The 122234-nt window shown below is 39.0% G+C and overlaps 3 protein-coding genes across 7 annotated transcripts; 2 read left to right on the top strand and 1 right to left on the bottom strand.

The window, feature by feature from the left end:
- Window positions 1-1349: 1349 nt before the first annotated feature.
- eif4e3 (eukaryotic translation initiation factor 4E family member 3) lies at window positions 1350-9570 on the top strand. Its single transcript, XM_084427701.1, has 7 exons — window positions 1350-1706; window positions 2910-2982; window positions 4701-4795; window positions 6545-6605; window positions 6774-6840; window positions 7397-7552; window positions 7730-9570. The coding sequence occupies exons 1-7, from the start codon at window positions 1531-1533 to the stop codon at window positions 7774-7776; spliced, it is 675 nt and encodes a 224-aa protein (XP_084283827.1). The 5' UTR covers window positions 1350-1530; the 3' UTR covers window positions 7777-9570.
- A 356-nt stretch (window positions 9571-9926) lies between these two features.
- On the top strand, window positions 9927-57146 carry foxp1a (forkhead box P1a). Its single transcript, XM_084427699.1, has 17 exons — window positions 9927-10313; window positions 32470-32621; window positions 35858-35965; window positions 42501-42638; window positions 44620-44709; window positions 45002-45128; window positions 45815-45980; window positions 49675-49779; window positions 51522-51609; window positions 51857-51940; window positions 52052-52259; window positions 52459-52535; window positions 52687-52788; window positions 52876-52997; window positions 53070-53133; window positions 53705-53868; window positions 55832-57146. Exons 2-17 carry the CDS (start codon window positions 32484-32486, stop codon window positions 55989-55991), a joined length of 1941 nt encoding a protein of 646 aa, XP_084283825.1. The 5' UTR covers window positions 9927-10313; window positions 32470-32483; the 3' UTR covers window positions 55992-57146.
- A 171-nt stretch (window positions 57147-57317) lies between these two features.
- tns2a (tensin 2a) lies at window positions 57318-114894 on the bottom strand. Of its 5 annotated transcripts, none has more exons than XM_084427602.1 (28): window positions 114539-114894; window positions 94171-94276; window positions 93042-93079; window positions 77817-77855; window positions 77002-77040; window positions 76431-76480; window positions 74697-74880; window positions 74551-74601; window positions 74302-74424; window positions 73832-73896; window positions 72319-72402; window positions 72103-72215; window positions 71834-71894; window positions 70463-70538; window positions 70204-70333; window positions 69623-69688; window positions 69331-69447; window positions 66669-68120; window positions 66378-66537; window positions 65248-66242; window positions 64404-64535; window positions 63056-63151; window positions 62383-62460; window positions 61964-62041; window positions 61717-61885; window positions 61514-61582; window positions 58975-59004; window positions 57318-58771 (listed from the first exon to the last, which is right to left on the bottom strand). In XM_084427602.1, the coding sequence occupies exons 1-28, from the start codon at window positions 114779-114781 to the stop codon at window positions 58630-58632; spliced, it is 4986 nt and encodes a 1661-aa protein (XP_084283728.1). In that variant the 5' UTR covers window positions 114782-114894; the 3' UTR covers window positions 57318-58629. The 5 variants fall into 5 exon arrangements, with proteins under 5 accessions (XP_084283728.1, XP_084283727.1, XP_084283730.1 ...); XM_084427601.1 differs by having other exon boundaries at window positions 63056-63154; window positions 114539-114893; XM_084427604.1 differs by lacking the exon at window positions 114539-114894 and adding an exon at window positions 103566-103690 and having other exon boundaries at window positions 63056-63154.
- Window positions 114895-122234: the final 7340 nt, after the last annotated feature.

Raw genomic sequence — 122234 nt, 5'->3', positions numbered from 1 at the left:
CTTCCCTATTGTGACATTTGTCCGAGTAGGAAAAAATGTAGTGAGGGATTTGATTTTTTCTATCAGAAATTGATTGGATGGTTGTGGTTTGCTATTGGTGGATCTCATGTGAGTGACAGGTTGTTCCGCCCTCATGCCAGTGTCATCGGAGAAGAGAAGAGATGTCCCTGCAATGTGATGCTGCAATATTCCATAAAAAAATAAGATTTGTTAATATTGATCTCATGGTGACTTTAATCTGGCCAGAGCAGCAAACTGGTTTGGTGTTGTTTTAGTATTATTTACAAACTATTCATATTTAAATTAGTTTTTATTTAATTTAATTTTAAGTTTATAGTTATTTTGTTGTTTGATTTTGTCATTTAATAAAAAAAAATATATATACATACATTTCAATTCAGCTTTTACAATTTTTTTATATTTATTAAGTTTGTAATTTTAGTAGGCCTACTTAAATTTAAATTAAGCGCCAAGATTACATTATCTTAACTCATTTTCACTAATCTAATCACTAATTTGCATTTAAGTATTTTAAGTTTTTCATGTAATCTTTATATTAGGCTATATTTTATTTTGGCTTTATTTCTGTTTTTTGATGGTCCAAGATGCTCAAATAACTATCACCAGCAAACGGACAAGCTAGAAATCAGCTACCAGTTTATGATTGTTCTTTCATCAGGATTTTTAAAATTAGACCAGTTATTTTAAAGGGATAGTTCACCCAAAATTGAAAATCCTGTCATCATCGGAGGGGTCCAAGACAAGACGCTAGGACTTTTGTCGCACTTGAAACACACACACACTCGGACTTTTGTCGCACTTGAAACACAAACACACACTAGGACTTTTGTCGCACTTGAAACACACACACACACAAACAAATGTTTTTAATGGATTTGAGGAGTTCTGATGTATTGTTTTTATGTATTGGTCAAATCTAGTAGTTTAAATGTAAATAAAATAACAAAAAATCTCCAACAAATTGCATTAAAAATAGAAAAAAAAATATTAAAATGAAATAAAATATGCTCTCTGGACTAAAAAATAAAAATGAAGTATAATTTGAGGGCTTCGGGTCATTTTGACCCGCGAGTGAAGAATTTGTTACAGGACGCGTTAAAGAATGTTTGCTGGTAACGTTAATCAGACAGTGGACTTCCATAGGGGGGGAAATACGATGGAAGTCAATGGGTGCCGTCAACTTCTTTATTGTTCAACAGAAGAAAGAAAATCATACAGGTTTGTAACAACATGAGGATGAGTAAATGATGACTGGATTTTCAATTTTAGGTGAACTATCCCTTTAAAACATGTCTGTATGCTTTTATTTTGAAGTGTATATTATTTGAGACAGATTGCGCTGTGTGTGACTTCACCCTCTGTTGTTGTTGTGTCGGTGACGCGGCAAGTCCAGCCGGCCGAACTGCAGATGAGTCAGCAGCATCAATAATCTGCTATCTTTGGATGTGGAAGTTAATATAGACCTCCCAGCAAAACACTCACATAGCGATTAGAGGTAATAAAGCAAAAATGGCGGTTCCTGCAGCCCCGAACCTGCAGCTGAACACGGCGAGACAAAGCAGCCCTGTGAACTCTACAGAAAACAACATCCACATCGACGAGAGAGAGCTGGAAAACATCACCAACAGCGTCGAGGACGGCACCTCTCTGCCTCTGCACTCGCCCTGGACCTTCTGGCTCGATCGGTAGGGTGGTGTTGTCATATTACTGTTAAGTTAGCTGCTAGAATGGATTCGACTTTCTACATTCACAAGCCTGTTAACAAAGGCCCAAGATTTAAATTTCTCTTTTTTTTTAATAGTTAATCTTACTCTTTTCAGGTTCTAAACGAGCACATCTAACACCATCACACGGTTCAAGTGGCTATATTTAGTGTTTGTAAGCTTTCTGGGCTCTATAATGCAGAGCTGATATAATAACTTAGTAAAGTAGGTCGAGTCACCTGTAGGTCATGGTTGTTATTTAATATCAGATATCATGTCCTTTCTGAAGCTCTGGAAATCATGTAGCAGTGTAAGTTAATACTGTAAGGGTGTACCTCAAGGCTCTGTCATGAGCCCAGTTAAGTTTTGTTTTGTTTGAATTTTTTTTAAATGTAGGACACTGTCAATGCAAAACAACTCATGAGATTGTGAAATGGCCACATCTAATGTTATGTTGATTGTTAATTTGCATAAAAACGTCATTTACACTATATAATGTCACTGAAAAAAAAAAAATGCTGTAAACCTGTGATAAATAATGTAGTTTCTTTTTTCTTCAGCTTATCTTCCGTACAATTCTCTTTTGGTAATGATTTTCAAAGGGTTGAAGTCCTATTTACTGACTTGACATTTGGTTGCCATAACGATTGTGAAAGGCTTGTGTTCTGTCTCATTACATGATCACAAGCACTGACATTAGACAGAAGATAAAACCTCTATGAATCTATGATTTATGACACAGATATGGGTGATGTGCCCAGCTTAGTGAAGCACAAATGTCTCATTTGAAGGGATAAAAGTGAAACTTCTGTTATCATTTGCTCACACTCATGGCATTGCAAAATTGTACGACGTTTTATTGCCTGTGGAACACAAAAGGTGAACTTCTGAAGAATATCCTGACTTGACCTCTCTTTATCACATAATACGAGGCTGTCAAGCTCCAAAATGACAAAAAGCACAGCTCTCCACAGCAGCCAGCTGTCATTTTGAAGCGTGACGGCACCAGTTCAGTTATCCTGGCCACTCTTTTGATAATATTACTCAGAAATTCACCTTTGTTCCACAGAAGACAGAAAGTCATACAGGTTTGGAACGAGTAAGTGATGACAGAATTAAAAATGTGATTCTTTTAAAGCTATTTGTCAACAAACACCTTGTAATTCTACTTTATTTATCTTCCAGGTCATTACCAGGTACAACGGCAGCAGAGTGTGAATCAAATCTGAAAAAGATATATACCGTCCACACTGTACAGGTAGGTGTTGCACCTTTATTATAAGTGTTTTTCAATTGCCATTTACAGCTAATTGAGCACAAATTTTATGTTTTGCCGGACCAGCCTGAAAAACGGGTGGTTTTAATATCTATGAAGTGTGTGTTATTTCTGTTTTGATGGAGTTTTCATTGTGAAATATGCAGATGTGGAGGCAGTCAGAATTTGACAGATGCTAATAAATTACTGATGTTTTTTATGTTGGTACTGATAATAAATATATTGACCGTATGATTGTTTTTTCCATTTATTAATGCTTCAATTTGGATTTATATGCCTTAAGTGATATTAGGAATCAAAACATTATTATTTACATTAATAAACAACACAATTAACTGTTTAATGCTTTTGCAAACCAGCAGAAATGGGGTTTTCTGTTAGAATTGGAAAAATATTGTCTCCCATACATTGTGCATCATCTTTTTTAGCGCAATTTTCCACCGGACAAAATTGCGATTGTTAACTCATGATTTCTGTTCGTTCTGTCTGTGCGCACCAATCTTGCACTTCTATCTACTCCTCAACCAGACCACCTAGAGACTTCGGGTTTTTGGCATTATGTTAAGGAAGGTCTAATCTCGGGAACGCACAAAAAAAATCCAGGAAAAGATTTTGGATTTCCTGGAAATTCCAGAAAAAATCTGTTTTTTGCTAATTTCTCGGCAACCATAATAGCTATCGAGTTGAAACAGATAGCTTCTAAAATTTACAATAATATTAGAAAAAAAGATATGATCAAAAAACTTTCCTTTATGCTTCAAAAATTGAATTTTGAGTGTTGTGATCCTGTCACAGGGACCATTCACTGTTCTTCAGAATAACACATGGAGGTCGTTAAATGCCATTAAAGTGTTTATTTTAGGTTCTCCCAAGCCAGCAAAGTACAGGGGGTCACAGGTGCCAAGGCATGAAAAATTCAAAAAAAAAGAAAAAAACTTCAATATAAACCACAAGAACCTTGTATCAGGTCTGTTCCTTCAATCAAAGTACTCAGCAGATACTGCATTCACTACCAACAGTCTTAGCCCTCCTGATCACTCAATTCTGTGAGAATTTATACACCTGGGTACAACCATTTCTCACCAATAATCACCTGGGAAAGTAATTAAGACCATAAACATGTAATACATTCCAAGTAACAATAGTATGTGATCAAGTAACCAGTTCCTTCACCACACAAATTCAAATAACAGTACAAGCTTCAATAAATAAACTTCCATAGTAATTAGAGGAAATAAACATCAATGACATCAAACCAATTCCCCCTCTTTTCCCACCACACTTGGTATCTCCCACTCCCCATGATGCAACACAGTACAGGTATAAAAGCATGAGAAAAGTCCATTCCAGTCTTTTACTCAAATCAAGATGTCCGCCACCATATATGCTGATCCATGCGATAATCAACAGTTTGTAGCAAACTTTAAATGTCCTCTGAGTTAGTGCTCAGGTGGCCAGTCTGAAACACAACAGTATAGTTGTAGGTATATATTTTTGTGGCTAATCCATCTCTCCTGTTGCTGGTACTTCAAGGTAAATAAAGAGTCTTTTACAAACCAAATGTGTGTACATGTGTGTGTTGAAAGGGCTAACAAGGGGTCACAAGAGCAGAGGGTAGCTCTGTGACAGATCCCATGACGTGAGAAAATTGCGCTAAAACACTCACTGAGTTTTTATTACTTGTTTATTATTACATACAGAGTTTCTGGAGCGTGTACAACAACATCCCTTCTGTGTCCGGCCTTCCTCTGAGGTGTAGCTATCATTTAATGCGAGGAGAAAGAAGACCACTATGGTGAGTTTGAGTTTCATGCAAGAAGATTCAGCCAATTAATTACTTTTATTCAGCAAGGATGCATTATTGATCAAATACATGCTGTTTTTGTACTCTCTATTCATCAAATGATCCTAAAAAAAGTGTTTCCACAAACATATTAAAGGTGCTATGTGTAAAAATTGAGGTAAAAATATCCAAAAAATTAGCTACACGCATCAAAAGAATGAGAAGAAATAAGGGCGATGATGTCATAAAAAAAATGTCAAGTTATAGTGCTGCAGAGATATCAACCTAAATTAGCATTAGCATTACTAGCCACGGCCCGACAGGTGTCGTAATACCAGTTTCGGCCATGGGAGGCGGTATGCGGGCAACATAACCACCAGCCAAACATGCAATACACGAATAACTCGCACGGCTTGTGGGCGTACTAGAACCTGATGTCAATCCGTGTGGAAAGTAGCCTACAGCCCCACTACTACATTCAAATAAAATCTGATAAAAAAGGAACAGAACCAGAGTAAACATTGGCACTGCTTTCCATCGCTGGAGACAACTAATGGACATGAAAAAAATGAGGTTTGACTCCGAACTTGCAACATTTCTTTTGGATTGGTAAGTAAGATGCTGTTAGTATTTCGTTAGAAGTTTGTTTTATATGTTTGTGTAGATTTTCGGGAAGTTATAACATAGAAATGTATCGAAGGCTGTTCGATAAACGTATATAACGTTCATAAATACAGTATTGTAATATAGTACACATAGCACAATCTCTATTGCTCTTTTTTTCTTGCCAACTACGTGACCTATATTATGTATATTAAATGGCTTTCCTGAGGTAAATCTGACATAATTGTTCTCCAGCTGTGTTATTGACCTCTTCACGCTGATAAAAAAACACTGATTGGTCGATATTATGTATGAGGAATACATTTTGGTAAATTGTAGCCTAACGTTACTGTATCTTTCAGTGTTCGTGTTTTTTTACTATTATTAGCTAGTAGAGATGTTCGGTTTACGTGCGCTAGGATCTGTCGTGTAACATTTACAAGCGCCAAAACGGTATTTATTGTTTGAATTGCGTGATAAAATTGACAGAATCTGAGAGCTGAGATTTTTTTTATATCATAACTAACCTGCTCTGTCTAGTCTGTCGGTATCCGTGTCCTCTTTGCTTCGCGATTTTTCTGTGCGTGAGAAAATTGATGTGTGGGGTGAGAGCGTGTGAAAAGTGTTTGCGTGTGTCTCACGGTTAATGCGTGAGAGTTGGAAGCTCTGGTTACGTTGGCGCTAGCTTGGTCAACATCAGCGAATGCTGTCTGTCAAATTAATGTAATTCAAACTAACAATAAAAATGTAATATGAACAAAACGAATATGAACATATTCACTGGTAAAGGTGAAGGGGAGTAGCTTGAAGATATTCATACTCTAGAGTAGACCAACTCACTTTCTGGAGGTATACTGCCCCCATCTGGTATGGAATGTGGAGTATGAATTTATTTATTTTTACACAAGGCACCTTTAAGTAGCTCAACTGTTTTCATCATTGATAATAATAAGAAATGAGCATCAAATCAGCATATTAGAATGATTTCTGCAGGATTATGTGACACTGAAGACATAAAAATAAAATAAAAAAAATCTTACAGACCCCAAACTTTTTAACGGTAGTGTACATTTCATTACACTTTAGTTTTGGAAATGTCTTTAAAGCAGTTCACATAAAACCATTTAGTTGAATATATTGTTCTCTATGTCAACACAGGGAAGAGGAAAGCAATGCAAAGGGAGGCGTTTGGAAAATGAAAGTGCCAAAGGAGAGCACAGTAAGTCTGTTTATTAATGGTTTCAGTTCAAGCCTAAAGCTTTTTGACTGTTAGACTGTAAATACATAAAATGCGCACTTCACAGATTCAGTATTTTCCTAATGCTTTCTGGTGTGTTTGATCGCTGCCAGATTGTAATTTTATTGCCCGTATCTGTTTTTCTCACAGTCAGCTGTGTGGAAAGAGTTGCTGTTGGCTACGATCGGTGAACAATTCACGGATTATTGTGCATCAGGTGAGTGTAGATATGAGTTTTAGTAAATTATTTATATTTGTTTGTTTTATTGATATCATTTAACCCCTCTGGTGCTCCTCATTTAGGGGTCACACTCATAATTATCCCAGTGTATAACAAATATAACTTTTTTTCACCAAAGTAATGTATTTTACTTTAATAATATTTTTTATTTAATATTTTGAAGGAATTGAATGGTACTAAATAAGATTTATGCAATAATTATGATGAACACAATACATTTATTTAGCATTGTAGCTGATTTGTAGATTGTAACACTTTTTTTTTTTTTTTTTCCTTTAATTTCCCATTCATTTCTATTTTTTTTTTTTTTTTACTATTTAACCTTTTTGAAATAATGTCCACAATTTTCTATTAAATTTTTTGCCACAAAACTCACATTGTCATACCATTCTGATGAAGTACACATTTTTTTTTTTTTACATTTTAAACGTACTTTTTTTTTTAAATCTGTCTTAAAGTGACCGAAGAGCACCAGTGGGTTTTAAAATGAATAAGAACGATTAAAGAATAATAATTTCTGTCTGTCTTTTAGAGGATGAAGTTGTAGGAGTGAGTGTCAGCGTGAGAGAAAGAGAAGATGTGGTTCAGGTCTGGAATGGAAACGCCTCTTTTGCCAATGAGGCAAACGTTTTAGGAAGAATCTACGAGCTTCTTCCACAGATATCTTTTAAAGCAGTATTTTATAAACGTAAGTGTCACATTCTTCTCACTTAATGTCACACTGTTTACTGTTTACAGAACATTAGATGACATTAGCATTACATTTGTTCCTATGCCGTTCAGTTATGTTCGATACGTTTTTTTTTATTCGAATTGTATTCAAGTGTAAGAACAGTGACTGATTTAAAACTTCTTCCTTTTTCAGCACACGAGGAGCACCATGCATTTGAAGGTGGTCGCTCAAGACATTAGCAAGCTTTGCACATTCGTCACGTTTTTCCCTCTTTTTGGACTGATCCTAGAAAATGGACTGAAAACGGAAGACAAAAACAAAAGAACTCTTGGGTTTTGTAGTTGTTTGATATCATAGGGAATGTTAAAGCCCTGTTTTTAAGTTGTAAGCGTTGCAGATGATCCCTCCAAGCTTTGCGTGAGGAGTTTTCTCACACCAGGTATTTAGGCGATATCAGTAAAGATCACGTAGTAGCATATGTATTATAAATCATCACAACAGAGCAATGTTGCCAATTGTTATCATTCCCCCTCCCCTATTTCTAGGTTTATTGATTAAATGTGCAGTCCGGTGACAGTTGCTGCTTGTCAAAATATATACTCGACGTGTTAGACATTTTATTTGAAGAGTTAGAGCGTCCATTAGGATCAAACTCTTAGGGCTGTTTTCCCAGACGCACATTAGGCATAACCTTAAACTAAAAGAAATAGTCCAAGGCTAAGCTTAATGCGTTTCTGGGAAACTATTTTTTATGCAAAAGTATTGCACATTTCTCTTTGAAAAAAAAATTAAATAAAAATCTCTTTGGCTTGGAGGTTAATGATTTCAGAGCAAATGTAAGTGGGTGTAAGACAACCTTGGTTGCAACCGTAAATATACAGCGAAATGCATATGCAATTCCTCGGTTTCACCCCCGAACTGAATATTTAAGGACATTTAAATAATCCTGAATTAATCACATGAGGGTAAAAATCTTGCATCTTGCAAACGGCTTTGCTTTTATGATTTCGGAAAACTGTATCCAGACCTCCTCTTGTAGTATTTTATGTAAATGAAAGCTGTTTTAGAATGGCGTCTGAGCACTGTTGAACTTCTCTTTTCTTTTTTTTGGTTACTGCGTTGTGGTTTGAAATCCTGCATTATGTTATTAACTGTAGCCCCAAATCCCATAAGTGTCTCGTCTTTGTCAGAATAGTCCAAATGCTTAATATAAGTCCTTCTTTTTTTTCTTTTTTTTACGTACGCATTTGCTCCTAACTGCCTTTTTATTCAGTATAATCACACTGTGTCTTGTTTCAGAGTGCTTATTATTGTAGTTTGTTTTATTGTGTTTGGATGGATGGTTATGTTGGAAAACCTGAGTCGAGAGGGGCTAGTGTAGATATTGTCAAATTATGTAACTGAAAATGACTTGTGTAATCATCAGAGCATATATTTTTTAGTTTTTCAGTACCAAAGAAAATTCCTTTCTGTTCTCCTATGTTATAATTTATCATGTCCTGCGTCCTTCTGCATAGGCATAGAGGGAGTTACAACCACGTTTCTTATGTTTGTCTTTACCGATTCTCACTTTCTGCCGTGTCTCGCGTGATGCTGTGTGCCGATTTTATTTAGGTTTGTCAAGCCCGAAAAGACCTGCATCACGAACCAGGTCTCTTAATGCACTAAAAAAAAAGCACAATTATGAGTTTGTCCTTCATATGGACAGGGATGTGCAAAATAACCTGTACATGCAGCTGACCTTTCATATTTAAGCCTTTTCCTACCTATCACTCAATCTCTACATGAGATATGTGAGTTCTGATGTGGATTTCTGGAGCATTTGTCGGTTTTCCAGGCTCCCAATCAGGATCTGAAACCTCAAACTGATTGTCAATCTTCTGGAATGGTGCCTTGTGTTCTCCCAGGGTTTCACTCATAGAATGTTTTGGTTTTCTCTATGTATTTAATCAGTTATATTATTCGTTTTTTTTCTTTCTTTTCTTTTGCTTATAGGTTTTGAAATATTGAATAAATACGAAGCAGAATTCGAAGTATGAGTATTGCAGTTATTTTCAACATAATATTGTGTCTTTTATTTCAACTGCATGCACTAATGAAGTACTTTATGTATGTGGTCTGCAATGAATGAAGAATCCTGTAATTGTGCACAATTTTGTTCACCGCAAGGTGGCGCTGCCCCTCCGTCAAACGCAATTTCACGTCGTCACTCGTCTGCATCTACATTACATTTAGTTAATTCACATTTCACCAGATTTGTGGAAGCTCTATAGGTTTTATTTTACCGCCCGCTCGTGTTTATCATGTCATTGATCAATGTACCATGAAAGGACACATATTTAGTCATGTGCGCAACAGTATTTGTTCCTCGCTCCTTGAGCGACGAATCACTTCAGCCCTCAGCAGCAGGTGGACGTGACGTCACGCCTCTACAGCTACTCTGAAACATACGACAAAAAATGTGTTTTGCCTCGACTCACACAATAACTTTATCCAATTAATATCGTTTATGGTTTATAATTCAACGCTCGCTGTAAACGGCACCGTATACGTGCAAAAGCTGTTTGCGTTGTCCGTAAAGTAGTCCCTAGGACGCGCACTGCGGATGAATACACTTGTTTACATTGTGCTACACGCGGCAGTGTCGGCCAGCGCGCGCTGCTACGCGAGCTTCATGGGAGAGCGACGCACTGCGCTTCACAGCTCGCGAAAGTTCGTTCCGCGGTCACCGTGAAAGTTTTCAATATCTGCCCGTTGAGAAACCATTTCATCCCCGGTGAGTTTCTTCTTTTTATCAAGTTTCTTTCTCGGTGTTCATTCCTAATTTACATGTGAGGTTGATTTGCTAGTTATTAGCCTTATCACAACTAACGGCAGCGCTGGAGAGTAGACAGTCAGACAGGAGGGGCAGCTAATTCAACGCTCTCCACAGTTTTATCGCCATTTATTTAGTATTTTATTACAGGTAATTTGCCTTGAACAGAGTCGGTGGCTTGCATAACACACAGTTATTGTCGTAGGACAGTATTTTAAAGCCCTCATGGGAGTGTTAGCTGGCTAACATGTGCCTTTGGTTCAGTTCATGTGGAGAACAAAAACAGCCAGAGTAACTTCAGTTCAAGACAGTAACGTTATGTCTCTGTCGTAAATCACCTCGTCTCATCACTGTTTTTTATTATTAAATTGTTACGACAACAAAACAAATATCAACACAGCTTGCATAAAATATACTGTACATATACGATCTTATATATGAACGAACGTACAAATTATACATACATTAATTTGACTATTTATCATATCAAATATACCTACACATACTTTTTTCTGACAAAATGAATCAAATAAATACATTTAGAATAAATAAAGCAAAAGTAAAGCATCCTCGTCCATTCAAACTTATTATACAGCCTGTATTACAGTGTTTGTCATTTGGCATTAGTCAAACATAATTCAGCTGAGTGTTAATCCTGACTGGGTGGTTTGATTTTGGTCAGCAGGTTTAAACAGGGACTCACATGCAGGATAGAGGTGTAACTTTGGGTTTGTCTCAACCTGGTGAAGCTCCTTCCTAGACAGTATTTTTAGGCACCTATAATGCCTCAACGTGCTGCCTAGGCTTGCAGAACACTAGGCTTTCACAGCCACTATTTCTTTTGTTTGCTCGGTGTGCTCAGTTTCGTTATTCTTCACGAGTGTACTAAGGAGTTAAAAAGTTCTCCTTTAGTTTCACTGTTTGATGTTAAAGTTGTTGAAACTACAACAAACAAAAGAAAAGCAACGCCCCTTGACAGGTTTCATTTCTCCATTTGCCTCTGAGCATTTACAATTCAGTTAATCATTTGTTGGAGCTCTTATACAGGCATCCCATTCTGTCTTTATTACCCGAGTTGTCTGTTCTTAAACCAGGTGTTACCTGCCCTTAGGATCGGGTTCCCTCACTTTACAGTCCATTGTGAGGATCTGTCTATTCAGCACAACTGGAAAACACTTTCAGTAAGGCATTCAAGAGATTTTAATATGTTAATGCAGGGATTTCCAAAGGTTAATTTTTTTTTTTGTCAACCAAAACCCTTACTTAACCCTTCAAGTTGAACCCATTTACTTGAAGTTCAACCTGAGATTTTAAGTTAATATTTAAACAATTTAATGACACATGTTCACAGTTCACAGTTATTGGTCACATGACATGCAGGTAAACAAAATATTCAATCTTTTTATAGTTTTTATTGATTTTAATGTCTCATATTCACTCCTTACAGGAACCGACCAAGGTGCAATACAAATAGCCTATTTGTCTTATTCTTCGCTTTCAAACTTTCAAACCCTCAAGCTTTTAACATGTAAAATCCTCAAGCTTTTATTGGAGGAATGCTGTAAACTTCTTTCCCTAAAAATGTTTGACGTGAGAAAAAAACCTATAGCACACATTTCCTTCCCAATTCCCCACTCTGAAAACACAGAATGGCCACGTTCACACAGCAGAAGAATACAGTTGTCAGTCCTGTATTTGATTCCTTAACGTGCTTATGTTTACACACAGTTCAGTTGTATACGGGACTGACACCGCATAACCAAACTCACACCTGTACATTTTCAGGACAACCACATTCTTGGGAAACATGCGCTGTGTGAACCGAACCGGACTGGACAAAGTTGTCTGTCTCGTCATACGGCGGGAGAGAGCCGCTCCGGGTTGCACAAACGCACTTCTAGCGCATGTTGTGGGTTTTCATGTCCACCGGAGCGGCTCCCGTCAGTTTTGCGCTCCGCTCTCCTCTCAGATATAAAAGCTGCTGTCAGTTAATGAAGAGTGACTGTGAAGGGAGCCTATATAAGCTGCATGCATATGAACCAAGGCTGCACAATATATCAAAATATCACAAATGTATATATTTTGCAAGAACAGCTTGCAATAACTGGGATCATGATAAAAGACAGAGAAATTCAGGATAACCTGAAACCCTGAACCCCGTGGTTTACACTGATGTTAAAATACCACTTCTTATGTTTCAGTAAAACACTGATGATCACTTTCAGAAGTTGTAGGGATGTTTTCTTGTCACTAAAAGAATGTGAAACACGTATTTAAAATATATTTTAAAGATAATTTAAGTTTACTTTACACACTTTTTAAGTATTATCGTATCGCATATCGAAAATCGCATTATTTAATCTTCATCTTCAATATCGTGCAGCCCTAGTATGAACACACTCCCGCTCTTCACTCTGAAACTTCTACTACATAAACTAAATCACAGCCTTTGATTTGATCATCTCTATTTGATAAGATAATCACTATTTCAGTTTTATTTCAATTAATTGTGCAGCCCCATTTGTTTGTAATATGACGTTCAGTTTAATTAATCGTTAGCTTTTGATCAACTCACATCAACCCCCTGCGGTGCTATGGAAGTAAAATAATGTCAAATGTTTTTGAAACAAAAAAGCCTGTTGAATTGCACTACTTGAAAAAAATAGGCATTGCATTAACCATGCTTGCATTTTAATGCATTGTATTTTTAGGGCTTGCATTTTTATGGGCTGAAATTCAACATGGTTGAATATTTAAGCTGTGAATATTTCAATTAAAAACATTTCAAACACATTTTCATTATTAAAAATTCAGTAATCCATATTCACCTTTCATATTTCACTTCCAAAATATTCAAACTGTTTAAAAATACAACCTATAATATTCAACAGGCATTTTTCGGTCCATTTTATTTCGCTTTGCAAATTCAGTGGTTCAGATTCGACAGTAAATTCAACACTGACATCCAGGAACTGCAGGAAAAGCAGTAGATTGCCGAGCATACTCTCCATCTGCTGTTAGTCGACCTCACCAGAAGGAGGTGCAAAAGCGCGTGTTGTAGACGAAGACCAGCAACAGTTAGAGTAAGCCATTCATTCATAAAACTAATTTACAGCAATGTAAGTGTATTTGTGATTATTATGACAGCGGTTTTATGTTAAATTCAGTGTCGTCACGGTTACTCTTCCTGTGTAGCCTACATGCATCTGTCTCTACCGTGAACGAGATTAATGTTATTCCCCGATGCGGATGTACAGATCCAATGTTACATTTTTGAGGTTGACACATATTTGTCTTGGTTGTTTAGTTGCCTTAACTTTATATTGTGGCGATGTGCCTCATGCAGGCTATTTAGGGTTTCCCTCAATACTTAAGGACTCCCCTGCTGGACATATAAAACGCTTAACGTAGCTTAATGGACTAATACAGTGATATAAAAGACCAAACTCGCAGGCAAGCAGATGGACTCAACGCGCAAAGCTTAATGCTGAGCGTTTCCCAGTGATAGACTGGCATAAAGTTGGCTTGACGTTGGACATTCGCACATTTAGGGACCGTCTCTAAAGTGTATACGACATTGGTACACACGTTTCTAACTTCGATAGCATTTGAATAGAACGACTTACAGTCATAAAACCAACTGTAAAGTGTTCATGTAGTGTCAGGCATAGCCTACTGCGCACCCTTTAGATTTTTTTATATTTATTCAAATAAATTCAAGTTTGCTATTGAAGTTAGAAACGTGCCAATGTTGTATGCAACTTTGGAGACGGTCCCTAAATGTGCGAATGTCCAATGTCAAGCCAATTTTACATTTATTAGGCTACATTTAGTCATTTAGCAGACGGTTTTATCCAAAGCGAATTACAGTTAAACTAACAATAGGAGGACAACAATATGCAAGTGCTATGACTCTTCCCAGTTTAAGCTAATGCAGTACGCGTAGGCATACTATATATATATATATATATATATATATATATATATAGAGAGAGAGAGAGAGAGAGAGAGAGAGAGAGAATAAAATAGAAGAAAAAAGAAAGTGTTAGTATTAATTGATCAAGTGTTGATTTTGTGCCAGTATATCACGAAACGCTCAGCATGAAACTTTGCGCGTTAAGTTCATATTCTGAGTCCGTCTGCTTGCCTGTAGCCAGTAGCCTACAGCCTACATCCCCAATAAGGTGCGAGTTTGGTCTTATATCACTGTATTAGTCCATAAAGCTACATTAAGCGTTTTGTCCCGACGGAAGGGGAATCCTTGAGTATGAGGTATCAGGGTCCGAAATTAACACCCGCCAAGCGCCAAATGCGGGTAGATTTTCCGTTTGGCGAGTAAATCTCAAAAGGCTATCCGCCACAGTGGCGGGTGAATCAATGTTGATACCAAAATATGAAATTTTCAGCGCGCACGCGCTCTTCTGCCTCAACGCTCTCATCTGTTGACGGCGCTGAGGAAAAAGGATATGTGAAGCTCCCGCCACTGGAAGAAGCGGAGAGGAAAGGCCGCGCATCTATCTAAGCCGTGCAGAACGTCTTCAGCACTCGCGGATCGTGCATACTCCGCCGCTGGCCAGGCTGCTTCTGCTTTACACACCATGGCCGTTCTTTTCTCGAGAAAAGGAGTTTTCTCATAGCGTTTGCAACGCAATACGCGTTCCCTTATCTCTCAGGGAACCGAGGTTACGCAAGTAATAACCGAGTACGTTCTGCCTTACCTTCCACATGAGTCAGGTAACAAAACTGACAATTTTTTTTTTATTTCACCCCAATGATAGTAATATTTAATATATTTATCTCATTTTGATAGATTTTTTTTTATATTATACATTTCAAATTTTGCTCTGGACAATTTTTTTATTTTTATATTCAACAGAATACCTTATTATCTCAATTAAATGTACTGAAATGAATGTATGTGACAAAAAAAGGGCTGTTTATTTTTTTGGCCGGTAAAATATGCTTGGCTGGTGAATTTTTTCATCTACCAGTCCCCGTGGCAGGTGAGCCAAAAAGTAAATTTCGGACCCTGTGAGGTATTGAGGGAAACCGGTTATAATCCCGTTCATGGTAGAGAAAGCTGATAACATGTAGGCTACACAGGGAAAGTAACAATGAAGTTATTGAATGAAACACAAACACAGCTTTTGTGTCTTTATCATCTTTTCCGCATATACTGACACAGATAATCATTTTCATTTTATGAATGAATGGCTTGTTCTGTTGCTGGTCTTCGTCTACAACACGCGCTTTTGCACCTCCTGCTGGTGAGGTCGACTAACAGCAGATGGAGAGTATGCTCGGTAATCTACTGCTTTTCCTGCAGTTCCTGGACGTCAATGTTGAATTTGCTGTCGAATCTGAACCACTGAATTTGCAAAGCGAAATAAAATGGACCGAAAAATAACTGTTGAATATTATAGGTTGTATTTTTAAACAGTTTGAATATTTTGGAAGTGAAATATGAAAGGTGAATATGGATTATTGAATTTTTAATAATGAAAATGTGTTTGAAATGTTTTGAATTTAAATATTCACAGCTTAAATATTCAACCATGTTGAATTTCAGCCCATAAAAGTGCAAGTGCCCTAAAAATACAATGCATTAAAATGCAAGCAGGGTTAATGCAATGCCTATTTTTTCCCCAAGTAGTGCAATTCAACAGGCTTTTTTGTTTCAAAAACATTTGACATTATTTTACTTCCATACGGGTCCCTCCCGAACCCCAGTTCTTTCTGATCTTTCTCCTCCAGGCATTTTTCTGTATCCTGGAGCTTCGTCACATTGCTGGCAAACCTGTTTTGTCCCGTCTGGTGTTTCACAACTGTGTTATTGAAGGAGTTATTGGCTATTTAAATAGAATTTACAAACTGCACACTGCGTATTTCTGTCTGTCGCTCTCAGTATCTGACTGAATTATGTGGCGATTGACAGATTTTGCCATGATTGTGTAATAACAGCTTCAATCACTTGAGCAAAACTGATGCCTTAATTTTCTTAACCTCCCCCACCTCCTGCTACACAATGAATTAGAAACCGGTAGTGTCAATGTAATAATCCGATTAATGATTAACAGTTTTCTAGACATGTCTCGATAAACACTTTTATGGCGTATCATGCTCAGATGTCTTTCAGTGATTGTTGTCTGCACAAGAAACAAAAATCTATACTACATTAATTGCTATATTGCACCTGTTAAGACAAAATGGTGTGATGGTTGAAAGGAGCGCCACGAGTCTGAGAGAGTGTAGGAGTAAGTGTAATGCGGTTTGCTCTTTCCGAGGAAGCGGCACGTGTGGCGCTCATTGGCGTGGATGTGTAGATGAACGTGACAGATATTTCCTTTTTAGGTGGGAGTGTTAGGTTCTGTTTCCCCTTAAATTCTGGCTTCACTGAGGGTTTTCCCCTCAGGTGAAGGGGTTTCAGACGAGTGCGCTAACATTGAGCAAACTTTGTTGTTGTGGTGAGGAAGTGTAATGGCTGGTCGCTTGGCTGGCCAAGGTGACTGGTTCTTTCTTGGTTAGCGTTATTCAGTCGGTACCTTTTCCCGTTAGAGTAGTGAATAAGTCTAGACCTTTGTGTGGGTTATTTCTTGAAGCAAACGAAACTTATAGCTCATAATGCGTGTGCATAATAATCAGTTTCTGAAAAATAAGCGCTAGTTGACCTTGTGGGCTGGAAAGGTGTTGCTGAAGAGTTGAGAAGGAATTGCTTGTCACTCTTTGCTGTCTATTGGTGTAATCTATGGAAATGGTGATTATTCTGTTGCCCTATCTCAACTGACTCACACACCTATTCAAATGTTCCGGGACAGTAAGTGTAGTTATGCTTATGCTATCTGTGTTTGCCATCCTGGAGAGTTTGAGCACTTGGTGCACCACTGATGTGATCTATAAAGGAGCATACGCCGCAGGTCTGTTTTATTGTATGAATTGTTTGCTCGAGGTTAACGGCGGGTCATTGGTAATACTTTAGGTTGCATCAAGATTTGTGGTGTTTTATTTGTATTTTATTTTATTTTTATTTCTCTCAAAATGAATATAATTTTTCATAATGAACATTATTATGTTATGATGCTTAAATTTACTTGTAGCATTAACAACATTAAGTTTAGTTTTTAATATTATATACTAGTACCGTTCAAAATATTACTTTTTTTTTTTATAAGACGTCTCTCATGCTTTACTCACCAAGGCTGCATTCATTCAAACATTCAGTAAAATTCATTCAGTAAAATGTAAATGCAAGTTAAGAGGTTAAGACAAAATGTTAATTGATGCAGTCTATAGTCTTTTTTTTTAATATATATATATATATATATATATATATATATATATATATATATATATATATATATATATATATAACATTTTCATGTTGTGAGATTTGTTGAATATTCTTGAAATGCATTTTAAATTCTTAAAATGTTGAATAATTCTTAAAAAAAATATTATTCACGGTATTTTGAAGTGCCCACGATAACAACGTCGTGCATATTCATTATCGTAACATACCGTATATCGGCACATGTCTACTCATAAAGACTCCACTTGTTTCATTACTGGACTTTAAACAAATCACTTGAATGAATACTTCAGTGACTACATTTGTTTAACAGTCATATGTCGCCACCTACTGGTGTAACAATGTAATTTATTCATTCTTTATTTAAAGCATATTCGAATAAAGAATACATTTTAAAACATTTTTAAAATGTAGTATATGAATATAAATTATAAATAAATGAATTAATAAATATACAGCAAACTAGCGAGAAATATCAGTGCAAACATTATCAGGCCAACAGACAAGTAGCTTTAACACTGAGATGTCAGATCACAAAAAATAACTAAATATACATAATATGAAAAGACTGTTTAGCCCCTTTCACACAGCGATTCCGGAAAATACACGGATAATGTGTCCTGGGATCGTTTGATTTGGCTAGTTCCCCATATGCTGTAGCATAGGTTGTCGAAAGGCCCGTGCGATGGCACGTGCGTCATCACTATGACACACCCCTTACGGCATTGGTCCTGGCTTTTGTTCACACAGGGTGCGTTCCGGGACTGATCCCGGCAATGTTACTAGGTCCCCATCCCGGCATCAATACCGCCATCGATCCCGGGACGTGTTTGCGTTCACACAGAAGGCACTCTAGCAATTTGACGCCAATTTCCCGGGATCAACGCGCTGTGTGAAAGGGGCTTTTGTGAAGCTGTTTCATACCTACATGACAACTGCTCTCTCTGGATTAGCGGCAGCGTCACTTTGATGGACAGGGTCGTAAAAAAATGTCGTCATAATCGAAAAATCATTATAATCTATTATTACCAATATTTTAAAGATAAGACTTTTAATAGCTTTTTGTTTTCGTTCACATTTTCATTTTTAATCATGAACTTACTTAATATGCTTAATCATGAGCATATAGGCTATATTATGCATTTTATTTATTTAAGAAAAGAACAGATGAACGTGCGACACTTCATGTTCAACACCACATAAAGCAGATGAATGTTTGTTTTTTCATCCGCAGTGTCAGCGGAGGCCACTTAGACCTAAAGAATAGCATTTATCTAAAGTATTTATTTATATTAAATATCAATCTTTTGTAACATCACTTTTGATCAATTCAATGCGTCTTTGCATGTCTTACTAACCCCAAACTTTTGAATGGTAACATTTTTTAACAAAATAGTGTAAAATTGGTTATCCGCCATAACTTGAAATACTAATTATTGGCTTATCAGTTTTGGCCAGATGTTTAATATTGGTGCATCCCCCAATATTGTTCAATTTTAAAATCTAAAAGCCCAACAATAATACAATGTATTAAAAAGCAAAAGGACAACAATAACAAGCTACAGTCCTATTTGCTCATCTTATGTCCTTGGCAACAAAATGTGCTTTTCAGCCTTGGCTTTTGTAATCTGCACACTCTATTTGTGAAGTTTAAAAACTTAAATGGACTCAAAATCTTGCCTAGTGCTTGACAAGCATTCATCACCCTTGATGTTCAGTCTCTCTACAGAAACCACATCATTTCCATCTCAGTAAAGTGTATTTACATAGTAGTACACCTGAATGAAAAGCAGGCACTAAAGCAAACTGCTCTCTGCACTAAGCCTGTCACACATCTCCAAGATAATATTGTCTAGTCCTGTAATTTCACTTATGCAGCCTGCCTATCTTTTACTCGGCTTGTATCCGTACAGTGTGGTTTTGTGTATCTGCACAATTTGTCATGTGTTCGTAACCCGGCTATGAAATGTGATATTCTATGAGGGCTGCCTCTTCCATTATCTCAGAAACCTCTCTAAAAATAGCCCCATGCATCCAGACACCATGCTATAGCCTAATACATAGTCCCATTAGCCCCTTCTTTTTGGCAACTGTTCCTATCAGCCTCGCCCTGCTGCCAAAATTTGGTTGAATGAACTCCTGATGCTCATTTTTAGCCGTCTACAGATAATTTGCTGTTCAATAATTTTTAGACCATTTCAGCCGTAATAAAGTGTCTGATGTGAATGGAGTGAGAGCATACACAATTGTCATAAATGGCAGCTCTCATGAGTGTTAGCGTTTGAAATTAGCCTTCCAAAAATAAGTTTTGTGCAGGTTAAAGGTAAATGATTGATTGCTTCATAAAGTTCATGGAATACGGATGTCTTGTTAAACATTCAGGTTGTTCTGTTAGTAGGCACCTTCTTGAGTGGCTTTTAGGGTGTGTTCACCCTTGGGATGTTTGGCTCGATTAAACGAACCCTGGTGTGGTTGCTCTGCTTGTGCGGTTCATTTGAATAAGTGTGAACGCGGCCATCCGAACCCTGGTGCGCACCAAACGAGCGAACCGAGATCGCTGAAAAGATGGGTCTCGGTCCGCTTCCAAACGAACCAAAAACGGGACATGATGTCACAAGATGTGACCCTAAAAAGGACAGAATGCTCAAGCATGCCTGTTTTTTTCTCATCAAAGTCACGATGTGTCCCATCATGTGTCCCATGTCTCCTCGCAGCGGATCTTTGTTTGTTTGTGTGATGGAGGAATTCTTGCCGCTGTTTTGACTCCTTTACACATTTTATAATCTCTTCACGAGTTCTCAGCTGGTTGATATACCATCGTATGTAGGCCAGGGATGGAAATTAACTTTTTTGTTCACCGGCCACTGTGGCTGGTGGATTTCAAAATCTACCAGCCACTCAATGTTTTTACCAGCCACTTTCTTGTTTTTAACCGACAATGTGTAACTGCATGTGGAAATGAATACTACAATATCTACAATACTTAAGCAGTTTATTTAATCTCAAGTCTCAATGAAATACTGACATTTTCTCTTTCTCTCTTATATATATATATTTCTCTTTTTTACCTGGATGTGGCATTTGAATGATTCGTGGTCTTTTATGGCTTCCAGTTTTAGGTTTTTAGTCCCAACAATGGAACTAGGGCTGGGCGATATGGACCAAAAGTCAAATCCCGATTATTTAGGCTGAATATCGATATATGATATATATCCCGATATTTTTTCCCCAAAGTGAGAGCAAATGTTCAGTCAAAGTCAAAGCCAAATATGACATGTCACAAGTAGTTTTATTGAAACCGGCTATTTCCACACACACAAGTACTGTCCCCCTTTACTTAACATAAATTGTAAGAATATGACTAATAGTAAAGACTAGTACTAATAAATAAACATTAGGCCTATGCTAAAGCTATTAAATAGCAGTCCCAAACTAGTTTTTGTTAATACAATGTTGGTATGAGCCACTACAGTCATTTAAAAATATAAAAAATAACACAAAGAAAAATAAAGTGCCATTTTGGGGTTTATATGGAAACAACAGTTACCATGGTGAATACACAATATTAACAATAACTGTTAATGAACCATGGAAACTGCTCCTGGTGAATAGAATGAAAATCATCCCTGCATTACTTTTATTTTGTGTAATTTACAACGTAACGGCGTTGCATGCTCGTAGTTTATTTTGCACTTTATATACAGTGAGGGGATACACAGCGCGCGCCGCCGGATGCGCGTGCAATTGAAGAGTGTTCGCTACGAGAACAGGATAACGGCTGACGTGACAGGACAAGAAAGTCCGTTTTTCTGAGGTGAAAGACTTTATTTCAGCGTACACTTATGTCCTCTAAAGGTGTCCGCCGTCTGTGTGAAACAGTATATTTTTATTTACCCGCCACGGTGGCCGGTAGGTGAAGCGAGTTTACCCGCCACAACACAAAATCACCCGCATTTGGCTGGTGGCGGGTGCTAATTTCCATCCCTGATGTAGGCTACGCACATACAGCGAGCGCATTTAGCCCAGTACACAGCATTGTTTTGGATGTTCGGCAAGTTCTGTCGTGAAATATACGTAATAAAATCCAACTAATCAGGTAGTGAACATATCCCTATGCATTTAGGTTCGGTGTTAAAATTCCAATGTGAACGCTAAGCGAACCTGGATAAAAATGTTTTTGTTGTTGGTCCGGACCAGACGAACCAAGCGAACAGACCTACATGTGTATGAGCACGCCCTTATTCATCTTGTAAATTCTGTTCACTTGTGGCCTGTCAATGACATAATATTATCCCTGGTTTCCGCTCGTACTGCCATAGTAACCATGGCGACAGACGTGGACAACTGCGTTACGTCTAAACGTGGCACGCTCACACTGTTGTTGTTTCGTTCAAACGTTATGGATCAAGGCAAGCAGACTTTTGGACAAAAGGAGAACTAAAACGAGGATCAATATCAGCGTGGCGTTTTCGAGATGCCGAGAGCTCTGCGTCCGTGAGTGACTAACTTCGACTTGACAGAGCACTCTTGCATGTACTTTATTAGACAGGTGAGCAAATATACATAAAACTAATCAATGTTATATAGCTCAACATGATGAAATGTAAGAATATGATCAGTAGGCCTATGTTATCCTAATGTTGATCTGGTTGCCTAAATTGAATCACTGGGACATCCATAGTCATTAAAAAGCTTCTAAATGTATCTAAATTCAAAACATTTTGAAAGTCGCCAGCCAGCATTTTTGATCATTTTCACAATTTAACGGACCCTAGAATATTTTGTTGTATGAAAATCTGAACATGCAATATATCAAAAGAAAGAACAGAACTTTTAAACAAAAAAAATATATATATTTTGAACAAAAAGCTTACTTCCGGATAGGATTCAGAACGATAATCAAAACAAACGTAGATCGAGTCCATCAACACCCCCAAAGCTTCACAGTCCTATTCCTCTTTGTGGGTTCGACATTTAATTCAGTAAACTTAGGCACTTTTGATTTATATGCTGTTTAAAGGGATAGTTGACCCAATCAGAGTTTTATTTAAAAATATCCCACTTCCAAGCTTTATAATGGTAGTGAATGGCGGTCCTGATTTTGAAGCTCAAAAAGGTGCATCCAAGCAATCCATCCGACTCCAGAGGGTTAATAAATGCCTTCTGAAGTGAAGCAATGTGTTTTTGTAAGAAAAATATCCATATTTAAAAAAAAAACTAAAGACGAGCTACCGGCCCTACGCAAGTCGACTTGCACCAAAAGAGTAACCCCTGACGCGATGAATGACATAGGATGTTGAGTAGCGTAAACTTTGATGCCTCTCATGGTTCAAACAAATAGGGCTGGGCAACAAACTCAAGCTCCTCTTCTCTTCTTTATCTTTAAAAATTCTTGCTTTAGACTTCTAATTCGTGACCGGTGTTTTGTTTTGCTCTATCCTCTGCTCTTCGTCAATACTTCATGCGTCGGGTCAGAGGTTAGGCCTACTCTTTTGCCGTAAATCGATGCATACGGCCGTCTGTCGGAAGCTAGTTATTTTAGTTTTTTAAGTTTTAAATATGGATATTTTTCTTACACAAACACATCTCTTTGCTTCGCTGGTTTTTGTGTCCAGAGATTCTGTGCTATTTCAGAAGATGCATAATAGTGGCCCCTACCATATTACAGTGAAAACACGGACAGCTGGAAAATTCAGTCAATGGCGGGAAAAGAGTTAAGTGTAAGTTAACAAGCATTGGTGGAACGTATTAAAGGATACTTGATTCACCTTCATCACCATATTCCCTCTGATCACATGATCCAGCGTGCGTGTGTGTGTGTGTGTGTGTGTGTGAGAGAGAGAGAGAGAGAGAGAGAGAGAGAGAGAGAGTGTGCAAATGTGGTGAAGGATACACATGGTTTACAAAGATCTGTGAAATAATAGATACTTATTCTGAATGAAATTTGAGGCAAAAGTATTTGTAAAGATTGTGTAGACTTGTGCCTTTTGAGTCCATATAGACTCTTATATGGAGCATATACTGTAGTCAACATTTGAAGTGGATCAAAACCTTTCATCAAAGTTATGCATGAATTTTTGAACAATACCCGTTCTTGTCTTAGGGCAACTTTGATGAACATTTTTGATCCACTTCAAATGTTGACTACTGTAGTAAGTACAGTACAGTCTGATGGTGGCATTTCAGTCATGCTGCATCTGGCGGAAGAAGTAAAAATATCATATTGTAAATAATTAGCCAAATGTATACCTAGCCAAATATTTGTTCTTTTCCTGAACTTTTTTTTCCTCCCAACATCTTCCTGTAATACAAGCTCTTTTTCCTGCACATATTGTGCCCCTTTTTAAACATGGTGATTGATTAATTTCTAGACTATGCACAAGGTGTTTGCTTGTTTTGTTTTGTTTCTAAAAAACTGACTCGCGCTTCATGTTTAGTGTAATTTTCTGTAACAGAATAGCCTGAGGCTGTCTGTTGATGAACTGGTTTTTATTTTTGAGTCGGAAAAAAACAACAGATACTTACTATAATGGAGAATTAATAGGTAGAATGAGTCTGATGAATTTGTTTTCTTTATGTAATTATTTGGTCTACTGCGCCTGGGCATATTAATTGTCCAGTTGAATGTTCAATTGCATTATGGGTAATAACCCCCACCATCCTCGGACCTAGTTGTAACTGCACAACAAACAACCTTTTTTGTTGATGTTCTTGCTAATTGTATTACTCTAATTCATTTTAAGAGCCACATCTTGATGCCACGTCATATGAAGCACCTCACAAGCTAACTCCTGATACTGTGCTGAGAGCTTGAGCGTGTGTGTGTTTATGGCTTTGCTTTCCTCCCTTTTTGTGTTATGTATCAATATCTCCTCATTGAGACTTCAAAGGCATTCCTTCAGGTTGGTGTATGTTTTCCCTTCCTGACTGTTGAAGTCCTTTGAGGCTTCACCTCTCCCCTAAAATCTTCATGTTCGTGTTGCTTGTCAGCTAAAGTTTGTGTCTATGGGAAAATGAGGCATTAGGAATGCAGAGGAACGTTCATGAGATGAAGGCCTATCATCTGTACAAATATACAGATGCCAGTGTAAGTCAAATAAACAGAAAACATTCTTCAGCAGTTACACTGTTGACAAGCTTTTGTTCTCTTTCATGTTTCTGACAATGTAAGAACGCTAAACCCAAACAAACGTCCATTAGGGCTGTCAATCTTCCTCTATAATACTATTCGAATTCCATTCCTTATTTTATTTAATATTCGAATAATATTCGAATATTAAATGCTCAAATTCATCCTATTATTAATATTTACGACATTACACAGTCTTATGGATCGCCAATGCGTGATGTTGATCGGTCTCATATCTTCACAGATAAACCGTCAGTTTGTCTGTTATTGCCTTTTGGCGGACAGCTGGTAGCAGTTGAGCCCGTGATGAGGAGAGAGGCAGAACATAAGTAATTCTTGCCTGTTTTAGCGGCGGTTCCTCGGACAGATCGCCTAGCTTGTCAGGTTGTAAGTTGTCATAAAAAAAATAACGTATATTTTCCTCTCCGTTTTGGCCTTCCGTCCACATTGAGACGGCGTTTTTATTAATGAAAACGCACTCCAAAGTGGATATATTTGAAGCCGCCGTTTTCACGTTGTAATGTGGACTGAGAATCAAATTGTTGACCTCCGTTACCGTGGAGACATTCCTCTCCGCGACTTTTGACAGTTGTTATGATGATACAGCGTGGATAACGTGCACAATTGTGTTACGATTCAAAAACTTTATTGTTTATCAGACGAAACAAAAGCATTTAATTTTCACATGTGTGTGCCAAGGCGGCGAGAAAGGCAAGATTGCATAAAAAAAAAAAAAGAAAAAAAAAAAGCAATATTCGAATAGGAACTTCACCATTCGAATAGTATTGATTTTTTTAATATTCGAATTATATTCGAATTTCGGAATTCGTTCCAACAGCCCTAACGTCCATTAGCGTTTCTTTTAAACAGTCAAACAGGCCAATACTGGTTTAGATTGGCATTTTGTAGTTATTTCTAAGACATTTATTTACAGCAAACATGCCTGTTGGCAGCCTATGACAGAATAACACAGTAACTCAGAGATTCTTGTTTTTTTTCCCACACTTGTGGACAGGTTGCATTACATTGTTATGCACTCATTATGTACACTGCATGTTTCAGTACATATTTGACATGTTTCATGCACCCTGATGTTCTCTGAGTTTTGTGAAGCAGGATATTTGTCCAATCAGCGTTGGATGCCGTCTTGCTCCAGATTTCCTCCTCTGTAATCAATGAAGTGCTTCCTGCATACATTTTACTGCAATTTACTTTTATTTTTATTTTTTATAAATGGATAGTAGTTCTACATGTATTCGTCCTGAACCGCCACCGTACTGATGTCACGGTTATTCATCAGACAACGAATACACTTATTCAGGCCATCCTTAAAAATATTCTTGTTTGCCGTAACCCGACCGACCCTGTCAATTTAGTACCGACCCAATTATTTAATTTTTTTTCCCTTTCAGTCCGACCGACTTGCCGGTTGTAAACTTGCGTTAAGACCGACCGATTTTTTTTTTTAACTCTTCAAACAACTAATACAAATGCAATAAAATAATATTAGTTATTAAGTATTGTGAATATAAATTGCCTAGACCTACATACAAACATAAGCTACGTTCTTTCTTTTAAATAAAAACCCGTGGCGCGTCATCTATGATTATGTTTACACCATTGGTTAACCGTTAACGCATGTCACACTACTGCCTGCAAGCTAAGTTTGCTTCGTTTCATTCACTGTCAATGGTTCGCGCTTGGTAATGATGGCTGCGGCTTTACTCTAAAGATTATTTCATTTTTATATGTTGTTGAATATGGTTTATTAAAAAATAAACATGCGAGAGCGTGTTATAGGCTATATGTCATGTTTTAGTCAGATATGACGACGCTACTGCAACACGCATTGCCGCAGATGAGAAGCTGAGCATCAACGTGCAAACTATCGCAAATCAAAGTGAAAGTAAGTCGCTGACGCTTAACACACAATCATCATCATTAAATGTAAAGAAACGAAATGATCTTACCAGGGCTGTTTCCGCTTTCTCTTATTGCGGGCTTTGATTCAGAAATTTTAGCTGATGATAAATAAAATAATGTCATAACTGTTGCTTTCGGTGACGTGCACTCCATTAAATCTACATATAGCGGTAATTGAAGATCGGATTTATATCCGCAAAAAAACAACACACATTTAGCCTATGTAACCAGGTGTAAATGGAATCGTTTTGATAAATCAGATTGCAATCTGATCTGAGAAAACGCATGAAGTGGCCTGGTGTAAACAACCCTTAGACATAGGTGAAAAATGTCACCTAATGTCACCCGACCCTGAATTTTTTTTTTTTTTAAATGAAAAAATATATACTTTTTTATATTATTTTTTTTATATATAAAAAAATATAGACCGACCTACCGACCCTTTTTTTCTTTTTTTTTGCTGTTACTGCAAACCAAAATATTTTTAAGGATGGCCTCACAGGTGATCCACACTCCAATCCCTTCTGGGGTGCGCACGGTAATGCAACACTGTTTGCTAACCGTCGCAACAGGAAAAAGAGCAGAAGAAGAAGAGACGATCAATGCACCAACCCCAAGCAAGAGAGGTGTTTAACAATCCACTCAATAGCGCTCAAAATGCTAGGGGGAAATGCTGGTGTCACATTTTTCAAATTGTCGGTACCTTTGACAACAACGTTCCCAGGTTTATTTTAAGGAAGCTGGTAAACACTGAGAATAGAGAACCTGCACTTAACCTTTTCACAGGCTTTTTGTTTTCATAGTTAGACAGATATCGTGATGTATCAATATAGGATTGTCTAGCAATATATCGACTAACGCTGAATTGTGATATTATCAGTATCGTATCGTGAGGTACCCTGTGATTCCCACCCCTACTATACTCTTGAGTTTCGATTCATTTTTGTGACACGCTCCACTAACTTCACGGAAAGGAAACCGGGACGACAGAAAGCGGCATCTTGTTTGTTTTCTTTATTTTTCAAAAGCACAATGTTTTGTTTTTATTGAGTGTAGCCTACACAAATAAAAACAGACTTTACAGTTTCGAATGATGTGTTACTCTTTTCTATATGTCCATAAATGACAGAGTATTTTAATTTGTTTCCACTGATATAATGAGACAAAATCATTTGGCATTGTGCTGATTAGGGGTGTAAAAATTAATCATTTCTACGATGCATCGCGATGCAGACGAGGACGATTCGGTATCGGTTCAGTAATAGACCATAACCGATTATAATGTACTGACGATTTTCTGACGTCATTTGTCGCGTACGTGCTTTGTCGCGGTAGCATACAATGGCAGAGGGAGGCGAGACGCGAGTGCGAGGAAAATAAAAAATGCTCCAACTACTTTAAAAGCCTACATCTGGGCACATTTCGGCTTTTATGAACAACCTGGTAAGCGCGACCTGCAGAAGACACGCTGTGTGCGCCGCTCATGTTACGCACAAATAGAATATGCAGGAGGTAATACCACTAACTTGATAAACCACGTTAGCCGTTTTCACCCCGAGCTGTTAGCACCAGGCAGAGTCTGACTTCTTTAGAGTAAGCGGATGAGCTCCAGCGTCACCCGAATCCACAGCCAAAAACAAATCATCCACCCGCCCCAATAATTTCTCTGATTTAAGTATCCGCACCCGATGGTCAAATTACAATTATTCTGTGTTACGCGTGATTATAAATGGATGATCGTCACCTTCGACAGCGGATTCGGCGACGGTTGATGCGCGCATCTTTAATGGTAACATATACACTGATTAATGAACATTGAACATTTCTTTAAAACGAAATTTATTTGAAAGATTTTCCTTTTCTTAAATGGCATAAACAAGCTTTACTCCCTTGAAACGTAAACTGTCTGGAATGTCACTGTTTCTGTCACTGCGACTTCCCGAACAGGCGAGCACACGCACAGACACGCGCGCACATCACTTTTGAAGTAAAATTTAATATTGAGGATGCGCTGCATCGCGATATCGAATTGAACTGAATCGATGACATGATAATCGTAATCGAACCGAACCGTGAGACCAGTGTCGGTTCACACCCCTAGTTCTGATTTGTGTGATGGAAGTGCAGTGATGAAATATGTGTGTCCTGCTTCACTCTCTGTCTCCTCGTGGAAAGGCGAAGTAGACTCAGATGTAGATGGCAATTTTTCTCCTACGCATCTTTCTGTGATTTCTTGAAGAAGCGTAATATTGAACTTTGTGGACCAAATGTTAATGAACTCACACACGCGAAGAAAACTAATCTCAGTCTGCACAAGTTTTATTTTTCATTATTCTAATTTATTTTGTACTTTTATGACACGAGATGCTTCTCAGTTTTGTAGCTGATTGTGACCTTTTTGTTTTTTATCAGCCCTACAACAAAACATGATCTATGCAAGAGTGCACTCTGTTTACTGCTTAGTGCTTGATACTCTAAAAGAGCCTGTACTGTATCAACTACCTCAGGGGGGACTAATGCCGCTGGGTGGAACAAACTGTAATTTGCACTACTGTCTGTTCAGAAATAAATGGGAAAAAAAACTAGCAATGGGAATTTGTTGCTATTAATGGTGTACCGAACTCGTATCAAACCGTGACCCTAAAACCTAGGTACGTACAGAACCGTGACTTCTGTGTACCGTTACACCCCTAGTAGGATGCTGATTGGTCAATTCAGTGTAACAAATTGCTTAATGAAATGCTTTGTCGCCAAGAAACGGAAGTAACAACCGATCTTTTGTTCTTTATTGTGATCCAAGTAAAATGGAATATTGAAATGAATTTTTTTTTAGGTGGGACTTGGTTCTGTCTGTCGGTTGTTGATTGGATGGAAAAAACGTATGCAGTTATGAATTATTCACAGTAAAATCAATAACATGCATTTAGAAACTGGGGCAAATTTTGACAGAATTTTTATTTGAAATTGAAATGTAATGCAGTGACAGTTTTAGAAAATAAGGCACTAAAAGTTAGGGATATATTCAAAGGTTAAAGGGGTTGCAGACACTTTGCATCTTGCCTAAAAGTGTTGTGTTTTAGTTTACAATGCACAATGCCTCTGTTGCATCAACCGTTGGGTCAATTAGGATGTTTTGTTAGATAATCCTAATTTAAATGAGTGACAAAGTAGTTCACACAAAGCACACTGTGTTATTGCTGTAGTGACTCCACCTCTTGGGGAACATGTGGCATTTATTTAAGATTTAATACTTTGGATCACCTCTTTTTTTACACTGGGAAAAGAGTATTAATTGCTCCATGTTCCATGTATTATGGACATGTTTAGTCCATAACTTCAGTGCTAATTATTTGATGGACCTCAACACCATACACAACCTCACACCGATCTGAAATGTGTCCTTCGCCAGTGAAAGTGCAGCACAGTGTCTGCCAGCCGAAACAGGCAGCGGCTGTGTTAGCAGCACTAAATAACAAGCACTCAAATCCCACGAGCTCTGTTCTGGTTCACATTCATGTCAGGAGAGGGGTTGCTTGTTTGTCTAGAGATTTTCTTCGCTGTTTACTCTAGCTGTGTTGCTTTTTGAGCCGTTCCCCCGCCCTTCCCAGCTGTTTACATAAGGCCCTCCCTGTGTATTATGGCACCTGCCAGATCTGCAGATCGTACCACCTGGTTAATGTTAAATTGCTCCAGAAGGAAGATGTGTTTGTTAATAAACACCAAACCCAGGGCCTCAGTGTTTACTGTAGTCATGGTGGCAATCAGTTATTTAACAAATATCGGCCCCTGCTTGTGTGGGAGAGTGTTTAACTATGTACGAACCAGAGAAAATGTGCAACCTGCCAAAGCAGAGCTATATGAAGCGCTTGGGGTTGAAAGAAATGAGTTTTTTTATGAAGTTATGATCTGTATTCTTATAACTTCAGCTTTCGTATGACTAGTTCACCTTTAAACAAGTGGACTGGGCTGGTTTCTCGCCATCATGAGGATTGGATGAAAAGAGAACCTTTAGCATATCATTGTTTTTTCAACAGTACGTAGCCCACGCAGTAGCATTGTCTTAAATGGTTATTTTTAAGCTTCGTGGAAGGCAGGCAGACAGGTTATACCAATATTCATAAGAACCTGTCCCTTGCAGTTGTGTTTGCTGAAAAAGTAATACTTTTAACTTTTTGTTTTTCAACAATAGTGCTTTGAATTGATTTATTTTTTTATTAAAATAGCATACAATATGCTGGTTGATTAATCGCAATTAATCTCAATGTCAGTATTTTACCTCAAAGACAAAAAAAAAAAGAGATTATTCAAAGGTTAAAAGTGACTTTAGAAAACGTTATATTGTCAATATATATTTTGATTTATATTCAATATTACTTTTCATATATATTTATTTGATTAAATATTAATAATTAATATTATTATTTTATTTATTTTTTAAATATATTTATATATATATATAGCTGATGGACATCATGCTGCGTTGTCATGGGAACATCCCAGGTGAAAATAATGAGGAAATTACATTGTCTTTCGTTGCTCCCTTCGTCAAGTGCGTTCCAAACGGATACATAATGTACACTAGTGCCCTGTTCCCTCCAAAGTCCCACTTCAAGGGCTCTTCCCATCGAAGGGAGCAGGGCATAGGGATGCTCACAAGCTGTAAGTCGAGTTCGTCACTTATTGGTGTCCCCTGGAAACATTTCTGTTGTGGTCAGTGCTATTTGCAGTGTAAATGCAGCGTTTCTCTATTTGATTGTGTTGTGAAGTCTTGCAGCGTGTTGTGAGTATTTGGAGCACACAAGTGTTGTGAAATTGATGAAGATGTTTTCTTAATTTGTGGGTGTTTTTCTATTTGCATGTTTTCTTCAGTTGCAGCGCATTGAGCTCGCTCGGCCACCAGAAAAATCACATTAAAACACGCACACAGGAATCAAAATTTTTATTTTAGAACAAGTTTGAATCGATTTTTCTATTCCCAACCCTAGTCATGTGGCACAATTAATTGCGTTATCATAATTGATCGCAATAATTAACACAGCCCTAGTTACTAAACTAACATCAGCATATCTGATACTGAAAGTGAAGTACAGTTACAAACTCAAGCCTTTCTCTTTGCTGATTGTATCAGGCTGAGAAGAATGTTGTCTTTGTTCGTGTCAGTTTTTTTGTAAACACACTGATGAGATCAGGCTGTTTCACACAGATGTTTGTCGACTTTAAGGAGAAAGATGCAGGATATTGATCGTCAAGGTCAAAACAGTTATTTTTTTCTGATTTCAGTCCTTCAAAAGGCCCCTTACCAAAGACGAGGTGCATATAAGAAAAGGTTTCCTTTTAATTTCCATTCTGCTCATATAGTCCTATGATGTCTTTCTGATCTTGCTACAATGCTAACTTTTTATCTTTAACTGTGACATGGTTATTTCTTCTAGTAAAAGCTTAATTCAGTCCCAGCAGCACAATATAAGATTCGCATTAGTGAGCATTTTGTCAGTTATTTGCGTGTCTGTAGGCATCAAACGCTTCATTCTCAGAACTCTTTGTTTATAATGCATTATCATATTTGTGAACAGTACAAACACAAATGTTTGTGTTTCGATGTCAGCTCTGCTGGCAAAGTGCATGTTTTGTCATGATCTAGTCTGCAGGCTTATGTGGGGGGAGAAGGAAATAAAATAAAGGAAAAGCTTTCCAAAGCATATGTCAGAAGAAATTTGTTTTGCTGGCAGCTGTCTTATTTTTCTCCTCCTGTATTTAAGGTTGTCGTATCGACATGCAGGAGTCCAAGACCGATCAAACAACCAATAGCAGTCCAATTGGGCAGGAAGGTCAGAGCTCAGAGAGCGAGAAGAGGGTAACCAGAGAAACGTCTTCATCCCCATCATCCACAGCCCAGACACTTCAAACACAGGTAAGGACCTAAAACTAACTGAAAATACATTAGCTACAAGTCTCTTTTGTGACTGGGAACTAGAGCTAGGTACACATTTTCGGATTATTTATAAATGACATTTGAACAGTTTAATATGAATCCCTTATTTTGTAGTGCTCCTCTCGTCCTGTAGATCTTTTCCAGTCTGCAGTGCAGACTGTGCTTCTCGTAACGCTTCTGGTGCCGTTTTTTTGCACTCATTCTAAGCGTTGTGACTGTTCATACTTGAGATAAATTGTCCTTGCAGGTCATGTCAACTCTGGTATCTTTTCAATTCCCTGTGTGCTCCTCAACTGAAGTTTATTGTGAATAGCGCTGTATAGTACAGGTTCATCAAGTCAGTGTAACCAATTGATACTTAATTTAATAACAAACCTAATATGTTAAATAATATTGCAATAATACTGTGGGACATGGACACGTGACCTTCCACTTTTAGCATGTGATTCAAACCTAAACAGTTTTTGAAGAGGAGACATGCTGTCATCTCCTTTTCTGTATTTTTGTGTTTTTATTTACCTAGTATTTTAAAGGGATAGTTTGCTCAAAAAGCACAATTGTGTCATTTACTCAACCTCATGCCATTCCAAACCCACACGATCATGTTAATATTGGCTTTTTTGTTTTGAAAGTGAAAACATCAAAATGTTCAAGCCTCAAAAAAGTCCAGAAATCTACATACTGTAAATCGAGCAGAATAATTCAACTGTGTCTGAAATCGCATAGCTACTACATTTGAATTGTTTTTTTATGTAGTATGAATATGGGTAGCATGAATGAAATTTGGACATACTACATCTGCCATGTTGTTACTGTCACGTGACCTACCAGCGTCAGTTGTGTCGCTTCAATGCCATTCTCCTGTAGTCTCATGGAATAGTAAAGTGTCCATCAAATGCGCTGTTCGGAATAGTAGTAGGGCATCCGGGGACTTTACACCTGCTGTTTTTCCGAATACTATCTTTTAGCGTACTGTTTTTCGCATGCTATATAGTAGGGAAGTATTGGATTTCGGCTGCAACTCAAGTCTTCTGTAGAGACACAATCACTTTATATGAACAGATTTCATTTAGGCTTTTATTCACATATAAACATTGATCAACATGCATGCATGGAGCACATCAAATAAACAAAGTTACAGTGATAAAAATGGTTTTTGATTACATATTAGTTCAATGGATGATATCAGAGAATATCAAAAGTAACTTCATGTGCGTTCAGGCTATATTTTGATAACATGACATAGTGGTGCTTCATCTGACAGGAAAATCCCATATGAAATTTTAAATGCGGGTTAGGAGTATCGTTTGAATTTTAGCGATTTCGATTCTGCTTATTGATTCTGATTCTTATCGATTCCCAGTTTTGATTCCAGTATGGTAAAAAAAATTAAGGCAAACATTTAGATATCAAGTATTAGAGTATTTGATGATAATAACTTAATTTTTAGGCGTACTTGCTCCATTTAAACTATGGAAATAAAGTCACAATCCACCTTTATGCATTGCCATAAGGCACAAGGAATCGATATTGAATCAAAAATTGTAATTGAGCCAGAAACGAATTGTGAAACCTGTGCCGATACCAAGCCCTACATGAGACTGACATGTTGAAAACGTTCCAGGAAATGCTTTCTCAAAGCAATGAAGTTTTTATAGGTATGTCAACATTTGTTACACAATAGCTTTGTTGCCTGTTAGAAAAATTGAGCAATTCTGTGACACACCCGTGTTAAATCGTTTAAATCATTGACGTGTCTTATGTGAACCGGAGGCTCAGTGCTTTCAGTTCTGTCTTTCAAAAATAGTTATTGTCATTAAAAATCGTACATGCTTTTATCTCTACGTATGTGTGTGCGCGAACTGGATGTGCACATGATGAAATTGTGACAACAGTGACTAAGTGCAGCAGATTCATGCTGAGAGCACCCACACATCTCTTCAGTGCCCCATGTTCAGATTCCAGATGTATGATATCACCTCTGGAGTATAGGCCAGACAGCTGTGGGTTCAGGGCACCGTCCTGTGTTTAAACAATGAGAGAAGGCTCTAAAAAGCTCCTGTAAATGCTTTCCCATGTTGTTTTCATCTCCCAAGGATTACTGTGTCATGATCTGTCTGCTTTCCCTTTTCTTTTCACACTCGTCTATTGAAGTCTCCCATATCCGTTTGCTCATCTCTCCACCCTTCTTTTTGTAAAGGGGAGTTCCACAGGGCCAGATGTTTGACCCTACAGAGGTGTAAGGGGTCAGATCCGAGAGGATGGTCCCACCGCTGTGGATATTGTTCGCGTTCATTATTTGCATTTCTCTTTCCTTGATTTCTATCTAGAGGGCCTCACAATGGAAAATAAGACAAAAGCGACAGAGAGTGAGAGAGACATCCTTTCATCAACTTTTGGAGACCTCTCATTGCTTTGGCACAGCTGATGTATTTACTTTGTTACTGTTTCCTGACAACTGTTTTTTCCATTTCAGAAGGCGTATAATGTTCTGGTTTAAATAAAAGAGCTGGTTTAGATTGTCTCATGCAAAGAATTATGCTAATGTTTTTACAAATGTTACCATGTGATAGTCTTCAGAGGAATGTATGATAGGATCCAATCACCAAGGGACTGCTGCGGCTGTTAATAGTCAAAGGTTGAATCCTCTGCACTTTTTGTGCAATGCGCGCAAGTGTGTGACTGTTCTAGGCGGATGTTCACAGGTTATTATAAAATAAAAATATTGTGCAATCATCACATTTTCTTCTGTGAGGGCTTGTCAAGATTTTATGGCTGTGGTCCACGTGCAATAATAAACCATCATTTTATCGCTTGGATATTTCCAGTGGAGCTCTCCTTAAAGGTATAGTTTACCTAGAAATGAAAATTCTCTCATCATTTGCTCACCGACCGTCACGTCATTCCAAACATGTATGACTTTCCATACAGTTTTGGTTAATGCATATACCATATGGTTTAATGCATCCTTGCTGAATAAAAGCATTAATAACTTTTGAACAGTAGCATATTTTGTGCTGTAAATGATGATAGAATTTAGATTTTTTGGATGAACAAGCTTTTTAATAGTTTGACGGGAAATTAACTTTCATTAAAAAACCTTAACTACGAAATATGTTGCCTTTGCATCCGTGCTTCTTGAAAACAATGCGAGTGATCCTGGGAGAGCAGAGCTGCTCAGAAACCAATCAGAAACTTGTTATTGTTTTTTTCAGGCACTACAAGTTGCTCAACAACAGCAGCAGCAACAGCAGCAGCAGCAGCAGCAGCAAGCGAGTGGTGAAAAGTCCCCCAAGAGCACGGAAAAGGAGACCGACACGCAGGTAGAGCCGTGCCCTCCTCCACCCGCAGCACACACACCTCCAGAGAGCCTTGCTGTTTACACTATTACACAAACCGACTTGTTTATGCTGCCTTCAACAGATCATAAACAGATGGTGCAATGAAGGCTGTTTTATTATTACATATTTTTATGATGGAAGATTACACGTCCTCTTTATTGTCTGTGTAGCCTATTGTAAAACGAGTATTTTCTGTCTTGTCAGTTAACAGATAAGGCTGTACTACTGAGGGGAATTAGACAGCTGTAGAGTTCAGCCACAAACAAACACGCTATATGCCACCCAGTTCACAGCTGCCTTTATTTATTCATCATGAATGTAATGCTTATTACATGAGTCTCATGTGAATGCAAGAGGTGGAACTAGGGTTCAGATAGTCAATAGTTCAAGTCAACGTGCCACTATGGCAAGTGTAAGGGGCGGGGTTACTAGCCCGAACCACATGACTGGATGGTTGCATTAGATTTGAGATCCTAGTGAGAGTGTTATTGGAAGGGGAGGTGGGTTGGTCAGCGAGGCTGGGTAGTTGAAAGAACAGTAGGGAGGAAACTGGCACTCTGACTGGTCTTCAAGCATTCTGCGCAGCTCTCTGTTCTTACCGCCAATGGAGTGATCAAGGTCTGTGAGTATTGAGGCGAGCTTTGCTAGTTTAGTCGGAGAGGGAAAGAGATATAATGTTTGCTTTAGTGTGTTCTGGTATTTGATGCCTGTATCTTTTAGTCTGTTTGAGTTTTGTGGGTGTTTTTCAGGCTGTTTATTACCACTGTGCTTTTATATAAAACTTTTATTGCATTTTCCCCAACCAATTTGCTTTTAAAATCTCTAAATTACTGCAATTCTCTGTAATTTTCTGTATGCTCACATTTTAATTTACAGATCATGATTTCAAAAAGCAGTTTGCTGTATTTGTTAATTCTTAATTGAGGGGTTTTGTATCATTTAATTGCTGACTTTGTAGAATAGCATTGTTTCAGAATTGTACTTTTTTTATTTTTTTATTTTTAGATTTAAAGAGAGATTTAAAGGAACTAAGTGAATGACCACTAGGGTCCATAATATCTGATCTGACATGAGGCTGAAAGCTTTGAATGTTCACTGGGACCTTTTTTTTTTTGTGACTCACTATCTTTAGGCTGTCATTTTGTTCCCTGAATTACTTCTCTTTGTCTTTTAAAGGCTATGTTCACAGAACTGTGCCTTTTTCCCCTCTTGTTTTTTTCCCCCTTGCCTTTGCCATTTATATTTACCCAGATGCACAGTGCAGGAAAGAATGTTATTTTTACTTTGGGTGGGGAACCACACCAAAATTGTTCAAGGTATTGGAGGGGAATAACAACAGGCTCTATTTGTTTTTGGGCTGCTGAAAGCCTGTTGATTTATGGCTTGTGTTTTCAGAAGCGATCGCTTGTTGACATGTATTCACTCATGGGGAGTTGGTTCTCTGACACACTGGCAAGAACAATAACAACAACAAAACAATGTTTGGACTTGTCTGTTGTCATGGAGACAACACTCATTAGTGCTTACTGTGCCCCCGAGAGAGAATATTTACATTAATATGCTGGCATGCTTACATTCTTCTTAGGCTTTAAAGTATTTCTGTGTTGAGACTTGAAGGCCTGGTATTTTGTCTTTTCAGAGCTCTTTCACAAGCAAAAGCATTTTCTTGTTTACTTTAAATTACTTAAGTTACAGTATTTCTGGTTCAGATGTTCAAAGGAACAGAATCGGTGTAGTTTACAAAAGTCATTTTTCATGAAAAATCTTTGCCTGCAGTGCAGGTCATGTATACAAAAACAGCGTATAGGATTGGGAACCAAGCACTGGCTCCATTTGTGGTTCTTAAATGTGTATTCTTCTGTTGATGAAGCGAGAACACTGTAAAACAATACTCCATGGCAGAACAAATCAGTTCAGCTGACTTGTGAGCTTGCAATATGAAATATCACAGTAAAAATAAACAACAGAAATAAACATGTGTTAGTTGCATGCAACAACAGTCAGCTAGGAAAGCACTCATGAATCAGTTGCAGCAGTTACTGAATTAATCTGACTCGCTCACTGAACTGCAAGTCATTCATTTCAGTCATGTCCGGACCAAGAGCTGATAGGGGCCCTACTGTGTTGTTTTTCATGAGACTAAATCAGACTGATTACTCTTATGACAACATTTATTAAACATGTATTAAAGATGCATTCTAAAACATTTTTTTTTAAATAAACCGCTATATACTTAAAATATATTACAAAATATTTAGTTTTTTTAATTAATATTTTTTGAATCAATATTTGTGTATTTTTATGCCACACTTGTGCTGTGTTAAAGTCTATAAACACCTCTTAAAAGTATTGCATTTAATGTGCTGAAATATGAAATGAGCTCATAATTTGGCAAAAGCGGTCTGTCATGCCACATTAAACAGTGCCAAAATGGTATTTATTGCTTGATTAAAATTGACTAAATTTGAAAGCTGTCAGAGTGCTTCGTATCAGAGGCAACAAAGCTTATTGTGATTTATTGGATGGGAGGCGCTACAAAGTTCTGTTCAATCATTAACTGAAAACAGCATAGACTGAAAGATCGATTCTTGGGATTCAAGATCGTTATCTGTTCTTCAAAATGAGAATGTGTACTATGTACTAACATTTTAAATAATTATTTGATACAATGCACTTATTGTGTCCATACCTGTTGTTACAATGTACTTATATTTTATTATATTAAAAATACCTGCATGTAATTACAGCTGTAATTAATTTCTGTAAATACATCTATCATGACACAGTTGACCCTTCCTTTACCCCTTAACCCACCCTTAAACCTAACCATACCACCAAACCTGTCCTTAAACTTACCCGTATTCCACCTCAATAGCAGCACTAGTGTTTTGTAATGCAACATCAACACAATAACTACACTGTACTTATTTTTTGATGTAAGCACATAGTAGTGTGCTTAGTAATAGTAATATTTTTAACCCAGCCCTAATAATAATCATTAATAGAGTCAAGGAACCAGAATCATTAAATTCCTTACAATTGCCTTTCGCTGTGGCGTGTGAAGATGTTAAGCTAGGTCTGTCGTCAATGTAATATATTGTTATCTAGGGTTGCAAAGGGGCGGAAAATTTCCGGAAAGTTTCTGGTAAATTTCCATGGGAAGTTAAGCTGGGGAATTTTGGAAATATTCATTACCACGGCAACCGCTTGCGCGTCCACTCTGAAAGTAACTGTACACATAAGAGACGGATAGATACATTATTTAAGGTTATTTCTATTCGTTAGAATATTGATATATGAACTTGTTGTCAAGTAAGGCCCGTTGCGAGCATGTGCGTCTCTCTAAACTTTCAGTGTGCAGCACTGCTCTAGTTGACTTCTGCGCCTTCCCCCTGAAAATATCACGTTAATTTTGAAAACGTAATTCCTTTTGTGGATCCTCTTGGTCATTCTTCATGTTTCTTTGACAAATATCAGTGTCTCAGTCTCACGCACGCTGCACGCGAGTTAACCACGCCTACTTATTTACATGTCGCGGTATACACGGAATAAAAAAATCTGTTACAGTTGACATTTTCTTCTGCGGTAACGATATATACCGTCATACTGCCCAGCCCTACTTATGTGGTAAATAAAGTTATGCTAGCTTATTTAGCATCTAACTTATCAGCTTGCTATCTACTAGATGAATAAATTTGTATGTGATATTTGCAATTTAAACATTTAATAAATATATTTCCCCATAATATCATCAAAACTTACTTCACTTTGTTTAGTCCACAGGCTCAAATGTGTGCCTTCAATAGTCTTGTGCTTTGGGCTTCTGTACATGTGATGGAGGCATGCACAGTGCCAGTAGGGGGTGTGGTCTCAATAGCCATGCAGTAAGCAGTGTGCTATGTGCATGTGATTGAGGAATGGCATGGATATTCAAGTGTATTTGAATGGCATCTGTTTGTTTTAGTCAAGATTATACTAAAATATACTTTCCTCAACTATATTTAAGTTCCCTATAAGAGCCAACCTTCAACTTTGAAAATTCCCAGTTTATTCCCGTTTATTCCCATAAATTCCTGTTAATTCCCTTAAATTCCCATTAATTCCCATGGAAAGTTTCCATCTTTGAAAATTCCCAGAATTTTGCAACCCTATTGTTATCAGACACAAAGGGCTTTTGATCACACGTGAAGCAAGTTGGAAAAGAGCAGCATGAACATTCTGCTAAATACTTTCTCTTTTTGTGTTCCATCGACGAGAAAGTCATAGGAGTATAATGTGTAATTCTTAAATTTTTCGATTAACTGTTTCTTCAATTGTCAGGATTTTGGGCCATGATCTTGAACACGAACACACACACACACACACACACACACACACACACACACACTGTATGGGAAAGACTTGTTAGTATAACAGTCAGCTGTTATTGTTCTTCCATAGTTGCAGTATCTCAGTCCAGAAGTATGTTTATATGAAACTGAACGCGGACTTCTTTACTGGAAATTTGTGTTTGTTTGTGTTTCACAGACTTAATTAAAATGCAATCTCGAGTTTTGTTTTTACAGTTGCTGTGTACCCCAGTATGTATTATTTATACGAATCCGTAAATGTGACTTTAATTATTCTGTTTATGTTTATTGTAAACATCTTAAAAGCAGAGAGAGCGAGAGAGAGAGAGAGAGAGAGAGAGAGAGAGAGAGAGAGAGAGAGTGTGTGTGTGTGTGTGTTTTGGCTTGAGATGTGGTAATTGCTAGAGGCCAAGTGATGCATGGACTAACTCATTGTGAATCCAGTGCATTTACATTGAAAACACTCGCCTCTGTTGTGGGTATTTTTGTTTTTCTGTTTTCGTTGGTAGCATTTTTAATGTCAGTGTTTGAGCTGCTGTCAACAAATGAATAATGTATTTGTCTTTTTAATCTTGACTGGTTGTTTGCCTCAGTTTATGGGCAAATTAAACTGAGATAACTGAAATGAATGCTTGCGAGAGATGTTTTTTTTTCCAATTGTAGGCACAGGGGTTTGTCCTCGCATTTTTATTGAGGACTGTAAGCCTTGTTATTTTCAAAATTGTTTGTGTATTTGTTTACATGGTCTTGTTGATGTTGACCGTTGAGGCCCAGAGGACTTGGAAACTATTCCCTGAATGTCTAAACAATAAAATATACAGAAAGGTCTGGCATAGTCTTACTCTGGTATCTCTTTTTAGCTGTTCACTTGTTTTAAAAGTGTTTGCTATCCTTGGGGAAGAGAATTGAAATTGGGTTTGTGGAAAGTCCTTTGTTCTTGGAGTTGGTGATTTTTACTTTTTTACATCACAAGGTATGCAGTGTGATAAAAATCAATCTCAACCAGGATAATAAATGTCTTCTTGACATCCTAAAGCTCATCATATTGTCTGTCAAACAATCAGTGCTAGAAGTAGAGACCCGCGCACACGCAAAAATGTTACCTTCTCCCACTCCCACCCACAACATTCATGTTTTGTCCCGCTCCCGCCCGCAAAAGCCTCCAGGTAAAAGTATTGATTTTTTTTTCCCCCAGTAAATCCATGAAAGTTCCATTAAATAGTTTCAAGTTACTTATCACCTAGCCACAGCCTACACATCCCAGCATAAACTGAATGAATTATTATATGTTCATAATAAATATTTTTTTATTAAAGCATCTACATTCACAAACCACTGTTAACTTTAACAGAAAAGCAAGCATAGGCGTGATTTAGATACATAAATAGTCTTTCTACAGAATCCAAATTCAATACCCACCACAAGCTATCTGATTATTTTCAGATGAACGTTAAAATGCCTTGGTATTAGTAAAAAAAACGCAGTCGTTTATGTTTTAAGAGAATATAAGTGAGTGTAACAAAACATTGGGTGTTCGTCAAAATAAATATTGGTTCTGTTGGTGCTGTTAATATTAATTACTGGCAATCTTGAAGAAAAATAGACAACCGTTCACTGCACTTGGCTGGATAATTGTATTATCTTTAAGTTATTTAAAAACAAGTATTAACATTAATCCTAACTGGAAGAAAATGCACATCTCATTTTAATCATAGACCTGCCTCTCAGTCAGATTCTTACAGCACTGAATTAGTAATAATGTATAACTAATAATTAAGACTGTGGCAATAATTTAAGTAGTTTTTTTCCACATTTGATTACTTTTTGATTTTTGTTTTTTAATTTATTAATGTTTATTTGAATATTTGATGCTGTTAGATCTGCAGGTACTATTTACTTTACATATTTGTGAATTGTTTATTGGATCTTTTTTAATTACAGACTGTTTAATTAGAAAAGCTTGAAGCTTTTTTTATTTGATATACAGCGTATGTTGTTAATTATATTAAATCCCAAGCAGCGTATTACTTTTCGTTGTGGTATTGTCTTGAGAATCATGAAATTTCGCTGGTATTGGTATTGACTACTACATTTATGGTTTTGTGATAATCCTAATACAAACTAGTGTTTGATCAATAATGAAGTGGTGTGTGTGTGTGTGTCTGTAGGTGTCTGTATCAGTGGGGATGATCACTCCTCAGGCCATCACTCCTCAGCAGATGCAGCAGATTCTCCAGCAGCAGATCCTGAGCCCTCAGCAGCTCCAACTGTTACTGCAGCAGCAACAGGGCCTCATGTTACAGCAGGTACACACACACACACGCATTGGGGTTTTATGTTATATGAAGAGACTCCATAGACATAGTGATTTTTATACTGTACAAACGTTACATTCTATCCCCTACCCCTAAACCTAACCATCACAGAAAACTTTCTGATGTTTTACATTTTCAAAACAACAATTGTTTAGTATGATTTATAAGCCGTTTCCCTCATGGAGACCGAATTTTGTCTTGAATCTTGTGGGGACATTGGTCTTGACAACATAGGGAATATCTAGACCACACACACACATTAACCGCCCCACCCCTTGTAACGGAAGAATTTTACATAAACTGGGAGCTTTGATCTATTCAATGAATGTATCTATTTTATTAAATTTACTCTGTGATTCCAGAAGTTTTAAGAACTGTATGTTTTTCAATTAAAAACAGTATTTAAGGGGGAAAAAGGCTGTATGATTTCAGTTGATTTTTTTTTTTTTACACTATAGTTTAAATTAGACATTGTATATTTAGACAATTTACTATAATAGTACAAATGATTATGATAATTATTATATTCATAATAAATTGAAATACTTTATAGTCAGCCCCCTTGGAAGTTTGCTTGGGCCTCCTATACCCCTCTTCCATCAGAATGGTTCATGTTCTGGAGCCAGAGCCTGTTCTTGGGCCGGGCGAACTGGAGCCTGTCGCGAACCGGCCGTGTGTTTCCACAGACTTGAGGAACGAACGCTGATGTAACGCTACTATGTGTTGTTTACCTGTCTATAATGTAACCAATCTAAAAAAAAATACTTTCTAGTGAACCAGCAGCTCGTATAATCTGCAGGTTCTCTCATCTGTCCTTTTTGAAGATAAACTGAAACCATTGATTATCTCGCTCTCTCGCACGCTGAACCTCTCTCACGCGTATAGTTTTACATATTTAGATGTAAAGAGCAATATAGTGCAACGTTATTACATTGCTCAGCGAGACAGCGCCAGCATTTCTCCGCCCCACTCCCAGGCTCCGTTCGAGAACAGCAAGTTTTTAGGGCCGGAGTTGAACCGTTCTTTCTGGCCCGGAACCCCCGTTTCTGCAGTGGAAATGCACGGAACGGTTCGAGAACGGACAAAGACCAGGAAACCCGCACCGGAACCGTGTCGGAGGAAAAGGGGTAATAGTTGGCCCTGGCCCCCTGCTTGAGAACCACTGTGTTATTGCATTTTTACACTAAAGCGTTTGTGAAACAGTGGCCAAACAAAATGGGTTTTGCTGTGCCACATACTGATACGTAAAGAGAAGTGTGGCCAATACACTGCCAGTGAGATGTACACAAAACTGTGGAAGTTATCAAACACTGCTTTTACTAAACGTTTACTCAATCTGCTTATGTATTTGACAACAGATAATGTGCATAATACATTGACAAAGCTAATGCAAACATAAACCAACATTGACAAAGCAAAGCTAAATTGACTACCACTTCTGTTCATCAGCCAAGCACATTCATGAGCCAATGTGATCATCTCAAAATATCCAAATTGTAGATTATTACCAGACATGCTCAATACTCAGGCTGCATCCGAAGTCGCATACTTCCCTATTATATAGTAGGCGAAATACAGTATTTGACAAAAGAAGTATGTCCGAATTCACTGTACTCATAAAAGAGCAGGCAGAAGGTACCCGGATGACCTACTTCTTCCGGCAGGTTCTGCAGTGTGCATACGATGGACGCTTTACGTGGCCATGAGGCCACGGGAGAGTATTTAGGAATGGCAGTGAAGCGATGCAATTGACGCTGGTGTGTCACATGATAATGACAACATGGCGAATGCAGTACATCCTGATTATATTCATACTACACATACACACAAGTCGTGAAGTAAATAAGTACCTATTCAAGAGAGTATGCGATTTTGAATGCAGCCTCACTCTTTCACTAGTGAGTAAACTACCTTGGATTGATGTGTGACTTGTTTTCTGGTGTTAATGTTTTGTGTCCTCCCTCTGTCTCAGCAACAGCTTCAGGAGTTCTATAAGAAACAGCAAGAGGAACTCCACCTGCAGCTCCTGCAGCAACAACATGCTGGGAAACCCAGTAAAGAGGTAAAAACATCACAATTTAAGACCGAGGACCATCAGAGCCATTTGCTGCCCTTGTCCTCAGCAATCTCTGCCAGATTACTGTCACACAGCCTACTTTTCACTAGCCACATTTTTGTCTTTTGACGGCTTTATGCGACTGTACTGTGAGCGAGTGGGGACACCGGCTGTGGTGTCGGCAGCTTTATCACTTGAGTGAAAGTGCCGGCTGTGCGGTGATACTATGAGTGGATGAAGACCCCAGCAGTGACTGTTCTGTGAGTGTCAAGTGTCTGTCTCTGTATCCCTCTAACAGCAGATGATGGTCCAGCAGATGGCTATACAGCAACAGTTACTCTCCGTTCAACAGCAGCACCTGCTCAACCTGCAGAGACAAGGCCTGTTGTCTGTCCCGTCGGCTCTTGCCAGTGCACTGCCTCAGGGTAACAACACCTCACTGCCACATGACATGAAACAGTGTTATGAGAATGTTTACCAGGTTCAGGGGGGTCACCAAGTACTGTTGTTGTTAGTAGGCATTCCTGTTCAGATCATTACGTTCATTCCACTCATTCCACTGTCCCGTCAAATAACTTTCTATTCATAAAATATATATATATATATATATTTTTTTTTTATCTTATCGACCCCAAACTTTTCAACAGTACTTTTCAGGGTTATTGTTTTATCAGAATAGCTTTGTGAAAGGGATCCTTGATTTTTGTTTCATACATAACATATTTGTTTATTAATGTTTTATTTGATTGAACCTTTATTCAACCAGGAGAGAAACCTGAAATTATAATCTCTTTTTTTAAGGAATATCGTGGTCAAGATAGGCAGCACATTAAGTGTTTCATTTTTAAATGGCTTGTGTGTAATTAAACAACATTAAAACAGGTTGTTTGATGGTTTAAGATGTTCTCTTGCTGAAATGTAATTTATATGAAATGAAACACAAAGATGGTTCAAAATGGGTTTAATGAGAGATTATTTGCAGTCCAGTAATCCCATGGCTGTCAGAGGTTAATGATTGGTGCTTGGATGGATTGGAATAGACAGAGAATCGTAGATATAGAGGTCTTATTAGTTGTCTAGTGATCTAATAAAGGCAGTGTCTTACTCACAGGCCTAAATCCTGCTGAGCTTCAGCAGCTTTGGAAAGAGGCGGCAGATGCACGACAGGAGGAGAAGAGTAGAGGAGACAAATCCCCTTCTCCTCCCAAAACTCAGATCCTCAACCACCACTCCAGCACCAACGGACACCATGTGCACCGACCCAGCCGGAGAGACAGGTATTTCATCATTCAATTATTTTTTATTATTATTATTTTTTTCTTGAGCCATTCTTTTTTTGCATACAAGCATGTGCCATTTATTTCATCATCGTGTGTTAATATTTGCTCTTGACGCTCTTGCTCTCTCTCCAATTTCTGAGCTCAGAAGAGTAAGTGAACAACGGTAAACTGAAGCACTGTGGTAGCACTGCAGGTTTACTAACTCACCAAGCTCATCCTATGCGAGATTAATCAGACATGTACACAACACAAACATATTACAACTTACATCTGCACAAAAGGACACAAGTGAACTTGACTGTTCTAGTCAGAATGTGTGACTTCAGTTGTTGATGCGTTCTTCCAATTTATGACATTCTGTTTTAATAGTTTTCTCATTATAATTACCTCAAGGTACAACCAAAAACCAATCAGAAACAAAGAAAAATATATACTTTTATATATTTTTTATGTCACACGATCATCAATATGTCGGTGAGATTTTATACTTTAATTCAGCAAGGATATATTCAGCAAAAATGACATTTATGATGCTACAAAAGATTACTATTTCCAATAAATGCTGTTCTTATGCATTTTATATTCATAAAAGAATCCTGGGGAAAAAATGATCATGGTTTCCGCAAAAATATTAAGCAGCGCCACTGTTTCCAACATTGATAAACAGTAGTTTCATGTTTCTTGAGCATCAAATCATCATATTAGACTGATTTCTGAAGCATCGTGTGATACTGAAGACTGGAGTAATGATGCTGAAAATTCAGCTTTGATCACAGAAATAAATAGCATATTATAATATTTTAAAATAGAAAACCGTTCTTTAAATTGTAATATTTAATAATTTTACTGTTTTTGCTTTTTTTGATCAAATTAATGCAGCCTTGGGGTGAGTATAAGAGACACAAAAAAAAATCTAATCAAAAACAAACTTTTATGTTATGCTATTGTACGCTATGTCACGTTATGTTAGTGACAAAAACTCGTTATCATGACAGCCCCTGACAGACACTGTGTGAAATGTAACATTAGTATTTGATGACCAGTCGAACCAGTGGAGTTGTGAGGTTGCCCAATATGTTGTATTAGAAGTAAAGTGTTGACAATAGTTGTCAGGTGTTTTAAGAGGCATTAGTCTTTGTGGCTGTGTGAAAGGTGTCAGTCTGCGTCAACGTGTGCCCTGCAGGCCTTTCTTCATATACACTCACGAAAACACCTCCATCTCTGTTTTCAGAGGTCTAAACCTGTTTGTCTATATGTTCCAGGAGCTTGTTTGCCGAAAGCACTTGACTGTTGTCAATCCAAAACCTGGGACTGTGACTGTGACCTTTGCTTATAGAATGCATTGCTGTTTGTTGACTTGTTTGAACTTGTTTATGCATCTGCGTGAACCCATTACCCAAGCAATTGGGCTTAAGAACCAGCAGCCTTCCCGAGTCTTAACCACTACACCACACTACCCCGTTAACAATAAACGCTCGGATTACAGTAGGTGCCATCGTGTCCTAGTGTTGCATTGATGTGGTCTGTAATGTCAGCAGAGCCCTCTTATGGCCCGCCTGTGATTGTTTGCATGATATTGGTGGAGGGTGAGAGCTCAAGGACTGTATGGTCAGTTTCATGTGTCATGTAAACTCCTGCCCGCCAGAGAGACGCCTGCAACTAAAACCTTAAGTGCAGCCACTGGCACCAGAGAACAAACCCTTCACCCCTTCCAGAAGACCACGACATGCGGGCATTGTCTATCCATCTCTCCTTCTGGCTCACTGAGTGACATGCAAACACTCTCACGCTGATGGACTGAGGGATCAAATGTAATCAATCCGTTAAAATCTGTCCCACTCCATCTTGATCCGTATACTACTGTAGCGTTCTCTCCCGAGTGCTTTTTCCTGTGAGGCGAGTGTTTGACATTGGGCTGGGATCTCCATCTGCAAGAACAAACAGTTCATTGCGCGCGTTTGTTTTATTGTGTCTGCTTGCTGGCTTATTTGATTGTTCAGTGTCATAAGGATGGAAATAACAAAGTCTGTTTTAATTTGTCATGTGTGAGTCATCTTCCTAGTTGGGGTTGTGTTCAAGCACTGAATGAGAAAAGATGCTTGCATTAGACCTCTCGCGTTTTTTTTTTTTTTTTTTGGTGTTAGGGAAGGAATCTGCTGGCAGAGACACACAGGGCTCTCTTAGGCGTGTAAAGGAGAGGGTCATGGTCAAAGGACACAACCTCTCTTGATCCCAAACAAATAAAGCATTCTTGACATTTTTCAAAGTTCAAAAATAAATCGTTTTCTCAAACAGTCCACTGTTTGATACAAAGTCCCAAACATGTCCCGCTACTTTCTCAGCTGGAGCTTGAATTGAAGAATAGAGCTTTATGAAAACATCTGACAAAATCCTGTTACATTTCAACCCAATATACGATTTTGGATAAAAAATATGTCCATATAGAAAATACAGCATATCTATAGGGCCATTAAAGATTATTTTCATTAGAAATTAAGCACATTTTCTACCCATATTGTTAAATTCAGATTTTTCTCATTGATTATTCTCATTACTTCAAAGCATTAATTTTACTGTACCACAATATTGTCCTAAAGTTTGGTGTCAGTGCGTTTTTTTTTAAATAAATTGATGCATGAAATTGATCAAAAGTGACAGTAAAGACATTTATAATGTTACAAAAGGTTTCTATTCTGAACTCTCTACTCATCAAAGAATCTTGATGTATCATGGTTTCTACAAAAACATTTAAGCAGCTAATTATGAGAAATGTTTCTAGAACATCAAAATTGAAGGATCATGTGACACTGAAGACCGGTCGTAATGATGCTGAAAATTCAGCTTTGATCACAGGAATAAATAACATTTTTAAATATATTCAAATTGAAAACACCTATTTTAAATTGTAATACTTCACAATATTACTGTTTTTACTGTATTTTTGATATATCATTTTTGTCACATGACCGTAATGGTGCTTCATTATTATAATGGGAGTTTGGGAGTGGGTGAATTCTGAGGAAAAATATTTGAAATCATCTTCAGAATGATCTTAATTAGATAACTTGGGCATCACCAAATTACCTGACAATACATTGCGATACATAATGTCATCACAACGAGATGCATCACAATATCGTTAATGGATTGAGACTGAAACCGAGCCTGTCGCGTGAGAAAGACACTCGTCGGAGAGCATGAATTTGCAGTATCAGTTTCAATCTCTCTCTAGCAGTTTCCTTCAGCTTTTTTTTTTTCCATACCACATCTCCTAGAAGCATCTCTGAGCACAGTCAGAAACTACGGTTCAGAATTTATGCAAAAATGAAACCTTTGTGGAATTAACTGAAGGAAATACACATGAACGCAAGAACCTCAGAAGATTGATTTCCATTTAAAGGATGCTAAATAATTGTGTGAATAATAGCCCAGGCATGTTCTAGACATGCTTTGTGAGATTCACAACTTTCTGAGATCGCAGATGTCCGAAATCTTGGGAGATCGAGGACAAATGAAAGTGCAACAGTGTGATTATGGATGAAGCAGAGCCATGTGGGTCACAGAGTCGCTCAGTGTCACAACATACCACACGGCAGTGACATTTTCCATTGCAAACCTGTATTATTAACATGTAACGTACCCAGAACTCAAGCTTCAGATTCTGTATTTATTGTCTCTGTTTTTGCTTCAGTTCTCAGGAGAGTCATTCTCAGAGCGCGCATCCTCTTTATAGCCACGGCGTGTGCAAGTGGCCAGGCTGCGACGCAGTGTTCGGAGACTTCCAGTCATTCCTCAAGTGAGTCAACACTCTCGTCCTCCACGTTTTATTATGCTGTTTGTCCTGTTTGCAGATCTGTGAGGAGGGGCTGTATGCGGCTGTAATCTAATTACCATTTCTGAGTGTGCTCGCTGCTCTTTTAATGCGTTTCTGTCCCTTTTACTCTGTTTACTTGTTTCATGTTTTTTTGTCCCTTTTCCCTCCTCCCACCTCGGTTCGCTTGTATGTAAGTATGTATATACCACCCATGTGTCTTTATTTTCTTTCCGTTTCCTCCTCTCTCTCACTCTTTCCCCTGTGGCGGTGCAGCCGTGGGGCCCCTCAGGGTTGAGCTCAGTGCACTGATAAACAGAGTACCCATGGTGATCCTGGCCATCCCTCCCAAAACAAACAACAGGAGGATGTTTATCTGTGCCCCTTCCACTGACCCTGACCCCTGCTCCCAGTCCGAGGCCCCGCCCTGTCTATTGCCACAACACTGCCTTTGTTCCTCAGCTCGGTCACAGTTCCACCATATAAAAACATGTTTCTAATGATCACATCACACTGAGACTCACGTGCCGTACCTGAGAATAAGGTGTTTAGATATTGTTTTTCAACCTTCATGAATATGCATTCTTCAATCACAAATATTGGCTTTCACCATGTAAAAATATCTCCCTCTCTCTTAATTCAATAGCAAATGCATTACTGTAGTTTTTGGTAATATAGAGTCTCAAGATTATTTCATGGATAAATGTGCTTGATATGCGATTCATTTAATTGTGAATATTTTTTACAAAAATATATTTTTTAAAACGAGTTGTAAAGACAGTTGTTTGAGGAAGTTGTTTGGATGAAAGCCTTGCACAGATTTTCTTTGAATACAGCACCCTCTACTCCTCAATAATAGTATTGCATCCAGAACAATCATTTTTATTATTGATGTATGATTTACAAACAAATTATTCTTCTAAATTTGATTGTTTTAATTAGTTATTCAAACTCTCAAATACCGTGTTTGGAAGTAAAAAGCTGAGGTGATTTGATTTATCATTATTGCTACATTTATGATGTCAACATGTCAAAAGTTTGGTGTCAGTAAGATTTTTTTTAAATTAATGCTTTTTTTTAAACTGACAATAATGACAGTATTCATCAAAAATCCTTAAATTGACCAGGGTTTCCACAAAAATATGAAGCAGCAGAACTGTTTTCAACATTGATAATAATCAGAAATGTTTTTTGAGCAGCAAATCAGCTTTCATGTGACACTCAAGACTGATGTCAAAACCAAATTTTCTTCATTACTCCAAAGGAATAAATTAAAATAATATATTTTTAAATGTATATATTTTTTTTGTATTCTATTTCTGTTTTAACGTATCTTTGATCAAATAAATGCATCATTGGTGAGCAGAAGAGACTTCTTTCAAAAACATAAAATCTTTCAAACCACAAACCTTTGAACACTAGTACATGAATGATTCGCTAAAAGGAATGAAACTACTCAGTGGTGATGTTGTATTATTCTGCTGAGTGTGTTTTCAAATGAAACCAGATTTGTTTTCGGAGACAACTTTAGGCAAGGCAGGGCAAGTTTATTTAAAAAGCACATTTCATACACGTTTTTTCTTGCACTTTGAAATACCACTAAGACAAAACTCCAAAAAGAAAAGAAAATTTAGTGCTATCAATCCACATGTTAACAGATGTGTTTTAATGACTGGTCCTGTCTTGATGTATACTGAACGTCTGCATATGTCTGTTGTGTTTTTCAGGCATTTGAACGGTGAACACGCTCTGGATGACAAGAGCACAGCGCAGTGCCGAGTTCAGATGCAGGTGGTTCAGCAGCTGGAGCTGCAGGTAAAGCTTCACAAACATATTCAGCACGTTTGCTTTTTCTCCAGACACAACTGCTTCTTGATATGCTGATATTTTATTCTGATTAGACTAAAGAAATGTTTGTTTGCTGCTTTGCATGTAGTTAAACATCCTGCTCTAATCTGAGCTCTAATCTTTTTCCTGCTCTGTATGTGCTGAATGTACACATGTGAACGTTAGACAACAGAAAGCTCCGTGTTTATCAGTGGTGTTTGTGTTTGTCAAACAGCTCACTAAAGACAAAGAACGCCTTCAGGCCATGATGGCCCACCTCCATGTCAAGTCTACTGAGCCCAAACCAGCCCCTCAGCCAGTATGTCACTGCGTTTACCATTCACTCTGTTTGATTATAAACACACTTCTGTAGTTCTGAAGATACACTTAAGATCGCTGGTGAAATAATAAACTTTCAAATGTTTGTTAGGTGAATCTGGTGTCCAACCTCACTCTTGCCAAGGCAACCGTTCCAAAAACCACTCCCTCCATGAGCCTATCCCAGAGTGCCACGGCCCCGTCGACGCCCCTCACGTCGCTCCCCCAGATGCCCTCCGTCATCATCCCCACCAGCCTGCACAGCGTGGGACCCATCCGCAAACGCTACTCTGACAAATACAACATGGCCATGGACCAAGGTGAGATCGGTGACCTCTAGCCCACTGTCAATTTCAGAGCCATTATTACACTCACTGTAGTGTAGTTATCAGCGCTGTACAACAAGGATGGCCTGAAACCAGTGTAAAGGCCTGTTCGCACAAGGACGATAACTGTAACGGCTGCTTTGATAAATGAAGTGTAACTGAAGTAGCAGCACCTCTCTCTTGTGTCTCATAGATATTGTGCAGAATAAGGAGTTCTACTTGAGTGCTGAGGTCAGGCCTCCATTTACTTATGCAGCTTTGATCCGGCAGGTAAGAAACCATCATGCAGCTCTTGTTACCTCACCATCATTTCTGATGAGACTGCTGTCTGAGCTATTTTAGTTAAACCTTTACTTTTATCTTTCATCAGCTGCTGTATGAGAGACATGTGTTTATCTTGTTCCCTTTTTTTAATTTACAGGCCATTTTGGAGTCTCCAGAAAAGCAGCTAACACTAAATGAAATCTACAACTGGTTCACTCGAACATTCGCGTATTTCAGACGCAATGCGGCAACGTGGAAGGTAACTGAAAAGATGCACTAAAAATATCAGTCTTGATTGATTTTCCTGTGCCCTGGATCAGTTTGTTCATTTCTTCTGCAATCTCAGAATGCAGTTCGCCACAACCTCAGTCTTCACAAGTGTTTTGTACGAGTTGAGAATGTGAAGGGGGCCGTTTGGACGGTGGACGAGCTGGAGTTTCAGAAGAGGCGGCCACAAAAGATCACTGGGTAAGTGCGCATCTGACTGCAACGTTTTCATTTGCACTGGTCATTTAGTGACGCTGAGGTCTGTTTCTTCAGATCACCTCTGGTGAAGAACATCCAGTCCAGTCTGGGTCAAAGTCCTGCCCTGTCTGCTCTGCAGGTATGGACTCGCCTGAGATTCATTCATATCTACACTACCATTCAAAAGATTTCTCTCATGTTCACCAAGGCTGCGTTTATTTGATCGAAAATACAGTAAAAACAGTAATATTATGAAATATTATTACAGCTTCAAACAACTGTTTTCTCTTTGAATATATTTTTTATTCCTGTGATCAAAGCTGAATTTTCAGTATCATTACTCCAGCCTTCAGTGTCACATGATCTTTCAGAAATCATTCTCTTATCATGATATGCTGCTCAAGAAACATTTCTTATCAATGATGAAAACAGTTGTGCTGCTTCATATTTTGGTGGAAATCGTGTTTTTTTTTGTTTTTTTTCAGGATTCGTTGATGAATAAAAAGTTCAAAAGAACAGCATTTATTAGACATAGAAATCTTTTGTAACATTATTAATGTCTTTAGTTTCACTTTTGATCAATTTCATGCATCGTTGCCGATTAAATGTTTTAAAATCTTACTGACCCCAAACTTTTGAATGGTAGTATATGTAACTTGTTTGGGTTACGAGTGTTATTTTCGGTGATGTTAAACAGTGTTTCTCCTCAGGCAGCGATGGTGGACAGCAGTCTGCCCCTATATGGCTCGGCATCTATGGGAGCGTCCAGTCTGAAGGCCCTAACCGGTGCGCTGCATGAGGACACGAGTTCTCACGATCATGATGAGGGCTCCCACAGCGACTCCAGCCTGGAGCTCTCTCCTCTGCCCACACTGTGAGTCCACTGTCCTGCTGGTCTAATGTCACTCACGTAAACCCTGAGAACACTCACTGCCGGTTCACTGAAACATTCAAATATTGTTATTTAAATAGCGTGTCCACAGATCCTTAAAAAGTCTTACATGCAACCGAACTGACACCTTATTTTGCTCGATGCTTTTTGAAATCATATAAATCTAAAGTGATTTAGGACAAGGATATCACTCTTGTGGTATTACTGTTTATATTCTCAAAGAAAAATGTATTATTATTACTATATTTTAAGTCTTTTAAAGTGCCCCTATTATGTTCTTTTAAAGGTTCCTAATTTTGTTTTCGATGTCTCCTACAACAGGTTTACATGCATCTGATCCAAGGTCAAAAAACACTTTAATATATATATATATATATAATAATAATATACATTGCAGCGTCATCTCATTTCTCACAGTGTCTGAAACGGTTTGATGTAGGATCCAGCCTCTCTAAAACCCTCCTTTCCAAGAGCCTACTCTGCTCTGATGCACATGTCGAAATGAAAGGCTTATTGCCATATCAGAAGTTCAGCTCTTCCTCAGTGCTTAATACACAGTAACAATTGCGTCGGTTTTACCGTATCAATTCGAGTTCGATTCCTCATCCTTTGGAAGTTCATGGAAAGTGGATTTGCTTTGGCACAGCAGAAAACACTGTTTTCTTGACATGTCAACAGTTACAACTACAGTGTTTGAGGGTCAAAGTAGATGCTGTTCATGGGCGGCCAATGAAGATCATAGAAAGGAATCACTGACAGCTCGTTTCAGCCAGTTCAGACTCGGCTCTTTCTTTTTAGAAAACAGTAACTTGATTTATCATGCACTTTTATCTTTAAAGCTTTGCAGACCTTTTACATTCACAGATTTATTACACAATACATGAAAGGCAGTATGTGAAAAAGCATAATAGGGGCAATTTAATATATGTGACTGTGAAAAGGGTCCACTGTTCATTTGTATAGATCAGTGTTTCCCGACCACTAGTGTGCCACGGAAAATATCAAATTCCAAAAAATAGATGCTACCAATAAGAATATATTGTCTATATTTTGTCATTTTGTTTAATAAAAAAAAAGATAAAAGCTATTGGTCATCCTTTATGTCTGTCTGTGGGTCTTTACCATAATGTAACCAAAAAGCATTTAAAAGAGGTTGTGACTAAACCTTGTAACTGCATTGGATCCTCAAACTGTCAGTCAAACCTCATAGCTCCGCCCCTCCTCTATCGTGAATGAAGGTAAAGAAAGAACTGTTTGTTTAAGTACAGAGTTTTCTTTACTTAAGAATCACTCTATAAGGTAAATGTTTTTTGTATTTAAGAGTCTTAGTCTGGTATTTGCAGTCTAGTTAAACCAAATTTAAATATCGTGTGCATAGCGCTTCATCTTCTATATCATGAGATTTTGGCCAAATGTATTCAAGAACAAGAACAAGAAAAAGTGAGCGCCCGCATAGCTACAATAAACTTTAAAACCTGTAAGTTGATGAAAACACAATGCGACGCACTTGTTCCAGTGACGATCAAAACATGCATTCGCTGGTCAAAAACCCTGCAACTCCAATTTTTATATTATAATAACACATGCAAGTGTCTGACCATATAAATCCACAATACCTACTTTGACAACACATTGTCCCTGTCGGCTTGAAACCTCATATTTTAAAAATAATGAAACCCTATGTAAATGTGTTGTTTCATGACCTTATTGTGTTCTTACCTGACTTAAGCTCAAGTTTCACTTTAATTGTGAATGCTACTTTTAATATAATATCCAGTTTTAATATGCCATTTGAAGCAATGCATGTTTGTGCAATTTTGTGTCGTAGGATTTTTTTACCTAGAAAATGTAGTCCTCAAAACGGAGTATCTATTACCGGTGACTTGAAGTTTGATCGGTGCTAAAGTGTAAGATCTTGGTTGACGCGAGCTGTGTGTGTTCACAGGCATCAGTCTCAAATTAAAGAGGAGCAGATGGAGGCCGAGGACTATAATGGCTCCATGTCTCCAGAGACAGAAGACCAGCACAGTCCAGACACCAACCACAACCCAGAGTACAGCGAAGAGCCGGGATTCTCCTCGCCACCTCACGCCTTCCACTGCTGAGATCAGACTCCTGACGCAGAAAAGTTACAGCTGCAACTTTTCCTTTTGGGAACAACCCTTTTATTTATTGTTTCGATTGACCTGTTTCTGTTGTATGCAATGGTTTGACCTCACTGGTACTAAAGGGCTCCTCTGTGTTTGAAAAGGTCGCCCGTCAGCTTGCAGAGGACAATGAGGGCGCTGTAGGCCACACGTCATCTTTGCTTTGTATATTAAACACTACGGCACCTGAACCGAATCAGACGCTCACCTTGAAGGGAAGACGGTTTCCCTGTCAACCGAGGCAAATTTGAAGCCGTCGACGACAAGATTTATTTAGCTTTCCACAAAATCTGTTCACTGCAGCTGTGAATGCTGAATGAAAAGCTCTTTATCGTAAATGCGAGTTTGAATCACCTCAGCCTCAATACTGTAGGGTTAGTCGCCATCGATGGCCCCGGCTGCCACGACGGTAACGTGCGGCCTTCAATTTCGGGCCACTTATCGGTAGAATGGAAAATGAAATTGTGAATGTCTATCTTTTTTACCTCTTGTTTTTTCAAGATAAAAACAAAACCAAAGGGGAACATTTTATAACCAGCACTTGATGATGAATGTTTTTCAATTGTAGTTTTTGATTTGTTTTTCACTTGTGTGTGTACAGAAGGTTACTGTATTTCCATTATCCAAAACATTTACGCAAACAAAAAGCCTCATCCTCAACAGTCCCAATCATTCGGTTACTAGTAAAGCTGAACCAAACGTTTCCGTATTTGAGTAGAGCAACTTTTCTTTTCTTTTTTTGTTGAAAGAATCAAGTTACCAAAGATCGTGAAAGATGTTTTAATGTTGTGTACCCTGTTTACATTGTCCCTTTTGATACGGCCAAGACTAAGAAGTCTTCACTCGAGTGGATTAGGTGAGTATTGGAGGCGTTTAATGTCGCACTCGTGACATTTGAGCAGTTTGTAAACCGCAGTCGTTTGATTTGACAACGTACCACAGAGAAAAAAAGAGTTGATGATGGAAATAATGCGTAATTGTTGACTGAATATCTTGTTACACATGTCCAAAAGAAATAGATGCCATCTATTTCAAATCAACTATTTCAGTTTGTTCAATACTTCTGAATAAATGGCCTTATGATTAATAAATTCTTGTATAAAAATGTGAAAAGCGTCATTTTTTTCATTATAAATGTTTATAATTATAGATTATATTTTCATTTATACAAATGTCTATACATATATGTGTGTGTGTGTGTTTATGGTTTATATATATATATACACAAATGATAGTAATAGAATAGTGCATTAGAATTGAAATAATTCACATCATGAATTCAGATTTGGTACCATGACTTTACATTTATTATATTTTTCACTTGTGCATACACTGAAAAAATAGCATAAGATAATAAAAAAAAATCCTTTTCTTATCAAAATCCTTCCATGTAGTGTTTTTTTAACTTTCCAAGTCAGCTGCATGTGTGAAAATATATTACTACATACAAAGATCAATAAGAAAATACAGAATACAATATATTAAAAGTTGTCATAGACGTGTCTTACTATCTGTCAAAAACAGCAATAACTCGTTGATACAGGCAAGTAAAATAAATGGCACAGCTTAAAGTAACTGAATGAGTACATGGCCACACGTCTTTGGTTATAAACCGCTTCTGGAGATCATGATGCGAAACATGAAATACAGAATGAAGGCAGAAACGTCCACCCGTCCTGTCAGTTTAAAGACCGATTACATTCCAATATAATGCTCTACTACACCATACGTCAGGCACAACGGTACAGCATGATGCGTGACGGTCAGCTGACCAGGCTATGGTTCATATACGACGTGGATGGTTATGTAACACTTATTCCATGTATGAACGGTGCATAACATACACCACACACAAAAGGGGACAAAATAAAGTTATTTTCTTCCTACTCAACAGGCAACCGAATTCTCTCTGGGTAATAATCACATGACCATCAGCCTTCCATTGTGACATCACACTACATGACAAATAAATCTTTCTTATACTGGAAACCCCGCGTCACGATTACGCCATGTCTGGTCCTCCATCTGTTTCTCCATCTCAAACGCTCTGAAACTTCCACTATCATTCGCAGACACCGGGCCAGATTCAGAAACCATGGCACCTCCTTTCCAGTTAAAAAGAAAATACGCACTTAAATTTGGTGGATTAATATAATACATATACATATATATATATATAAACTGATGATTGTCCTTCTGCAGAGGCTGTTTTCTGTGCGGTTGATATGTTTGAGTGCATATATATATCATTTATTTTATTCAGGGGTCAATGCAGTGCCTAAAATGTACATATTTAAAAAAATCTTGTTGACTATTTTATAAAAAATCATTTACAATCCCACGAACACCAAAAAAAGCTCTAATAATGCGAAACCACAACAGATGGTTGGCTTTAGTTCGGTTACATTCTCTATATTTTGGTTTGAATGCGTTTTGGTCTCGTGTTAGTCAACAGTAAAGCCGTTGTCTTTGCCAAAAAGTTCCTGCAGTCTTTAGTCGTGAAGCTCTTAAACTTGACAGAAGGTGCGACATCAGAGTCTTGTGATGTGCGGCAGCGTGTGTGTGAAGATAAACGCTCCTCCTCGTCCCCGGGGCTCTAGCGTCTCTGCGGTGCCAGCATTACTTTGTTGATGAAGTTGACGATGGCGGTCGCAGGCTGTTCGGGATCCAGCTCTGCGAAGAGATGGCAGACGTTCTCCACCACACTGCCGGGCTTCTTGGCAACAAAACCAAAAACTCTGAGAGGAGGTAGAGAGACACGCAAATGAGTGATAGTGGATAAAATATCAGTCAATCCAAATCCAAACAAGGAGTGAACGGACAGACAGGAAGATCAGTACTAGAGTAAAATAACATGCACGTAAGCACATAATCAGAGGAAACAAGCTGTCACAACAGTCCAGACGACACACACACACACACACGTTTCATTTAGACTTACTTAGAGGTCGTGCTGTCTGAGTTAGTCCACCTACGGCAGCAAGAGGGAGACAGAGACAAGACTGAGGAACAGACTCTCTCACACACACACACACACACACACACGCGACGCTGCTGCAGCCACACATGAACATGCTCTCAATCTCAGGTCAAAGCATACATGCAAGTACACAGGTCCTGCTGTTCATACTTAGCCTGTTCCTAGATTGCTGTGGTGGAAACATGTGCGCTGCATCTGAATTCCGTTCTGACACATTTCCGATTGCAATGATACGTGAAATCGAGCTTGTCTAGCTTGAAGTATTTTCGTTCATATACTTGTATATGCTGAGTATGTAGCGGTTGTAACACACACACACTCTCTCACTGCTTTGGGGCTTTATTTTCTTTATTTCTACACATTATAAAATCATATTTTGTATATTACGAAATCTAACGCGAGAAGTAGTTTTTAATTTGCCTGTAGGTTCATCCATTTTTTGGTGGCTCACCCAAAAGCCAAACGCTGTTTGATCCTGTAACATCTGGTTTAATGTTACTGCCTCAAATTCTTTAGACGCAAAACTGGTGGCTGTCTGCCATGAAAGAGCTTTTACAAAATAAAAGAAAATCACAGAGCCCTAACTATTTACAGGGTTCAAAGTGATGGTTTAAGACGAGTGTTTTGTCTGCACGGGGTGGGTTTACATTTAATGAGCCCCAAAGATTGTGTTTTACATGCAACTGAAATTATAAACATAAATGATTAAACAAAAAACATTTACTGTATGCACACACAGACGGAGCAGCCCACAGAGATTCATGCACTACCTGATTAGATTTATGTGTACTACTGGTTCTAGGCAAGCAACTGTTAAACTCAACTAAACAATGATAAACTTTCTTTCTTAAAAAAAAATAATAAAAATTATATATATATATATATACACACACACACACACACATATATACACACAAGTTTACCTTCCTATAATTACAGTAACCTTAAAGTGCCCCTATTATGCTTTAAAAAATTAAAAAATCCTATTAATTTTTTATATATATATACACACACACACACACACACACACACACACACACACACGTTTACCTTCCTATAATTACAGTAACCTTAAAGTGCTCCTATTATGCTTTTTCAGATATTATCTTTCATGTAGTGTGTCATATAGATGTTTGTGAATGTAAAAGGTCTGCGAAGTTTCAAATATCAAAGTGCACGATAAATAAAGTTTTTTCCTAAAAGAAAAAAACCCAGATTCTGAACTGTAATCAGAACTGACAAATCTGCCTATGATCTTCATTGGCCGCCCATGAACAGCATCTACTTTGACCCTCAAACACTGTAGTTGTAACTGTTGACATGTCGAGAAAACACTGTTTTCTGCTCTGCCAAAGCAAATCCACTTTGCATGAACTTCCAAAGGATGAGGAATCGAACTCGAATTGATACGGTAAAACCATAGACTGTAAAAAAATATGGACGTAGTGTTCGTGACGTCACCCGTAGGTTTCTGAAGACCGTTTCTGAAGCCTAAAGTGGGCGTGGCCGACCGACGCCATCTTGGCAGCGCGTCACTCCCGGATTGATTTATTTTTACAGCCAGACAATGAGCTGAGGTAACGTGACGGCTAACAGACAGCAGATAAACGGCTAATGATGACTAATGACCACAGCAGGGGGAATCCACCTGTCACTCAAAAGTGGACACCCTTAATTATGCAGAAATTTTAAGGCTTAATATAATTTAAACGGATGAGTTATAAAAAAATTCACCCCCCTCACAGTTGTCATGAAGGGCACAATTAGCTGTATCGACCAAAGCCACATACAGACACCAGGCTGTAAACACGTTTTTTTCTGCTGTAAAATTTGGCATTTTAACATGGGGGAGATACAGATTTGACTCACTTTTGACACCAGCCTCAAGCGCCCAGTCAACGAATTGCAGTTTAACTCACTTCCGTGTTGGTTTCAAGAGAGAGACGGGGAGGTTGCCGCTTGGGTAAAACCGACACTCGTTGCGGTTTGTATAACTGTGTATGAAGTGCTGAGGAAGATCCAGAGCTGAAATTCAGATATGGTAATGGGCATTTCGTTTCCGACACCAACAGACCGGGCCGTCTGACCAATCAGAGCAGAGTAGACCAATTACAAATTTGACCAATCAGAGCAGAGTAGACCAATCACAGCAGACTGGGCCATCTGATCAACCAGAGCAGAGTAGACTCTCGGAAAGGAGGGGTTTAGAGAGACTAAATCCTTTATTGAATCGTTTCAGTGTCGAATGTATATTATGAGAAAAATAAAGTGGTTTTTTTTTACCTTGGATGCAAGTAAATTTATTTGAGGAGACCTCCAAAAAACAAAATTAGGAACCTTTGAAATAGCATAATAGGGGCACTTTAATGGTTTGTAATTGCTTTAGACGTGGAATGCACTGCAAACTTGGAATATTGTTATTGGAATATATATATATAGAGTAGTATATGTAGAGTAGATATATAAACCACCCCTAGCATTTCTGCCACTACAATCTCACCTCCTGTCTTGTGGGTCCACGCTGCTGAAAGTCACGCTGTTGATTGGATAATGTCTCCTGAAGAACACCCTGAAAACCCAAACCTCACACAGTCAACTCGGTGTGACAGTAACGACCTGTCCTCACATTGCTATTGCTCAGAGAAAACTGAAAAATGGTGTGGTTATACTTTCAAAAGCAAAAAGGGGGATCGGTGGGCGTACCTGCGCTGACTGTCTGTCAGTGTAATGCCCTGGGCTGACACCTTAAAGTGGACCACGGTCGCAGAGGGCCGGGGGCTGCGTGACATCGTGGCCCCTGTGGCCTTGGCGATAGCCTGGGGTCCCGTGAGAGACTCGGTCTCCACTGAGTTCAGGTACAGCACATTGCAGGCTGAGGAGAGACGCCAGAGGTTACAGACGTCACAGTAAGAAGTCTCGCATGAGGACAGATGTGCTGGTTCACACTCACCTGCTCCCTGTTTCAGAAGGTCTGCAGCTGTACTCATGTTACTGACTGGCTGAACCTCTAGAACGTCACCTATCGGGTCTGAGAGTGCAACACAATCATTCATAGACCGTCTCTGAGATTCAAACACGGCCAGTTGCTTAACATTCTGACTCTTATGAGCAGTTCTTTTGATGAATCAGTCACAAAGAAGTTATGTTTGTTTTAATAAATGGCATTTTATTAAAAAGGTACCGTTTTATTTAGTTTGTAGCTAGGGTCTATAGTACAGAATGTTGTGGGAAACACCGAAAGACAGTTTTTTTGTTTCATGCATTTCAACTCTTCACAAACTCTCACTTCACATTGAGTGCATGTTGTGGCTGTGCTTTCATCATAGTGATATCTCAGCGCGGCGTGTTGATGTGTGCTGTAGTGTTTACCTTTCTCTGGGATGCGGAGGGCACAGGGCAGAGAGATAGGCGTAATGGAATGCTGATACACCAGTGCTGAAAGACTCCCTACCGATGACAAAACACACACCTTAATACTTCAACATTATTTACCTTAAAAACTGATGTGCCAGATTGCAAAAGCACCAACATGTAGCCAGACAGCAACTAATCGCAGGCATAAAAGAACTTCCTAGCTTTCTAATACAAAGATGTGAGCTTTATCTCAACTTCTAAACCTCACGACTGTGCGTTCACTCTTTATGAAGCAGCGTTATGAACTATTTGGTAAATTCAGCGTTCTGCTAAAGTACATGACAGAGATAACATGGAGATTTAACAGTATTGCTTTCTGAATACCTTGTATGCATGGAGCGAACTGATCCCGCACTCAGATATCGCAGGAAAGTCATTATCACACTAACCTGAGCTCAACTTTCAACTTTATTCAGCCTAGCTGTTCTATTAACTCCACATTTGTACGTCTATTGGCCTTCCAGATCAGGTCTAACATCTTCGTGAAGAAAGTCGTACAGTTTTGAAACGACATGAATGATGACAGAATGATCATTTCTGGGTGAACTATCCCTTTAAGCTCTGATTTAAACCAGGACTAAGCTTAATCAGTGTGTCTGGCGAATGAAAGGATTCTTGAACTGCTCACCAAAGTAGGGCTCGTTCTGACAGCCCTTGATCTTCACTCCCCGAGGCCCTGTCTCAATCAGGAAGTGTCGAACCAGCTGTTCCAGAGGGTCTCCTCCTGCTAACAGACAGGACATTACATCTTCAATGCAAACTATGATGCTAATATTGGTTGTATACCAAACTATAACAACTTTTTTGATTAATGGATATTTAGATCCACATACATCACTGTTTAAAGGTGGAAGTAATACAATGCATTCCCAAAGCAGTTCCCAATGCTGTCTCAATTAAATATTTAGTTGAAGACTACCAAAATAAACAGTGCACAGTGTTCTCGTTTGCGCTTGGTCTGGTGTTAATTATTGCAACGAAGCGCAAATCAATCAAATATATCATTCCCTCTGTCAGTATGGCCTATAAACATTCAAACTGCAGTTTTAAACTTTTTTCAAAGCTTTCAGAAAAAGGCTTTGTCAAGATAATTCAATTCAAAGTTTGTCTGGACTTTTCTAGTTACAAATTAGTCACATTCATTTCATTGAATTCATTTTAAAGGGGAACTGGGCAACTATTTCAACTTAATAAAACCGTTTAGAAATCATTTGGATGGTTAAATAACCTGTTCTGGTGAAAGCGGTGACTTTCCCCGCTCCCCCTAGTGTTCCCAGGCGGAAAACATGGGGACTAACGTCCCGGTAAGTTGGAAATAGGAAGTCCCGTGAGAAGCGAGAACGAGCGAGAAACACAAACTGCTTTACGGCAATTCGACATAAACACACACGCCATATGATACTGTGTATGATGTATTACCCACCTCGGTAGACATAGCTCCACACGATAAAGTTGGCTGGCTCCGATAATAACAAAATGCACATGAGCAGCGGTAGAGAGGGGGAGGAGGCCGCCGCAAGTGAGTTTTTTTTACGACAGTGTTGTGAAATATACTACCCCACAGCTGTAGGGGGAGCTCTCAGAGAAAACATGCGACAACAAAAGTGAAAATCAGCGAAGAAATGGCTAGAGTTGCCAAGTTCCCCTTTAATTCTTCGAATTGCACTTCTACTTCCTGTTTCATCCTCAATTCAATTTATTTGGCATTCTCAGTTCAATTCAAACAACCCTATCAAGCAAGGGTTTGAACTTAGGTCTTTTTTGAAGACAATCATCGTTTTTGTAATTCCGTTTGGTCACGTTAATGCCGCAGAAATGACACACTTCAGCTTTAGCTCTGAATTACTGTGATGTTTAGCTCTGCTAGAGTACTTCAGGTGCAGTCGTGTGTTTCCTGTGCAGACAAGAGAGCTTTGGGAGCAACACTGAAGCAAGATAAATGTTTGTGTGAGGAAATGACTGCAGATGTGGCGTACCTTTGCTGCTATGGTTATTGACGTTGGGGGGCGGGCTGGCAACTTTCAGGGCCAGACCGTAGGCCCCCTGGAAAGAGTTACTGTCTCGGATGAGGAAGGCCCCTGGCTCTCTTTCCTTCAGTGCTGCTATAGCTGTTGAACAGAGACAGGATAGTGTAATGAGACATCGCTATTTAAAAAAAGGATCCAAGCATATGGAAAAACAATCTGCAATTTGGTGCACATGTAAAAACACTACAGCACAACAGTAAACATCACTATTAGTATAGCTTATAGTTAGGGTTATGAAAAGTGCAGCAAACAGCAGTAACTCTGACACATTTCATATTTTTGTAATAATGTCTATTTTGCTTACATATGAAAGAAATTCTTCCTCAGTTATTGCGATAAATTTCACAGGGAATCTTCTAATTTGGTACATTAAGAAAATAATAATTTGAAAAAATTACCATCAGGGCCTAAATAATACAATTGCATTACTGTTTATTTAACAGATGAGTTCATGAGTCTTTTTGACTGATTCATTCAAAGGACAAGCTCGAAAGTGTCAATTTGTTCATGAATCGTGAATTCTCTTTTTGACTCTTAAGAGTCATTTATAAGTGAGTCAGATAATGCTGGCTTCATTTTGTTTTGGACTCACTAAAATGAACCAGTTCATAAGCCAACAAGGGCAACTCAAACTAAAGAAATCTCAAGCCATTATTTTCCAGTAAACTTCCCTTTAACTCTATGACTCGAGATCCACATTTTTACTCAGCCCTAATCAGCAACTGATTAAGAAGATACCTCTAAACTGCATATATCATATAGTTAAATATAAGGTCCGAAGTGATTGTCTCACCTTGCTCTCTGGAGATGCCAGGTTTATACCAAAACCGAGAGCTGTCCTGCACGAATTTTACACTGACACGGCTGCCCATCTCACCCTCCACGCCAACTTCTCCCTGACCAGCATTCATGGTCAGCTCTCCTACTGAAGGTGAGAATGTAACGTGGTGCTGCCCAGAGTTGTGATGACTCATGGACCCCCTCAGCGTTCCAGGCCTCCCATTGGGTGAGCCTGGCTGCCCGGATGGGCGGCGTTTCTCAGGGAGAGGAGGCTGTGGGACAGAGGTGGCTGGGCACCCTGAGTAGGAGCCTGGTGGAGGAGATGGGGTGCAACAGGCTGGAGAGATGGGGAAGGTAGGAGTGGAGTTGGGGCTGCCGTCTATACTGTGCCCTGCAGGAAGGGAGGTTTCAGAGCCCAACATCAGCTTCCTGCCCAGCGTGGCAAATCCAGGTACTGGGGGTTCAGGGGAGGAAGAACTCTCGTGGTCGCTAGTGGGTGGATGAGGGGACGCAGGGGCAGAAGAAGCAGGTTTAGGGACACCTGGTTCTGGAGATGGTGATACTCCATTGCTATGCAAGTGAGCTGGGATGGACTCGGTTGGGATGGGAGAGGAGGGACGTGGTGAATGTGCTGGTTTAAAAGTCTCAGTTGATTGTGGTACCATTTCCCCTGTGGGTGGCACTGTAGCAGCAGCAGGCGAGCAGTTTGTCTGGGGTTGGGTGGATTCTGATGGAGATGTTAAGGGGGCAGGGTTTTCTGCTGAGATTTGTGGGGTGGGGGGTGTTGTAGGCGGGGAATAGGTGGAGGGTTGTTGGGCAGTGGTGGGTGTGGGAGGAAAAGGGTGTATCTCAGCAATCTCTTGATTGGAAGACAGTAGAGTTTGACGAGAGCCTGGACTGACACTGTTGCACTGTAGGGCAGGTGGGTGCGGCCTGTTGTGGGAGTGGGCCAAACTGCTTTCACTGTTGACCTCTCTTGAGTCATACTCACGGACACTCAGGATAGGACTAAAAAAGGAAGAGGAAATTAACACGGTATTAAAGTCAGAAGATAACATGTTCATCTACTGCAATGGTAGACCAAAGTTCCAACCCTGCTCCAACAGCTACCTCAATCTACTGATAAATGCAGGAGCTTGTTACCTCTCCTGCGTTCGCAAAGGGCTGCTTGTGTGGACTGGTGTTGGAGGTCCTGAAATATCAGAGGGTGTTGAATATGGAGCATGTGGATCTCGATGTGTCTGCCGCAGGGAACCATGGGTAATGTGATTACGCCAGCCTATGCTATCTGTGCCAGGACAATCTGATAGGAATGCACATTTCTTTAATTTTATAAGATGACCCAAAACATGTTTGCTAAAGCTTCAAAATTCAAAGATAGTCCAATACAAGGTAATAAAAGAATGTAATTGTAGCTGTCAAGTCATTTCTCACCTGTATTTGTGTTAGAGGGGTACTGCTGAGGATGGGGGTCTGTTTGGTTCTCTGTAGGTCCGCTGGCATGGTGCACTGGGCCAGGGCAGGAGGCGGAGGGAGGTGGAAGAGGAGACGTGGACTCAGACTGGTAACCCGAGGCATATCCACGGCTCTCTGAGGGTGACGGCTGGTAAGGGGAGCAGGGGCACGTCTGGTGCGGTGTCTGGTACCCACTGGAGCTGCTGCTGTATTTGAGATCAAGATGGGCATGAGAGTGTGAACGGGAGGGTTCGGGGTATGCGGGATGGCCTGCAGGGAGGGGATCGAAGTTAAATGCTGGTAATTCATGACCGTGAGGCCCATATGGGGTTACGGTGGCCCTTCTGTGCCAGTATTCTGCCTCTCGTTCTCTCTCCCACTGTAGTTCTGCTTCTCGGTCTCTGTCCCAGTGGAGAGTCATTTCTCGTCCCCTCCTTAGCCCTGCCTCCCGATCCCATATATCCGTCCCTCTTTGCATATCGGCCTCTCTGCCCCGTCTTAACCCTGTGTCCCGGAGAAGCTCTGCCTCCCTCTCCCAGTGTATTGCCTCCTCTCTGTCTAAACGGAGAGTGTGGAAATCTTCTCGTCGTAGACAGCAGTCCCGACAGGGGCAGACAGGCGTCACTATGCCATCTACCATCATGACATCGTGATAGGGGCCGCTAGGTTTGGGGTGATGTGGATGGTTGTGGTGATGATGGGGGTATGGAATGTACTCATCCGCCCTGCAGAGCAGTCGGGGAGACAGACTATGAGGATGGGTGCTGACCTCCTGGGACGGATATGGACACAGGTGGCGTGATGGTCCCTCTGTGCAAGTGCGATGAAGGTAGTGCTGTGGACCTTGTTGGCGGTCCCAGAGCAGGTCAGGAGGCGGCAGGGTTTGGTGAGGAAGTGCACTGTGGTGTTGGCAAAGCCCTATGACAGATGGTATACCTGAAGAAGGAGCCCCTGTTTGTCCATTAGTGGTGGTGGGACGATCAAGGCAATAACCATTTGATAAGTGGTGGAGTCCATCACATCCAGGCTCAGCACAGCGCTGGGATCGGTAGCCCACCCGGCATGAGCATGAACGACCTAACCTCAGTGACCCAGTCCTTTCAGGAGGCAAGGAATCACCGTCATCCAAAATGGCTGTCTCTCGGTCACGATCCCTCCCTCCATCGCCTTCAATCCCACCCAGTAGGCGCTCAAGATCCTCCCTCTCTTGCTGAGTAGGCGGGGCCTGTCGAGTTGGTTCATCGAGCCGGTCAGGTGGGACAGATGAGTGTCCAGAATCAGTGCTGACAGACAGAAGCTGACTTGGCCTTTCCTCAGAGCTCCTTGCAGGGCTCCCATTGGTGGACAGCAGGGAGGTGGAGCCTGCAGCACGGCGCTTTTTAACCTGTGCGTACAGGCTGCCATCTACAGGTCCACGTGTGTGTGCAATATCTGAAAGGATTTATGAAAGAACACTTTTATATTTCCCTGAAGCCCACTGTTATTATTAATCAAGGTTCATTGCAGCAAAACATCATTTAGTTTCATGCCTTCATTTCCCACCTCTCTCTGAACTTTAGAATTAAACAGGCTATTTTTGCGACTGTACCTTTAAGTCCATGGCACGTACTCTACTATTCAAAAGTTTGAGGTTGGGAAGATTTTTTAAATGTTTTTAATGTTCACCAAGGCTAGATTTATTTGATCAAAATACAGTAAAAAAAAACAAAAAACCAGTACTATTGTGAAATAGGATTTGAATTTAAAATAACTGTTTTCTATTGAAATATATTTTAAAATGTAATTTATTCCTGTGATGGCAATACTGAATTTTCACGTCACATGATCCTTCAGGAATCATTCTAATATTCTGATGACACTAGACTTCTTTAGTGTGTAATGTTGCTGTTTGAGCATAAAAAAGGTCTGCAAAGTTACAAAGCACAAATCCACCCCTAAGGCAGTTATTCTCTATATCAGTAAGCACTGTTTCTGCACTTCCTGAACACATCGACAGTAGTCTTCAGTTTTCTTCTGGGAATGACACGTCACAAGAATTCACAAATTCACATACACAAAATCCAAGAGCACTCCAAGACCGAAGCTGCCCATCCCTGATGTAAATGTATTCTAGTAGACCCCATAAACAAAATGATGAACGTGTAATATAAGAACCCTTAGCATAAGAACCCTTTAAAATGACGTTACATATATTGCAACATTAAATTTTTTCCCTAATTTGTCAGTAAATAATAATTATTCATTATTCATTTGAAAAAGTAACAAGTATTAAGGTGAAAACTCAAAATGTAGCATGTTACACATTACTTTCAAAATGTTCTTTTTACAGAATGTGCAACACTTGTATGCTTTACCCTAATGCTGGTTATGATTGGCTAACTTATAATTAAAAACACCTCTGCATGTGTAAACATGACCATTTGTTGATGTGCTTATGGTTGTGATGTCAAAACCATGACAATTTTTTAATTACCCAATTAAGCTTAGTTTCAAATAATGCTCTGGCTAAATGTAAGAGTACTGTATGTCTACATAGTATCAACCACTTTTATTTCTAAAGAAAAAAGGGAAAGTCCTATATACTATCTACAGAAGGGCTGAATAAACACCAGTGCGTAGTTGTAAGAATGAATAGTTGTACCCTCTAGGCTGTCCTGATATCTCTGATTGAAGTTCTCATACGAGTCCCAGCGCACCACCGGATCATTCGTGTTATAGTCCACGCTGACAGCTGGATCATTCCTCTGGGTCACTCTCCCTGAATCACACACACACATCTGCATTAAGACCACATTACATGGTGTTTCAACTGGAAATACTGTGCGTCAGCTCAGACAAGAAAATTGTTTGTCAAACAATTTCATGGTCCCTTAAATGGCAATTAAACAGTTAGTAAGACCTTAATCTACAGTTTGATTAAGGTTTTAAGTTACCTTTGATTTTCTCAGGCCCAGATGAAAATACAAACTCCACTGTGGCATCAGAGGGAAATTTGTCATCTACAGGAAACAGAGGGAATTGAGAGTGTTCATCATTAGGAAGACAGAATACCCTTTCCAGCTAATAATATTTATCATTAATAATGGGATTTGTAAATTCATATTAGTATATAATATCCTCTCCAAACTACACACTGGATTAATGTTTTTGATTATAACAGCGATTCATATCCAGGAATTTTCCCAGAGTTTTACGAGCAATTGAAGTTGCCTCCCATGCTCATATGTAAAACCCACAGAGAATCTATTATCACGTGAAAATCTGTATCTCATCTCAATTACACAGCTGTGGTGCGCAGGTGTTACCCAATGGGAATGAGGGCAATAATTTACAGCACAGCTAAAAGAACACAGACCACCGAAATAAAAAAGCACATCATAAAAAAACAAGCTCAGCTGATATCCCAAGGCCATTTCAGCTCAAGGCGGTCAGAGTTGGACAGACGGCTCTGGTTTTATTGTGATGATATATGAGTTTGGCATCTGACTCTTGGCTTGTCCCACTAAGAACGTACCTGAACAAGCTTCATCCAGTTCCCCTTTGCCGAACCAGAGCTGAGCTCCATGAATGGTGCATGTGTGAAACTGCAGTCGAAACACAGAATCCCTCTCAGCAGACTGAACCCGTCTGTGATAACACTTCACCTACAGGATAGACAAGCAGAGAGACCACAAAAGTGACAGAGAGCAAGAGAGGGAGATTAAAGTGATGGATGGATCTACGGTTTTGACAGTTGTAATATATCAGGGTCAGATAAAAACAGACGCACATACCATGATGTCTCCTTTCAGCAGCAGTGCAGGCTCAATAGTAACAATCAGCCGTCTGCTCCCAGAGCCCTGCAGATCACTACACAACACAAACGCATATATACTCTTTAAACTAGATTTTCATTTCCTGAAGAAGGGTTAAAAACTATCCTTCATGATTTTAGGGTGTTGCCATGGTGTTGCTATGCAGATGCATAAAAGGTGTTTGTGGGCGGTTGTACTTCATGTTACTAGTTCATTCTGGGAGGTTGCTAGGTTGCTGCTAGGGTATTTTGGGATGTTGTTAGGTTGCTGCTAGGGTAGTCTGGGTGGTTGCTAGGGTGTTGCTATAGCATAGTCAGTTGATGATTGACAAGGTTTTAGTATAGCATTCTAGATGGTTGCTTGGGTGTTCTGGGAGGTTGCTATGTGGTTACTTACTGGCTAAAGTAAAAAGTCTACCCACAAAGTATTAACACAATTAACACCATATGTGATTTTAGGGTGGTGTCATAGTGTTGCTAGGCAGTTGCTACGGTGTTTAAAGTTGTTTTAATTTGTTTTCATGCAGTGCTAGTGTGCTGAGTGTGTTTGCTAGGGATTTGCTAGGGCATTCTGTGTGCTTGCTCGTGAGTTTTAGGATATATTAGGAAGATTTAGAATATTGTTAGGAAGTTCTGGGTAGTTGCTAGGGTAAATTGTTTAAATTGTTTTCATGCAGTTGATAAGGTGTTGCTAGGGCATTGTGGATGGTTGCTATGGTTTTCTGGGAGGTTTCTAGGGCATTCTGAGAGGTTGCTAAGGTGTTGTTAGGGTAATCTGGACGGTCACTAAGGTGTTGATAGGGCTTTCTGGGTGGGTGTTCTGGGAGGTTGCTAAGGTGTTGTTCGGGTATACTTGATGGTGGCTGTTGCTATGGCTTTCTGGGTGGTTGTTATGGTGATCTGGAAGGTTGCTAGGGCATTTTGGGTGGTTGTTAGATGGTTGCTTGTATAGGGTGTTGCTATACAGTTGCTAAAGTGTTCTGAGTGGTTTTAAATTGTTTTCATGCAGTTGGTAAGGTGTTGATAGGGCATTGTGGGTGGTTGGTAGGGTGTTAGGTTGTTGCTAGGGCATTGTGGGTGGTTCAGGCCCTCCTATAATGAATGTCTATGGGATTTTTTCCCCACCAGGTGAAAACCTTAAGTGTGATTGCTTAAAAAAGTTGCAGCAAACCTTTTTTTAAGAAACTACAAAATGTGAGGCATCATTCTACATGCCAAATTGTAATACTTATGATTAATGATTTGAACAAGCCCCTAAGTAATAAGCAGCAGTAATTGTAATATTTGTCCAAGCAAACACCTCTAATCATGCTTTAAATTATGTGAACGTCTCCAATAGATCCGCACTCACTATATGCCAGAAGTGTAGACGAGCTGCATGGACTGATAGATCTTCAGGAAAGGAAAGAAACCTGTCAAGAGAGTGAGGAAAACGCGAGATATGAAGGAGGATTTGGCAAACTCCCTCTGAGTGTCTCTCCTCCACTGCGAAAGATTAAAACAAACTTGAAATGTGTGTGTGAATGTGAAGGAGGTTTCGCTTAACAAATGAATACAGCCTCACAGACACACATGACCTCATCGAGGGCTTATATGAATGTCAGGAAAACATTCACTCACCTCCATCTTCCTGGAAGCCGGGGATGGTAGGAATGAGGACCTGATGGAGGAAGAGAGGACTGCTGTTCATTTTGATGGCCCCTGAGAGCAGCCCTCCAAAGTAATAGATATACCTGCAGAGAGAGACATCAAAGTTAACAATGAAAAAAAAACAAGTATGTGAATAGCAATAGTCAATAAAGAATCAACAAAGATTAAAAATCAGGAACGATGTACCTGTTCTGAGAGGGTTGGAGAGAGGACGACACTTTATCTTCACAAAACTTCCTCATTGCCAATGTGCTGAGGGCCTGATCTGCCCTGTGTACATAAATGCAGTTGAAGACATTAGAGAAAAAGCACACTTACAACACATTCTGGTTTTAAAGACAACAACAACAACAAAATTAAGTTTATAATTAAAAATTTAAAGCAGGGCTATGTAGTTTCGGGATTTTCTTCGCTGTATTCTCGCTTTTTGCTCGCAGGTTTCTCTATAGAGCTCCCCCTACAGCTTCGGAATAGATATTTGACAAATACCGTCGAAAAACTCGTTGGCGACTCTCAGACACCAGAGGCTATAGATCAACGACATCAAAGCAGATGGGACATTCTTCAAAACGTCTTCTTCATTTGGGTTCGAACAGCGTGAGGGAGCGCAATAATGACAGAATTTTTGCAGATTTTTTTGCCGTAAAGCAATTCGTTACATCGTGAGCCCGCCGGCCCAAAGTTGCAAGGGTGGTTTTTCAGCTCACAGGCGCTTGGGGGGTGCGAGACGACCACCATTCAACCCGAAAAAAGTCATATAACTATTCCAATGACTCCGAAGCTGTTCGGTTAAGGTAAAAAAGTTACTTAGTTCACCTTTAAGCTGTTTGATCTGGACTAAAGGCCAATTCACTCTGCACCGACAGACGCACTTCGTCTGGTTTTGTTGGATCAGTGTGTTACTTCCACAGACGATATGTGACCCTGGACCACAAAACCAGTCACATGGGTCAATTTTTTGAATAAATAAGCTTTCCATTGATGTATGGTTTGTTAGGATAGGAATATTTGGCCGAGATACAACTATATGAAAATCTGGAATCTGAGGGTGCAAAAAATCGAAACATTGAGAAAATCGCCTTTAAAGTTGTCCATTTATGTTCGCGATTGTGCTGCATTCACTCACAAAGATAAATGTTTTATATATTTATGGTAGGAAATTAACTATATCTTCATGGAAAATTATCTTTACTTAATATCCTAATGATTTTTGGTATAAAAGAAAAATCGATCATTTTGACCCATACAATATTTTGTTGGCTATTACCACAAATATCCCTGTGCGACTTGTGACTGGTTTTGTGATCCAGGGTCACATATATACAGTAGTTAACATTTGAAGTGGATCAAAACCTTTCATCAAAGTTATACATGAATTTTTAATAATACCCGTTCTTGTCTTAGGACAACTTTGATGAACTTTGATTCACTTAAAATGTTGACTACTGAATATACTGTACATATAAATACATTTGGACAATTTTACTTAGTGGTTGCTATCAGGATTGTGAAGAGACTTTCAACCAGCATAAAAAATCTGGAACAAATCCCCTACCCTGTCTTTAATTCAATTCGATTATTTTAATACATAACAAATAAATAAATAGCATTATTTTATTGGAAGTTTGCTCAGGCCCCCTAGAGGGCTCCAGTCCCCTGGTTAAGAACCACTGATCTAATGTAGAACGGATGAACTTACCCTGCTGATATCTTGCTGTAATGCATGTAGGCAGCAATGATAACACCTGTCTTTCCTTTGTTGCCCTGAAAAACAATCAATACTAATCAATACAACTTCTACAGATAGGATTTACACTTACAATCTGTTCCAAATAAAGAAGGCGAACAGAGAATCAGGTTTTGAACTCTCTTGTACAGTCGGGTATAAAAGTATGAGACCACTATCGAAAAGCCAAACAATTTGAATTAATTTTCAAAATTGAACATGAATTTCAAAAATTTACAAAATTTGACATGTATCACTGCTTTCTCATCTCACACAAACTAAAAGCTTGTCAAACTAGACATCCTCTGAGGTCTGGCTTCATGTTATCATCTGTGGCGACTCTCTGCTGGGTGGTCCTTAAGGGTCATGTCAACACCCTTTAGTATTCTCTCAGTGTCTGTGACCCTGACATGAACTGTCCAATGACTACTATGACCTCTGACCTTACAGTGCAGAACGACCACATGATGGGGGTCGGAGTTCAGCCAGTTCTCCATTGCTTTGCACATGGCACAGATCTTATCCAGTGGAGGAGCGTGCATATCTGGCCAGCCGAAGTCATGAACCTGAGGGAGAGAGAGACAGAGGTTTTTTAATCTTGGCTGGTGTAATCGCATAATTGGGTCTTTAAAAGTTCAACCGCAAAGCAACTAGTGATAGAAACACATACAATCATAAAAACTGAGCCTTACCTTCGGGTTTAAACGGGTGATGTCATGCCTTCGCTCAGACAGATTGAATAACTGTTGGATAAAAATGGACCGGAACAATGAAAATGCCTTTAACACAAGCTTCCTTCAGATGCAGACATACAATAAATACACACTGAGTGGCGTACCAGAAACTTGTCCTGGTGTTTGGACTTGAGCATGGCTGCCACCTCCCTGAGGTTGAGGCGGTACCGCTGTTCTTCCAGCAGAGGAGGAAAAAACACAGAGATGATCCTCTCCGTGATGTACGTGAGGTCGAAATCATAATGCCTCTCCATCACTCTGTCCATCACCCGATCCACACTGAAGCTCCTGAGAGAGAGAAGGGAAAACCTGATCACGCCAGCTTAATTAAAGATCCTGTGAAATGACTTGAAAAGCTAATAGACATGAACTAAAAGCCACAAAACTTCAAAACTTGTTGCTGGTCCAAGATGACCTATTAATACCTCTCGGATTGAGCAAGATGGTCTACCAAGTGTAAACCCTGTCTACCAGCTTTCAGCCCAAACAATTAACCATCTAGACTAGTTTGGACAGCTAGAAACAAAAATTACAAGAAGGGATGGCTGGAAAATTTTTAAGAAAAAAGGATGCATGATATGATATGATAGATAAAATATGATATATGATGAGATATGATGAGATATGATATGATATGATATGATGTCTGTCTGTCTGTCTGTCTGTCTGTCTGTCTATCTATCTATCTATCTATCTATCTGTCTGTTTGTCTGTCAATCTATCTATCTATCTGTCTGTCTGTCTGTCTATCTATCTATCTATCTATCTGTCTGTTTGTCTGTCAATCTATCTATCTATCTGTCTGTCTGTCTGTCTGTCTATGTCTATCTATCTATCTATCTGTCTGTCTGTCTGTCTGTCTATCTATCTATCTATCTCTGTCCGTCCGTGCATCATCTATCTGTCTGTCCGTTTGTCTGTCCATCATCTATCTATCTATCTATCTATCTATCTATCTATCTATCTATCTATCTATCTATCTGTCTGTCTGTGCATCATCTAACTGTCTGTCCGTTTGTCTATCTATCTATCTATCTGTCTGTCCGTCCGTGCATCATCTATCTGTCTGTCTGTCTGTCTGTCTATCTATCTATCGATCTATCCATCAGATATATGTCTGTCTGTCCATCCATCCATCCATCATATATCTATCTCCATCCATCCATCCATCCATCATCTATCTATCTCTCCATCCATCCATCCATCCATCCATCCATCATCTATCTGTCCATCCATCCATCATCTATCTGTCCATCCATCCATCCATCCATCCATCCATCCATCATCTATCTGTCCATCCATCATCTATCAGTGTCCATCCATCCATCCATCCATCATCTATCTGTCCATCCATCCATCCATCCATCCATCCATCATCTATCTGTCCATCCATCCATCCATCCATCCATCCATCATCTATCTGTCCATCCATCCATCCATCCATCATCTATCTGTCCATACATCCATCCAAAACCGCTGAAATCATCATCAAGAATGATGCGAAGTCCAGTAAATGTTATTTTATTGGATGACTGGAGTTTGTCCTGAGAGTTGTTTGATTGGACACAGCTGAGCTGTCTAACCACGCACCCTGACACACATTAGCTGTCTGCTCCTCACCACACTGCGGCCAAAAGAGATTTTTGACTTTTCACATCAAATCCGAAGGGAATAAAACCCTGCTGAGATGAGGTAACTTATCTGAGATAAGTAGAGATTAGCAGAGGAAATAAAGTCTCAGAACTTAAGCATTCTCCACCGATCCTGCAGCGATCAATGAACTTCATGGTTTGAGATTTGATGCTTTAAAAGCTTTGATTCTTTACAGCCAAACATACCTCGGGAGAGTGTTTCTCTGTTTACTGTAGGTCAGAGACTTGGTCGAGCCCTGTAAAAAGGACAAAATAAGATTATATCCATGTGTTTGGTAACAATAATTTCAATAAACTGTTTTGTCTAGGTGACTGTGTCAACTCTTGGTACAAAAGATTGTATTTTCTGTTTATTTAAACCATATTTCTTCTAAATATCTTTTCTACTTTTAAGGAGATCCATATGTGCGATATGTAAAATGGCAAATGCCACTAATAACTGAAGCACTGTCTGAGGCCCAACAGCAAAAGAAAATGAAGAAGAGGATAACTTATTCTTGAGACAGTGGAGTCTAATGCAGACAATTAAATATTGACTCAATGGCTTCTGGCGTCACAGCAAACAAAAAAAAATACAAAATATAAAAATACAAAACTATAAAATAAAATATATTGTGGTGACATTTTTGGTTATCATCTTGATTTAGATCTTAAATGGTCAAAGGGGTTGACCAAAAAGGTTGTGAATCCCTGATCTAGAGGAAGAGCCATGTGTCAGTTGTGAGAGATAATGAAAAAATAATGAAAAAGTTCTTACCAGATGCTGAATGTGTCTAGAGGAGGATGTTCCCCTTCGCTGCAGAAGATGAGAACACAGATATATGAACAGAGGAACACCACAAAAATGTACCATATCTTTCATTCATTACTTCCAGAAGCATAATGCAATATTTATGTATTATCTGAACCAGGAGTACAACTGGTGACCCCTCAAAAAAGTACAGGACACCCTTGATTACATCAACATACTTAACTAAATGAAAAGAATCAAACAGAATAGCAACCTAAATATTTACACACTAATGAAAGTTAAAGTTACCCTGAGTTTTAGGACATCAAACACACACATATGGTCTCAGCATTTCTAAACAGTAGTCTTGGCCATCATAGGCATTATGTTAGAAAATGCTGGTCTAGTTAGGCAGCTCAAAAGGTTTTGAGACACCAACAAAGTCATAAGACACTTTAATTCAGCTAATTCATGATTAGCACATTAATACACTACAATTCAAAGTTGGGGTCAGTAAGATGCTTGTTAAAGAAATTCATACTTTTATTCAGCAATTCACAATATTACTGTTTTAGTGTATTTTTGATCAAACAAATTCAGCCTTGGTGAGCATAAGAGACTCTTACTGACATGCTTTTAAAACAAAGGATAACAGAAAAGTCATTTTTGACAAGTGACCAAATGACAGTGTGAATGAAAAAGGAATAAATGAACGAGTAAATGAACAAGGAAGTAAATAATGAGTGAGCCAGCGAGTGGTATAAATGGAAGTAAAAAGAACAAAGATGATAAATGATGAGATAAAAGGAAGGAAACAAAGAAAAATTGAAAGAAAGTCTTACCAGTTCGGAGGGCTGCGCTGGGATGCAGGCTGTGTTGATCTGAAACAGAGAACAGGAACATGACTCAAACCCAAATTCTGCATCGCCTCCACCGTCCAACAGAGATACATTCACTCATAACCCCGTCGTCTTTCCCCTCTCCATCCGTTTGTCCTGAGACGAGGGGAAGGGAGTGGTGAAGAGGGATCGGTTGAGATGGGGAGAAGGAAATGCTTCCCCAAAGCAACAGATAAGCAAACTATCTGCTGATAACACTGAGACTGGAGAAAAAGTGAGATGCAAGGGATTGTGGGTGATGGGCAGTAACCAAACGCATTAGTACGCACATTCCTCTCGGATGATCTTGTACAAAATAACAGGACACAACAACATAAATTGTGGCACAGTATGTACATGACAAGTCTCTTACACACCCAAACAAGACACACACCATGTTTACATGTCTACATGTTTTGCCTTGTGGGGTAAAGGGGGCGGAGGCATCATTAGTGTGGCAGGCGGGAAAACGTGTGTGTGTGTGTGTGTGTGTGTGTGTGTGTGTGTGTGCTGACATTCACGCTTATGTAACACGAAGCGCTCCCCCTCCCCGCACATCCGATTCCCTGCCCAATCCTGCCCTGTTTGTTTGGCCACAGGAAAAGGGCTGAGGCATGGAGAAGTCACTCTGAAGTGCACAGACACTACACTAGGCCTTGACCTACGACTGTGTGTGTGTGTGTGTGTGTGTGGGTGAGTCTAGGGAGTGAGATAGAGAGTTATTAAAAGATTGTATGTTTTTGTTCAACAAGACAATGAAACATAACTTATGAGGCACTGGAGGACGGAGGGACTTGTTCGTTTGGGTGTTTGTGTCTCCGAAAATACATGCTGGAGATGCGTCTGTGTTTCCTTAAAACCAAATGAAATCAAAATGGGAGCTTTGTGGCTTTTAGCATGTCAGTTTGGACTGGAGTCATACATATGCTAGCATAGGCCAAAAATTAGCACATTTAAAATTGACCAAAAATCCTGATGACTCATCCTGGACTCGTGGGCGTGTCCTTAATTTTATCCAATCAAACACTCTCTTGATTAGATGTACAGAGCAAGTGATTAGTAGTGTGATGCTCTCTACTACACTACTACACTTTCATTTTGAATTGAACACCTTGATTACCAACTATTTTTGCCAAAATATGCAGCATACAATAATACACAATCAGTGTACGTGACACTATCCTATACAGTGCAACGAAAGTACTGTAACTTAACCTTCTATTTCCAGTTTGATGAATAGATCAAGATTTTCTGCTTCTTAGATTACAGTATTACTCGATCAGACTGCCAAAATATAATTGTACGCAAAATTTGATTAAAAATTATTTGGATGATAACCAGACATCACTGAACTACACAAGCAACATGATGAGGTCATGTGATAAGTACACTACTGTTCAAAAATGTTCAAACGTTTTTGAAATGTCTCTTTTGCTCAATAAGATTTCTTTGATCAAAAATACAGTAAAAACAGGAACATTGTGACATATTATTATAATTTAGAAGAACTTTAAAAAGCTGAATTTTCAGCATCATTACTCCAGTCTTCAGTGTCCATGATCCTTCAGAAATCATTCTAATATCAATGTTGAAAACAGTTGCGCTGCTTAATATTTTTATGAAAACCATGATACATTCAGTAACACTGTAAACTGTTTTACTGTTCTATTTCCAGTTTGATGAAAGAATCTGATTTATCAGCAGAGATTTTTAACATTTCTTTCTTGACTCATCATTTGATCCGAGATCTCCAGTGTAATTCTGTGCAGTGCACTATTATCCCAATAGCCAGTGTTTGTTCTCATCAGTGTTTTTGTGTGTTGCTAGGTGGGATCCCATTATGATATTAAGTTTCCTCTTTTCTTGGCTAAAAAAGCTGCCGTCACATTTGAAGAAAGTGAGCGATTATGTCTCAAAACGCAGTGCGGACAGAATTCAAGGATAATATTTCACTGCGGTGGAAAAAGACATCTTCCCCACGGTATGCAAAGACAAGAAACGTCTCTGCGTCTCTCCCCACACACAGAGAGCTGCACAACCTGCCTGTAATGCTGTGAGGGAAGAGAAGTGTTAGGTGAAACACAGTGTGACTATTTTTACCAGGTGTAAAAGATATCACTGCGACTGTGTTAAAGACATCAGCAATTACTGACCCTCACACTCTCTTAAAGTCTGTCGCTATGAGCAGATGTTTCTTCTTCAAAGCCCCTATAGCTTTTTCATTTTCCTTTTAATTCCCTGGGAACATTTTCCCGCTTCCTCTGGTAACTTCCCCCTGCTTCCATCCATCTATTCCTTTTTTTCCTCTGTGTGTCAGTCATTCCATAAACATTTCCTCATCCATCCTGTTCATGTTTTCATACACTACTCGTTCACCCTTTCTCTGTAACTGTATTTTGGTCTTCCTTTACAAAAATGTAATTTACCAAATACACTACCTTTTAAAAACTTGAATTTTTTTTAAAGGTGTCCTATTATGTCCTTTTACGAAGTCTTGATTTTGATTTTGGTGTGTACTAGAATATGCTTTTATGCTTGATTGCACACAAACACATTATTTTTCACATATTTTATATTATTACGGCTCCTCTCTCCCCAGTCTGTCTCAAATGTGTCGTTTATTTCCCGTTTCGATGAAGCCCCTCCTTCCGGAATACGAAATGTGCTGTGATTGGTTAGCTGGCCCAGTGTTTTATGATTGGTAGCGCGTGTTCTGGAAATGTCCCGTCCCTTGGCATAACTGTGAGTTTCATTGGCTCAGGTGTAAATATTAAGGATGGCGTCAATTTTAAACCAATTCATGCTCGATTCAGACTTAAGAATGTTAACAACATTGACTCTGCAAGCATGGATTTCACAGGACGTTTCAGAGTGGTATGTTTTTTGTGTCATTTTCTTACACATTTTAGATACGATGTAATCCACCATTTAATCGTGATACTTGTCAGAAAACGATGTTAATGCAAACAGTAATCGATCACAAAACCATGGTTAATTTCCCTAAGGGGCAGCGAACAATCTTACAAAAGCTACAGTAAACACTATATCAACACTATTGTTGGCTAGCAGGCGAGCAGAGGCAAACAGCTCTGACCTTTGTTTACATCGTAGCAACAACATACAACTTATAATTGAATCTGTTAATAGAAAATGCAACTACAAATAATAAGACACTTTGTGATCCACAAAAAACTGATTGTCCTGATAGCTCCATTTCAGGATAAGCTTTTGTGCGTAGCCTGCATTGTACTCTCTTAAGTTTCTGGAAGCTTTGTAAAATGTGCAGCACACAAAACTGCCAATGGGTGGTTGCCAGGGCGTTGCTATGCAGTCACTACTAAGGTGTTCTAAATGTTTTTTTTTTTATCATGTTACTACTGTAAGTGATTACTTACAGACCTCATCAAAAAAGCTCAAGTATAGATATATGTGTGTCTTTGGGATGTTTTCAGCTGTTTCAGTGTCCAACAACAAAACAATTTAAGTCTATCTGCTGAGAGAAGTAATATCACATCTCTCCAAAATGAGATTTTTAGGCATCACTCATGTCCTTAGCACAAATAGTGCTGGACGAGCTACACGCCAAAGGATTAGGGGTTTGTTCTGATCCCCAAGTATGAGATATAACCACTAATAAGTGCAGCAACTATGCTATTTTGGTGGTCACCATGGTAAAAGTTTTGTTGCCGCACAAGCCTGATCGTTCCTTTTGAATCCAAAATACTTCTCTCTTTCCTCTCGCTAATCTTTTTCCTCCTCTCCTCGCCAGCACTCTTTTGTTTCTTCCTGTATGCAACCTTCTTTCTCTCCCTCAATCGCTCGCTCTGACTTTCTTTCTCCTTATCCAATCCACACTTTCCGCTTTTCATTTTTCCCTCATTTAACAAAATGCCAATCCACTCCACCTCCCTCAGACCGGCCGGCCTGCAGCCAGAACAAACCCATAATTCCATCTGCAAGACCAAATCTTACGCACGACTCCTGCAGCAGCCTTTCATCCCTCTATTCCTCTATTTATCCATTATTCTTTCTTCCCCTCCCTCCATATGTCTGTGCAGTAACAGCAGACCCCTGTTCTGTGCCTCTGTGTTCTGCAGAGAGCCCAGAGGAACATGTTCCCACGTGTAATGGGACGTTAAGGGTGAGGGGCGGTCCACAGGCGAGTCCACGTGCCAAGTGCAATACCACAGCAGTAGTAAGGAGGCTTTTTTATACGACAGGGACGTGTTTTGACTGTAAGGTGGCTCCACCGAATCAAAGCTCCAAACGAAACATGGCTGAGCTCATAACTGATTTAATATGCTCGGAATAAGACTCAATGTTTACGGTTAAACGGCAACTTTACACAGCCTACAGCATGTTTAAAGAAGTAATGCACAAAATATATCCGTACCACATCGGTTGATATTAGCGATTCTTTCATTTATCAGTATTGGTCGATATTGGAAATTTTATTGTGCTGCTCATTTATCCTATTTTTTTTATTGAGATTATCTTTGTCATCATCTAACTCTTACTTAAAGTTAATCTTATTAATGTAACATTCAGATTGATTTCGTTTTCGTTTTCATGAGCTGTGTTTGAAATCGTCCTCTGTACCCTCATTTACTATTTTCTATATAGTTGACTTGAAGGAGTGAGTGAACTCAGACACTGAGTGCGCCGGAAGGGCAGCCGCTTTTGCAAAGCTGGTGTTTGCTGTTTAATAATCATTTGAAACGTATCAAACTCGCAGCTCAAGTAGTGGTGAAAAGATTTATCTTGAACTCTGTCATGGAAACTAGCATGTATAAACCTAATTAAACAATTTAATAATCACTTAAAAAGGAGTTTATATGATATTACGCTGTACCCACATTGGACCAGCGGTTTGGAAAACGGATGGATGGATGATTGAGCTGTGGTCGCCATCTTCTGGCGAGACGTGGGAATTCATTCGGCGTGCGACTCTCACAGTGCATTATGGGTATTCTCTAGCCTTTAGGCTTGTTTGAGATGCGCCTTGCCTCGCCTGAAATGTAGTCGAGAGTAGGCGGCTGCAGTGAGAGGAGGAGTGAAAAAAGCGCAGGCAAGCCGGACAGATCTCTCTTCTCGTAGTGGATCTGACACCTGCGAGATCAAAGATGGATATCGCGGGATTCACGCTCGTGCACAGTGTTGCTAATAAACTGGATGTAATTCAATTTATGTTGCTTTTATATGAAAATAAATAAAATGAACAAGACACCCAAAGTACTTGTTATTTAATTCCATTCCAAATACATGTTTATCAATATTTTTTTCTTTAATACAGACATATGTGTTTTTATTTATTTATTTTTTATAAAAATTAAATTGCATAACCCATAGAGATCGCACTGTTAGATAGTTTGGGAATATTCACACATAACGTATACACATAAAACATGATATCAGAGTTTTAAAATCAAACATTTTAAAAGAGAACAATACATCACGGTTGTTTAAACCAATTAACATTAAGCTGTGTCGTCAGCAAGTCGTTTCCCATCATGCTTCTGATCAGCGCAGTCAGTGGAGAGCAACTGCGCTCGACTGCAGAATCCGACAGGTGTGCCTTGCGCTCGCGAGAGATTTTTGACATACGTCAGCATGACATCAGAGCAAGTCGGACCGCACTCGGACACATTTCTAACCGGCATGCATCTCGCGCTGATCACCGGTGATCGATTCTGCGCAGATTTTGCTCATCTCAAACAAGCCTAATGTGTGTACATCAGTTGTACACTCATTATTGCAGTGCATTGTGGGATTGAATGAGTTTTCTTTTTGTTTCCATGGTTTCTAGAATTTTGTCATTTGTTGTCATAGGAACTCATTTGATTGATTTCATTCACCTGGTCCGTGTTTAGTCCTTACTCTGTGTATTTATAGCCTTTAGTTTGAGTCATTCTTGGTCCGTTCTCATTTATTTTTAGTTGGTTGATATTCTCCTGCGTCCCAGTATTCTCCCATGCTCCTAACTGTTTTTTTGTTTTGGATTATTGTTTAATAAAGTGACTGCTGCATATATATCCTGCCTCAACTACTCTTCCTTTCTGCAACTAACTGTGACTGATATAACACTAATAATTGAATAACACTGTTAAATGTAATCTTTAACAGATCTCAAAATAAATATCCATTTTTCATAATATACATTATAATGTTGTAATTCCTAAATAAACTTATATCATTTAAAACGACTGTTTTATTTGTACATTTATTTAGACCAAATATATACATTTTTACTTTATACAGTATCAGCACGTTCTGTTTATGTACTGTATGTACACTACCATTCAACAGTATCAAGGTTTCCACAAAAATATGAAGCAGCACAACTGTTTTCAACATTGATAATAATCAGAAATGTTTCTTGGGCATCAAATCATCATATTAGAATGATTTCTGAAGGATCATGTGACACGGAAGACTGGAGTAATGATGCTGAAAATTCACAGAAATAAATTACATTTTAAAATATATATCAATAGAAAACAGTTATCTTAAATGTTACTGCATTTTTTATTTAAAAAAATGTAGCCTTGGTGAGCAAAAAGTGTGTAGCAGTTTTACCCAATGAGATTAACAGGATTTTATTTTATTTTTATCAGAGGTTGTGAGTGCTTTGCTTAGGCTCAGCATCTAGGAAGTTCCTGGACTGATTTGATACGGTCATCCCAGTAGCAGCTGCTCCATCCGCTCCACACTCGTTTCCTCTTCGTAGAGGTGTGAGGCTTTTTAAAGAGTTCCTCGGAGGCAGAGGAAATGTCCCTTGTTGCTGTGTGTACACGTGTGTGTAGGGGTCTGGAGATGCATGTAGAGATAAAAACGTGGACAGAGAGAGGAGGTGGTAACAAGGAGTCATACTGTAAGCAGTGCAGGTATACAAGAAGGGTGGAGATGAATATGAGAGCAGAGGAAATGGAGAAAGGAGGGGGGAGAGATGGAGGGATGCGTGGGAGGAGAGTGAGGGTGGACAGGTGGGCTCGGGTGTAAACAGTGTAATTATTGTGATTAGTCCGAGCTGAATGCAGAGGTTTCAGGAGAAGCGGATACTAACGTTACACACGTTCTTCACTGATGACTAACAGAAACAGCCTTGAGTGTACATCTCAGGAAACATGTCAAGAACGTGTCATGGTCATATTCAAGAAAAATGTATCAATTATATTTTGCTTAAAGAAAAGCCTGTTTTAGGATCATCAAGGTTTCATTGTGTCCTTTTCATGAAAATAAAGAACCATTCCCATTACTGTAATGCAAACAAATGAGAAATAAACTGTAATGTGAAAATAAGAATGATATATTAGTTTAAATCATATGCTTCATTATGAATATGATTATGAATATTGTACAATCTTCAGTTTATGCTGACTTATTAAAATTGTATATTAATGTAAAAAAAAACTGTTTACAGTAATGACAATCTATTGAGAATCAATGTCTGGACAAAAATAATATATATATAAAAAAAAAAAAAATAATAATAATAATAAAAATAATAACTATCAATTTTATAACAATAATGGTAATCTATATAATAATAATAGTAATTATTATTGAAAATAAAATATCTGGAAAATATGATTATTATTGTTATTATTATTTAGATAATACATATAATTTATAACAATAACAGGGTCATAAAACAATAATATTGTTATTATTGAAAATTTCAAATAAACGTGTAGAAAATAAATGAATTATTATTATTATTAATTTATAACAATAACAGGATTATTATTTTTTTATTGAAAATAAACATGTGGTAAAAAAAGTATTAATATTATTAATTTGTAACAATAATAATAATAATTATTATTATTATTATTATTATTAATTATTGTATTGTAATTATTACAATAATAATAATAATACTTAAATAAACCTAAATAACTTAAATTGCTAAAAAGGTCATAATAATACAAGTATATTTTAACCAAACCAGAAAATGAGCTATTAAGATGTGTGCATATCCCCTGACAGCATTGTCTAATGCATCTCTCCTTATTTCACTGTGATAGAGTGTCTGTTAACATGTTCTCAAGCCTCGAGCAGCTGTGAGCGTGTTAACACACCGTCAGCTTTAAGCAGATCCCACGAGATAGTCTGGGAATACACAGAGGTCTGCTTTCACACACAATATGATTACATCTTTTTATTTGGATTGATTCCCAACATGGAGATCGGCCTATACTCTCCAAACTCCAGCAGACACAATGCATACATAAACCAGTCTGAGCTCATCTTCTAATGAACATCTTCTTCTTTCTCCTTTAGTCTCTCTAATAGGAGTTTCAATATTAGCTCACCCCTTCTATTGTCTTATTTCCAAACTAAACAGGAATCACAAATCTCCAGAGTGAAGCAGCCTATCAAAAAGGTAAGATATGAATAAACCGAAGTAAATACATTCCTTCCAAATATAAACAAAACTAAACAATTAACAGAATACAATCAGCAGATACGAGCAATGGAAAAATCCCACCTCTGCTAGCATGGCTAGTTGTTATGATTGTTTATACAATCCTTCATGGATGCTATAAAAACAAAGACGTGGACATGTACAACGTACAAAAACAAAATTAGGGACTTTTAGAACGGCACAAACACTTTAATGAAGGCCTGAAGCATCAATGCAATATTGTGACAAAAAATAAAAAAGGAAATGGCACAAAAAAAATTGTGTTTAACTCACACTGTGCACAATGTCAGCTTGATGTTGATGTTTGCTTAATGAATCATCAGCTTGATCTTTTCATATAGCATCTGCCAACACATCAGCTGTAGCTTCAGACCAGCCTTTGTTTTGCTATTGGAATCACATTCCAGATCTTTTCTTCGCAATTGGAGGACAGAAAAAGCCCCATGTTTCGAGATGTCTACAGCTTAAATGGCACGACACCACGTCCTAGACTGCATCAGCAGTTGATGCTATCATGGTTTTATACCCTGTTAGTTCTGTTAGTGTAGGCTTTTGGCATACATCTCTCCTCGTTACCCAACATTAGGAGTCGGATGTAATCCAGACCTCTGAGTCAGAGCGCCAACCTCTAAATGATGCAAAACGAAACTAGCACTGCTTTAGACAAAGCTGAGACACACACAGTTAGAATCATATATACACACACTGGCCTGGGGGAAGCTTGGGAAACACATGGCATTGATGAGCTTATAAAGAGGGGTGATGAAATGAGAGATTTACTGGAAGAGCCCACCCATTCACTTCCCTCATTTATATCAGTTCATATCCCACTTCTCCAGTACCATGACCAACACAATAGGAAATAGGATCCTCTTTCCTTGAAAAGTGGCAGGAATGATTCTTCCTGCATCTGACGGGCTACTCTACCATCTATTTCTCTTTTTTTTCCCCTCTCTGGCCCCCGTAAATATTTTTTTCCCCTCCTTCTACAACTCTTTTTCTCCATGGGCAGAATTTTCCACTCTGGCACATACAGTCAAGTCACCTTTACTTATATAACACTTTTTACAATACAGATTGTGTATCAAAGCAGCTTCACAGTGATAACATGAAAATAATACAACAAAGTTTGTTTCTAGAAGAAAATTGCATCATTGTCCACCTTACAGTAAGTAAGGCAGATCAATAATACTGTTAAATATGAAATGTCCCCAACTAAGCAAGCCAAAAGCCAAGGCAACAGTGGCATGGAACCAAAACTCCCTTACCGTTCACAGGATGCGAGGAGTTTTGATCTGATGTGCTAAAACAGCACACTCAAAAGTGAGGGATTTGGAACGCTCAACATATACAGCAACTTCACTTGCCAAGCAATTGTCTCGCATTCCCAAAAATGTGCATGCATCCTTCACAAAAGTAATCCATCCGGCTCCAGGGGGATAAACGAAGGCCTTCTGAGGGAAATCCGAGTGGTTTTGTCGTAAAAATCTACATATTTAAAACTTTATAAACGAAAATAACTGGCTTCCGGCAACGGTCGACGCGCGTTCACGGGAGATGAATGCTGACGTATGACGTAGTCCCTACACGGATTTCCCTCAGAATGCCTTCGTTTATCCCCCTGGAGCCGGATGGATTACTTTTGTGAAGGATGCATGCACATTTTTGGGACTTGAAGGAGTGGACCCCATAACTTGACATTATAACCACTGAAAGATCTAAGACATTTTCTAAAATAACTGAAAATGTGTTCGTCTGAAAAATGATTGACATATGCATCTCGAACGGCTTGAGGGTGAGGAAATCATGGGTTTAATATTATTTCTGGCCGAACTATCCCTTTAACATAATTATTTGTAATCTTTTATTTATAGCGTTTTAATAATTTATTTTTCGCATCTTAATCCGCCTTTTTGGATTATTTGGATAAGTTTGTTGAAATGCATTATGGGATTGCCTTCTTGGATGGATACATGTGAAGGTGAAGAATTAAAATTTGGCTAAAGCAATATATAAAGACGCCTACCATAAAATGCTGCCCCTTGACCCCTTGTGTGCTTAATTGTATTGAATATGCAAATCTTTAAAGTATTTTTTTTTTTTGACAAACTGTACTTCCAGGGTACTGGAGAGGAGAATCCGGCCGATAGTAGAACCTCGGATTCAGGAGGAACAGTGTGGTTTTCGTCCCGGTCGTGGAACACTGGACCAGCTCTATACCCTCTACAGGGTGCTGGAGGGCTCATGGGAGTTTGCTCAACCAATCCACATGTGCTTTGTGGATTTGGAGAAGGCATTCGACTGTGTCCCTCGCGGCGGCCTGTGGAGCGTGCTCCGGGAGTATGGGGTCTGGGGCCCTTTGCTAAGGGCTATCCGGTCCCTGTACGACCGGAGCAGGAGCTTGGTTCGTATTGCCAGCAGTAAGTCAGACTTGTTCCCGGTGCGTGTTGTACTCCGGCAGGGCTGCCCTTTGTCGCCGGTTCTGTTCATAATTTTTATGGACAGAATTTCTAGGCGCAGCCAGGGGCCGGAGGGGGTCGGGTTTGGGGACCACACGATTTCATCTCTACTCTTTGCGGATGATGTTGTCGTGTTGGCCTCATCAGACCAGGACCTCCAGCATGCACTGGGACGGTTTGCAGCCGAGTGTGAAGCGGCTGGGATGAAAATCAGCACCTCAAGTCCTTCAGGTTGGTGGAGAGCTCCTGCCAATTCAAGTATCTTGGGGTCTTGTTCACGAGTGAGGGAAGGATGGAACGGGAGATTGACAGGCGGATCGGTGCAGCTTCTGCAGTAATGCGGTCCCTGTACCGGTCTGTCGTGGTGAAGAAGGAGCTGAGCCGCAAGGCGAAGCTCTCGATTTACCAGTCAATCTACGTTCCTACTCTCACCTATGGTCATGAGCTGTGGGTCATGACCGAAAGGACAAGATCCCGGATACAAGCGGCCGAAATGAGCTTTCTCCGCAGGGTGGCTGGGCGATCCCTTAGAGATAGGGTGAGAAGCTCGGTCACTCGGGAGGAGCTCAGAGTAGAGCCGCTGCTCCTCCACATCGAGAGGGGTCAGTTGAGGTGGCTCGGGCATCTTTTCCGGATGCCTCCTGGACGCCTTCCCGGGAAGGTGTTCCGGGCATGTCCCACCGGGAGGAGACCCCGGGGAAGACCTAGGACACGCTGGAGAGACTATGTCTCCCGGCTGGCCTGGGAACGCCTCGGTGTCCCCCCGGAAGAGCTGGAGGAAGTGTCTAGGGAGAGGGAAGTCTGGGCATCCCTGCTTAGACTGCTGCCCCCGCGACCCGGCCCCGGATAAGCGGTAGAAGATGGATGGATGGAAACTGTACTTGCAGATAATATGTTAATTAAATAAAAATCCATTTAAGATTACTTTAAAGTACATTTGAAATCATTGCTGTAATAACTTGCTTTAATGCTTTAAAGAAGTGCACTTATTTTGATGTGTTTTAACTGTTAGTGTGTTATTTAATAATACATTTAAAGTTTAATATATTTTAAATGTACTAAATTGGAACTGTGTCATTAAAAATATATTTAAATACATGACACACAAGTTTCAAAAGATATTACATTAAATGTACATTTTAGATTACCATAAATGCTTGTCAGTACATTAGGACACTTTAACTGCAGTTCAAAGACAATAGAAGTAATTATGAAATTACATATAAAGATGTTAAGTCCTACTTAAAGGGACAGTTCACACAAAAATGTAAATTCTGCCACCATTTACACACTCTCAAGTTGTTTCAACCCTGTATGAGTTTCTTTCTTCTGCTGAACACAAAAGAAGATATTTTGAAGAATGTTTATAACAAAACAGTTGATGGGCCCCATTGACTTCCATAGGTTTTTTTTGTTTTTTTTCTACTATGGAAGTCAATGGGGCCCATCAACTGTTTGGTAAGTAAATGATGAACTCGGGTGAGTAAATGAAGACAGAATTTTCATTTTTGGGTGAACTATCACTTTAAGTGGGTCAAAAAGCACTTTTCCATTTCAGAATACATTATATTCAGTTCGCTCTTAAGTTTATTATTTTATAGTAGCCTATATTATTTCCATAATAAGTACTCATAAAAGTACCTTTTCACAAAGGCAGGCAGCACACTAGGTCTTTTTTACATGTGCTAGGCTTCAACAGATTTACTCAACAGATAATCTGACCTTTACAGCCTGAAACTTTATAACATCCTCCACAGGCGTGATCTGAACATGACAATGTCAACATTCAGGCAATTAAGCAAATTGAGCTGAGTCAATTTGACTTCGTAACAGCTATACGCTTGATCTTCAATGCTAAAAACAAGTTGAATATGAGTCAATCGCTTCTTAGTGGGCTGAAGGTTATTTCCTGTGGTTTAAAGGTTGTAGACGAGGGTGTATCACACCAGACAGTCACACAAACAAAGAGAGCAGTACTGACAATAATTCACTTTCATCTCTGTTTTCAGGAAATGCATTTCGGGAAAACAGAACCGGGGTTTTCCATGTAATTGGGTAAAAGAAAAAACATTAACAGACCACTGAGGTCTGAGACTTTTGGTCACCGTCACTGTAGGCTACGCTAGCGGTGGTTAAACTATGTTTACTGCTTACAGACCAGACACAGCCAGCTCATCTCTACTGTACGACTCAAGTGAACAATTCATCCAAACAATGATGGATAGAAATAGAATTTGTCTTAAATCAAAAGAGCAAAGAGTCAGTCCTGATAAACACCATCGGCTGCCAGCTGTTGTCCTGGAGAAGGCTGGGATATTTATATTGACTCAAAAAATTAACTTAAATAGACTATTTAAATGCTATTTAGAAAACTGAAGTGTCATCTCAACTTCTTATAGTTATCGTCTTTGGTGTGAAAGGTCCTTTAAGCATCATAGATATGCTCATGAATGTACATTTTCCACTAAAGTGCTCACGACAGAAGTTGAAGAAACATAAATGAGAAAAATCAATAATCGAGTTGGTTGGTGGACGATCACCCAGACCAATTCCTACATGATACTCAAACAACTTTATTGAGAAACTGCCATTAACAGGTAAAACATGGCCAGAGATCACATCTCAATCTGTCGTCACACTGTACTTCATAAGGAACTCCATAAGGACTTCTACGACTCAAGCGGTTGGAGTTTAATAACTCCCCAATGTCTTCTGAAGTTAACTAGCCATTTGTGTCTTGAGAGTGCTTCCTCTATAAAGTGTTTGGCTCCTTTCCCTTTCTCTATGGTCCACATATCTGTATTTCTAGAAGAGCGTTTAACATATGGACGTTCCCATTCAACTCACAGATGAAGCCATCTAAGTGTGCAGCTCCAAATCTGTGTAAAATCCCATAAGGCCAGTGCTATGTGAAGGTGAATAAAAAACCATTCACATCTAATAATGAGACAGAGCCCAGGGAGGGGACAAAAGCTTAAGAGAGGAACATGAAACAGCTGAATGGCGTTTGAGTGGATTTTCTATATTAAAGAGCAGAGGAGAAAGGATTACGTTGATTTCTGCTGTGCTGCATAAAACATCTGCAGGTTATACTCTGAAATGAAGTACTGTTTAGGGTCAAATACAGTGTGTAATCGTTTAAAAAGTGAGATTTGAGGTTTGCGTTGCAGGATTGCTCAGTGTTTTTTTTTTTTTTTTAGTCTACGCTGCCTCACGTTTTCATAATATGGAGCAAGAGTTAGTCGGACCCTCCCTGAACCCATGACTTGGACCACTGCCATGGTATCCTATAAGAGGGCTTAAGTGTACTTGAAATTTGTCTTTGTTCTGTCTTGCGAGGTGCTAAGAGAGGGAGGGCTGGTCAACGCTCTAGAGGGCCAATAAGGTATTCAGTTTTCTTTCAAGTTGTGGTCTCTCGGGTGGACAGTCCCTACTAGGACAAAGATGATGACTATCACAGCCAACACTCAGGGCGCTGATTCGCCAAGACTGGTGCATGAACTTGTCACCGAACAAGCATCCAGATGTCTAAAGAAGAGTGAGCATGCATGAATCAAGACAGACAGTCATCACTAGTATTTAGCTCAACCAAATCCACACAGGATACAAACTTAACACAAACGAGAGTAAAACAAGGATCATGCTATCTGTCACATCTGACACTTACAAAAAGTACGTTTTGAAGAAATTCCACTTAATCATTGAAGTACATCCATTGCACATAATTTAACCTAGTAATTACAGACACTTACACCTGAAAATGACTCAACTCCCTGCATGATACAGCTGTAGGCAAACTCTCTACGTCATAAAGAGCGCTTCAGTGGTTTGGCGATTTGCTGATTGAATAACCATGTGCCATGTTAAACCACTCACTGTTTCTCTGCACACTGACCAAACTTTTGCCAGTGCCAAGGAGTGACGAAAAAAGTTATATAAAACTGGGTATCACAGTAGTTACTCTATCCAAGGTCAGTAACTGTGAATAAAGCAAACAGCTTAACAGCGTGGATTGGGAGTCTAGATCCCAAGGTGCTCCTCTGGAGTCGTGCCTGATATGGGTGTGCCAGTGCTGGCATCCATTGGCCTTATCAATGAGTCTTTCACTACGGCTGTGTGGTGCTGGGGTGCGGCTGCCAACACTGCCGCCCCAACACAGGGAGGCCTTCAGTGCGGGAAACACAGAGAGCGAGCCTTTAACTACAGAAACTCCCAGTTTATACACCCATGTTAATCTAAAGAGGGAGTGAAAGAGACATTGATACATGAATACATTATGGGAAATGGGAAAAATGTTCTTACCTTGGCTTCGCATTTCTTGTGAGTGGCTGTTTTGCAGACTGTGGGCGGAAAAGAGAGAGATGCGATGGTTAGGAAGGAAAACTGACTAGGTTTGATATAGTTTCATTAGGCATCAGTGGCTTACCGAGAATCTTGGGGAACCCCCTAGACTAGTGAACTATTAGATTCATGGGAGTTTGAACCTTCTTCTAAATCTTTTTTCTTTTGATTATTAAAAATACCAATAAAAGTTTAGAAAGAAATAGAAGTTATTTTAGTATTACTTATATACTATTATAGTATTTCTTAATATATTTAAATAGCTTTTATTTATATTTACAGTTTTCATGTTAATTTTATTTTTATTTTATTTACTAAAAACTGTTTTAATTATAAGTTTTAATAAAAAATTATTAAAATAAGTTTTAATAAAATAAAATAAGTTTTAATAAAAAATATATAATTTTAGAATTAGTTTTAGCTAACAACATCACTGGCATGGAAAGATTTTGACAAAAAAAAGTTGAAAGTAAATTTAAAGTAACTTAAAATTAACTGTAAAACTGTAACAGGATTTAGTGTGAAAAGTGCTGTAAAAAATAAATATTTCTCTTCAGTTTTAAACTTTATTTAAAGATGATTAGTATTAAGAATAAACATTTTCAAGATAATATTTAACTTCATAAATTATTTAATCTCTAATATCAAATAACATGTTATCTTTATAATAACACACTTCTGCTCAGCATTAATTGTGAGACAGAAATACATCTTTATATAAATAAAAATCCCACAGTGATTTCACCAAGTGCAATATGTTCCTTGTACAACATCTTTGTTGATCCTGGAACAACAATCCAAACAACCAATCAGATTTGAGGGACAAGCAGAGGACAAGTTTACAGTTTATGTCAAGATTAGGTTTACAACCATGATTAGGTGCTTATACATCAGTGTTATTCTGATTTTAGGGATAAGTTATGGGTAGTAGGGTTAGGTTTAGGAGTAGGACCAAATTTTCAGATATATGTTAATATATGTTGATCCAGGAACATGTCTTACTCTGCAAAATCACGGTGACCCATATATGGGTGTCCTTGGCAACATAAAGTGTTAAAACCCCTTGCAATAATGTTCAGATGTCACTCACCTCGACAAAAAGAGCCCGAACTCTCCACGCTCTGCCTGCACACCCCGCACTGGCGCTTCTTTTTGAAGGTCTTTTCTTTAAAGACGTGGGGCTCGCCCTTCCCCGCCTGGAAAACACAAACACAACATTTAAAAAAAAAAGAGACAACTCAACTCAAGCTTCTCCCTCAGTCACCTTCTGAAATCCTGTCATTTTGTCATTAGTTCACTATTTCTCCAAATAAATCTCTTGCTTTCTGCTCGGTCATCGCTACCGTCCGATTCCCCTCACTGACCTGTACTCTCTTGTGGATGTCAGGCCTCTGTCTCTCTTTCCTTGTACAGCAGCTCATCTTTCAATGCTAAGAACAAAGACAAAAACCCGACAAAACCTTTTATCTGAAAGTGACGCAACTGCGGTGAGAAACTTGATGAAAACGTTTTGAATCACTCGACGTAACAATCCTTTCGTGTAGCGTCGGACTATAAAACGCCTCACGTCCAAGCGCCCTCCTCAAATGCCAATATGTAATGTTAACACATCTGATTAGGACCAAGACTAGCAGACAGCACAATCGCATAATGCACCATGTTTGTACACTCGGTTTGGTTTGGTTTTAACTGTGTATGACGTCCCAGCAGAGGAACATAATGCAGCTTTGTGTTTGGATGTGCACTTTTCCATTTGGCAGAGAGGTAGAGGAGTTTAGCACTCTTTTCCACTCTCTCTCTCTCTCTCTCTCTCTCTCTCTGGACCCTGTTTGGACAGCTGGCGAGAAATGCAGCATGTGCCCGTTAGGTGCCATAGTCACTGCTTCAATGAGCTGGCACCATCACATACAGCCACTTGAGTCCTTCACTCTTCAGCCATTGTCTTGAAGTACAATGGCATCTCCAACTATCACCTGTGAACACCCTCCTGCAGAACACATACTTAAAGGTGAAGTGTGTTGTTTTTTAAAGTTAAAATATGTTTTTTGAATCCAAGTTTAATGAGTAAAAAAAAAAATTCCCTTTTGCATAATAAAATAGATGAAAAATGTGATCTCTAGCCAAGAAACCACATAGAACATTCTAGCAATGAACTAGAAACCAACCAGAACACTTTACTACCCACATTATAACCCTAGCAACCACCCAGAACATCACAATAACCACATAGCAACACATCAGAACACCCCACTTTCCACATAATGATCCTAGCAATCACCTAGAAAATCATAACAAACAGATAGCAACACCCTAGCAACCACCCAGGGGTGCGTTTCCCATACAACGACGTAACTCGCTGCTTAACTACTATAGCATGATACTTCGTTGAAGAAATCAACTATCTAGTCACGACTGTTTCCCAAAACCATACTGTCGCAAATTGGCCGTTCAACCACGTTGGTTAATGATGTCACTCAGGTAGTTAAGTAATCTAATGAATCTGTTTGAGATCGAATTAACGCTAGATGTTTTGCTGTAAATTACGGACATGGCATCTGAGGACTATTTCATTATTCTCAGTTGTTTTGCTTTATTTCTAGATTCAATCATAGGGTCCTACATACGTACTAGAGCACGTGTGCACATGCTTTAAATCTCTTAACAAACTAAAAGACGTAAATGACATTTGTATGTAAAAGATACAGATTGTACTGAATGTCAGCTTGCTAATTTGGCTCAAGATAAGGATTTATTGAGTCCACATGTCATGCAAACAAGAAACTATGCTTCTAAACACAGGTCGAGAGCTGTTGTTCCAACCACACAACTTTACGCTGCTGTTTGCGAATGTTCGTTAGAAATATGGTTTCGTGAAACACGACTCGTTTAACTATGCTGATAACGACAGAACTTGCGACCACATTTGGCTAACAATGCTTTTGGGAAACGCACCCCTGACCCCCGAACTTCCCACATAATAACCCTGGCAACCAACCAGAACATCATAACAAAGATAGCAACACCCTAACAACCACCCAGAACCCCAAGAATATCATAACAAATAAATAGCAGCACCCTAGCAACCACCAAGAACATAATAACATCCTAGAACACGTTCAGACTCAAGCAACTGCATAGGAATGAGCTAAAACATCTAAAGCTTAGCATATTGGACCTATATAGTTCATAATAATAATAATATAAAAAAAAACCTGAATGATGTTAAGGACTTTTTTTTAGTAATATTTTATAATAAATAATTGGCAAAAACGGTACAGCGTTCGGACATCACTCGATGTCCAATGTAAAATCTGTTCCTGAAGCAAAACCACTTGAGAAGCTGAGGAACGTCTGTTACTGGTCACTACATCTGTCACCACAGCCTGGCCTCTCCACATTGAGATGTCACTTTAATAGGGTCATAACCGTTTGTCTCTTTGACTGTACTGTGACATCTTCAGTATGACTAATACGGTTGAGAAACCATAATATAATTGCCTAATAAGAGGAGCAAGTCTTTCATTCGCTTTGAGCAAACACTCAAGATCAGCTGCTTTCAGACGTTAGCAAATGCCCTTGTAAATGTGCCCCATGACAAACGTTATGTATGTGTTATGTATTAAAGAGTCACATTTAAACCTCCACAGTTAGTAAGAAAGCCTACTTTCTTGGTTAATCAAACCAGATTGTCTTGTGTTATTATCCCTGACTGAGACAGAGACAGAGACAGTGAGAGAGTGAGAGCAAGATCTGATTTGCTTGGCTACTCCAGGAGTTCAGAAAGCTCACCCAAATGAAAATCATCAGCTGCTTTTCTGTTTCTCTTTTACAGCTCCTTAATGCTTGGATTTCCTCTCTTTCCACTAATTTCAGCTTCCAGGTTTTCCCATGTTGTACTCGATTCATTTTCCTTAGCTTTAACCAATAACATAAAACTGCCCACGACAAAAAATGTAAAGAAAAAAAAAATCTAGTTGAAAACACGTGCTCAGTTGACGTGTATTCATGCTTGTTTCATATGGTTTTTAAGTTTTTTTTAAACCATTTTCAAGTTTAATCCCTCATAAACTGTCAAATATTAATGAAGCATATATATATATATATTCAGTTGAACTGGAGACCCAAATATGCCACAAACTACTGAAAATATAAAAAAATAGGGCTGTCAAATGTTTTTTTTAAAGTAATAATTACATCATTAGGCGATTAATCAATCAAAAAATGTGCAATTAAACACAAATATCGATATTTGGTTAAAAAAAAGCATCAAAATTAAAATGATACAAAGCCATTATTGTTGCAGGTGATTAAATAGATGAATAGTCTATCACTGACCTGCAGTATATTTTCTCTAATTAATTGTACTAAAGTTAAAATAAGTTAAATTGAAAGCCCTAAACACAATATATTAGTGCTTCGGTACTCACATATTCGGTACTCACATAAAAACACTTTAAAAGCTTAGAAAGAAATCATTAATGCCACCTGATGGAACTAAAAGTTACTTGTCCTCTAATTAATTTAGTGTGCATGTAATTTAGCCCTAATAAAGTGAGCTTTCTGTGTGTCCTAGTGAGGTGAGCAGAGAACGCACATTATAAAGCTTACCTTTCCAGTGCTAAAGTCCACAAGGGTCAAGGACCCGACAAAAAAAAAAAGAATCAGCGTGCCATTACCTGCACTAAGTAACCCCACCCCTTTTAACCAAGTGTGCAAAATCACGTCTCTCAGGTCCAGCGCTCTCCGAGGTGTGACTGCACCACCCACCCGTCAACAGACTAACCTACTGCCCGGCCGACAGTGTGCCAAGAGCGGGTCGTCAGGGTAGGGACGGCCCCCGGGACGCGGAGCAGAGACAAGGAGGGACTGTTCACTTAATTTTGGCCATCCAGAACAGGCATGCCAAAGCTCTCCAGCAAAAAGGACAGCCTTTGAGAAAGAAAACCCTCCCCTTCAATCCCAAATGAAAGAACAGAAGAGGAATTGAACAGACAATCTGGACATAAACAGACACAGAAATGACAGAAAGCAAGAGGGAAGTCTGTATTTTGGGTGAAACGCACACCCTCGGACCAATTTTCCCATGATTCTTCACCTCTGCACTCTCCTCTCTTCCAAAAATAGCTCCAGCTTCAACAGATCCTCACATTGTGCGCAATATCCTGCAATGAAACGAACTTTGTGTTCCAGCCCAACTTGGACATTGGTACATGCAAGCTCTAAATGGAAAGCCCTACAGGAACATAAACACCGATTGACATTTAGGGGTCAGTGACATATACAAGTGCTCAGGATTAAAAAAAAAAAAGGGAAAAAATGTCACATGGTTTTCAAATAGCTCTGAAAACCAAGTAATAGAGGTAAAAAAATAAAAGCCTGCAGAAGACTTCTCTATGGTATCATTTCCTGTTTTACGTTTTTTCCACTTTTTTGAGCCATTTACACGTTCGTTTATTTACACGACGCCGGCGTTTTGGGGGCCTGAAAACGCAAACTTTTTAAAACGGGTTTTAAAGTGCACGTTTTTGAAAACGATGCCGTTATCATCTCCGTGTAAACTACAAAAACGTGAACTTATGAAAACGGTGATGTCATGCGCATGCGTATTACATGTTCAGTCTATAGGCACGTAGTGACATCGCCAACTACTGGCCTCGCAGCAGAATACAGCGTTCTCTTGGATCCGTGTAAACGCGTATCGTTTTGACCAACGTTGTGGTCTGAAAGACGCAAAGGAAAACCGTTTCCGTTTTTAGTACATCGTTGTCGTGAAAACGTTCCCCCAGACCAATCAAAACAAGCCACTGAGATTCTGTATCTGTCCCTGTAGTTGAAGATCTAAATCAAAAAAGTTGGTGGTGGAGCCAGATGGTAAAGAATTTAGACCTCTAAGGTAAAGTAGAAGCAGCCCACAAACTGGGGAATTGCTAAGATCTCACCACAAATGTTCTCCAATCAGCATGGCATTGATGCCCAGGGTGCCCCAAGGAGACCGTCCCTGCCATCATTCTGCTGGAGGTCGCAATAAACAAAAAGCATCTGCGAAACACCACATTATCAATCACAAAATTGTGCCTACGACGATGGTGGTCCAGCAACAGATGCTACCCATTACTTCTTCAAATCATAGAGACAGAGAAGCTTCGGTAAGCCGGCGCAAACAACAATTCAAGAAAATCAGAAGAATAAACATCAGCGGGCTGGAGGAAGGGAACTGAGATCTTATACATCAAACCCTCCTCATGTGACGAGCCAATAAGGGAATATCCAAGCAACTGATTAACTGCTGCTATAACCTACACTTGCTGAAAAAGTGCTTTTAATGCCAGAGGAATTAGCTTTGCTGCCCAAAATATTCAGATGAGGTGTTTATAGTGGCGTTCGATGTAATGGCACTAAAACCCTGTCATTTCCCCCACTTGCAGATTGTAGTCAACAAGTGGTTGTTTTCTAACTGTGCAAAACTCACAGCCACAATGCTATATGGGTGTGATGCAGATTCTAGCGTGTTCTACGCTCTCAGAAATATCTTACAGTAAATAACAGTAGCTTCAATTAGTGATATAATGTTAATATACCGACCTACTTGAACAATCAAAATATGCTTTGTATGTTAAAATGCACTGATAACCATCTTAGATTAGATCTGAGTTAGAGTGTTCCTGGAACAATATTCCTGTCTGAAAATGTAGTCCTAACCCTATCCCTACCCCTTTAACCTAACCCTATCCATAACTTATCCCTAAAATCAGAGGGAAATGATAATTGAATAACACTGATGTAGAAAGCTCCTAACATAAACTGTAAACTTTTCCCTCAAATCTGATTGGTTGATTGGAATGTTGTTCTAGGATCAACAAAAGATGTTGATACAGAAACACGTTGACTTGGTAAAAATTATGTTCACCATGCGTAATAATAGAAGTGGCACAATAGAAAGCCACATGATTGAAAAGAGTTCATAAGAGGTCTGTCCATTCAACAAAATCACATGGCAATTTATAACTATTTTATATTTTGGCAAATTGGTGGCTAATTTGTATGAATTTGTGCAATCTCATTCACACGTTTTCATACAATCTGCTTATGCCCCAGAGACGGGTAAGCTTACTTATTACTTTTTTTCGAACAGTTTTTGGAGAACAGCATCCTGGAGAGTGTTGAGCAATGAGCACCATACCTTTAGGGTTAATACACATTTAGTAGCCTATCTCAATTGGGGAGTATAAAAGAGTGTTACAGGCCTCTTTCCTCACTGAGGGGTGGTGAAGGGAAAGCAAGGGAACCGTGTGTGTGAATACAAGTGTGTTTATAAGTGTGTGTGTGTGTGTGTGTGTGTAGGGTGGGACAGGCAGTGGAAGAACAGAGACTGCCTGTTCCAGTGATGAAGTCAGCGTAGCGCCATTACATACTTCCTGCGCTAATCAAATATGTCTCCATGACAAACAAACTGCGCAATGACCAAAACAAAGCACATGCAACATTCACAGCGAACCATTTGTATTCATAATAAGCACGTCAGATTATTCAACTATTAGAATTGCTCATCAAAAAACGAATATATTGAATATTGGAGCGGACGTTGTGCGCACTTTCCATGTCTACGATGGTTACGGCCCAGCATCCTCAGGATATGACGGGCTAAACTGCCCATCCTCTATTGTGCGAGTTATTATTTGCACTTCCTCCTGAAAGCCTGTCACCGAGACTTCACACACTAATCACACCGCAGTCTATTAGCGACGGACTGTTATCAAGAACTTACTCTACTGCACAATGTTGTCGTGTTACTATATATAATCCAAGAGAAAGCTAAGGGAAAGTCAAGAGACTTCAAGGCTGCTCGATTCAATCATACAGGCTATAGATAAACTACAATAACACACATACTTCCGATTACTCGTCAGGAATTCCTGTGGCGTGACTTTTACGTGAACCTTCATGTCAGTAAACGTTCGCACACTATAATCTAACCGTTGGCGGTCGGTTTCCAGGCTGTTATGATTGAGCATTTCAATATGATGTGAAACTTGAAACTTCAGAAAGAACCAAGTAAAACACACTAATCAGTAACCACACTCGTTTTATGACTATACATAAATGGCTCAATAAGCTTGTAAAGAAATCCCCCTGATTATGGCTTATATCACATAGTAATTACTTGCAACTTTTTTTACTGCTCTAAAATCAACAGCAAGAATTATTAAAGTGTGCTGCTAAGTAACACGTCTATCGTACTGCTCTTACACATCTATAACTCTTTTCCCTTTACAATGTAAACACTGTGATTCACTGTGAAACACAGGTGGATATATGTGTAAGCTGAGGAAGTCCATGCGAGGTCTGATATTAATTGACAGCTCATTGAAAGAGCATGAGAAAGAAAGAGAGAGAGATGCACACACTGCACAAAGTAATTATCATGTAGGTGGCAAATCATATCAGCTATTACTGCGCTATTAACATGCAACCAACCCATTGAAAATTAAAGCTTTTCCTACATTCTCAAAATTGTGGTCTTTGCTGTTTTAATGGCTGTTTTCAGAGCTTTATTGCAGAAGAACATCCTTCAGTGATGATCTCACACCAGATCCACTGACTCACAGCAGTGCATCCTCCGCAAAGACTACAGCATCTACAAAGTTAGTGTATAGTGCTAGAAAAAAAAAAAAACTTGATATTATCATGGCAATAAACAATGGTAATACGCTTTCAACTTTCAACAGTGTGGTGACTTGGTCTTAGCTACGTTATCATAAGAGAGAGAAAAAAAAAAGTACAAATAAATGTAAAAATTTGTAAAATGTTATGTAAATTCCAGATACCAGTCAAAAAATTGGAAAAATTACTAAATTTTTTAATGTTTTTGAAAAAAGTCTCTAATGCTCTAATGCAAGACTGCATTTATTGGATCAAAAATACAGAGAAGACTTATTACAATATTATTACAATTTAATATAAATATAATATAATATATAATTTATTCCTGTGATCAAATATGATGATTTGATGCTTAGTTATTATCAATGTTGATTTTTTTTTTAAAGAACAGAATTTATTCAAAATAGAAATCTTTTCTAACAATATAAATCTTTACTATCATTTTTTATCAATTTAACACCATCCTTGCTGAATAAAAGTATTAATTTATTTTAAAAAAGAAAGAAAAACATGACTTAACTCAAACGTTTGAACGGTAGTGTAGCCTATATTGTTACAAAAGATTTCTATTTTATCAATATGCTGTTCTTTTTTCTTTTTTTTTAATCAAAGAATCCTGAAAAAAAGTATCAAAGGTTATAAAAAAGTATATATTAAGCAGCACCACTGTTCCCCACATTGATAATAAATCAGCATATTAGAATAATTTCTGAAGGATCATGTGACTCTGAAGACTGAAGTAATGATGCTGAAAATTCAGCTTTGCATCACGGAAATAAATTATATTTCAAAGCATATTAAAATACAAAAATACATTTTAAATTGTAATAATATTTCACAATATTACTATTTTTTTCAGTATTTTTGATCAAATGAATGCAGCCTTGATGAGCTTAAGAGACTTTTTTCAAAAACATTAAAAATAGTAACGTGTCCAAACTTTTGACCTGTACTGTTTTTTTTTTTTTTTTTACTGAAAGGAAAGTTTATTCAAAATATAACTTTAACAAATCGTGCAGGTTGATATACGCTCTGAGCTCACTGTTTTGAGACTCAGCCGTTGTCTCTAGTGAGCCGTTTAATGCATGATGACGCAGTTACTATTAGTTACCAGCTCGTGAAGTCATATGATGACTCTTTCTTTCTGCTCCAATTTTCAGCGCAGTTTCACCCCTGGCAAAGAGTGGGAAAAACCAAAGCTGTGCGTTTCCTCAGACTTTCATCGACGACGAAACGCAATAAACATACAAACTCAAACGCTGGGCTCAAATTAGTCCTTGCCAGACTTAATTAGCAGAGTGATAAAACTTGAAAGAGTTTTATGAGGTTTTCATTTGTGGTTATGTTAGAGAAAGAGAGACTTCGCTCATGCTGCCTGTTGTGCATCTTGCCTGACATGCTTCATGCTGTTTAGCCATGACAGTGAACATGGAAAGAGAGCAGCAGCAGCATCAACACCAGCAAAGACCACCGTGCCTCTTATTCAAGTGTATTTAATTACCAATATGGAATAACAGTGAGTTGTTAAGCTCAGATCGAAACTATTGTATCTTTTTACAGATAAACACACAAACTAGAGCACTTCTCTCACAAGCACTCACCTATAGGATGCTGTAATAGAGAAACTACGCATCAGATCGCTCCCATTCCAACATATTATTTGAATAACATGCATTCAATACTATTTAATAGAAATAAATTCCAAGTCATTTACACTAAATAGATCTAATCGCATCTCATTTTAGTTGTTTTAATCTTTTTTTCTTGACATGCAAGACCTCTAGACATTCGTATAGCTATCTATACTGAATGAGAATCATTTACCTTACTCATGTTGTTGGAGAATATTCCAGCTAAAAAAGGTTTCCTTAAAGATTTCATGGGCTACATTCCCAATGATTCAATGGAGAAGCACTCGACTAACTGATGGAGTTGTTTTCTTTACTCTCAGTAAACTCGTAGTCTGGCGGTGTGGGAGGAGTTACAGCGGGAAAAGAACACTGTGGAATGTTGTTACTGGAAGCAAACTTTTCTGATTGGCTGCATCCTGTCGAATCGATTGTTGATTGGATGGAATGCAAATTAGACGCGCCTCTTTATGAATGCAGCGTGCTCTGCAATGCATCTTTCACTTATGCCATGGCATGACTTTTTCATTAACACAGCATAATTATGCATTTTGACATTTGTCACATTTTTGCTTAGAATATTCAAACATTTATTTATGACTTAATTCTATCACCAACTTAATATTATTATATTACATTTTATTAGGCTAGGATGTCCTTACAACAGTAAACTGTGGTATCAATCAATCAATCTATCAATCAATGGTGGTCGTCAGATATCAGTCTGAAAATCAGTGTGCTTCATATTTGTCCGCCAAAAAGTGTCACTTTGAAAGAACTATTGAAAGCACAATAGAGACATCAAGTGGTCACAAACAGAGTTACATCTGCAGTCGCATTCACAAGTGCTCTAGATGCAGCATGTTGTAAAGAGAAGTAAAACGCCATTAAAATACTTAAAATGTCGCCTTTGATGCATTTTTGAAAAGATGCCAGTTATAAACACCCAATAAAAATGTTATTTTCCACCCATACCGAAAATCCCAGACTCAATGGTGAAACAGCCAAGTTTGTTCATCTTTTTTGCACCAATTTAGAAACATTTTCAAACACTACATGATCATATGAATGGCCTTCAATCTAAGTGATGAATGCAGTCCATCAGTTCACGAGCAGAATAAACACAAATGTGCTGCAATCGCACAGCCAAGTGAATGTGGCTTCCAGCACTGAAGCCCCAAACATTGTGTAAAATGTGTGAGTAATGCATTTAGGAAATAAGTTACGTATTAACATAAAATAGGCCTACGTAACGACTGACATAGGCCTATTAAACATCCAAACGTATAAAAAAATCAATGTATTGTTGAATGTTTATATGTATTCCTTAATCAATGTTTGTGAATAGTCTGAAATAGTAAAATGTGGGATAAAAAAAAAAAAAAGTATCACCTTGCATCAAACACAGAACGTTCCCCTAACGTTAGTATTTGGTTCTAAGAACGTTCTTTTTAGGTTTTATTTTTTTATATTTTGCAACCATACAATAACGTAATAATGTTATTTTAAGAATAGTGTGAAAAGCACAGAAATCATAAATTCTTGTTTTTCTATCTTCATTTACCAAAAAAAAAAGTAAATCTGATGCCTCTGATCTGCACGCGCGTAATTTAATTTTACCTAGTAATTTCGTTTTACTGTCTGACTGAATATTCGTTCTATTTCCGTTAAGAAAACTTTACTGGCTAACCAAAAACAAACCTTAAAAAAGAACGTTCTGGCCTGGGAACCAAAAACTAAGTTCTGCAAACCAAAAATTGGGTATTACTAAATGTATAAAATCTTAAAACAAGCAAAAACAGAGTAATTCACTGTGCAGGAATTGATTTAGGCCACTTTTTAAATATCTGGTTCAACCTCTAGTGGCATTTCCCCCCTGACCTTGATGGCAATCATTTCCACATATGATAAAAAAAAAAAAAAAAAGGAAGGAAGGAAAATACAGTAAGTCTATCCCCCGATTTCACAGACAAGGATTAAGACTAGTCCCAGACTAAAATGCATGTTTCAACTGAAAGCAACTTGCACTATCATATCTTAAAGTATGTCACTGCTATTGTTTTGTCTCAATGCACACTAGTAAGGTTTTTTTTTTTTATATATATATATATGGCATGTTTATAAAAGCAACTTTAATGCTCTAATTGAACTAAGGAGTAATCCTGGCTTAACCTAAACCCTGTCTGTGAAACCAGGCCTATATGTCTTGAAGTGATTTGATTAAAACAACGACAAAAGCCAGAGGAGAAAACAGATGTGTTCGGCTGTGCTCGTTGTGTTCGGTCTTCCGGTTTGTGTTTCCACCGCATGAAGGTAAGATCTTACCATTATTAATAAATGTGCATCGTTTTAAAAAAATCTTCCCGGTCTACTGACATCTGTTATGACATCCAATTCAAACATTACACAGCTCATGATAACTTTTGTTAACTCTACAAAAGAAAATTTTAAATGTTAAATCCACTTCACCAGCTAATTACCCTTTGACCCGCCCCTCAGCTAATTTCATTGGTTAAGGTTACAGTGACAGGTAGGATTAGGGATAAGTGTTTAGTGTCTGGCGCAAAAGGTCTATGAGAACGATTATGCTTGGACATTTTACTAGCCACAATACTGTATACTGCCATATCACAAAACATAAGAAGAGAAGATACAAGATGTTTGAAGGTAATCAATGTAAAAGAATTCTAACAGAAAACCATGTAAAATGAGGGATGACAGGAACTAAAGTGATAGGAAAGGGCAAGGGGAAGAAATAGAAAAGTATCCGGTGGGGAGGGGAAATGATGCAATCCAATTAGAGAGAGTGAGAAAGGGTAAAGAGAGACACCGAGGCCATGGGAGTGTGTGCAGACAGGATGTGGAGGGCACATGTTTGAGGAGAGAGGGGCCCTGGAGCAGCCACAGACTGGGAACACTAGAGAAACATGTCCCGTCCCACTCGCCAAACCATGTGCATACGGATATATACTGTTTACAGAACCAGGAGAGAGAAGAAGAAAGAGATTTCTGTGTCTAGAATTCACTTTTAATAATAATAAGAGCATTTCTTCTTCTGCATTTCCTGTGTGCATGCTCTCTCTTTTCCGTCTCTCTTTCTCTCTCTCTCTGTTCTAGTCCTCATATTTAAGGTTAGCGATTTAAACAAACCCGCCAAACACTATTACATCAATTAGCATGTAATACATAATATATTGTTAACAATATATATATAATATTGCATAATTTGACAAATGATAAAAAATTTATTTTAAGAAGTTTGTCTTTGTAACAAGGGTAAAACAATCAAATCTATGCATTAAGGCAGTTGAAAAATAGTAAAAAAATAAATGACGACTCAAAAAATAAGGACATTTAAGGCATTGTCCTTTGTTATTTCCTTACAAAATGTAAGAGCTGAAAACTTTCATGACAAAAATCATTGAAGAAACATCCAATATTTACTCTGATTTTATATGTTGTGGAGGTGGAACCATGTTTCAATGGAGCCATGTTTCTGCCGCACAGAGGAGACTTGTGTTACCGCAACACCTACAATCACTCAAAATAACAAAACGGGAAGTCCTGGATATTTGGAAACACCTGTGGCTAAGGCAACGCGTAGACATGTTTATACTTTAGGCCCTTTTCAAATGAATGCGCTTCGTATGTAGTGAAACGCATATTTGTCGTGTGGTGATGTAATGTTGTCCAACAGTTTTGGATGGAATGTTAAAGGGAGAACACAAAGGAGGAGAGAGAGAGAGAGAGAGAGAGAGAGAGAGAGAGAGAGAGAGAGAGAGAGAGAGAGAGAGAGAGAGAGAGAGAGAGAGATGAGAACATGCAGAAAGAGGAAACGGAGGGAGGGGTGAGTGCAGGAATGACTGGGTAAGAAAGAGCCAAAGGCTGATTAAATACAGCTGTGGAGGGAGGGAGAGAAATAGATGATGGAGATAGAGAGAGAGAGAGAGAGAGAGAGAGAGAGAGAGAGAGACTGAGGCAGGATGGATGGACTGAATTTCAGGGGGTAGAGTAGAGGGAGTCAAAGAAGAGACATGCTGGAGACAAGATATAAAGACTTAAGAGTATGCAGACTCCAGAGAAACAGGCGCTGGGCAGGAATGGCTCCACTTTTGTGGACTTTTAGAAAACCTTTTTTTTTTTTTTTTTACCGTTATTTAACAATATCTAACAAAAATGCTGTTCATTTTATGAAAACCATTATAATTTCCACCAGTGTCAATTCCATCACATCTCAAATGATGTTGTTTAATGGATTTCTATGGTGGAAATTACATTTTAAACATTTTTTAAAATGCCGTTCTAGCTGTGAAATTAGCCTTTGCCATTGTATGTATCCTAAATACAGATGATCAAATAATATATGTATATTTTTCAAATATGCATCATTCATCTGTTGACAAGTGATATTTAACTTGATTTTCTTCCAACATCATGTCTCTTCACTTGCACTTTTGTCTTGCTGGTAAACAAGTATATTAACTTTTGATAAAACTTTAAGAGACAAAATGGTTAGTCATGGAAACGCCAACAACAGAGGGAATAATGTGGAATTTGTGAAACAAATGACATAAATGATTATACAAATGATTATTGTGATTACTAAAAAATATCATTTTTAATGAATGGTTTAAATATTTGTCAAGGGTTTATAAAAGGGGGTTGTGATGGAAATTACACCACAACAGAGGGAATAACTCAATTTCTGTGAACATTTTTCAGAATACAAATATTACATTATTTTACTCTGTTTTTATTAGGTTTAAAAAATGTATATTATATTATATTTATGATATTATAAAGAAGTCTGGGTTTGGGACAAGAGTAAAACAAATCTATGTATTAAGTCATTTGAAAACAATAAAAAATGGTATATATTTCAACAACAACAAAAAAGCTGTCATCTTTAATAAAAATCTGGGACATAAATGCCTATAGCAGATCTGATTTGTAGTGCAACTGATTGTAATGTGTTTTTTATGAGTTTTAAGAAACGCTGAATCATATCCCTCTTCTCATTATCTGCCCATTTCCCAACTTGCTCCCAAAACATTTACAGTACCCCGTAAACTCTGCAGACTGTCAGGGCGGTATTCCGAACGGTGAAGGGAAGCAAACAGAGGGATTTCGGAGATTTGTTTTTATGACCCCAGCACACTGGCGCTTTGATGAAGTGGCACTAAAAGGACAGGGATGGCTTTCCTTTTCCTTTCAAGTGTTTCCAGTTCACATTCCTCATTGCGCACACATGATTTTTCTCCTTTCACAACACACGCATCCTCGTTTTGTCAGAGTAAAGGCCATTGCACACTGAGTCCGAAATTTTCGTATGCGTTTTTTCGTGTTCGTCAGCAGTAAAATTCGTCACGCACAGAAACCTTGCACACTGAGTCCGATGCGTATTTATTAAACCTTTGCGGAAAAAAACGCAAAAAATACTAAATGGATTCGTCAAGCAGTGAGGATGAATTTGTTGCCCTCTTTCTTCTTAAAAAGAGAAAAAGAAAGAGGAAATATTGGGTCCATCCAATCCTGAGATTGCGCCGAGAGGAAGGAGAGTTTCACCTCCTTATCAAGGAGTTGCGAAATTATCTTAAACGATTCAAAATTTACCTCAGAATGTCAGTGGAACAGTTTGATGCTTTGCTAGTTATACTGGAGCCACATATTAAAAAGAAGACCACCAATTTCCGTGAACCAATCGATTCTGAACAGAAACTGGCAGTAGGCCTATGTCTATGGACGGACACACACACACACACACGCGGCCGGCAGAAGCGCTGGGCAGACAGAACAGCTGTATACAGGTTATATTTTATTCAGTGTCTTTGTAATCCGCATTTTGTTTTTCATACAGTACTTGTGCTGCGAGACGAAGTGTATCAACTTGTCAGACGTCATTCTGGATTTTGTCGTTCGCTTGTACGGTGGCTCTGAATTTTCAAAAAACCTCACAAAACACTGGCTGTGGATGCGAAAAACGCAGAAAATCGAACCCAATCCGAATTTTTTTTTTACGGACGAAAGTTTCGTAGACAGTGTGCAAGCATGATTGACATAACGTGAGGTCGATTTTTTTTTTTTTACGTGCGAAAATTTCGGATGCGAATTTCGGACTCAGTGTGCAATGGCCTTAACACCCTGATGTCTGACCATCTACTTCTGAGAATATACAGTGAGGAAAATAAGTATTTGAACACCCTGCTATTTTGCAAGTTCTCCCACTTAGAAATCATGGAGGGGTCTGAAATTGTCATCGTAGGTGCATGTCCACTGTGAGAGACATAATCTAAAAAAAATAAATCCAGAAATCACAATGTATGATTTTTTAACTATTTATTTGTATGATACAGCTGCAAATAAGTATTTGAACACCTGAGAAAATCAATGTTAATATTTGGTACAGTAGCCTTTGTTTGCAATTACAGAGGTCAAACGTTTCCTGTAGTTTTTCACCAGGTTTGCACACACTGCAGGAGGGATTTTGGCCCAATCCTCCACACAGATCTTCTCTAGATCAGTCAGGTTTCTGGGCTGTCGCTGAGAAACACGGAGTTTGAGCTCCCTCCAAAGATTGTCTATTGGGTTTAGGTCTGGAGACTGGCTAGGCCACGCCAGAACCTTGATATGCTTCTTACAGAGCCACTCCTTGGTTATCCTGGCTGTGTGCTTCGGGTCATTGTCATGTTGGAAGACCCAGCCTCGACCCATCTTCAATGCTCTAACTGAGGGAAGGAGGTTGTTCCCCAAAATCTCGCAATACATGGCCCCGGTCATCCTCTCCTTAATACAGTGCAGTCGCCCTGTCCCATGTGCAGAAAAACACCCCCAAAGCATGATGCTACCACCCCCATGCTTCATAGTAGGTATGGTGTTTTGGGATGGTACTCATCATTCTTCTTCCTCCAAACACGTTTAGTGGAATTATGACCAAAAAGTTCTATTTTGGTCTCATCTGACCACATGACTTTCTCCCATGACTCCTCTGGATCATCCAAATGGTCATTGGCAAACTTAAGACGGGCCTTGACATATGCTGGTTTAAGCAGGGGAACCTTCCGTGCCATGCATGATTTCAAACCATGACGTCTTAGTGTATTACCAACAGTAACCTTGGAAACGGTGGTCCCAGCTCTTTTCAGGTCATTGACCAGCTCCTCCCGTGTAGTTCTGGGCTGATTTCTCACCTTTCTTAGGATCATTGAGACCCCACGAGGTGAGATCTTGCATGGAGCCCCAGTCCGAGGGAGATTGACAGTCATGTTTAGCTTCTTCCATTTTCTAATGATTGCTCCAACAGTGGACCTTTTTTCACCAAGCTGCTTGGCAATTTCCCCGTAGCCCTTTCCAGCCTTGTGGAGGTGTACAATTTTGTCTCTAGTGTCTTTGGACAGCTCTTTGGTCTTGGCCATGTTAGTAGTTGGATTCTTACTGATTGTATGGGGTGGACAGGTGTCTTTATGCAGCTAACGACCTCAAACAGGTGCATCTAATTTAGGATAATAAATGGAGTGGAGGTGGACATTTTAAAGGCAGACTAACAGGTCTTTGAGGGTCAGAATTCTAGCTGATAGACAGGTGTTCAAATACTTATTTGCAGCTGTATCATACAAATAAATAGTTAAAAAATCATATATTGTGATTTCTGGATTTTTTTTTTTAGATTATGTCTCTCACAGTGGACATGCACCTACGATGACAATTTCAGACCCCTCCATGATTTCCAAGTGGGAGAACTTGCAAAATAGCAGGGTGTTCAAATACTTATTTTCCTCACTGTATAGAGACACTGGAGGTGTGTGCCCCAATCTGAGTTCTGTTTCATCAGAGTATGAAGGAATGTGATACAGTAGCAACATAGAAAGTAGAAAATTTGATTGATTTATGCTTCCAGAATTGCAATGTTTGTGTGCAAAACTCACCGGTTACAAGTATGTTGTGGCCAATGTGTTGCCAAATGGTTGGTAAGGTGTTCCAAGTGGTTGAATACATGTTGCTATGCGGTTACTAGGGTGTTCTGGCTATGGGTGGTTTCTATTGCCTAAATTTAAAGTCCAATTGCTCAGAAATGTAATTGCACATCTCTTTAACCAGCCACATTATTCATATGCATAGCACAAACTTTCAAGCATGTTTGTGTTGATAATTTAAAATGTATGTGCAAAAAAATACATGTTTATGTCTAATACAAGCAGCATGCATGAGTGTGGGTTCCTTACGCTGTGGGGAAAAAAAAGAGCCTATTTATACATTGACCAGGCGTTTTCCTGTGTGGCGTTTATAGTGGATGCCTGTGGATTATGGCTGCAGTAAACTAGCGCTTGTTAAAGTTTCTGTCATTCCATGGATATTCTAGGAATATATCATAAGTCCCAATGAGCAAAGATAAACAAAGAGCATGGTTTGACAACAGCTGTTTTCAGATTGCAGAGAAGACCGAAAACTCAAACGCGGTTTTCTAGACACTGGTTAGAACTAGCAATGGACTGAAATAATGCTCTTAATAGAACATTCATCACTAAAAATATTTGGTTAGTCGAGGACTCTGCATCATCAGTGTTTGGAGAATTGGCTCAAGTGAGCGCATCACAAATTTTGCAAAAAACAAAACAAAACCAGATCAAATAAAACAAACGAAATACAAAACAAAGCAAAATAGATAAAAACAACAACAACAAAAAAAGATAAAAAACTAATTAAAATAAGATCAAAACAAAACAAAACCAGATAAAACAGATGAAATTAGACAAACAAAATACAAAACAGCCAAAAAATAAACAAAACAAAAGATAGAAAACAATGCAAAATAAGATAAAAAAAACAACAACAAAAAAAAAACAGATACAACATATATATAAAAAAAGCAAAATATGATAAATACAAAAAATAGATAAAGATAAAATAAAATAAATAAAAAACCAACGCAAAATAAGTTTAAAAAACAAAACTTGAAGAGAAACTGGCTTTACGTGCACGTTCATATTCGACAAACCCAAGTTCCCATGTCAAAGTGACCATCCAGAAGTATCGTTCTCCCTTACAGACAAAGAAGAATGACACAACAACACAACTCAAAAACACAGGAATGAGGCCTTGGTATTTGTGACACTAAGACACTAAGACAATAGCAGCTCAGTGAGGGCAAGATTCTGACAAGCTAAAGCCCCTCTTTGTTAAATTACAAAAAAACAGAAAATAGCCATGGGCAACGAATAATGCAATATGTAGTGGAAGGGCACAAATGATTGATTTGATGTGACGAGTAAGTAATACATGGGCGCAGCTTAAGGCACACACACACTTCAAGATATTAGGGCCGATTTTGGGCCCAATTCTCCCCTTCCGACAATCCCAGGTAAAGTCCTGATTATCTTGATGGTTCTGCAGATTATCTTATCAGATTGTCCTATGGTGTGATGTGCGTTAAGAATGACTGAATCTGCTCGGAAGAATGTCGGAGCCGCCCCGATCTCCAATCGTTTAAAATGTCTTAGTTTCACGAATACCAAGGCATCAACCCTGTGTTTTTGAGTTGTGTTGTCGTGTCATTCTTCTTTGTCTCTAAGGGAGAACTATACTTCTGGATGTTCACTTGGACATAGAACAGAACCTGGGTTTGGCGAATCAGATATCCTCGAGACAAACGCACATGCACACCGTAGATTGTCACGTGGAACGAAACAATACACAATCAGAAAGCGAGCTGATGGAAGAATAACACGACTTCATTCAAACCTTTTTCTTTTTTTTTCCCCAGTGAATTTTCTGTAAAAGGCAGTCCAAACACTATTATCGCCATTTCTTCTTGCCCATCATCCGCCATATTAGTTTACTCTGATAAGATTTTAAAAATCATTTAGTGTGGGCCAGCCTTTAGTGGTTAAGTATCTGAAGGGTCATAGGTTCAGATCCTGCAAGGACTGATCTATGAAGCATCACCATGGGCTGTTCACACCGAAACCTTGGTTGCTCCACTGGGGCTTTAAAACATTAGATGAATGTCAGATTTGTTAGATAGATAGCATCATAAATGGGTTATATGCTTGCATAACATAGTGTTTCATTATAGTCTCATTACCAGACCAAAATCCTTTTCTACGTGACATGATCATGCACTGATTTAGGAGTATTACTATTAAACTCTGCCGCCACAGCAAAAGAAAAGGAACTGGTATTAAAATGAAAAATGTCTATAAAAACAAACATTATGGTTACAGTAGTAGGGGGAAGCATTCAAAATACGCCACAGCCTTATGCAAGTTTGCTATTAAAATATCAACAGGACAGTGGATGGACTCTTTCACAATCCCAGAGTGACATGGCTAAAATGTGTGTGTTTGGGCACAGATGCCGGATCTGTGGTGAAATATGAAAGAGTCATTGGCTGAATAATTGCTGGGGGAGTCATCTAATGATTCCCAGGATCAACTACAACTTTCTGACATCATACAGAGGGCTCAAAGTTCCCACGCTGCACTGCACGTGAACGAGCCTCGGGGACCAGACCATTACAGACTTTCACTCTCAGGCATGTAAACACACAATCAAGCCCTCCTCAAGTTTTCCAGCCCTTCTTTGTCAGTGTCAACAATCAGGGAGACATTGTTACTCCAGAACACAAACGCTTATCCTTACACAAGGATCTGTACAGACCCATAATCCTAAGTATTCAACTTCAGCGTGTAACTCATCCCACACTACTTGTGCTACGGGTGTGAATGATACTTCAAACCATGCTGCTTTTTGAGGAGAGGTGTGCTATTACTTTTGTAAGAGATCAGACTTATGATTTTTTACATTGTGTAGAATAAAATGGGTGAAAAACATCCCACAGACTTAAATCGAGGGAGAGATCCAAGTCAAATCTTGCACGAAAAATGTTAAAAAACTTGGGAGTGGGCAATTTTGTCTTGAGACCACCCAAAATACCAAGTATAAAACACACTTTTAGACACTCTATGTGTAGCAAGCATGTAAAGGCACAACATATACAGCATCTGATGCTGTCTTCTCTCATAACAACAACTTGCGTAACTTTTAATTGAGCCTTAGGACATCAGCAAACCCGACTCCTCACATGGGTTTCACCACAATCATTCGACATGGGAGCAATCAAGTAAACACGTTCCCTGAACTCATCACTTTGAAACAGACTCTAGAAGTACCCACCTTGGTCAGCCTCATGTTTCCCCTGGACTTTGCTCTCTCCCTCCTTACAGACCCTCTCACGGGTACCGGATCTGGCTCGTCTCCACAGCTATCCGCACACAGGGCGCAACCCATATAGAGATCTGGACCCTGCTGGTCCGTCTCTCCTCTCTTCCCTCTCTCTGGATGAGGTTTCCCCGAGCACACAAGAGCAGCTGTTTTTGTCCGCTCACTCGAGGCCCTTCCCCTTTTCCTGGCTCTCATTCAAACACACACACACGTTCGCCAGTTCACACTCATCCGTCTCTCGTGAGCACACAAACTTAAACAAAGGTGAGAATATGCCTATTAAATCACAAGTTTATTAGCACTCTGAAAGCAGCACGCGTACGGTCAGCCAAATGTACACAACTCGCCAAGCTAACATCTAGAGGACATCAGCCCCCACCCCCTTCTATTCCCAGAAACACACACACCATTGTGCTCAAGTGCTCTGTCTTTCAGACTGTAAACAGACGTATGTTGACTTTTCTTCCTTTATAGCTCATTTTTAGTGTTAGGAGAACATCAAATGATGCCTAAAATCATGCAGTTTGTTGAGGAAAGGTGTGCTAGTGCTCTTCTAAAGAATAAGATTTATGATTTTCGTCTGGTGGACGATAAAATGGGGAAAAATAGATGTACATTCCCATAGACGTACATTAAAGGAGGGACTTGAGCCATATCTAGAGACCGGAATAATACAGAGATTTGGAACACTCTACTAATCAAGCTACACAATAGTAACCACCCAGAACACACTAGCAATTGCCTAGCAATGCTATAGTAACCACCCAGGACAACCTATCAATCACCAGGCAATGCCATTGCACCCAGCCAGAACACCAAAGCAATTACTTCATAACACCCTATTAACACAGAACACCATAGAAATGCCCTAGCAACCACCCATAACACTCTAGTAATCACTTAGCAATGCCAGAGCAACCACCCATTACACTACAAAAATCACTTCACAACACCATATTAACCCAGAATACCATAGCAGTGCCCTAGCAACGCCCTGGCAAGTAGCAACCACCCATAACCCTCTAGTAATCACTTAGCAATGACATAGCAACCACCCAGAACACCCAAGCAATCAATACACAACACCCTATTAACCCAGAATACCATGGCAATGCCCTAGCAACCACCCATAACACTCTAGTAATCACTTAGCAATGCCAGAGCAACCACCCATTACACCCCAAAAATCACTTCACAACACCCTATTAACCCAGAATACAATAGCAATGCCCAAGCAACGCCCTGGCAAGTAGCAGCCACCCATAACTCTCTAGTAATCACTTAGCAATGACATAGCAACCACCCAGAACACCCAAGCAATCCCTTCACAACACCCTATTAACCCAGAATACCATAGCAATGCCCCAGTAACCATCCAAAAACACCAGACCACCAAAGTAATCACTTTTCAAAGCCCTAGCAACCTCTCTGAACACTCCCTATTGACTGCATATCAAAGTACTAAAAAACACTTCAGGTTTCTTTAGAACCTCAAATTGTTTTGTTTTTCTGTAGTTTACACATCATCAAAATGTGACCTTTTGTTAGATTCATGATCAAAGTATGGCTTAGACATGAAGACAAAAGAAACAAAATACATTGTCTCTAGGAGCCACAGTGAGGAACATGCAACTCTTACAGATCTTCCAACCTCAAAAGGATTTCTCATGCTTCTCTTGACTTCACTCATCCATTTCACTCATTTTTCTTTGCATATTTTCCCAGTATTCTTGTAGAGCAGGCCAGCTGAAACCACGACTATTCACCAGGAAATGATATGGCATATCAGACCACAACAACCAGCAAGGGAAGCCGCAGCTCTGCAGGGCTTTGGGCTGAGCTGGTATGCGAGTTGGCAGCGTTGATGTGTAGCTGCTGGGCTTAGGCTGTGTAACTGAGAACCTGTGTGAACAGAACTGGCCCTTCAGAGACGATTTACCCTGATCAGGCCTCCGAGAGTCAAACTCTCTATCTCTGCCTCTCTAAGACCATTTTTTGTTGTTGTATGTTTTCAGTTTTCCTAAGGACCTTTTTTCTTTTCTCAAAAGAGGATAAGAGATGGAGAGGAGGGGGATGGGGGTGACAGGGTGGCCTGTGGGACTATTAAATCGTACCCCTTTTAAGGCAAATTCCACTCGTGCCTCCTCAGCCCCTCTTGTTTCCCTCCCTCCTCTTTTCCTGTTCTCTCTCTCTCTATCTGAATGCACTCATAGGCCAAGTCTCTACTGAATGCCAAAGTCCCTTTAACAACTTTCTCAGGTACATAGAAAAGATTTTTCTGCCCGAGTTCCGTGCTGTTGTTGTTCAGAGATTGCAGGTCCACATGAGACCTACCTGGAAACATCATCAATTGAAAATTCTAGAAAAAAAACCCATTATCAGGTCAGTCAAGTAACACTGTTTACATGCAGCCTACTAATCAGTTAGTAATTCAACTAATAGATCCATTTGAAAAGAAAAAACAAAACAATCACATGCATCTGAATTTTTTTTTTTAACTTGATCCATATGAATTTTCAACCTGACAGAATGAGGAGGTCATCCTAAAGAAAAAACATGAACATTCTTTCATCATTTACTCACCTCAAGTTATTCCAAACCTGTAAGACTTTCTTAATTCTGCAGAACACAAAAGATTTGTCAATGAAAGTCAAAGCGGTTCAAAACAACATTTACCAGAAAAGTCCATTTAATAATCCAAATCTGACTTTAATGAAGTGGTTAATGACCATCTCAGAACTCCCCAACCTTCACTGTTCATCCAAACAGGTATTCCCACTCCAATGTTGCTTACTGGGCCAGATAAAAAGATTAAAATTGCACACTTCACCTTAAAATCCACATTCTCATTTCATCGAGTTAAGCTTAGACAAAACCATCGCTGCACAAGAATTTTTGAATTTATTAAAAAAGCGAAGCCAGACATTTTTTAGAAGTAATGCGTCACCTTACGCAAATAGAGAACTGAGTGATCTATGGACTGTTTCTAATGAAATGTGTTTGTCTGATACACAGACTCTGGCACCCCATGAAATCGATGAGCCTAGCATGCAGCCCCCCTTTTTTTAACACCTGAAGAGATCGCAGCAGGAAAAACCTCCAAAATGCTATCAACTAAAAAACAGCCATTGCCATTAGCTGCCGAGCACTTTTTGGCAGGGAACATCCTCCTGGCAGAGGCCTCGGCAGACATAATTCTCACTATCTCCTAATGGTGTGGGGAGGCTTTTCAAGCAGGGAAACAGAGGACAGAGAGACAACACAGTATACTGACAAGATTAATTATGAACTGAATGGAAAGGAAGGGATTTAACATAGGATTCTGTCTGGACTTTGGAATTCTTTTTTTTTTTTTATTCTGATTGCTGCAAAAGAGGAAGGAAGAAAATATCATACTGGGCTCAGGAGTCATCATTTCAAGCTGAAGAGACTGCTTAAAATAGAACGATAAAACAAAGACTGTATGCTCCAAAAAAGGAAAGATAAATAGACAGATGGGGGAAGATGGGAATCTAAGTGAACACTTGAGACAACGTTTTTAAACAAATGCCCTGGATTGGCCACTAGGCAAAGATAATACAAGCAATTGCAGATGAAAACAAATTAAAACTGAAATACTTAAACAAAACAACAAAGTCCACAGTACCACTGTTAAAGAGCTGACAACATGCGCGTTACAAATATCTTAGCACACACAAATAATAATGATAAGATCGACAGTACAAAATCTTGATTTCCAAATTTTTTAAAGAAATTGAATACAAAAATTTTGTGTTATACATTCAGGGTACGCTTACACGACAACGATACGCTTAAAACTGATACGTTTTTCCTTTGAGTTTTCCGCGTACAGACGACACTATTGTCAAAACGATCCCCATTCACACGGATCCACGAAAACGACTAAAAACGTTGTTTTCTGCTGCCAGGCCATTAGATGGTGATGAAACACTATAGATTGAACACGTAATACGCATGTGCATGACGTCATCGTCTTCAGAGATTCGCGTTCTTGTTGTTTACTCGTTTTCAAAAGTTCTATAAAACGTATACATTTTTTTAACGTTTTTTAGTTGAAAACGGTGTTGTGTAAACAGCCCCTTAGACTTTTACCTGTCAGAAGGAAACAGTAGCACCTCACTGCAGTACACGAAATCCAGGGGGCGGAGTTGGATCCAGATATAAGGGGTGGAGATTGGTAGGTTTAGGGGTGGGTTTAGGGATCAGGGGGTGGAGATGGGTAGGTTTAGGTATATGTAAGGTGGGATCCCCATGGATTTCGTGTTCTGCAGTGAGGACCATCTCGAAGGAAAGGTTAGATGGTGGGAAGACACTTTTGGAAGACCAAATTACTGTAATTCTTTTCAGACTGTTTATGGCAGCTCATTTAACTGTCTTCCAGTTTATTTCAATTCTTTCATGGTAACTTTTGGGCTCTGTGGTGCAACTGCATCTGGCCAAAAGGCTTGCAGTGCCGCACAAGGAGGAAAACAACACAAACCAAAGTCAGGGATTCATTTTCTGAAAGTTGTTCACTATAACTTACTCCCAAAATGCTACTAGTGCAGGGTATATCTCCAACCCTAATTAAATACAGCTGAAACTGCTAATTAAGGTCTTTAAAATTACTAGAATCTTCCAATGCTCATGTGTTGGGGCAGGTTAGTGCGAAACTATGCTGAACACAGGCCCTTACAGGAGCAGGACTGGACACCCCTGGACTCGCCAGCTCAAAAGTGTTCTGAATGGGTAATCTGGGGGTGTCCAATCCTGCTCCTGGAGGGCCAGTGTTAAACATAGTTTTGCTCTAACCCCAACACACTTGCCTGATGATTCTGAAAGACCTTGATTAGCTGGTTCAAGTGTTTTAAACTCTGCAGGACAGTGGCCCTCAATCTTGCCCTTAGAACACTTTACAGAATGTAAAACTCCAAGGTGCTTGCAATGGTTCCTTTCATTTTTAAAGCAGTCATTTGGCCCTCAGCATGTGTTGTAATGCCTGAACAGATCAAACTAGAAGTGGATGATCTCACAACATGACCCACCCACAGAGGGTGTGTGAGAGACTCTGAAAAGGCCACCTATTGTTTATACAAAGCCATCACCTCAACACCCTCAGAGTTTACAAGAAAATTTCCAAGTTTACCGCAGCGTATTTCACAGTCTCCTCCTAAACAAGTGGTCAGTTTTCACATACTGTCCTGCAATCTTCCAGGGCTTGGTTTGGTTCTTTATTTTTAGATCTTGACACTCTTGAGCATGCTGACTGAGAATGAAACCAATTGTGCCCAAACCAGGGTGGCTGCGAGATCTCAAGGACCATAATTTAGTCACTTTTTCATAAACAGGGGAGACTGGGAAATCTTGCCAAGTTCTAAGAATTGTTGCATCACATGCCAATGACAAATAAAGCAAATCCCGCTTTTCTCATTTAACCACATAACAATAACACAGTCTCAAATCCAACACAAGTCGATCATATTTTACGTTACCTCAACACTTGTTTGTTCACTATGCTAAGAGTAGCTCTGCCAAGAACAATATTTTAAAGATATATCTGGGCTACAGAAGTGCTTGCAATTTGTTGGTTTCTGTAAAGCTATGCCCTGTTGCCAATTTAGGGCCACAAAAATGGCTTCCATATGTATGGAGACCAACTTCACCTAGTTAACCTAGGAATCTGTTAAAGGACAAGAGGAATCAGGCTAAAAACTTGCAGCTTCGGTCACTATACTAAATGCAATAATGCTCCCTCCAGCACTTCCAGTACACTAAGAGATCTGGGTGTAAATGCAAGCTATTCTACTTCTAAAATGAACAAACAATCTTTAATTTTGCTTAACTATCAGCAACTTAAGTTAAATAAAGGAGATACATTCTTGTGATTTGAGGGAACTTGGCTGCAAGCTGCACCTAAAATAGCTGGAAATTAGACTTGAGTGCCGGGAAGGAAAAGAAAAATAGTCATCAATTCCCTGTGTCACTAAATCAGAACACAAAAAGATGTGTTGTGCTCTCAAACTCAAGGGTACAAAAGGAGGATGTGCAGCATTAAGCTATTAATAGTGGCTTACAAGAAATGCGCAGTGAGGATGTTGGGATGCTACCATAAACATCCGGTGTGAGAGATCCGGTGTATCTGCACATGTCCAGAATCAGAAGTATGAAGAGTCCAACATTAGAGAAGTATAAAAACTATTTTTTTTATTTTTTTTTTGGATTAAAGTCAACATAAACAAGAATTGGAACCCATTTTCCAATTCAAAGTGAGGAAAATATTTTTTTTATGTGTGTGATTGTGGAAACCAGATGATTCATCATAGAGTTTGAAAATCACTTTAAACACATGTGGTTGAAAGTGGCCTTGGTGATGTCATCAGAAAGAAAAGTTCTTTCATTTTGATGGGATACTGCAGAGACAAAGAGTTTTTATCATTTGAATAACATTCACTGAAAAATCACCACAATAAGTGACATATGAAAGACAAGTATGGTAACCCATACTCGGAATTTGTCCTCTGCATTTAACCCATCCAAGTTAGTGCACACACCTGGAGCAGTGGGCAGCCATTTTGCTGCGATTTGGGGTTAGATGCCTTGCTCAAAGTCACCTGAGTTATTTCCTGCTGGTATTGAGAATCGAACCCGCAACCTTCGGGTTACCAGTCGGACTCTCTAACCCTTAGGCTATGACTAAATCTTTGATTTCACTTTGTCTTCAATCTTGCCCAGTAAACAGCTACTGAATGAGGACCAGGCTGCTGTTCACCACAGGAGAACTCCTCAGCTCAGAATAGATTGATACGAAAGGCAGAAACCGAAAGATGCTGAGAAAATGTCAAAAAGACACACCACATGCAGATGTTTTGAGAACATTGAGTTCGTTCTCTCGTCTGCATCCCACGGCCCAGTCTGCTTCCTGTCAGGCTTGCTGTACTAAGAACAGAGACGACCCTTTGGGGCCTGGGCTCAGTTAATGAGGCCTGAAAGGCCGGGGTGAAGGGCACATTCTTTGGCCTCCGTCCAGCATAAGGTCACAGGATGAAGGGGGTGTTAAAGGGACGCACAGCATGAGCAGAGTAGCATTTATCATGTTTTGATACGTGACGTCAAATGGTTCAGAGAAACAATCTGTGCAAAAACAGTCTGTCAGTAAAACTTACTTCCTGTATAACTCCCTTCAGTTACTAATTTAACTTTAATTAGCCAGAATAAATCTGCACCAGCCTCTCAACATATTTTGAAATGAGTACTTAGTTACGCTTCAGGGTAAACAATTTATTAAAATCCTGTTGGATAAAGCATTCCCACTTTAATAACATCCTGGGATTAATGAAACTTCGTTCCACTGGAATTTTCATGGGAAATGATCATTGTCAGAAACCTCCAGCCCCCAAGCTTGTTTCTAGGATATATACACAAACACTAAGTGCTGGTGGTGTTGCAGACATAATTTCTAGCAGTATCAAGGCTCTGGGTCCTTTGAACATAGTGGCCAGCCAAAGTCAGACTGAATGACTGGTGACCTTTGACCTCAAAGTATGCCAGTGGTCTAGGAGAAACAGAGCTTTGGAGTTAAGGAGCCTGCATTAGGGACCAAAATGAATACTCCCTAAGTGCCAAATGAGTACAAATACTTAGCTTTGAT

Source organism: Rutilus rutilus (genome assembly GCF_951802725.1).
Source record: "Rutilus rutilus genome assembly, chromosome: 13".
Classification (NCBI taxonomy): Eukaryota; Metazoa; Chordata; class Actinopteri; order Cypriniformes; family Leuciscidae; genus Rutilus; species Rutilus rutilus.
The sequence above is the reverse complement of the archived record's forward strand: the minus strand, read 5'-3'. Positions and strand labels throughout refer to the sequence as shown.

What these genes read in the sequence shown, in the direction of transcription:
- eif4e3 (XM_084427701.1), top strand. Translation starts at nt 1,531, where the DNA reads ATGGCGGTTCCTGCAGCCCCGAACCTGCAGCTGAACACGGCGAGACAA. An exon ending in AAGTGCCAAAGGAGAGCACA is followed by an intron (nt 6,606 to 6,773) that starts GTAAGTCTGTTT and finishes TTTTTCTCACAG; the next exon opens with TCAGCTGTGTGGAAAGAGTT. An exon ending in TAAAGCAGTATTTTATAAAC is followed by an intron (nt 7,553 to 7,729) that starts GTAAGTGTCACA and finishes TTCCTTTTTCAG; the next exon opens with CACACGAGGAGCACCATGCA.
- foxp1a (XM_084427699.1), top strand. Translation starts at nt 32,484, where the DNA reads ATGCAGGAGTCCAAGACCGATCAAACAACCAATAGCAGTCCAATTGGG. An exon ending in CGGCCACAAAAGATCACTGG is followed by an intron (nt 52,998 to 53,069) that starts GTAAGTGCGCAT and finishes CTGTTTCTTCAG; the next exon opens with ATCACCTCTGGTGAAGAACA. An exon ending in CTGCCCTGTCTGCTCTGCAG is followed by an intron (nt 53,134 to 53,704) that starts GTATGGACTCGC and finishes GTTTCTCCTCAG; the next exon opens with GCAGCGATGGTGGACAGCAG.
- tns2a (XM_084427601.1), bottom strand. Translation starts at nt 114,781, where the DNA reads ATGAGAGCCAGGAAAAGGGGAAGGGCCTCGAGTGAGCGGACAAAAACA. An exon ending in TACAGCAAGATATCAGCAGG is followed by an intron (nt 72,403 to 73,831) that starts GTAAGTTCATCC and finishes TTATGTACACAG; the next exon opens with GGCAGATCAGGCCCTCAGCA. An exon ending in TGCTGAAAGGAGACATCATG is followed by an intron (nt 70,334 to 70,462) that starts GTATGTGCGTCT and finishes TCTATCCTGTAG; the next exon opens with GTGAAGTGTTATCACAGACG.